General features: G+C 45.3%; 2 protein-coding genes across 4 annotated transcripts; both read right to left on the reverse strand.

Moving 5' to 3' along the window:
• Window positions 1-5,451: 5,451 nt before the first annotated feature.
• On the reverse strand, window positions 5,452-44,623 carry SACM1L (SAC1 like phosphatidylinositide phosphatase; the record flags this gene model as incomplete). 2 transcript variants are annotated; one of them, XM_084248388.1, is made up of 20 exons in its annotated part: window positions 5,452-5,588; window positions 8,069-8,126; window positions 8,827-8,919; window positions 9,023-9,116; window positions 11,478-11,550; window positions 11,670-11,739; window positions 12,785-12,923; window positions 15,329-15,427; window positions 18,352-18,431; window positions 21,991-22,059; window positions 22,567-22,653; window positions 23,422-23,507; window positions 25,505-25,606; window positions 28,060-28,093; window positions 28,933-28,992; window positions 31,913-32,062; window positions 34,535-34,662; window positions 35,124-35,198; window positions 37,241-37,338; window positions 44,592-44,623. In XM_084248388.1, the coding sequence occupies 20 exons, from the start codon at window positions 44,621-44,623 to the stop codon at window positions 5,452-5,454; spliced, it is 1,764 nt and encodes a 587-aa protein (XP_084104514.1). The 2 variants fall into 2 exon arrangements, with proteins under 2 accessions (XP_084104514.1, XP_084104515.1); XM_084248389.1 differs by lacking the exons at window positions 34,535-34,662; window positions 44,592-44,623 and having other exon boundaries at window positions 37,241-37,315.
• Window positions 44,624-50,225: 5,602 nt separating this feature from the next.
• Window positions 50,226-95,695, reverse strand: LIMD1 (LIM domain containing 1; the record flags this gene model as incomplete). Of its 2 annotated transcripts, XM_084247501.1 has the most annotated exons (8): window positions 50,226-50,496; window positions 51,670-51,738; window positions 52,272-52,323; window positions 52,716-52,846; window positions 56,954-57,016; window positions 58,312-58,379; window positions 71,435-71,536; window positions 94,309-95,695. In XM_084247501.1, the coding sequence occupies 8 exons, from the start codon at window positions 95,693-95,695 to the stop codon at window positions 50,359-50,361; spliced, it is 2,010 nt and encodes a 669-aa protein (XP_084103627.1). In that variant the 3' UTR covers window positions 50,226-50,358. The 2 variants fall into 2 exon arrangements, with proteins under 2 accessions (XP_084103627.1, XP_084103628.1); XM_084247502.1 differs by lacking the exon at window positions 71,435-71,536.
• Between the last annotated feature and the right edge of the window lie 26,974 nt (window positions 95,696-122,669).

Here is a 122,669-nt window from a genome sequence, read left to right on the forward strand (position 1 = left end):
CAAATATTTAGAGGGCAGTGATCTTTAGATTGGCTGGAAAGGTGCCTGTGATGACGTACCTGAATGCCACGGGTGTGAAACGAGTTCTTCTTACTTAGTGAGTCTGCAGTTGCTACCTTCTTCACTAATAGAATTGGCCCTAGAGAAAGAGGGGTTTTGGGGGGGGCCCACAAAGGGGGTCATTTTCCTCTAATCTCTCACAGTGGGTCCATGACCAAATCCTCTCTACAAAAATCGCCCCACTACTGATACAGGCCCAAAGCACCTTTGTGTGGTATCTGAGGGGTCAGAGCAGACAGCCCTGCCCGCCTGCAGTGCCCTAGTGCTTTGGGGAAAGTGCCAGAAGCGACTGTGAGGATGAAGGCGAACTAACTTTCCCATAGACTTAGTCACATTTGGACTTGATGGTCGACTCTTTATAGGAAAGACCACAAACATCACTTAGAATCAATTTTAAGTTATTTATCTGTACAGAAGTTTTCTAAAATGTATATAATTCAAACAGAGCATCCTGTAACTGAAGACACCCCATATTTATGATATAGCATTAGTCCACCATGCACATGTCTCCTGTCTTTTTTTTAAACTGCAATAAAGGAGAATAAGGTTACGCCTAAAATGAGAGGGGCCCTTCTTGCGCTGACATTCTGTGTTTCTTCAGATCATGAAATTCAAGAAAGTTCCTTTGGCTCGATTTGCATGGGCATCTTTGCAGACACGAGCACTCACTTGGGACATCAGCTGGAGATAGCTACTTGTTTTTTACTTTTTTATGTTATAAATGTCCTTTAGCAAAAGTAGACGCTAGAAAGGGCTTCTGTTGGCTTGAACGGCCATCTTGTCAATACGTTCGGCTCCACCTGGAGGCCAGTGATGAGAAGGCCTCTGCCTGTAAGATGCTTGAACCAGTATTTGCTATTCACAAGTAGTCCTCTGATTTCCCATCAGAGGGTTCTTTAATGAAAACTCTCAGAGAGTGAAGTGGAGGGTGGGTATGTTCAGTGGCAGATACAGAGCATAGAGCCTGTTCTGGAATCCTGAGGGATCAGCTCTCAGGCCCCTGTAATGGCCGCCGTCTTTAGAGCAGGGGCCACCCCTCTTGGGGGCAGTCAGCAGTAGGGCAACCAGCCCTAAGGACCCAGTATCATCAGGAGCATAAAGACAAATGTCCCGGATCACCACTTCACTGACGCTCCATTTCTGTAGCTGCCCCTTCACTGCCCACTGGCACCACCTGGGTGCCCAAGCTATGCTCAGAACCAGGCAAATCTGAGAACTGTCCATTTAGGAAGGAATGAAAATGTGTCATACATTTAGGAATATTTACATCACAAAAGGGCCCTTAAAGTTTTGAAAGCAGGTTTGAACTTTTCCAATCACATGAAGTAAACACTGTTGGTTTTGCTCATGAGTCACTAGATGAAGTGTCACTGTTGCACGATAATGTTCTCCAGGTAAGCGCTTCAAGTTTCGGTTTTGCTCTCGTTTCTGTGAACTTCATGAAGAGCAGAACATTTCTCAACAGGCTCTTGAGCCAATAACAAGTCCAGTAATAACATTCTAAGAATTTTAGAAGTCAAAAATTCTTTGCTCAACATATTTGTCCACCCTCCCTTCGAGAAGCTGGAGAGGAAAAGGGACATTTCATCAATGTCCACTTAACAGTCCCTGTGATATTTTTTTTTAATTTTTATAGATTTATTTTATTTATTTATGCATACAAGGACTGGGGTGTAGGCCAGAGGTACGGGGGTGAGAAGATTCACCAGAGACAGAGTGGGGAGCAGAACAGGTAGATCCACTGAAATACACTGCTGAGGGGAGCAGGAGGCGAGACAGGAGAGGTCTGCTGTGCCTTGTGGGTAACTCCCTGGCCAGGGATCGAACTCATGCTGAAGTGGCTGGTAATAGCTTCATAGCACCGAGACTTTCATCCTTGAGCCACCAGGGAGGGCCCAGTCCCAGTGACATTATGACTGGATCATGGACTCCATCCAGAAAGCTTCCTATTCATATTAAAACATAATGGTCCTTGATTTAGCACTGAGAAAACAGGCAGGGGAATGCTTTTTAAGCAGTTGTCATAAAATCCTAAACATGTTGCCATCCACTGGCTACATACAGTTTTAAGGTCTCTCTTTTAACACAGTTCTACATGTCACAACTGATGTCAAGTGGAGAGATGCCTACTAGTCTCTGCCCCATCTGCCACTTTTGGGGAGCCGGTTTGCTCTGTGGCACTAGATAACCAGAATATCTCCATCACAGCGTAACAATGCCTCCTCCTGCAGGAGACCCTGATTCCTGTATCACTCTGAATCATACCTTCGGATTTTTCTCTCCTTGTATGTGGTAGTAGACTTCCAGGCTGACCCCCAGAGAATCCCATCTCCCAATAGTCATACCTTCATGCAGTCCCTCTCCTTAGTGACCAGGACCTAGTGTCTTGCTTCTAAAGCCTAGATCATGGCATAAGTGATGGGCTGACCTTTCCAAGATCAGGTTACTGCTTGCTGGTTTATTGCTGCCATGTTGAAGAGGACTGTGGCAGAGGACTGAGGGGGACCACCAGCCTCCAGTCAGACTGAGACCTGTGAGGAACTGGGTCTGGCCAAGAAACCCTAAGTGAGCTTTAAAGTGTATCCTGGAGACTCCCTGGTGGCGCAAGGGGTTGTTTCAGCGCTATGAAGCTATCCGCAGTCACCGCAGCATGAGTTCAATCCCTGCCAGGGAGATACCCACATGGCACAGCAGACCTCTCCTGTCTCACCCGCTGCTCCCCTCAGCAGTGTCTTTCAGTAGATTTTCCTGTTCTACTCCCCACTCTCTCTGGTGAATCCTCTCACCCCCTCGGACCTCCTGCCTACATCCCAGTTCTTCTATGCAAAAATAAAAAAAAAAAAAATCTTAAAAAAAATGGTGTAAGAAGATTCCTTTTTCACTACACCCTCTCCAGCACTTTTTGTTTTTAATATGAGACATTCTCACAGGTGTGAGTTGGTATCTCACTTTCATTTGGTCTGTAAGGGGATGCAATACTTAAAAGATATAACAATTTGTCTTTATTAGGATATTTCCTGATATCAGTTTAAGTAAATTCCAAGTTAATAGTCTACTGTATTAATAGTCTACCAGTTCACTCAACTTTACAGTTCCCCAACCTTTAGGAAAATAAGCACTTTCCTGAGGTACCATCCACCCTCATTCTGGGGGAACCAGAATAGATAAGACTAGGCTATGCTCTAGTTGAGAATATTTCCATGAGTGCCTTAAAAACGTACATATATGTCGTGTGTCTCCCAGATACCATTTCCAAAGGATTTTATCGCATTTCCCATGTGCAAGAGTTCCCCACGTGTCGGTGTTTATGTCAGTATTTCCCTCCTGCTCAGACACCTTCCTGTGGCCTCAGAGAACATTTTCAGCGAGTCCTGTTTTAAAAGACAAAATTTGTTAGTAGGGGCAGGGGACATCTTCCTCCTACCCCACCCAGGAGACATCTTTTGAGAGACATTTATATTTAACTAGGTATTTCCCTGGTTTTGTCTGTAACTAAAAAATAATTATAAGGACAAGTACAACTTCTTAAGTGATCACAACTGGAAAGTAGGATTTTTGATGCTATTTAACTTCATGTTGACTTAAATAGGCTCATTTCCCTATAATGACTATGCACTGCTTTGCATGATTTCTAAAATTCTAAATTAAAAAATAGCCCTTTCAAGATTAAGTACAGAACACCAACAGTAGTTAGAAAAGAATATGACATTTTATTTTCACTTATGGATATATAGTACATGAATTTAGAAATAAAATCATTGCAGTTCTGAAATATTGATACTTTAAGATCTTACACACCAACATTTGTCCACTCACCGCAAAGCAGCCGCATTAGCAGTTCAGATTTGGTCTTTGTTGTAGCTCTTAGTGTCAAATGCCCAGTAGCATATGAGTAATATATTACAATTAACATAAACTAAATCTCAATATCTCATCTTTGGAACAAATTATGTTTATTTACATATTAGTAGGTAGCTCTAATTACTTATCCTATTTTGAGTTTTAATGAGTGATTTCAAGGGACAGGGATTTCCAGCTATTGTTTCCTTTAGAGTGCCTACAAGGAATAACTCTTACTAATGTTTAGAAAAGATAAAGAAAAAATAATGTTAAGATAAAGGCGCTTTTAGAGATATTTAAGGAAAACATAAGGTACTACTATTGGGAAAAACTGTACATATTTTCAAGCATAACACAAACATTGTAGCAGTGTTTAATTGATTTGTTTTAAAGTAGTGGCAATTATACTACCTTTTAAATACTTTTCTAGTATTTAAACCTCATAATTACAATTTGAATATACAGCCCAACTTACAATTAGAACTATGCATAGCTTCTAAAGCATATTTTTCAGATTTGTTTTTGCACATAAATTAAAGTAATTGGTCCTTGATTTGGAGAACTATAACTATCTGGAAGCACTAAATTTTGGACACACTTATCGACAGCTAATAAAAATCTTTACAAAGTGAAAAGCATCAATAGTACCATGCGTGGAAAAGCAGCTGCTGCCCTCAGCACATCAAATCCCGCTCAAGGCCCTCTCAGAGGCCCTATGTATCTATGAATGACCCCCAAAGACACCCAATGTTCAGGAAGAGCAGCTGACCAGCCAAGGATATTTTCCACACTGGAGCGATCCTTAAAAGACCGGAAGCTTTGGACCGTTAGCAATTTAAGAGAGAGGCTTTACATTCTTTGATTTCATTGAGACCTTTAAAAAAAGACTAAGAATAGCTAAGTTTTTTCATCATACTTAAACTGCTGGTCCAACTGCAACAGTTCAAGTTGAATGAACTCATGAAGCGACCCACTGAAGCTTCAAGAGAACACCGTACCCCATCTCTTCATCTCCTCTTTCCTACGTGAACTCAGACTATTTAATCAAACTACTTGATGTATGTAAAAGACTTACATTTTATAAACATAGTAGCATTAGCTTATTATTACAATTTGAAGGAAAGTCCAAAGATGTAAGGAAAATTATGCTTGCTAACAGCGACCACGTCTACAATGACAATATAATGAAACTGAGCTAAAAAAATAATTTTACTGTTTTAAATAATGAGAAGAGCTAAATTTTTAAATATATTACTTATTCTGCAACAATGATTAAAATGACAATGAACAGATTGCTTCCATTCTGTAGCTGAATTCAGGTTACATTTTAATTACAGAAGAGCTTCAAATTATAAATAACCATCCCAATAGTGAAGTGATCATCAAGGCAGTAACATCAGATCAATTTCTAATGCATCACCCCCACACAGAGCACAAGATGTGCTTGTGGATAAAGGCGTTTATCAGGCTGATGTGGAAAGCAGTTCAGTAAAGACTCCAGTTCTGCACAATGGACTCTTCCAAGCCAAGCCGCTTTCCACAGACACACATTCAGTCTATCTTTTCCTTCTGGACCAACCTAGGAGCATCAACAAAATCTTTGCCATTGTAAAGAATAATGAAAAATGTTCCAATGCTTGCAACTCCCCAGAAGAGAACATAGGCCAGTGTTTCTGTCCAAGTATCACCTGGTGATATAAAAAAAAAAAAGAGAGTTGACAAAAGTTACAAAAGCCATTTTGTTGTTAACAGATCCAGCTTTTAGCTGCTTAGCACATCTTGGTAACATTAAAGTTTATTAGGGGTCCTCAAACTCTGGCTAGCATCAGAATCCTCTGCAAAGCTTAACAGAGCATGAACTGCTGGGCCCCACCCCAGAATTTTTGATTCAGCAGACCTGTATGGGTCCCCAGACCCAGCATTTCTAACAAGTTCTTAGAGAATCCTGATACTACTGGTCCAACGGCCACATTTGAGAATCACTTAACAAAATTATTTCATATTTTATCAAACAAATAATAGCTACTACTTTAAGATTATATACTTTTACTTTTGTGTTACAAGAAACTATTACTGTTCAGTTCACAATCCTGTACCTACACATAAAATATACTTTACAAAATAAATATGCTTAAATCCAATAATATATTTTAATAAGATATTTAACACAAATCGCTTGATACGTATTTTTTTCAAAGTCTGGTGTTCATGAAGGATAGCAGTGGGACATCTTGAATACTTGGACATAGTGACATTTCTTTCCTGCAACGGTACTGGCCGCATCTGCAGATGGAGATGGGGAAATGCATGCAGTGGCCAACAGCCAGTGAGCGTGCAGCTCAGAACAGAGAGTCGGACTGAAACTTTTCTAATAAGTGGTCAGGTATGTGCTCATTGATTTCCTGTTCTCTTAAAAACCAAAGTAGGAACTGGGAATCAGAAATTATCACATCTAAACACTACAAAGTTCATTATTTTGCAATTAACTAACGTAAGACATTACCACCTATAACATCTATTCTCTTTTAACTCATAAACACATTTGAATTTGCTAGTTGTTAATTTTCAGAGCTCTGAAAATTAGCTCAGAGCTTCTTGGAAAAAGAAAGGCAGTTCCTCATAGACACAGCCTGGAACACTAATTGTCCAATTTGTACTGGCTGAGCTTTTGGTCCTGATTTCCCTGGTCCTCCAGAGGTTCCACAGGGATATGTGAGTATATAGTCAAGAAGAAAAAAAAAAAAAATCAGAACAGATCTAAATAATAAAACTAATTCAACAGTGGAATGGCTCCCAGAAAACAGTACACGGTGTTGAGTCAGATGCTCTAGTGAGTGAAAGAGGCCAGCATGGGCTTCTGCGCAACCTGAGCAGCACACGCTCACTGGCCCTGTCCTCTGCCTCCTGCCCCAAACCTGACACAGGACCACACATCTAACAGTGGTCCCTGTGCTCAAGAGCCCTCAGCCTGGCTTTACACTGAGCTAAAAATGGTTTTTACATTTTTTAAGGGTTGTAAAATAAAACTGCCACACAATATGCAATAGAGACTGTGTATACAGTGTAAAGTCTAAAATATTTATCTGAAAGGGGCCTCTGCAGGAAAGATACACCTAATTATCCGCTTCTGCAGTGATGTCCACTTGCGCGCCAACCACGCTGACCACCAGCACACAACCCCAGACTGATTCCACCCTCAAGGGGATCGGTGTCATGTGTCTTTTCATGGGACTAGAAATTGGTCACTTTCTCCAACCTTTCCACACACCTGGACTTCAGGCATGCAAGGGCTGGGGTTGGGGGTACTCCTTTCACTTGCAGAGACCATAGGCAAGTGTGTATCCTGGAGACCTCCCTTAACTCTTGTGTTATTAAATCTTTTTAGGGAAAAAAAAAGGAAGTTAAAAAAAATTCATCTAGCTCTTTATAGAAAATGTTGGTTAACCCCTGTTCTAGAGTAATGATAGGATGCTCCTTCCCCTACATCTTCATTGTTTCCAGGCCGCACACTGAAGCTGCACACAACGGACAGGCACGAGTCTCCCCTGCCAAAAGCCAGAATTAGCGGTGGGGAGCCTGGATGAAAGTCCTTTATATAGAGAACATTTATTCAGGGCTTATTGTCTTCCAGACACAGGAGATAAGACAAAGCCTCTGTCCTCAAAAGTTGCAGATAAAATGAGAATGACAAGTCAAGTGAGCAGAACGGGATTAATCCTAAGATGTGACAGGAGGAGATGATACACCCAGGAGTTTGATAAATGCTTTTTTTCTCTTAAGGTTTAAAATTTTTTTCTTACTGCCAACATAATACATAATAATTACAGAAAATAGTCCTAGGCAAAAAAGAAGAAAACATTTATCATCTTGCCTTCCAGAAATAAATTAACTCTTAACATTTTAATGTTTAAATCTTTACATGTGTGTGTGATTATTTTTAAAGACATTTTTAGATCTTTTTAACTGAACATTATCTTAAGAGAAAAAAAAGCATTTATCAAGCTCCTAGATATATCCCCCTCATGTCACATCAAAGGATTAGTCCCATTCTGCTCACTTGACTCATTAGATTTACAGGGGAAACATCAAGTGCTAAGAAGACACCAAAACTCAAGACATTGTAAAACAAAGTTCAACTCTGTAAGATTGCGAAATATAACAGACTTACCAGCCATAAGCAAACAGATAATGCACATTGAAAAGGCAACAACCATGATAATAGGCAACTGGAAAAAAAAAACGGAAAGAGAAACCATCATTTAGAATGCTAATCAACAGTTACAAAATTAGTTGTGTATGCTTAGCTTGAGAAAGAATAAAACTTCTGTAATCTAATGTACAAACTATCTTTTTTCAACAAAACATGGTTATTTAGGGGTTCCGTCTCAGAGTTGCCCAAATCTTCAGAGTGGTTAAGTTACGAGATCTGAGGAAGCATGGCCATGCTCCAAACCACAGAGTACCAAGTGGAAGGAGATCAGCCAGAGGAGAACCTGGGATACTATACTAGGTTGCCTTTGTATCTTCCACTCACTGGAATGAGACCCAGAGACACCTGCAAAGTCAGGTGAAGAGGTGCACTGAAAAGAGAGACGTGTCACCCACACACTTGGCCTTCCATATTGTAAGTTTGCCTTCAGCAATCCCTGAATACAAGGAAAGTTGAGTCGTCATGGAATGAGAAATGCTCCACGTCACTTTGCTTATGTGTTCCCACATAGAAATGATATAGGAAAGGGTGAAGTGTGAAAGAAAACAAACACTTCAAAGTTATTTTACCTCTTCTTGATTATCTCCTTAGAGAAACTTAAGTATTTATATATCATTTAGAACAACACATAATGTTGGAAATCATGGGGAGTTTGGTACCATCTAACCTTCAGAAACAGTACTTTTTATAACTGGAAAAACACAAAGATTTCTTACAGCCAGGAATTTCCAATCCCTTGGAACGCTTAAAGGACTATGGAATTCTAATTCGTCCACTGAATAGTTCCCAAGAAATAAGTCTATGGAATCCTAGAACAGAAAGAAGGAAATTAATAAAGATCCAAATTACATGTGATTATATTACTGAGGAACAACACAGATACAGTCACCTAAGAACCAAATACAAACTTACTTGTCGAAATCCATCAGAAAAGTTGTTCTTGTAATACCGGATTAGTGAATTCAGGCCATCCATTATAAGTCCCAACTGAGTTCTCTTCCCAGTTCTGGTTAAAAGAGATTAAGTCTTGATTTACAGACTTGCATATTAAGTTCTCACATTGTTTTATGGCCTATAAGCATGTTACAAAGATTTTAAAAATCATCCCTGAAATTATAAAAGAAACCCCTCACAAAAGAAGACCCAAGAAATACATATTCTCTTTCTAAAATACTGCCAAAGTAGGCATAAGGAGGAAAGTTGCAAAGGCAAGAAATGAGAAACACATGGCTCAGGTTGAATGGTATGAAACAGCAGAGAGACTAGAAATCTATCTTATTTTGTTCTCAGGGAATCTGTATAGCAAAAAAACTCAGTTGCGAATTCGAATCAACATGGTGGTAGGGAAACGGTGTGAGTAAGCCCATAAAAAAAAGTTAATAAGGAGGAAAAGCGGCAGGTCCCTGCGAAAACCATGACACGGATGATAAACGGGGGACTCTGGCAAACTGCCTGAAGAGGAAAGTTGCCAGAAAAGAGGACTAAAGGAGAGGAAAGCGCAGAACCCTGCTACCTCCCCCACTCACAAAGCCGGCACTCTCCGACCAACAGAAAGAAAAACAACTACAACAACAATGAGAACAAACTACAGATCAAGCAGGACTGTGAGTGGAAAGGAACCATTGCAGGCACCACACCCCGCGAACAGGAACTGTGGAGAACCGTGCGGGAATCACCACAGAGGTGAGCGAATGGCTCCGGGTGCCACTGGAGGAAGATAAGTACTCTGTGGAGAGGCCGGCACATAGCCCAAGGCCGGCTGGTAAGCTTGTGCGGAAAAGCGCGGACACGCTGGAAAAGCATATGCAGATCATGGCAGCCCAGGTCTGCGCACCCAGACCTAGGTTTGTGGGGAGACACGTGGGAACCGTCACTGAGGTGAATGACCCTCAATCAAAAGCCAGGCGCTCGGGCACGGGAGCAGGGTGCAAAAGGCGCCATTTCTGCAGAAACTGAACTGGGCTACCACCCGTGTCCAGGATCTGAGGGCGTGGGAACTGAGATCCGGGCTCGAAATTCGGGGCTTGGGATCCCTATGACGCGCGGCACAGGAGGCAGACACAGACACAGCTCTCCACGCTGTTGAGCCATACACACCACCCCCACTCAGTTCCCCGGAGACCCACGGGAAAAAGCACATTTCTGGAAGGATATTAGGAAAGATCTCTGGTGCCACCTAGTGACCAGAACAAAATCACCAACTTCCTAATAGTTGGAAGTCAGGGTTTCTAAAAGCACCCTCCGGCTCTGAGGGAATGGGCCACGCAGACGGGGGTAAGAAGGGAAACAAGGCATGGAGCAAGACCCCATTCTGGAACTGAGAGGTAGGCACAGGATTCAGGGTGTGGGACTCGCCATCACAGTGGGCACTGCACAGGGTGACAGCCATTGTTTTGGATCTGAGAGCCTGAGATTGAGAACTAGAGTGCAGAATTCAGGGTACGGGATACACACAGCCGTAGGCACAGCACCAGGTGAACACGTGGCAGACACAGCACCCAGCGTGAGCAATAGCCCCTGTGTAGAGGTGCTCCCCTCCATTTCTCAGAGAACTACAGGGGAAAAGCACAGGTGGGCAAGTGCCACGTAGTGACCAGAACAGAATCACCAACTAACTGATTCCCTGCTGGAACTGAGTAAATACCGAGGGAGGGAACTGTAAGAGACAGTGCCCAGCAACACAGCCACAGCATCAACACCCTGGTGGAGTTTTGGGCTACCAGTGCTGGTCCCAGTCTGGTAAACAGTTTTCGACACCCCTGAAGGAGCAATCCAAAGAGATGCCCACCAACATCAGTGGCACAATATCCCAACGTATAGAACAAATTAGAAAGCAAACAGCAGGGAGAAGGAAAAATACAAATAACCAAATAAGCCCTCAGGAGGACACACCACAAAAAGAAAATCAGTCACCAGAGCTCAACAATGACATGGAAGAACTTCTCTGCCTGTCAGATAAGAGAATCAAAAAAATTCAACTGTACTTGTAACAAATTCAAAATTTTCTAACTTCTCACTGTCCTGTGGGTCCTTGAAATTAGCGCCAGTATCACCTGTGTACTCTCTAGAGGTGCAGACCCTCCGGCCCTGCCCCAGACTGTAACACTGGCTCCGAGTTTCAGGTGCACATTAAAGTTCAAGAACTGAGGAGGCCCGGTTCTCAAGCATCTTCACTAAGCATCAGCATCATCCAGGGAGGTGAACCCACCAGAGCCTGGGCCTCATCTAGTAACCCTGACCAGAAATGAGTCCATGCACTGGTGTTTTAATGGCCGTATGGCTGTTGTGAAAAGTTACTCAAGTGACTCTAATCTCCACCAGGACTAGGAACTACTGATCTGGAATTAAGTTTAAAAGTATGGCTTGCCTGGTAAAGTCAGTCTTCAAGGCACCGGTTCCTGCATACTGTTTGGCACAAGCATTCGCATTGTCAGCCCAGGCTATGAAAATAAAGGTAAAAATCAGCTGATAATAATTAAAATGATAACCAGAGTTCTAAATCCAAAATATTAATTTATTCAAATTAACTAACTTTGCCACTTTTAAGGTAAATACCTACCATTTTTGTAAATCTTCTCAAATTCATTCTGCTCTTCAAGTTTCTGTCCTACATGCAAAACTCCTAGTCTCTGGAATGAGAGCCACACCCATGTTTAATGCATAATATATTTCAGCAGACAAGATTTAGAAAGAAAAAGCAGACAGTCCCCAAAAACACATCACATGGCATTTGGTTGCAGGCAGGCAGATGTGTTCCTTGGTGAGGGGCCCCAGCTCACCATCGCTCTCTCCCACTTGAGGCAGGCTACAAATCCTCTCTCAGGGCTGTTTGCCCTGTTACCCCCTCTCTCATTTGAGCTCCTTTTACCACAGGACAGTGGCAGGACCACACTCAGGGAGAAGGTAAAAGGGGAAGGAAAAGTTCCTCTTCGAAGCCCTGCCATCCCCCAAAGTTCCACTGTCTTTACTCCTCTACCTGCTTCACAAACCCCATTCCCAAATTTCTTTACCCCCAGACTATTCCAGGGATCCTTTGAGAATCAGACAAACATTACAGACACACAGCCCTTTGTGTGTAATTTCAGAGGATTCCTGGGCTTCCTGAATATCCCTAGCTACTCTGCTTTGGGGTTCACTGACCAGAGATGAGGAACTCCTGCCTTGGTCTTCATCTCGGACTCTCCTTCAATCCTCTCAGAACCACCATCTTCATTGCTTACCTCAGACAACACAATTCTGAGACAACCTCACTATCTCTACTTCAGAATGGAGTATTCACACCCTCAGACACGTCATAAGAGCCACCCGGAATGACCTTCTACTGGGAAAAGCTCTGCCCTCACTGGATGGGGAAAGGCACAACTGGCGTGCCCACACCAGCTGGCAGTGGTGCTAGAGAGGTTCCTGGCCAAAGAATGACAGTTGGGCAGGGCTGATAATGCTGTATGTAGCACACAAAATTGTGAGATAGATTACAGCACCTTGTTAATTAAGTAGGTTCTTGTCAGTCGGCCTTGGAACAACCATTTCTAATAGAAAAGACTGTTTCCACTGAAAATTATACTCTGAGGTATATTCAACAGGGTGAAGGGACTGTGAATGTTTTTGATACTGGTATTTAAAGGTAAGTTTAAATTTTTTGCTATTAATTAAAAGAAAAAAAGGGATTTGCACCTGAAGCTGAGCCTGAAGTGATCGACGAGCTAACATACTCTGGATCACATTGGTCCTGTCCAGACAATCCATACAATTGCTGCGGAACACGCCTTCCTGATTCGTCACCACCTTGCCGGTAGAGTCCACTAGAAAATAACTAAAACATATTTGTATAAACACTCTCATACCAAAGTCAGTCAAATCTGTTAAGGACATACCTCTTGTAACACAGATCTTAAGTCACTGAGAAATTGAAAGGTCAGAGAGGAGTGGATAGTCCAGGTACACTTGATTTTTATAGCAGTTTGGACAGCTGAGGCATTTAAAAAATGATTGCAGTTTCAGAGGCCATCTCACCAAGAGATGTGAGAAAGTAGAGCTGGGAGTATTGTGAAGGTTGCCATGGCAGCAACCACATCTCCCTAAGACCAGAAGAGGGTTTCCTTTGACATGATTGTCCCACCTAATCCCATGTATCAGGATTTCCTAAAGTGTGGTTCCTAGATCAGGATGCTCTGAGCTGTTTATTTAAAATGAAGATGCTTAGTTTTGATATAAACTGAGTAAGAATCTCTGAAGCAAGAATTGGATAATGTGCATTAAAATTTTTTTTTAATCTTTTTAAAAATATGGGGTAACATGCAAATAGTACAAAATAGAAGGTACAATAGTAGGGTGTTATTTTAAAACCCAGTTTCCTTTTCTCTCCTTAACCACCCAGATATCTGCAGGGGAGCCAACCATGGTTACCAGTTTATCTGTTTCCCCGATTATTGTTATTATTTTTAAAGTGCTCAGATAATTCTATAAACTTGAAATTTTGACAACACACAGTGTGGTGGTTGGTTAAGCACATGCATCCTGTCAGTAAGCAGCTGGATCCTAACCCTAACTCCTGGCAATTTACTAGTTTGTGACCTACATTAACTTAAGTTCTCAGAGCCTAAGTGTTTTTGCCCACAAGAAAAAAGGTGAAACCGCACCTCTAGGATTTGAATGAAATGCATAATGTACATAAACAGAGTGTATGGGACAGAGCATATAATGCATACTAGATAATATTAATTTCATTAATTAAATTTATTAAATTTATTGCAATTATACCACAAAATTCAAAAGAGGGGGTAAACACAATAGACTAGCCAAAAGTTAAATATAAATCATGACCTTAAAAAAACAAGGACCTGAAGGAATGTGTTTAGACTAAAATTCTGCATGAAGTTCATGCCAAATTGGTGAGGCTAGAGTTGGTATATGTACACATGTGCCTGTAGATATTGAAAGTTCTGATAAAATAAATATTAAATATTTTATAAATATTATTTCTTAAACTATACAGTAAGTTTATGAGGTAGGTGGTATTATCTCTAATTTGCAAATGGAGAAACCAGGGTTTGATGATAACTACCCTGCCCCTGGCTCACATGACTAGTAAGAGGCCAAGAGATTTCAACTGAGGTAAGAAAAAGTCCAAAGCCCATTTTCTTTCCACTTTGCCAAAAATTCCTGGATAACAATGTCCAGAAAGGCCATCTAAAAGTCACTGGAACATAGTGAGTGGCAATGGACACAGACTGTCGTCAATGCTCTCTTCTTTCTCATACTTGCAGGTGGCAGCAATGAATGGCTTAACCTAAGGAACCTACATGTCAGGCCCAGTCAATGTTTTCTCTAATCCAATAATGACAGGTCAATGCCTCTACACTAGCTATGCTCACAAAACTTCACAGGGGGAAAAAAAACTTACCTAACTAAAGCTAATTACTTAATATGTATGTATACACATATACACATTCAGGTAGTATATATATACCATATATATTTTTTAAACTGAGCAATAACTACAAGAGAGGTTTAACTTTGTTATTGTGTAACTAAAATTAAAAAGCATATTTGAGTTGCCAGGGTTAGAACTACACAGAGGCAGAACAAAATGAGAATGGTTTAGATTCTTTCTTCTGCCTTAAAAATAGGTTGACATATGCATACAGTACAGTAAACCTGTGGACCAAATAAGTAACATGGTGAACACACAAAGTATCAAATAAAGACATTTAGACCCTCTTATCTATTAATACTATTTTCAAGAATTTATTTTAGCAAATAATCTAATGTGAGTTAAAAAAAATATATATATATATACACACACACACCCCTAGAGTGATTCATTGCAGCACAACCTCTCATAAACTAGAAAAAGAAAAACTCCTGATATTCCATGAGAATGAGAGTGTTTAACTGAAACTATTTATAACAGAAAACAGAAAAGCCATGAAGCACTATCATTACAAAGACTAGGTAGGTTAATGACAAAATATCCATGACGAAATTTAACAAAATCTACTGAAAATAAACAGGTGGTAAACTAACTTCAACTATATAAAATTTGTAATTGTGTAGAAGATTATTTATAAAAATGTGAAATTACCTAGCCTTGGGGCATTTTTAAGAATTTTAAAATATTTTTAAATCATCAAGTCTCATCTTTTCAATTAAAAAAACTAATGACAATAGACAAGTACTGTCAACCCAGTAAACTGTATTTGTAATAATGTGGCTTACCTTAATTCATCTTGCATTTCTGCGACCTGATCCAATAAAATACTTAGTCGATCCCATCTCATATTTTTACATTCCTTATGAAAGTCAAAGGCAATATATCTATCAAAAGAAAAGATACTCAGAAAGTGATTGAAGATTATTAATTTTCCTTCTATTAATAATACTTCACAATCTGATATTCCTCTCTATATGAAAACATACATATTTTTGGGACAGCAGAACCTCCTTCACTCTGGGTTCACCATTAGACACAGATACACACACACACATTCTATCTTCACATGTTCCTCCAGAGGCCCTAGCAGTAAAAAAGTCTAGAAAAATGCTAGAGCAGTTAAACTAGGGTACAGAAAAATGGTCTGTCCAATGGAAGACCTTATATATAGTCTCTACTTCCATATACACTTTTCATATTTTAAATATAAATCAAGTCCTGGATTTGTAGTTTACAACAATAGTTCAAAATGGTCAAGACTGACTCAGCCTAAGGTGGGTAAGATTAAATGCCTGTTGTGTGTGTACCACGGGCTGAGAGAACAGAGATAGGATGGACCCCATTCTGGTTAGTCACTGTCCATTCTAACAAAAAAATGCACATTTTAAAATCCTGCTACCTAATATTTAAGAAGCACAATTCTCAAAGTTAGAACACATCTAACAGTGAAGATGTCCTACCATGAATTGAAAAAAGTTGCCCTTGAGAGGGGAACCACGGATATATGGAGATCCTTATATATGCCTAAACTTCTACTCAGGAATCAAGAGAAGCCATAGAGTAGGATGACTGGTAGGACATTATACTCTTTTCTACTGAGCAAAATTCAGATAAAGCGTCTGCTCTCTTGTTATTCCTTTGCCTCCAACAGGCCGAAGAGGAATTAACAGAGACCACTGCTCCTCAGATCAAGAGAGGGATTCCTGCCACCTCAATGGTTATCTCAAGTGAGAATAGTATCTTTGGAAATCAGTATAAAAGCAGAAGCTAACCAACAGAGAGGCTAGGCTAAGCAGGGCAGGGGGAAGCATTTCCAAAGGCAGCTCCAATTAAAGTGATATTGTTACAGTTACTTTGGGAGTATTCTGACCAGAATCACTGTAGACTTGTGTGAAAGGAGTTCATTAGCACCTAAATGCATCTGGTTTCTGAAGCTTATATTCTTCTAAAATCATCCGTCTTCTAAAAATGAGTTACAAAGTGATATTTTGACAATAAATGTTTTGAATATATTATTTTACTTCTGAGCCAATAAACAGTTATACATCTTTCAAAGTCTTAGGGGGAAAGAACCCTTACAGACACATAATCTTAGACATCTTACTCTAATTTCAACCAAAAGAATAACTTTCTATTGCGAATGTGTCCCACCAGTCCTCCAAGCGCAACCACGTGATTTTTCTTTTTCTGGTCACTCACCAATCCATCAACTTTATTTTATTCATTCAAAGTACCATGCTTAAAAAACTAAAAAGTGAAAGAGCCTAAAAATATTTGCAAGATGACAGTAAGTTTATCAACTAATTTCAGACTTTCCCCAACACACCCTGCCAAAATATGTATTTATTGTTTTTTTAAAAATAAAATATGCTTTTTAACATGGCTCCTCTGGTAGTCTTTAGTGTTTTAGGAAAATAACAATAGCTTTGGTAGTGTCTCTTTAGCAGCAGATGCTCTCCAAGTTCTCTGGCACAGAAGGGCATAACTGATTTATGCCTTAGTTCTCAAAATAAGTTTGTTTCTGCTACAAACTCAAAGAAAACTCTGGAGGCCAGCATCCCTATGGAAACCCTCTAGGGCAGGGTGTTAACCAGAGTTATACACAAGAGCCAGCAAACAAGTTTTTTCAGTTTAGACATGCTAGATTTCAAACCCAGAGCCTGATTTTTCAGGTCTGAGGTATATTCTGAGTAAGTTCCTCTAAGGATTCTGAGTCCTCCTGGTTAAGAATCCCTTCTCTAAGTCCTCCAAAGTGTGTCAGGGCAGGCTACACTGTGAGAAGGCAGAAGTGTGCATAAAGAGAGGGTGTTATAAAATTACTAGAGCTTTTGAGTTTGACGAGAAGACTTAAATTTTTCCTCAAAGGCTCACTATTCAACTTCGTGTGTCTTTAAAATTTTCCACAAGTTAAAAAAAATTCTCCCAAATTACCCAGTACTATTTTTTAAAAAAGATTTATTTATTCATGCATACAAGAACCGGGGTACAGGCCAGATGTGTGGGAGGGTGAGAGGATTCACCAAAGACAAAGCAGGGAGCAGAACAGGCAGACTGACTGAAATATACTGCTGAGGGGAGCAGTGGGCAAGACAGGAGAGGTCTGCTGCGCCATGTGGGTATCTTCCCAGCCGGCCAGGATCAAACCCGCGCTGCAGAGGCTGTGGACAGCTTCACAGCTCTGCACTCAACCACCTGTGCCACCAGGGGAGGCCCCCCAGTATCATTTTTAAGCAGTTTCCCTCCAATGCCTGTGACCACTTCTGACCATGGTACACCCCCACCTTCTGTTCCAATTTCTTGCTGCAGAAAATTCCAAATAGGCTGACTCATTATCTTGCTTCATCCTATATGGCAACTCTTGATGTTTTAGGATCCCCTCTCTTTTGACAAAGCTACAAAGAGTTTGCAACAGTTGCCTCGTAACTTAAGGGAGATCAAAGCTGCTATTCCAGATAAGGTCACCATACAAGAGCAAGCTGCTCTAGTTTACATGATATTTCGAGACCACAGAACCCAAACCAATTATGAGAAACTGAAAGCTGTGACCCAATGACCATAGCAAAACAAAGCCTGATGAGAGAATTTTAATCGGAGACTAAACTTTTACAAAATTAAAATTAAAAGATTAAGAGGTTATTCTGTATATATATTATGCCGGAAAAAGCTTCAAGTCTACAAAATCATGGTTTGATCTACTGTTGAAAAATAAAAAAATCAACCTGACTGTATCTAGTGAGATCTATGTACTCATGCCCAAATGCAAACACACATCTACTCTGAAGACCTGCAGCAGATTTCTATAAGGTACCTGATCATTCCACTTGCCAAGGAAGACACCATTGTTGCAAATGCCTGCTCAAGTGGCTTCTCTGAGCCCTTTTGGTTAACCTGCAAAAAATTAAAACCAACAGTTTTCTTCTAAGCTTATTTAAAAGGAGAGTGACATCACTAAAATGGCAGAGTAGGAAGCACCAAATTCTTGTTTTCTCACAAAAACATTTAAGAAAATTCCAGAAGTTGTTTGAACCAACTTTGTAGGAACTCTGGAAAACATTAAAAGATTTACATCAACTAAGCAAATGCCTAATCAAGAAAAAAAAATTTGTCAAAATTGTAGGACCGTTTCTTGGCATTTTCGTTTGCCCTTTACCCCATCCCGTCTGCAGTGCACTGATGGTCTTAATCTTGAGCACAGAGGCAATGTGGTTCTCAGTCCCCTTCTGCAACCTGGGGGAATGGTCAGACCTTATTTACAAATTATTGTATGTTGTATCTGGACCTGAAGGTCCAGAGAATCATTTGTCTCTGTCCAGCCTAACTCTGAGCACAGGCAGGCACCACTCATAAAAGATTCAAGTAGGTTACAAACCAACTAATGTCTAGGGCAAGAGATTTCTTTAAACTAAAACCATCTAAATAAATACTACAGAAGTTGGGGGGATATTTTTTAGGAAATTAGCACATTCAAAAGCAGCCATGCATACCCAGGCAAGGTGCATGCTCAGGAAAGTCCTAGAAGATCTTCAGCCTTCACCGCAGGCTGATTCCAGGGCTCAGAACAAACCTAGCTAACAAGTGAAGGACTGCTCCAGCACAGAACCTATCTGCACAGACTAGAAGATGGGTTGGCTCTTTTTGTTTGTTTTTGTTTTGTGTTTTCATTTTTAGTATTCAATGAAATCTCCACCAAAACATTAGTTGAACATGATCTAAAACAGAGACTTCAGTGAGAATCCACAACAAGAACAGTCTTGTAAATACCTAGGAGTGGAATTGCTGGATCATATATGGAAGCTCTATGTTTAGTAGGTCAAGAAATTGCCACACAGCTCTCCATAGTGGTTGGACCAGTTTGCACTCCCACCAGCAGTGCAGGAGAGTTCCTTTTTCTCCACATCCTCGCCAACATTTGTTGTTGCTAGTGTTTTTAATACGTGCCATTCTCACTGGTGTAAGATGGTATCTCATTGTAGTTTTGATTTGCATTTCCCTGATTACAAGTGATGTTGAACATTTTTTCATATGCCTGTTGGCCATAAACAGATGACTGGATCAAGAAGATGTAGTACATATACACCATGGGATATTACTCAGCATTCAAAAAAGATAAACACATGCAATTTGCAGCAACATGGATGGAGCTGGAAGGGATCATGCTCAGCGAAATAAGCCAGAAAGAAAAAAAAAATACTGGATGGTCTCACTCATAGCAGGACTCTAGAAAACTTAAATAAGGGACCAGGAAAGAGACACCCTGTGGGGGGTGGGGGGCGGGGAAAGGAGGGCTTGGGGTCAAAATAAGGGGGTTGTAATTGTATGGGGAATATAAAAAAAATAAAATTTAAATTAAAAAAAAAAAGAAACAGTCTTGTAAATGTACTATAAAAAAAATCTCAAGTGGATTACGACAGCTCCAACAATGAAACAGAAACCTAAATGGTATAACCAACCTACTACACACCACTACTACACCTGGGACCACCATAATAAATGGGGCTGGTATGTTCAACTGATTTTTTTTTTAAAGATTTATTTATTTATTTATTTATTTATTTATTTATTTATTTATTTATTTATTTATTTATACAAGCACTGGGTACAGTCAGAAGCGCGGGAGGGTGAGAGAATTCACCAGAGCCAGAGGAGGGAGCAGAGCAGGCAGAAGGCTGGAAGCACACTGCTGAGGGAGCAGCGGGTGGCAGGAGAGGTCTGCGCGCCATGCGGGACCCTCCTCCAGTGGCCGGGGAGCAGCCGGGGATTGAACTGGTGCTGCAGAGGCTGTGGGCAGCTTCGCAACCCAGCCCTCAACCACTGCGCCACCGGGGAGGCCCTGTTCAACCGATTTTTGACAAGAATGTCGAGATCATTCTATGGGAAAGGGACAGTCTTTCCAATAATTGTCAATGGTGAAACCGGATATCCACATATGAAGAATAAAGTTGAATCCATTTCTTACACTATATGCAAAAAGTAACTCAAAATGGATCACAGACCTAAAACTTTAAAACCCCAAGAAGAAAACATAAAAGCAATATTTCATGATGTTTTATTTGGCAATGATTTCTTAAATGTGACATCATGAACACAAGCAACAAAAAGATAAACTAGATTTCATCAAAGTGAAAAATTTTTGTGCCTCAAAGAACAATATCAAGAGTATAAAGACAATCCAAAGGCTAGGAGAAAATATTTGCAAAGCATATATCTGATAAAGGATTAATTCCAGGGGCCTCCCCGGTGGCGCAGCGGTTGAGCGCTGGGTTGCGAAGCTGCCCACGGCCTCTGCAGCACGGTTCGATCCCTGGCTGCTCCCCGGCCACCGGAGGAGGGTCCCACATGGCGTGCAGACCTCTCCTGCCACCCGCTGCTCCCCTCAGCAGTGTGCTTCCGGCCTTCTGCCTGCTCTGCTCCCCGCTCTGGCTCTGGTGAATTCTCTCATCCTCCTACACTTCTGACTGTACTCAGTGCTTGTATAAATAAATAAATTAAAAAAAAAAACTTTAAAAAAAAGAATTCCAGGATATAAAAAGAACTACTATAGATGAACAACAATGACAACGAAAAACTTGATTAAAAACTGGGCAAAATATTTGGTAGCTATTTCTCCAAAGAAAATATACAGATGGCCAATGAACACATGAAAAGATACTTAACAATCATTAGAGAAACAAAAATCAAAACCATGAGACACTACTCCATATCCATAAGGATGGCCAAAAGCAAAAAAACAAAACAAAACAAAACAAATGCAATCCAGAAAATAACAAGTGTTGACAACCATGTAGAGAAATTGGAACCCTGGTGCATTGCTGGTGGGAATGTAAGAGGATGCAGCTGTTCTGGAAAACAATATGGTAGTATCTTAAAAAGTTAAACACAGAGTTATCATATGACCCAGCAATTCCACATTTAGGTATATGCTTGAAAGCAGGACTGAAACAGATACTTGCACCCCAACATTCACAGCAACATGTTCACATTAGCCAAAATATAGAAACAAACCAACATCTATCTATGGAAAAACAAAATGTGGTACATACATACAATGGAATATCATTCAGTGTAAAAAAAGATATGAAATTCTGATACATGCTATAAGATGTATGACCCTTAAAAACATTATGCTAATGAAATAAGTAAGACACAAAAGGAACAAATATTATATGATCCCATTTAGGTACCTAAAATAGGCAAATTCATAGACAAAGTAAAATAGAGTTATAGCAAAGGAGACGGACAAGAGAAAGTTATTGTTTACTGGATACTGAATTTCTGTTTGGTACGATGAAAGGTACTGGAAAAGGCCAGATATATTGGCTGCACAACATTGTGAAATACTAATGCCACAGCATTATACACTTAAAAATGGTTGAAATGGTAGATTCTGTCTTATGTAAAAAATGTTAAAGTTTTTTGTTTAGTTTATTTTGTTCCCCAAGAAACATACCAGATTAACTATGACTTGTTTTCCATAAATAATTACTTGTGAATCAAAATGCCTCTGGAAACCATCCATCTAAAGAGGAAAAAAGATGCACATTACCAGATTACATTATAAGGCTATTATATTATAATATCATATCAGATATTACATAATATTAAACCATATCTCCTTATATGTCCTATCTTTATATTCAAAAGAATGACCTTAGCAAAAGGACCATGTCTTCCAGATAACGATATAGTAAAGAGTAATTATAAGCCATTCCATTGAGAGCTGCAATACTACTATTTTAATTCTGAGTTAATCTCAAATGGAATAAACAGTCTACTAAACATAGTTATAACAATGCAAATTTTACTGAGATCTCTAAAATCTAAATTTGCTCTGCCATTCAATGACTTTGTTCTTCCATATTTCTAACATGCCAAGCAAGACAGCCTATTGGCTTTCAGGTTTACCAGGTTAACACAGGCCTGATTTAGAGGTAAATTCTGATTTAGAGATAATAAAGATACGCAAACTATAATGCCATTAAGCTTCCACTTATAGGCAATGAAAAAAATCATGAAGGATACCCACGTGATTTGCTACTTTGTTGATCTGTGGCCTTGGTTTGTACTTGAGGTTTGGTCTTTGAGACCAGAAAACTGGTATTGACCCTCGAGTCTAAAAGAAAAGAAAGATATGTGCAACACACATTCAGACTTGTTTTTCTCAGTTTAGTGACTATTGTACATACACACACACCCCCCAAAGACTGCAAAGGAAAAAAATACAATCTACCAACTATGAAAGAAGTCTATTGTGGGAATACATTTGGAAAGGACTTTTCTCCTGACTTTATATACATGGCACTTGGGTGGTAGACTGTGTTTTACCTGAATTCTAAATTAAATCAATTTATGAATAAAAAATCAAGTTTTATGTGTTATGTTCTAAAATGATAAAACCAGAAAGCTTTTTGTCCAGTCTCAAATGAATATGCTTATGAATGTGTAAATACATTTAGTTAGCCACTAATGCTCTGCAGCATCAAGTGATCCACAACTCCGTAAGGAGGCAACAAAGAGGGGTGTCATTTCACAGTAAGTGCAAGACAGGAACAGTCAGTCATAAGCCAGCTGCTTGCCCTGTCATCACTGCCCTGAAAAAGACTAGAGAGTTAAGAGCTAGATAGACGATCCATTTCCATAATCCGTGTGTGTCCTACCCTACTTCCCTTTTATGGATTTAATTCAAAGGCGGGAAATGGTAGCAGGTAAGAGCAAGGTTAATGGAATATCCTTGTTTTGAGTGTAATTTTTCCATAGTGCAGACAAAGAAATTACTTTTTAAAGGATGGGGAGGGAGGAAAATTTCAACCATATGACAGAAAATTATGATCCAAGCAGAAAAGGACAACTGGCAGTGTGTCCAGCCAACATACTAACTTGCCTGTACAAATGAAGTCCTGCTCCCATTGTAGTGCACAATTTGTTCTGTTTCCACAAAGTTAGCTGCATGGCCTTCAGAATCAATTCCTGAGAAAAAAAAAATTAACTTTATTTCTTACTAAGAAATACATCAGAAATTCACTAATTCAGTGAATTATTGAAAATTAAGTCAGTTCAAATCAGTGGAAAAGTACCTACAAAAATAAATATCAAACAAGCACAGTACAAAATGAGAAAGCTACTAAAAGCTCACTCATTTATACAGGCTTAGAAGTATTAAGAATCTATTAAGAAATAGATGAAACTGGTTGCTATTTAATAAAACATTTGTAACACACACAATTCCTCTAAAACATACTGTTTCTCAGACTTGAGACATATTTTATAAAAGTGTTTCCCAAATTTGAGACATAAAGAAGAAAAATCCTTAAGGACCATATGTTCATAGATTCCAGGTTTGAAACACTCTGTGGGAATTAAACCATTAAATCAATATTAATTGCAAATATGAACCATTTTGTTAGTATTATTTAGTAATTATAGCACAAGTGGCATAGCAGACGCTTATGCTGATTTTATCAAAATGAAAGCAGAAAAACTACATGATTCTAGAATTTCTATAACTCCACGAATATACCCATGAAGTCTTGTTTGAAAAGCAGTGCTCTGAAGTATTTACAGAGTCTTAGTATCGCTTAGTCCTCTCAAATACTTGAAGCATTCCTTTACAATCTTGTTTACTTGATCTATTTTTACTTAAAAAAAAGTTTGCTAAGCAAGGCAACTTTCAAGCTAGTCCCTGACCCCAATTACCAAGTTATCAAAAAGAAACTGATGGATTTGTAACTGTTCCAAATATTTCTTCATGTCCTTCCTATCTGACATATTTCTCAAATCTGACATTTTAAGATCTCAGGTTATCAGTGTTTTTGCTAATATATTAACAGAAGGGGACATTTCTTGCTGGTTTTGACTCAAACTGAGTTAAATGTCTTTTATAGAAATGTCTTTTCTACACTTTCTAAAACTACTTTTCAAGAGGCATGGATTATGCTTGTTTTTTTCCCATAATCCCCATAAGGAATACTATGTAGTTATTTTTAAAAGACTGAGAGTGAGAATAAGATTTTGTATGTGTATATGAGAGAGAGGACTTCTGAGATTTCCAAGTCATATTAATCTAAAAAATTTTAAAAACCAAGGTGTAGGAAAATATGTACAGTATAGAACCACTGTCTAAAAATAAAGGACATGCCTGGAAGAACTAACAACTGATTAACTGGTAGAAGAGTGATATGCAGCAGATGGGGTCAGACAAAAGAAATTTTTTAATTGCATATCTTTTTATACTTTTTGATACCTAAACTATATGAGTATATTACCTACCCACAAAATTTAAGAAAACTTAGCTATAAGGGAGCTAATTCTGGTCATGGGTTCTTGGCCAGGTCATACTTATGTCTTTCTTCTTCTACTACATCATCTGTCTGAGGAAGATTAGCCGCATAACCATTACAACTTCCTGGGCCAAAATATCTAGGACTTATCAAATGGCCCACAGCACGGCTTCTGATTATTAAAAAAATTACACTTTTCATTATGACAAATAAGTTTTAATACATATTTTATAGTTTAGTTGAGCAAATTAGCATGCTGATAGTATAGAATCAAGAGAATTAGTGCTCAAAATATAAATTTAAACTTTGAAGACATAAAGTCAAATTCTAGCTTTATGAATCCCAAGAAATCAAGAGCAATAAAAGAAAATACTTTCTGATATAAGTTTACATTATACTGAAAATGATACTGAGTTTAGCTCCGCTTTTAGAAATCCAGCAAAAAAATCAGTTTTTAAAGCAGTAAGCAGCAGAGTAGGATGTCCTGTTGACATCTGCAGTGTAACTATAGTAGCCAGAGAAAAGAACAGAAGACATGTCTAATACTATATTAATGCAGGAAATACTTAACAAGGCTATCAAATGATAATGAAAACTAAATGCAGAAGTTTAAATTCATGTCATGGTTAGACAAAATGTTAGTGATATAATCCAGTACTCCAATCAGGCTAACAAAATTAATCTCACCTCTTACATAATAGCGTACACCAGCTCTGAAACAACTCCTCCTCGAGATGAGAATCCAATCAAAGTATTTTCCATTAATAGAACATGAGTGCATAGTAATAACTTAAGTACATTAAGAAAAATATACAGAAATCATATGTATTAGGTCTAGATTAAATTTGAAGTGTCTATTTACCCTAGAATGAATGACTCCATCTTTAAAAGAAAAAAAAGGACAAAGAACAAGCAAATCTTTATTACTCAACTGTGAAATTTTGTTAAGTTAGTAACCCTAGTGATATAGACTAATATTATACTTAAGTGCTTCATCATGGTGTTTCTACTTAAGTAATAATCATATTATTTATTTAATCATATTATTTTGAGTGGTTCATCATGGTGTTTCTACTTAAGTAATAATGATATTATTACTTAGTCATATTATTTTCCCTTATATTTTCAACCACTTTCTAAAAGTAAATAATTATTAATCATATCACCAAAACACTGACTTCAAACAAAAAAACATAATAATTTAAAATAGATCAACCTCAACTAAGAAATGTGAAAAAAGGAAAAAACATATAGACTACAGTTTAAAAAAAAAATTGCATAATTACATAACTACAGTATTAGTCTTAACAGTTGATAAGCGTATGAAGATTTATAGATTAAACTATCAAATAAAAATGATCTAGAAACAGACATTTTAACTCCACTTTTTCCTTCAAACAGGAAAACCTGAATATAAATAGTGTTATCTACAAAAGCTATTCTTAATATCCAGCTATCTCCCTAACTACTGGTTAACAGTATACATCATATAACTCACTACCATTCACTGCCAGAATAAAGGGTTAATGAAGTCTTTGGAGTTGACAAACCTCTTACATTAAAATAAGGTTTTTATTATGTATACAGTATCAGAAAAGAACATATTATATATAAATATTTACAAAAATGCCCATGTATGGGGAATTCTTTCTTAACAGGTAGTTTCTGAATGGGGTGATGGAAACATTTTGAATAGTTTGCATAATATTGTGAATGTAATTAAGTTGTAACTAAATTGTACACTTAATGGTTAAAATGGCAAATTTTGTTAAATATATTCGATAATAAATATTAAACACACACAAATTCCTCCTTTGAAGCACCCAGAGTACTCACTCTTCTTACAGTTCCCTAACTGTCCTCCAAGAGGTAACTGCTCATCACTTCCCTGCTTGTCCTTCTAGTTTCTAAACAATAAATTATTTAGTATGAATAATTTTTTACCTTTTTTGCACAGAAGGAATTATAATGTATATAAGAGCCTAAGATTCATCCTTACACTGCATGAAGCAGATACCTCCTCTTCAATGTTGAGTACAATCTGTAAGGACCAGAGCACAAGACACCTCATTCTTCTGCTGATGGAATTTGTGGGGTTCAGAGTTCACTCTGCCAGTGATGCTTGACTAGTGATGTTTGGCTAAATACAAAACTGTTTCTAAAGTCATGTAGGAAAACTGTTCTATAATCTCAAAACTGTTCTATAAACTCATTATTATTCATTCACAATCTCATTTTTTGGGGAAAAATGGCCCAAATACCTAAAAGTATTAACTAAACACATTTGTTGTTTTTATTTTTTTTAATTTTTACTAAGAAGAACTGAGGTGTAGGCCAGAAGTACAGGGGGCAAGGAGGATTCAGAAGATTCACCAGAGACAGAGTGGGGAGGAGAACAGGCAGATTTACTGAAATATACTGCTGAGGAGAGTAGTGGGCAAAACAGAAGAGGTCAGCTGCACCATGTGGGCCAGCTCCCTGGCCAGGGATTGAACTCATACCTTAGCAGTGACAGTGTGATAACGCTGAGACTTAACCCTTAGACCACCAGAGAGGTCCAACCTTGGAAAGCTTGGAAAGGGAAGGAGGGGGAATCAAAAAGGAAAAATCAATTAAGTAAAAGCTTTTATCTTGAGATTTCTTATTTTTATTTCTCTATAACTGTGGAAAATGGCTCTTCTGTTACTTTTCTGTTTTCCTTTAAGTATAACAAGTATAATAATTTAAGGAAATCATATTAACATAACAGACAAATCACGGACTGTTGTGTTAATATGCATCTTAAGGGCACTCGACAGGCAGATCACCCCAGTTCTTGCAGGGCATAGTTTCGATTATCCTTAGGCATGCATCAGCACACTTTGCTTATACTTTAATAGCCAGCTCACTTTACATCTCCATTTTTATTGTGATGTTTATGATAAAGATAGGTTTTTAAAATGAATTTACAATTAATCATTATGCATTCTGCATTTGTACTGACTTCCACCCAGAACCATCAACCCCAGAACGCTTGAACAGAGAGAATAATGTAGACTGATGAACTCATTCTTTCAAGAAAAAAATCATTTATAATCAGTATCATAAGATTTTATGTTAATAGGTTTGATTTTGTTATCAAAAGCAGTTTCTACTAATTCTAAAATATTCTTCTCATGCTATATTTGAGACTGTTGCAAAATCTGCCTTATATTAGAATAAAGCCTGTTAGAAAACTAAAGAGGAATACAATTTAAGGATACAGCCATGTAACACTGGAAGTGCAAACCTATGGACCTGAAATGAAGAGATATGTTATATTCAGGCATAAGTAAACTTTAAAAATAAATAAAAAGCACTATATAAAAAATATTTACGCTTAGGGAATAAGGTAGTAGTAAGCTTGTGAGTGACTTTTAATTTTAAAGTCCTCTGATGTAACACTGTCTTTTCAATTACAAATTTTAAGTGTGTGTTACAATCATTTGGGTTTGCATATTCACACATTTTGGAACATTAATGAAACTCCATGAAGTTGCTCTTTGCCTACAAAAACTTCACTTCCTCAGGGAAAAAGATATACCCATGCAAACTGTTTGCTACTGGAACAAAAGTAAAATCAAAGCAAATGTGAGGAAATAAAGCAATTTATTTGCCCTATCTATTTGCTAAAGCAAACCTGTAAGGCAAATCTATTTACCTAAATGCATTCCCTAGCTGGGTGTCTTTGTTTATACCTCTTTTGTATAAGCAAAGGACAGGGGAAGGCAACATGTGTGCACATCTCTCCTAAGTGACTGAAAGGAATCATGTTTCCACAGGAAAACAAATGCAGAGCTCTCTACTTTAGGTCCTCAGGTCTCATTATTCCTCCGCCAGGACCCATTCTCTCTCTTATACAAAGCAAGCAAAAATTACTTTTGCTTAAGTTATTTTACTTTACTTAAGTCTTCTGTAGGAAGATCAGAGTAAAACAGACTTCTTTAACCTAGAATTTTATGAAAGGTAGACCTAATCCAAGTTCATAAGTTATAAAACTATTTACTAAAATCTCTGGTGATTAGTCATTTTATAATATGGATTCAATCAACACTTGGACTGTAACAATTTAGCAAGTTTTATTTAGTGTATATTACCTCTGGCTGTGCAGCAAGTTCTCTGAGAAGATGACCATTCCATACAAACCGCTGATCTGCCTGAGAGAGAAGTTCTAAGATTAATATTTTCCACCAACTTGAGTTTCTACAGAAAGAAAACCAGATCAATGTTTCCACCAGGTGGCCACAAACAGCTCTTTGACATAATCCAAGCAGAACTCAGAACTCCCCTTCCCTTCAAATCTGTCCTCTAAGTATTCCTATCTCGTTGCCTCAAGTTAATGGATTGGCCCTGATAGAAACCTGCAAACCCCTCAGAGTACTTCTTTCTCTTAATTTAGTCAACCATCACATTCTAAATCTCCTTTCAAATCCATCCTCTCTTGAATATTTAGTGTTATTCTGTGTGGTAGACATCAGGTCAAAGGCCAAAAGGGTAGAAATAATAAAGAAGCAGATTTTAGCTAAGTATAAAAAATGATTGTATAGCAACATAAGTGTCTATATAATAGTGAAAGAGTAGCTTAATGGAGTAGAAGTTCCTCCAATGCTATGGACATTGAGCATAATCACATGTATAAAGTTTTTAGAGCAGAACTATGATGCATAAAAAATGAGATAAGCATTTCTTGAATAAAATGAAAGTTGGAATATTTGGGAAAAAAAAAATCCATCCTCTCTTCTATGTCTACTTCCACCACCACTGGCCAACACGTGACCCTAACCTAACTACTAAAATAGCTTTCTTGCCTTCAAATCTTGGCTTTGACCTTCCCACCAATTCCTCTACATGCTGTCAGCAGAGTTCTCTAACTTGACATATCTCCTTTCTTCTAGAACTACTTCAACAGCTCTGTTACCTAGAGAAACAAATCTTTGCAGTCTAGTCTAACCAGTTGTGGGAGTTGGCAGCCCCTATTGAACTCTGATCTCACCTCTGGCTTTCAAGCTATAAACTATAGAAGAAACTCCCTCAACAACGCAGTAACCAATTCTTTTTATAAAACAATTCTTTCTATAAAATACACCAATGGATCAGGGGGTTGCAATTGTATGGGGAATATAAAAATAAAAAAAAAATGTACATGCATATAAAAAAAAAATACACCAACAGGACACTTCCTCATCCTTGCCCTCCGAAGCTGAAAGTCACAGGGTGTAGGTTGTGCATTTAGTCATAACTAGTTGAAGGGTACATTTCCCCAGATTTAGGTGTGTGCTCCCAGCTTGCTTGTGCCAGCTGTACTTGTCATTACTATTACCAATACATATTTTAAATAAATATTTTATAAATCAACGAAATATGACTTTAAAACAACCTACTGTTTCTATAAAGTTAAATGATTTGAAATTTCACTTTATGAAATACAAGTTATTAAAATAAAACTGCTGTTGAGTTAGGAATAAGAGTGGCAAGTATAAAAGAATAGGGAAACAATGAGAATCCAGAGAATTCTGCAAAGAGATTGCTCTGCAAGTGTCAAAATCTTTAAAGAGCCTCAAACTGAAAAGCATTATCAATGTAATTTACACAGGAAAGACAATTAGATATCAGAAAAATCAAAACCAAAGAAAAACTTATGGTCCTACATTAAAAAATATATGGTCCTACATAAAAAAAAATGACCAATGTAAAATTTTACATTTTAAGGTAAAATGTTTACAGTATATATGGTTGGTTTTCTCATTTTATGAATCCCTTTATTAATTTTAACTGACACTTAATTAGTTGACAAAAACCTCCCTTCCTATCCCAATAAATAAGATAGCAGCTTCTTCAATTTAGTCTAATATTGCCACTGCTTCCGCCTGGAACCTCCCCCTCTCCTCTTGTCATCTGACCAGTAAGGCCTACATAACAAGTCTCAAATGTTAGCACCCGTAGCAAAGACACCCATCACTCCCCCCACAGAGAGAGAGCGCTCCACCTTCTTCCAGGATACCTCAACACCCACTTTGGTTCATATCCCCATGATAGCAACAGTGTTCCCTTATTTTGTGATTGCTTGAATTTCTGCTTCCTCAGAAGACTGCAGATTCCCACAAGGCAGTCTTTGCATTCTGTGTCCCCAGTGGCTAGTGCAGTTGCTGATACATAGCAGGAATTTGAGAGAGGGATATTTGATAAACAAAAGGAGAATATAGCAACTGCTTTTATAAGCAAGAGTCTTATAGTTAAAAGCCGAATTTCTTGATTGCTTAGCTTACATTTAAACTTATATCTAAGCTTGCATATAATTTTACTATATTACATTATAAAATCTTAAAAGACCCAGACAACTAAAAATACTGACTTAGGCTGAACATGATGAAATTATCATTCTTATAATTCAAAAATGGTCAATTACTAGTAAATTCATAAATGAAATACAAGTTATTAAAAGGTAACTGAAAGCAACCTTTTAAATGCTCCCCAGACACATCTAAGATTTCTTAATCAAGTCAAGCAGTATTCTTAAAAAGCAGCGATTTTAAGCTGATACCATTTGAGGCCTAGTTTAAGGAAACACTAATCTTAAAGATAAAACACCCACCTTAAACAAAAAGGTATTTTTCAAGTTCTTAAATCAACTGTTACTTTTCTAGCTTCAGAAACTATAAATTAGTTCACTGCAGAAAAACATCACCTGTTAGAACAATAATTTTATAAGCATTATTATGTTGCTAATGCTGATAACTGGTGACACTGCAAACACTCAGAGCTAGGAAATTACCTTAAATACATGCACTTTAGACGGCTTTTCTAATACCTTCACAAGCTGTTTGCAATCCCACCTGTGAAACATACAGAGATTCTGTTGGCCCTGAATTTGGGATTGTGGTGGATGTTTGAAACAAAGTGTATTTTCAAAGTCACTCTAATTCAATAGCAGTTTTGTTTTAATAAATTGCCCTTGTTAAGTCAAATTTCAGCCAGGATTGAGAAAATTCAATATATACTTTGATGGGTAAAGCAAAGAACAGCCCTTTGAAAATAAAATAAGGAAAATAAATAAAAATAACTGAAGATTAAGCTTACCCTTTCTAAAAGACTCATTTCTTGGAATTCTGGACTAGTGTTGGACAGTCGCTGTAAAGTATGAGTCAAATCATATGTTGTTGAAAAGTAAAAGCCATCCATACTCAAGACATGATTTATCATCGCCAGGAAAGTTTTGTTATCTTGTAACTGTAAATGAAGGGGAGAAAATAAAATCAGTATCTCATACCCGAAAAGGAATCTGTCAGCATGAAAAAAAAAAAAAAACCTATCAAGTCCAGTTACATACAACAGTCACAAGGACTTGGCCTGGGCTGGGGAAACCCACCATTTTCCCAGAACCTAGGACAGTTCCTGACACACATTAAGATGCTGAGTAAACAATATTAATGAAAGGCAAAACTCCTTCCCTTTGGTAACCTTCAAAACTTATACTCAAAAGGTCAGAAGAGTTATAATAATACATTATCATCCTAGGTTATGACCTACTGTGTGCCAGATACTTTACATAAATTTTCTTTCATCTTCACAACTGCTCAGCTAGGTTGGCATAATTATCCTCATTTGACAAATAAAAAACAATTTTAAATTCATAAAGGGCCCAGTAACACAAAGAATAAATGACAAGCATAATGTCATCCTCATTCTCAAGAAATTTTACTGGCTTGGGCTGAATGGGAAGTAAAGTGGAATTAAAAAAAAAAAAAATCACAAAGATTAAAAAGTCCAGGAAGAGTTAAATTTATCTTTATTTTAATCATTATTTTGCTAGCTTTCCCACTAAATACCAAATTCAACATGTTTTTCCTTTCAAAAAATAATTGGTAATGTTAGTAACCTTCATGTTATAATTCTACATACCATAAAATTTTTAATTTGGACTCAGACACGTTTTAAAAAAAAAAGGTACAAGCAAAGCATATGTAGTGAGCAATGCTAAAATTAGTTACATGGCCTGACAACAAGTACAGCAATCAAGAGAAAATTGTTCAAGTAAATATTACCAGGAAATTAAATAAATAGTTATTTTTACTCTTAAAATATCATGTCTCAGAGAGAATAAATACACTTATAAGTAAAAAAAGAAAATCTAAAGTTTAAACTAAAGTATAAAAAAGCATTCCTACAGTTTTATTTAGCCATTAAGAAAAATAAAGAATATTTATCACTGGTAAGTTACATGTTTAAAAATAGTAAGTTTTCTTTTAGAAACAAACATTTTTGTGATCTTGGAGAATTATATAAAAATATTTTTACAGCAAACACTGTAAATACAATTAATTTATAAAAGCAACACTCAATAGGTATAAATCTCTAAACATAAAATTGATGTTAGAAGAAATTTCAAAAACTAGAACAAGACAATGCCATACATCTAAGTTTTAAAAAACACTTCAAATAAAAATACATATATATTATGTGAATATTAATAAAGGTAGTTCTTACTTTTTGTGGTATGGTGGAACTGTAAAAATGACCAATTTATCTTTATAATCTTAAACCATCATTAATCAATGGCAGAAATAATGATGGTTATAGGATCTTTAAAAATTTTGCCAAAACATTAAAAATTCCACTATAAGTTTTAGGTGTACAGGGAAATGGAAAAAATGGTAAAATATTTATTTAGTGCAGTATAATTTAGTACAGTGCAAAATATGAGAATCACTGAGGAATAAATTGTATTTCTTATAAAAAATTTATCAAGAGTGCTTGAACAGTGCTGTCTTCTTAAATACTTTATGATACAGAATATCTTTTCCACACCTTGGCTAATTGCCACAGTTTTCTAAGCCTAGACCTCCTCCTAACACTTCATCCTTTGCACTTTCAAAGTCGTGAAATATCTCCAAGTGTTTTTTTAATGTGGAGTTTATAGCTCACATCATTTTCACTGGGACATCTTCTACCTTTCCAACACAAACACTTCATCATTAATGTCAATAAATTCACCTTCACCAAGACCTCTGGCAGGGTACCTTAAGGGTGAACATGTCGGGACTCCCATGTTCAGCTATACTCCATCTTTTCAATTCTAATTTCATGTCTACAGCTGTCAGTTTTTGTTTCTTTGCACTTTGATCTTCAGTGGGCTATTTCTTTAGTTAATATACCATAGTAACTGAAATTTACACCACGTTGTTGGGGGACTGGTATTAACTAACCATGGTAACTAAAACATAGTCACATAAAACCTTGCAAGAGGATTGTTTGAAAATACACACACACAAATATATACACAACCTATATTGATATGTGGTAAAAGAAAACTTTTTCTCTGGGGAAAGAGGAAATGAAATGGATGAGTAGATTTTAAAGGTATTTATTATTTTATTTCTTTACAAAAAGAATATGGAATTAAGTCAGTATTGATTATATATGGGCATTTTCTGTTTGTCCTTTTTCTATAAATATTCCATAACTTTAAGAACTGAGTTACTAAAAAAAACAAAACAGATCAAAACCAGGAGCAATAAAACATATGAAGGACTTTTTAAAAATACATTTTATAGCTAGGAATAAATGTAGCACAGCCATACTCTATGGGTTGCCTAAAGAGACTAAAATGAAATCCACCAAACATTCTTTGTATTTCCTCTCTTCCCACCACCCTCATAGTCCTCTTTAGGTTTGCAATTAGCAAATTCTTACAGTTCTTACCTGAATATCAGTTAAATGCAACATTGTCTTCTTATAAGAAAGGACATCAAAATCTGTTGCTTTCCAGATTACATGATTGAAAAATTCACCTACTTTTGTCTTTTTGGTAATGACAATTAGATAATTACCTGCATAAAGTAAAGCCAAACATATATAAATGTAAGTAAGGTACCTCTAAAGCCAAAAGAACCAATCTTTATTGTTTAAATTCTAAAGGCTAGCAGAATGAGACTGTCTTATATAAAGACCCAGTTTTTGGTCCTCTAAAAGGCATGGAATAAAATACTCCTTCCACCAATGCATTAAAATTTTTATCTAAATACTCTTAGAATTTATGAAAACTACACCACTGGAGAGTTCAACTCTACTTGAAATAAAACCAAAAATAAAACTCTTTTAATAGAACCTTGGGCTAATGAATTTAGCTTCTTGGCATTTGGGGTATTTTATACTTTCATAAAATAATGACAAATACCTAAAGTATACATTTATTGCCTAAAGCATGATATGAGGTGTGCCTTTTCATGTAACACTATAAAAGTGTCAATTTAATTACCTTCTTTGCCAATCTTAGTTTATTTCTTCTTACCTGCCACCAGATGAATCGTGCCCAATATACCAAATATTGGTCTTGTGACAGCTGAAGGAGGAATATCTTTCTTGACTTTAAAATAAAATAAGAAAAAGAAAACGCTCACCAATAGAAAGGTAAATTTAGTTTGGTTTTAATAGCTACTGCAACTAAAAACACACAATTTGTTCTTAGAAAGCAATATTCCTTCATTAGTATTAGATCTCCATTTAGACAAAATCTAAAATAAAAATGTCCATGTTATAGTAAGGCTGTCCAGAACACACTGTCAAAATGTAACATGCTTCAACATCCTCATCAAATAAGGTGTGGTTATTTCTAGTGTAAATTTTCAAACTTATTCAACCTCTTGCCAGAAACAAAGTCTCTATTCCTTTAAGAGAATTTGAAAGTGAATGGAAATGGAGATTGACACAAGATATCAATCACAAGATGCAATTAATGGAATGCAAAAAAAGGCTTGCCTATCCAAGGCTAAAGAATGTGGGAAATGGAGGTTTTCCTTCCAAGAGAGGAAGGAGGAAAGAAAAGCATCTTCCTCAGGTCTCAAAAGTAATCATATAGGGCCTCCCTGGTGGCGCAAGGGGTTAAGCACCGCACTATGAAGCAATCCACAGCCTCTGCAACACGAGAGTTCGATCCCCGGCGGGCCAGGGAGAAACCCACATGGCGCAGCAGACCTCTCCTGCCTTGTCCGCTGCTCCCGTCAGCAGCGTATTTTAGTCTGCCTGTTCTGCTCCCTGCTCTGTTTCTGGTGAATCCTCTCACCCACCACACCTCTGGCCTGTACCCCAGCTCTTGAATGCATAAATAAATCTTTTTTAAAAAAAAAGTAATTTATATAAGTACAGAGGCATCATCATTAACTCTGATTTTATTAATACTGTCCTTCCTAATAAAAAATAAAAGAATATTTATAGATCACAGGTCTCATTTCACAATTTTAAACCAGTCTGCTTCACAAAATATATTTTGGAGAACTTCTAGTTCAAGGAATCCACGAAAAAGCAAAGAGGTAGCGTCTCCCAGTTAAAAGAAGCTTACTGGGCTGCATTCATATTACCTCCATGTCTTCTCCGAGTCATGACTCATAGCAAAGTAAAGGCTCTATGAAGGTCTAAGTAAAATAAAGCTATTCCCCTATTTATTTCAAAGTTTCCCAAATTCATGCATGGAGACATGAGTTTTATTTCAGTCACAGTTTAATACCCTGACACCCACTTTGAAACACTGCTGTGAACAGAGTCCTGTTTCTAAAGACAGTCCTGTTATTATAAATAAAGTGATTCTGACTAAGGTATAAAATTCACTTGCTTCTCTTAATAACTTGATTTACTGAGTAATGCCATGCCACAATTAACTAATATGAAAAATGGTAATACCAGTAGTGCAAAGTTCAGAGAAAGATCATTTGCTAAACTTAAATGTACTACTGATAGAGCTATAAATTATATTAATGAGTTCAATTGCAATAAAATTACAATAATTTTAAGAACATGTTATTTTTACATGGAAGGGAAAAAAAAAACCCTCTTTCCCTGGCAATGGTTTACATTCCCAGTGGAAAAAAGAAACTGAAAGAGAAACTGAGCAAGTCTGCCCTTCATCCTCGTTGGCTTCAGGTCAAAATATTTCTTCATGTGTCTACTTCTTGGGATTGTCGTTATATGCAAATTACTCATAACTAGCTTTGCCCACTCAAATGAGTGCAATCCCTACCTACAACAAAAAGTCACTGAACAGTCAAAAGTCATTAAAAATATAGAGCTTTTATAATACACTAGGCTGTATCAATATGATATAAAGAAGTGATTAAAATTTGGGAGAAGAGTACTAATATTGGTTAAAATCAATCAGCAGCTAACAAGCAACAGACATAGAAAATGCAAAATTATCAAACTGAAACAGAGTTCTAATTCCATCTGGTCAAAGGAAAACTACAATGGTTCTTAGCAGGATAACCAAATAAATGGCAATTTAGTCATACCTTTCCTACATTTTATAGGAAGACACTCAGATTCACACACTGACATATTCACACTCTGAGTACTTTAATTATTACAAGCTAGGTATAAAATCTTTCTCAGACATTTCTAAATATGGCTATAAAATACCTGAGAGGGTAACTTCTGTGGACACACGGTCGATGATGAGGACGTCATCTGCTCCATCATCACAAGCTTCCACATAAAATTTTTCAGGTGTGATATGTCTAGGAAGAAATTTAAAACCATAAATAAATAAAATGAACACTTATACAAAACTATCTTAACAATTTTAGAAGAGTTTTAATTTGGCATCTTTCCCAGCTTCTGAGTAAATGAAGCTGATGTCCTTATGAGTTTAGTGCAACTCTTTCACTTGTGTTTTTATTGCTGACAAGGTTTTAATTTTCTGTAAATCACCTATTTGACCTATACAAGAAAGTCATAATAAAATAGCACAGGACGTAATGTAGCACAGTACTTGGGAGCACAGTCTACAGAAGCAGAATACCTGTGCACCTAGTAACCAACCCTGGGGCTAGTTCCTTAATCTCTCTATTCTTCAGTTCTCTTATCCATAAAATAAGAATAATACCAGATTCATAAGATAGCATTAGGAGGATAAAATGAGCAATCTTTCATAAGCACTTAGATTATCTCACACACAGTAAGCAAGATGTAAATATTAGCTGAAAATACCAAGAAACACATTTTTAATAAAACGTTTCCAGGAAATTGTTTTAAAATAAACTACTTTTAACACCAGGGGTGTTTTGTTGAATGCCACATATGTGTTTCTGGAAAAAACTTGTCATTCTACAAAATGAAAGATAAAGGTGGTAAAATTAGGATTAGGATAAACTTTTAAATGTATACAAGTTTATAACAAAAAATAACAGTTGTTTCCTTTGGAGATAACTTGATAGCACAAGCAAGTAATTTAGCATAGCTGGAGCTGTCTCAGGAAACATTAAAAAATGAACAGAAACAACAGAGTGAAAATGCAGATTTGCAGGTAGTAAAACAAGGTAGACTGAGGCTGCTGTTAAGGTGGGCACAGGAGAAAGTACAACCCTCCCTGACTGACCAAGGCTGGGGAGAGAAATAGATTTTCCTTTTATTTGTTTTCAGTAACTAATCTTTACTGTGCTTAAACCACATTTGAAAGAATTTCTGTCTGTGCAGCAGTTACATGAGGACAATTTATTATACTCCATCTATTCCATTCCCCTTGCCTATGACAGATCTTAATGCAAACCCACACAACCATCATTGATATTTCTTAGTTACTATTCATGTACAAGCTATTTGGTGTTATAGAAATAAGTCCTCTAAAAGAAAATAATTGTATTAATCATTTTTTTACTGTAAGTTCTTCAAGGGATAATCAACCCCTTAATTAACCAAATATAACTTATCCTTTTACTAACTTAATATAAGGCTTGTTCCCTCAGTAGGGGGATGGGATATGCCCTGGGAATAAAAATTAAATTTTAACAAATGATGCAAAATGCAACAAATAAGACAAATTTGCTTCAAATATGGCAGTCACCACTGCTAGCTAAATATAATAGCTCATTCTTTTTGATTGTTGAATAGTATTCCATTGTAATATATCACAACTCACTTGTGGATCTATCCATTTACTTGTTGATAGGCATTTGGGTTGCATCCACTTGGAATGTTATGCATAAAGGCTCTATGAACATTCTTATACAGCAGTCACCCATATCTACAGGAGATAAATTCCAAGACCCCCATGGGATGCCCCAAACTGCACACAGTATCCAATCTTATATATACTATTTTTTTCCCTTATACATGCTTATCTGTGAAAAGTCTAATTTATAAGTTAGGCATAGTAAGAGATTCACAACAACAATAATAAAAAAGAACCATTATAACACATTATTAATTGTTATAATGTTATATTAATATAATTGTAATAAAAGGTGAACGTGTAAACATGGTATATGTCTCTCTCTCTCTCAAAATAGCTTTGGTATGTAACATTTTCAGACCATGAACGATTTCGGGTAACTGAACCAGAGTGGCATGTAGCCCTGCTAACAATGCTGACATCTTAATTTTAACCCAGTAAGACTCGTGTAGAACCAACAGAAACTGTGAGACAATACATTTGTGTTATGTCTCTAAGTTTATGGTGATTTGGAACAGCAGCAACAGAAAACTAGCACTGAGATTAAATCCCCCCCCCCCCCCTTGAATGAAATAACCTTCACATTAATGCTTGGTCAAAACACTCCCACAAGCAGGCACGTGCATAAAGATAAAACACTTAACCTTCCTGGCACTGAGGAATGAGATGTTTTCCTCAACTGAATTTTCTGATGCCTGGTATTCCTACATGATAAACTCCTTACAAACCATTTTTAATGGAAAGTCTTTAATTTTATTAGGCCAAGATAGTTCCTTATTTCTTAACCTTAGCATAAATAACAATGTTCTCGTGACTGGTTAGCATCTATTTTGGCTATCAACAAGTAAAAATTCAGATAGTAAAAAAGATTCTTCTGATCCTACTACAGCCATCCTAGATCACCAATCCTCCTTTAGGTCCAGCAGTCTCTGCTCACTGGGTTACTCCTTGGGCACTCTCCTACGGCCCGGTTTCATCTCTGACTACCCCGGAACCTAACACAATCCCAACCCCAGCTTATATTTCTAGGAAGTCAGTTCACTTTAATTTCATCCTCTTCTACAAAATCTCTAGGTTCCATCTGCTTCCTACTCTCTGTACATCCTAAAACCCATTCTCTCCAACAACCACACTCCTTCATGGGACCAGGCCTAACAGTCCCCTAATCTGGAGCTCCCAAGAGCACAATCTTCCAGAACCTCAGGCCCTACAAAGAATGCTCTTCTACCAACATGCTCTATACTCACTCAGCATCACCAAGCCCTAAAATACCCCTTTAGGGTACATAAGAACTACCAGGACATCTGGTTAAACTTTTGGATTCCTAGACCCCACCTCCAGAAATTTCACTTAGTAAATATAATGTGGGGCTCTGGAAAAAGCTTTTAAAACAAGCACCGCCTTCCTAGGTAAACTCCCTGACAGTCCCCTTACTTTCCCACCCTAAAGTCCCTCTTGTTCTAACTAAGCTACTTAAGATGGTGTCTAAAGCCATATAGCAAGTGACTCAGTTTTGCTGGTTCTCTCCCATGGATACAGGAGGTATACATGTTATTAAACTTCTTTTGGACTTAAAAAATAAAACAAGCACATCAAGTGACCTAATGCAGACTACTACTAACCTGGACTTTCTAAACTGAACCCCCCATCCAAAGTCCTAGATACAAGTCTATTGCATCTGGGCCTACATTTATGACACTAAATTTTAGCTTCTTTCCATCCTTCCTTGAAGAGAGCTATGTGAATAATGTGAATGCTCACTGTACTAGACAGACTACATATGTCTTTATCACAGTGCAGCTTAGTTTATATCTGTTCTCAGGGTTACATCAAATCTGTCAGACGGATCTCACAGCTATGACCATCTTTTAACAACAAAGATAACTTACTAACAGACAAAACGGTGAATCAAGCAGCAGCCTGATTCACTACCTAAAGCAATTCCCATCTTACACCTTTTTCAGCTGATTTTTTTAAAGACAAAGAACATACTCTGATATCTCCAGTAATGCATTTCTGTTGCAATCATTTCGTAATTTAAAATCTATCACTATCTGACATTATCCATGCTTACACAAATGATTAAAAAAGAAAAAAAGAAGTCACAAAGTAGGATATTTAAAACTATGGATGTTTTTAAAAGTATGGATGTTTAAATTCTGAATCATGATCCTATTTTGCATAGTAAAAATCCACAGGTTCATGTCAACTTTTCAATTATAGGTGACTCATTTTTACACCAGACATATGTGAGATAAAGGCTAGAGCAATCTGATAAAAGAAAAACAGGTAATCTAATGCAGTGTAATGGAAAGATCATTGACCTCTGAGCCTGGCCTGTGGTGTTTCAAGGCCAGTCCCGCCATGGCTTGGCTATATGACCTGAATATGGGACCAAAGTCAGTTATTTCCTTATCTTCAACAATGACAGAGGATATATATCAACCTATGACCTCACAGAAGGAATGAAAAGATAATAATGTACATGAAAAGACTTAAGCTGCTGCTACTTCAAAAGATTCCAAATTACCCCAGACTGTGTTCTTTATGAAGTACTGGTAGGTGTTCTGCACTTCTTTTTCTTTTTTTTTTTTAAGATATATTTATTTATACAAGAACCGGGGTACAGGCCAGATACACAGGAAGGTGAGAAGATTCACCAGAGACAGAGCGGGGGAACAGACAGACTGACGAAATACACTGCTGAGGAGAGCAGCGGGGCGAGACAGGAGAGGTCTGCTGCACCATGTGAGATTCTCACAGGCCAGCCGGCCAGCTGGGATCAAACCCGCTCTGCAGAGGCTGTGGACAGTTTCACAGTGCGGCACTCAACCACCTCTGCCACCAGGGAGGCCCCTGCACTTCTTTTTCTTTATGCAGGTGATTCACTGGAATCTGCTCTGAAAAGGCTTTGTGCTAGATACTGAGGAGGACTGGAGAAGAAATAAATGTTAAGATGTTTCTAATATATTCCACATGTTTGCAACCTAGTTGGAGAAACAAAGTACATACAATGATTTTATCATTTCTAGGTGGCAAAGTAAGTGGCTCAAAAAATACTGAGGATGTGATCAGCATATAAAGAGGGGGAACAGGAAGACTGCATTCTGGATGGAAGGATCAAAGTAAGCCCAAGTTTTGATGCCAGAAGATGGTGGCCAAGTCTGGTAGAAGGCAGGGCAGGGGAATCCTTGGGCAGTTATGTGAAATAAAGTTCGGTGTCAGATTGTGAAGAAGCTAGGAAACAGATGAGTAAGAAGTGGGGATTTCAACCTTTAGGTCAATCAGAGGGAACCGAGACTGTGCAGGGGAGCAGAAAATTAAATCAGGGCATTAGGAAGGTGAACTTCAGAGTAGGGCAAAGATGGGCTGGAGAAAATATATGACATAATATAGAACAAATTATTTAAAATCCCAAGCACTTCAATATTTAAATACCCAGCAGTCATACTTTTGCAATAAGCTATCTCTTATGGATATATTTTTTTTAAGATTTATTTATTTATTTATTTATTTATTTATTTATACAAGCACTGGGTACAGTCAGAAACGTGGGAGGGTGAGAGATTTCACCAGAGCCAGAGCGGGGAACAGAACAAGGAAGTACACTGCTGGGGGGAGCAGCAGGTGGCAGGAGAGGTCTGTGCACCATGTGGGACCCTCGCCCAGTGGCCGGGGATAGAACCAGTGCTGCAGGGGCTGCGGGCAGCTTCGCAACCCAGCGCTCAACCACTGCGCCACCGGGGAGGCCCTCTTATGGATATTTTTAAAAGCACATCTTTATGTGTAGGATATCTCTTATATCCTACTAATTCTGATATAGGTCAGAAACTCTTCCACATGCAAATGCAGGTAAAAAAAGAATACTCATTAGGTGGGAGGCCATATTTAAAAACTTTGAACAGCATTTAAAAACCTTGAGCCAAAGAGCAGGAAGGACCAAAAAGAAGCAAAAGGAGCAAAGCCTATAACTCACAAACTCCTTAGTACAGAAAAAGCTGCAAGAAAAGTTGTATCTTCACATTTACACAGGCACTCAAAAACTTTTCCAGAGAAAAAATTAAGGACTCAAAAATTAGACAATGAGTTTTACACAACCCCTGATTTACTCTCTCATCCAAACAGTTTCCACAACTCACAAAAATCAATACAAAAGTATCAGCCTCATCACTTAAGGGCAACTTTTCTTCTCTTTTAGGGATTGAGAGCCCAACCCCCTCCCCCAATGGTAAATTTAGGGCTTCTTTGGCAGCTCATAAACAATCATAACTCTCAAGTTCTCCATCCCATTCAATCTTTGCCACAGGAAAATTCAATTGCATTTTGTAACCTAACGCTAAGCTGCATTAAGCCAAGGTTCCATATTGTTTAAACACATTTGAGACCTGGTGTAGGATCGTATTAAACCCTTTAGTGGCTATCAGATAGACAGCAATAGCCTAATGAGCCAGCAAAGCACACGTGACACTGGCCTGGCCAGTACTCTAGTCAAAGACACTTTCCTGAACTCATTCACCAACAAGGTGATCACCTTGCAAAGAGCAACTGTGAGAGAATAAGGAAACTTGGCAAGGAAAATGTGGAGGGAAATGAATAGTTGAGTTTTCAAAGAAAATTACAGTGAACAGAAGTTGCAAAGGGAGTGAGCTAAGAAAACATTATCAGTTTTTCCCCAAAGTATTTGATGTAGATGACTTCATTCCCAATCTTGCAACCCAAATTTAAACTGAACCTTCCAGAAAGTTAAGTGGGCTTGACATTCTGGGGAACACAGAAAGTGCACAAGGCCACATTCTGCTGTCCTTCGATGCCTGCAAAAGGAAATGTGATAGCTAGGACTAAAGGCCAAGATATTTTAACTTATTTACGGTGCTAGCTTCTGCAGCACATAGACTAAAATGAACTTATTTAGGAATGGGTAAGCTCCTCAAAAAAATCACACAACTGCTTCTGCTGTCAAAGACACAGTCAGACTACAGCCACTGGCCTTTCAGTCTAGAGAGAAAGTGTCCAACAAATAAACTGAGTAGAACCGAGTTACTCAGAGCCGAGAAAAGTGTAGGGCACGACGGTAATGCTAAGGAAATGCATGCTTTTATTTACCCAGAACAAGCCAAAAACTCTACAAATAACTAATTTACAATTCTAACAACCAGAGTCTATTTCTCAAAGCCTCAAAAACTTGGCTTTATCTTAAAGTCAAGCTGCAATGCCAAATCTCTCCAGCTTTATACTGCAGCTGTATAAAAGTTAAAGGCAAGTAAGTCTTTCAAGATTTTAACAGTATTGAATGCCTGTTTCTTACATTTTTTTGGCCTGCATCTTAAAGACTTCGATGCCCAGAGAGAGAGAGAGAGAGAGAGAGAGAGAGCGCTCTGTCAATTGGGGTTTGGAGTCTAAAGTGGTGCTATACAGGCTCATTAAATAAGGGAAGTGGGAGGGGGAAGACATTTCCATCTTTCCCTAATAAGCTATAAGGATACACTGAGCTGTCATCTCTCCAAAAAAAAAGAAAGAAAGAAAAGTGGGGAACGCGTGTCCTGGGGGCTGCAACCAAATGCCCACCCTGCTCGCGGAGCCGGCCGCAGCGTCGCTGTCCCGCCCGGGCGCGGAGACACACCGGGAGGCCGTCGCTCCCCGGCCTGTGGCGATCCGGGCGTGGCCTTGGGGCGGCCGCGACCCACAAGAACCCGGACGGGCCACGCGCGAGGCTCCCGCACCCGCCCGGCGCCGCGGGCTCCGGAGCCGTCCCCAGGCCGGCGGCCGCACCTGCCGCCCTCACGCCCTTTCGGCCAACGACCTCCAGCCCGGGGGACTCACAGCTTCAGCTGCCCGTAGGTCGTCGCCGCCATCGTGCACCACCTCCTCGGGCCTCCTCGCTCCCCGCCCCGCCCCGCGCCGCGCCGCGCCGCCACCTCCGCTACGGCGCTACCGGTCACCCAGGCTCGGCGGCCGCAGCGCCGGGCCCTGCCCCGCCTCTTTCCCCGCCCCGCCCTGTTCGATGGCGAACGGGAGGCGGCCGTGGACAAACTTAGTGCGCGCGCTGGAGCACGCGATGGGAGGGGCCTGAGGCGATGGCTTGGAGGGCGCCGCGGAGCGCCGTGACGTAGCCGCTGAGGATTGGCGGAGCGCGTTGGCTGGGGAAGAGACCGAGCGCGGGGACCTGTGGGCCGACGCCGCCGGGGCGGAAATGCAAGGCTTCTGTGCGCGACTGTGAAGTTGCGTAAGACATGACCTGTGTGGCAGCGCGGTCTCTAGCAGTACGGGGCCAGTGGCGCAATGGATAACGCGTCTGACTACGGATCAGAAGATTCTAGGTTCGACTCCTGGCTGGCTCGAGGCGTACTTTTTTTTTCCCCCCCTTTTTTTTGCCACGTTCGGGCTTGGCGTTAGTGTGTTGGAAAGCACTATGGCTAGAGCGTGACGGTTAAACTCCTAGAGTTTTAACGCTACTTTGCCCAAAATGTCATCTTTTAAGTTGTACTTGGATCCTGACATTTGGTGAGGTGGTTGTCAAGAGCAAAGCGTCCCACGGAGGCGGCACATGAGGAGTCTATGGAAATGGAGTGCATGTAGGAAAACCCCTGGAAAGGTGGCAGTGTGACGTGGGGGTTGTGTCCGCTTCAGAGTGCCCGTGTCCGGAGGTGACCTACCGCGTGACAGGAAAGCGCGTTTAGGGGCAAGGGTCGCGGCCTCTGGAGCCGCGACCCCGGTCCAGCCCGCGGTGGGCGCAGCGCTGACCCCGGCCAAGGGCGCGCTGCAGTGCGGCTGCGCGCCTGGCCGGGGCCCACAGCCCTAACTCGGAGGTCCGGGCGCCAGAAGAACTCGGGCCCCAGATCCCAACAGGAAACCTTAAAACAGGGCGTTTTCACAGTCAAGACGACCCCAGGAAGTCTAGTCTACTGCGCCGCGTTGTATTGGCGCCTGAGGAGGCCTGACACGTCTGCGGCGGAACCGGGACTAGAACCCGGGACACCCGCGCGGTGTCTACCAGTCCTTCTGATCGTTCATCTCGCCACTATAAACTGTTCATCCGAGGAAATTATGGAAAATCTATAAAGTACAGGAAATTTCTAGGATAAAAGTAATGCGAATTACCGTTCCGAAATCTTTAACATTTTTTTTTCCCTTATGCCTTTCCTTCCACACTTTTAACTGTGGATATACTTAACAAGCGCTTTCCCAAATTTGGGTATCAGAACTCATGTTTTCATTTGTCCCCTTCGTTTTTGTCTGCGATTTAAGGTCATTCCGTATTATGTGAGGATAACCCAGTAGAGAACTAGATGTTTTAAGTATTGTCCCTTGGTTGGGTTGTCACTTCAACTTAAATAAATAAACAAACTTGGGTTGTCACTTTAACTTAAAAAAAATAAAACCGTGTTGAATTGTTTCTGATGTTATCAGGTGGGCTTTTAAAGACCCATTTCATGGACATTTTCTAAAGACTTGGTACATATTTTCAAATTGCCCTCCAAAAACCTTAAGCCAATATACACATCCATCAACAGCATGTTTCCTTGCATGACACTATTTCTTTGCAATTGTCATTTTCATCTGCCAGAATCCATGAAACCATGTCATGCTAGCGTATTAGTCTGCAAGTAGGGTAAAATCCCAGCCCCTTCAGTTCTGATACCTATGTGTTCCTTTAGGAATCCATCTCTCTAAAAGACCAAATCCAGTTAGCAAAGGGACCACCTGCTTACTCACACACAAAGACGCAGGAAACATCATTATGTTGGACACTTTAATCAGCTACAGATTGAAGCAGTTTTATTGTCATAATATTCTGAATACTTTTATAGGAAGTTAAAATTTTGAATTGATAATCACATAGTTTGAAAAAGTTGATGATAAAATTTTGAATGATTTTATAGTAAAAGAAGAGATGGGGAAAATAATTTCTCTGAACAGTGAAATTTTCACACACTATATGGAAATTTCCCACTCCTGTCCAGTTCTGGCTCAGAACAATAGATATTTACTCCCTTGTTCCTACGTTTTTAAAGGGTTACTTTCAATAGTAACTGAGAAATTAGGACTTATTCCTGTCACAAGAGAGACTACAAAGAATTTGGCTAACAAGTGCATCAAGCAAGAGCGGCTCGGGGTCCAATCTGCACATTCTTCATAGGGGTACCAGCAGCCATCGTGGCGATCGTGTTCTCAAGCGTGGAAAATGGCATACAAACACAGCTGCAAAGGACTTTGAGTTCCAAATACAGCTGACCTTTGAACAACTGGGGTCAACTGAACCCTCAAAGTCAAAAATTCATATATAATCTTGACTCACCCAAACTTAACTAAAGTTGCCCCTTGGTATCTGCGGGAGGTTGGCTTCACGATACACACCCCCTCCCGGAGAATGTTCGAGTCCCTAAGAGTGGGACCTCCCTCTCCATGGCTCTGCATCCTTGGGGTCATCAACAATGATGTTGGTCAGCTGAATCTGAGGATGCAGAACCTGGGACAGAGCGAATCCACACGTGAGTGGGCCTGCACAGTTCAAACCCCTGTTGTTCAACGGTCAACGGTACTATTGTCTCAAATCCTAACACTGTTTTTTCATTGTTTAAGTTGACTCAAGGCCATGGAAACAAGGCAGCACCTGCAGATGACGAGAACTCTCAATTATCCCATCGGCCACCAGGACAAGATGGCAGAACCTCACTGACTCCACTGAAGGCTTTCACTCTAGCATTAACCATGGAGGAATGCATCACTCTCTAACAGATGGGGAATAAAAAGGAGAGAGAGATAGAGGGAGGGAGGGTGAGAGGGAGGAGTTGGGGTAGAGAGAGTCCTGAGGTAGCAAGCCAAACAGGGTTTTTGGCTTTTCTCAGACCACCTAGGCAGCTTTTTAATGTTTCTAACTGGGGAGGGTGAGGAAGGGAAGGAGACACAAGAAAAAACTAAAGGGCAAATGAGGCCAGGGAAGAGGCTGGGTCTGGAATCAGGCTATTCCTAATTCTCTTCATGTTCTATAGAGTCCAAGAGTTGTCTAAAAGAACTAGGGAAAGGCTATTTGCTCTAAATTTTAAAACAAACTGACTCACCCTGGTCTGCCAGGTGCTTGTATTTTCTTTCTAGGTACCTATAAATACAATCCCATAACAGTTCTATTTGACTAATAACTTATAGAAAGTTTAAAATACCAGGTAGTGGAGAGTTTTTCATGGCTTTTGTGCAAACGCCTGAGGAGGAGATAAAAACTGCATGATTCCTACCTGGTGTCCCCTCCTGTTATGCTGATAACAAGAGAAGCTGCTGCTTGGGTTTCTTGGGTGTCTGGAAAATTAATAATGATCTTCAATAATATAAAAAGCCAGATTTGCAGAGACAGCTGAATCATTTTAAATTAAAAAATTCATTTTCAAAACTTTAAATGAAATGTTTTTCATTTAAAAAATGAATCACGGATTTTAAAACCAATTAGTTACTGAATTTTCAAACAAATCCCTGCTACTTCTGACGATGGTTCCAAGGCAATTTTCTTCACTCTGTCTGACCTGAGTAAAGGTGTGTGAGCAAAGTTGGAAACATTCCTAGGATGGCAAAGACAGGTCAAGATATATTGGCTGGCTTCACTTGCCCACCAGCCTTGCCAAAAATGGGCTAGTGACTTGCTAAGAGAGGGGGCAAGCCCAGGGCTCACGTCTCTAGTCTCCTGCACTCACGGATTTTAGGGTCTTCAGCCCTTTAAAGGAACCAACAAAACTCTGCAGCCCAAGCTGAAGAATCATCTGGCCAAAGGATTCCAACAGAATATATTTAATAAAAATGGAAAAGACAATTAGCAATGCCAATTCTGTACTGCTACAGGCAATGGCTACCAAATGAGGCAAAACGTGGCCTAGAAGTGGAGCTGGGACCAGTGTCAAGTTTGTGAGTCTCCTGTGCCTTGGGTTCCACTGACCAAGCATGGGAGCGCCCGGCAGCCAGTTCCTTTGCTGAGGGTAGGAGGTGAGGACACGGAGAACATGCCAGGTGCCATTTTATGCCTAGCTGGCAGCAGTGAAATGCCCCCCACTCACTGCAGCAAGGCTCTGGGACCCTCCCCACAGGCTGAGAAGGGCAAATGGTGGCCAACTTTTGTTTTTTAATACCTTCTTCTCATTCAAATACCAACGGATATTGATCTCAGGAGTACGACACACAGGGTAGATTCTGCCTCAGTGCAAAGGCAGCCTCGCCACTCTGTGGCCCTCCCTCAGCCCAGGCCACCTGGGGAGAAGCTGATGAAATGCATAAGGCAATGGCACCCAATTTCAACTGGATCTATTCCCCACTGACCTTTAGTAAGAGATTACAGTGCCCTGAACTGCTGGAGTCTGGCCTGTGTAAAGCCAGAGATTCCTAAAACACCAAGAAGGTATCTGAGTCCAGTGTGATGGCCAAATTCCTGCTGAATCTGTGATTTGGTGAAGCTCTTGTCTGTGAGGTATTTTTTGCGTGTGGAAGACTGAAAGTGGAGGGAAACAATTTTTTTCAAAAAGAAAAAAACAGATAAAAGCTGTGTACCTTGTATCGGTCTCTTCAAACAAAATGCTTGTGCCAAGAATTGGGCAAGAGAGAAACCTGTGACATGAGTATAATAACTTACCCTGAGGTACTCCCTCCCAAGCTGGCTTAGAGATCTCTCTCACACACACAAACTCTCCTCATTTACAAGGGGCTAGCTCTCAGCATGTAGGCAGGACTTCCCCAAAGCCCATTAAAGTAAGCTAAAACAGGCACACAAGATGTCCCCACAGAAGATCCTGAGACTTGCCTTAGCAAGAGGACTCCAAAGTCACAGACTCCAGAGAGCTCCCGGAAGGGGAGCAGGGGGAAGATGCAAACAGGTGGGCAAAAAAACCCGGTGCCTGCACCAAGTTCTTGTCCCAAAGCACACATTGCTAAAATAGGGGCAATCTCTGTTAGCCCTCAGGCTGCCTCTAAGGGAGTGAAGATTCACAAGCAGACACAGAATGCTGTCAGTGTACAAGGAGGAAGCCCTGTCTCACTTATTTCAAACCCTGCCTTTGGTTTTGAGTAAATTTTTCCTAAGACACAGAGAACATGCTAGAACTTCCTTCCTGCAGTAATGCAATTAAGAATTGCAGCCCATTCTACATAAGGATTGAAGCTCTGGAGTGGAAGGAAGTCTTAAATCATGGTGTTGGAGGGTGGGGAGCTTGGGTACAGGTATTTTCCTAAAGGGGAGGAAGGGGGTAGACTCTATGAGCAGCTGATACCGCTTCAGAGGACATTGTGAAATCCTCAGCGCAAGCCTCCCCTCCTCTGAACGTGAGCTGTTCCCAGAACAGAGAGCAGGGTTCACTCGGTGCTCTGATGCAATCTCCGGCCATGTGCCGCGCACTTGCTGGAGATCTTCCTGAGTGATCCGATGGAGTGGCAGCGGAGAAAGGCACTTGGAAAATACACATACCAGAGGGCGGGGTTCACCTCTGTGGTCACAGGGAAGGGGCCCCTTGCCAGCCTCCCCCACACCCAAACTCCCCTCTGGAGACCACTGGAGTGAACGGGTAGATTTCCGCTGTGCAACTCTGGTTTCCCGGGCGGTGCGTCTAGAAGGCTCTGGTCAGAAGTGGCGCTGGTGGAGGGCAGCGGGGGCGGGGCCCTGCTCCAGCCTCTGGACGTGGCAGGAATGACAGAACAGGTGGTCCTCCAGGGGGTAGCAGCGGTGCCCGTCCTCATCATTGAGCTCCAGGCCGCAGTCCTGGGGGAGGCAAAGGTGCCGGGGTAGAAATGCAAGCAGACAAGACCAACAGGCAGGCCCCAGCCCCAGGAGCCAGCAGAGGGTGTGCTGTGGCTCTGCAGGGGCAGATACACGCAGCCACTGCCCTGCCCACTGCCACCTGTCCTTCTCCAGAAGCTGAAGCAGGACGGTCAGGGCTGAGAGGGAAGGGCAGTGTGAACACGCAGCAGGTCGCCAGGACTTAGCTCAAAATGAAGATGGAAAATATCCCCTGAAAAAGATTTTATATTGACTGTATGCTGAAATGGTAACATTTTGGATATATTGAGTGAAATAAAATATCACAAAACTAATCCCACCTTTTCTTTTTACCTTTTTTAAGTGGCTGTTAGAAAATAAAATCACACACATGACTTGACTCTGTCCCCTGTTGCTACAGGCTGGCGCTGCCCCACAATGTGTGGAAAATGTCACCGAGCAAAGCGTCTTCACCTTTCCTTCAGGCCCCTGGGGTACCATCAACAGTCACTCCCACCTGTTTCTGGGGTGCGGGCAGTGGGATCAAACTGTTCTCAACCACACCCCCTCCCACCCCCACAAGAGCTTCACAAAATAAAGCTGCCATAATTATGTGAATCCACATAATTCCAGCTGTGTCTCACAGGCACCCCTGACAAGAGTGGGCTTGTTGGATGGTCTTGGGGCAATGGTGGCACCTTTGACCTGGGGTGTGACATGGGCCAGAGAAGGGGCCCCCAGCCACCTGCACACCAACCAGTGACACGCCTATTTCCAAAGAAGGTTTATCATGACTTCTAGGATTCAGCTGAGAAAGGGCTTCCTGGCAGAGGAACACCTACAAGCTGTAGTTGGAGGGAGTCTATTCCCCAAATCACACACCTGACTGACAGCCTGACCCCCAACAGGATCTGAACCCCATGCAGCCCTCGACCTCCCAGTGCACAGCGTCAGGAGCGCAGCTGTGATAACTTGACACTTGGCAGTTATGAATGTGGAGGAAACAGTAAAAACCTTAAAACCCCAAACATCTACATCCTTGCCACCTCCCTCCCAAATGAGGGTTCACAACTTTTCCTCCATTTGCTCTGGAGGGCAGCCCCATGCCCCAGTCAAGCAGGAGCACCACTCTCTAGGGCTTCTGTGCCAGCCTCAGGACTGGCAGGGAGGGCCTACCTCGCAGTGGTAACACTCCACGTGGTAGTCTCTGTCCATGGACACGACGCGGATGGTCTCGTCTGAGCCCTGCAGGGAAAGAAAGTAAGCACCAGGGGTCAGTTAGGGGCCCACAGGCGCCACATGCCGGGGGCAGGGGCGGGAGGGGCGGTAACAAGCAGGTGGCCTGAGGACAGGAACAGAGAAAAAGGAGCAGGAAGCACATGTAGAAACAGGACCCATTTAGCCGACAAGAGAGGAAATGGGAGGAACAGCAATCCTACCTTCTGAGTCAACTCTGAACGAAACACCTATGTAGACATTTATTTCTTAAGAAATGAATAAAAGAGAAGCTTTCTGCTTGCCTTCTAATCTAGGAATTAACACCAATTGGGAGAGTTTGACCTGATTATAGAACCAACAGGGTACAAGAAGGGCAGCAGGCTGGAACAGACAGAGGATGAGAAAGGAGCTTCATGGTGACAACACTACTTAGCTCAGAGTTGAGATGTCAGGAAGATTTCTTTAAAGGTGTAAGGACAGGACACGAATCTTGTGTAAGTGACTCCTGAGCAATGTGCATGTCTTACAACACCCAGGAGCAGGTCTGAAAGGCATCTTACCTCGGGTGGAAGGATGGGAAGCCCACAGGCTGCACACTTGGGGGCCAGCACCCTGGGGGAAGAGCAGAGAAGCAGCAACATGAGTACTGCACAGTTTCTGGGAGGCCAGGCCAGGACAAGACTCATGCCTGTACCAGCCCAGAGCCTTCCTCTCTGGCCTGCGCCACCTCCTGCCCCTCACTCTGGCCCACTCTCTGGGAGAGAAGGTGACCAGCTGAATCAACGTGAAGTCAGGTAAAGTTGGAGCCACAGGGCTTGGCCAATTGCTCCTGAGGAATCAGATTACAGGGTTTTTATTCTGTTTTTTTCTGTAAACATGATTCTCTAGTCAGACCCTGTCTGCACTGGCAATGAAGTGGCCTCCCATAACCATTAAGACATGGGCTAACAGTCCCAGCAGCCCAGCCTACTCGCAAAGTCCCCCATCTGCCCCATCCTCCTTACTTGTGGTAATCCCGGACACAGTAGATTTTATTCTCTGAATCCACAGTGAAGGGCACCCCATCCAAACACTCATTGCAGATGACACAGCGGAAACAGCCAGGGTGGTAGGACTTCCCCAGGGCCTGCAGGATCTGCACAAAGGAAGAGGCCGGCGCTCAGCGAGGACTCCGGGGCACGTGGGGCAATGGAAGGGGGCAATCAGACCGCAGGAACACTCCCCACCCAGAGCTCTCTCCCTGCAGTGGACCAAGGTTGACATGATGGGAGGGAAAGGCAAACCTAGCCAGCTGCATACACAGGCTCCTTCTCCTGTATTTCCTAAACTTCCGGGAGGGAATTTAAAGGGCTACTGAGCAAAACACTTTCACAGTTCTTTGCAGGAAACGATGTAAAGCAAGGCGAGGAAAGGATCCACGCCAGATTTGGGAAGAAGTCATGGAAATATGAAAGGAAATTTCACGTGGAAATGACAGAGTATGGGGGGACCCTCTGAGTTCTGGCTCCTGGATGCCCTTTCCAAGCAGGTTTGACTGTGTAGAGGGATAATCCAGAAGCTGTGACTCAGCTCCAGATGATCTCAAATATCAGGGTAAGAGAAAACTTCTTGTTGTTTCTTAAACACAATGAAGAGAAAACCCACAGCCCTTCTTCCTCTCAGTGTCATTTGATCTGTATGTGATCCCTGGGCCAGGCAGAGCTGAGACAAGGAGGGCAGGAGAGAGGAGAGATGAAAAGAACATCCTGGCTGATGCCAGTGAGTAACCAATCTAACATCAACTGCTGCCTCCAAACCTCTCATAGGTGAGATAAACATTCCCTCGGTAAGTCAGTGGACCTCAAAGTGTGGTCCCTGCACCTGCAATATCAACATTACCTGGGAACACATTAAAAATCATTCTCAGGCCCCACCCAGTTCTCCTGAATAAGAAACCCTGGGGTGAGGCCAAGCAGATGATGTTTTAAGTTAAAGTGTGAAAACCTCTGGTTTGGTTTAAAATGAGTCTTGGGTTTGCTGCTGCTTTTTTTGGATAGTGTGAGGTTGAAAGCATCTTCGCTGACTCGATGAGATTCCTTTCTGTCATTACCTCTACCATGAAACTTAACACAACATGAACTAGGACGCCTGCGCTAGCATGCTTGCGTGAGCCAGCATGCCCATTTGCAAGGAATGCACAGAACCATCATCAGCATCCTTGAGGGGACTGCACAAAACCCCCTAAACATGCAGAAGGGGACCTGAAGCTGAGGAAAGTCTGGTCACCAGGAAAGCCTAGTGTTTGTGAGACCCTTGGCGACAGGCTGTTCCAGCTCCTTCCTGACGCCACCTCCAGAGGCCAAGACCACGCAGCACAAACTGCAGCCAAGGAGGGGCCAGGAAGACTGTGTGGTGGCCTGGCTCTCCCCCAACAGCTCAGCTTTCAAGCCCCCCCATTTCCTCTGGGGCCTCACTAACCTCCGAGGCCCTTCTCAATCTGCGCTAGCTGCTCAAACAGGAAGAACAACTGGCTGGGCTTCCAAAAGTCCACTTTGCAATCTGGACCTTGGAATGCATTTTACCCCAAGACTAATGCTGTCTTGGCAAAAAGAGACCCTTAAATTAATTTACCCACATAGTGCCAAGAGTATGGTAGGGTAAAGATGCCACCTTCTAACTAGCTGTAATAATTTCCTTTAATGTGGGGAAATGCCCACTTCCAACCTGCAATCCCAGAGCAGTCCTCTCTATTAATAAAGGAGGGCACAGACAATTAATACACAGAGTTGCACAACTGGGGTTCTGCTGAAGAGCCAAGAATGGCGTCTGAAAGACTCTCTGACTTATTATGATTCCTGGTGGCAGTTAAAGGTTCTGTTTAGGAAAATTTAAATAGATATTAGCTGGAAGTTTTCAAGTCCTAGAGAAGATCTGCAAGAACCCAGTTCAACTTCACCTTATCCTGTGCAGTAAAAAGAGGTGGTCTCCAAAACTCAACTCCTTCCCTGCCTGGATGGTGCTTCAAAAGGTGGAGAATAACACAGCACCCCCTCAATGTGCCCTTAAGACAGTCTTGGACTTTTCTGATCAATAGAATGAAGAGGAAATGATGTTTTGAGATTTCTGACACAAGGACCTAAGAAGACAGGCAACCTCCTTTCTACTTTCTTGCTGAAAAAAAATCAAGCTAGACCACTGAATAGCATTTGTGGCCACAGGGCAAGAGGCCTGGAGGGTGAGGGGTCACCCTGGATGTTCTAGTACAACTGTGCCACCAGTGAACACAGCTGAGTAAGTGACCCAGCCAATGCCACACAAGCAGAACACTCGCCCTGACCTAATTCCAGACTCACGGAATCAGGACAAACCATCAATCACTGCATCTTAGGGAGGTTTGTCATGCAGTGGCAGATATATGTAATGCCTTGAGGCCCAAAGAAGGCGTAGCACACACAGAAATAAGAAGAGGGTTCATGGTCATACATTTGGGCACTCTGACAGTAGGCTGCAGTGGGCTTGTCAGAACTCTAACAGCAAATGCATACTCGGCTAGAGAACTGGAACTGTTAGTCTGGCAGGCGTCGGGGTGAGGGTGAGTGGCTCCCGCCTGCCTCCCCTGGGGAAACGGGTGGGTGGCCCTGTTCCCAAGGTGGCCTGATCACTAATGAGGACACAGCTCTCACAGGGCCAAGCTCTGCTATGGAATCATGAACAAGGCAGGTTCTGGTCCTCTTGTTTAGTCCACGTTAGTCTAAAACCAGCAGAAATGTGTGTGTGTGTCCATCAAAGACAATCATAGAGTGTTCACAGCAGCTTTATTCATAATCACAAACTGGAAACCACCCAGGTCCTCACCAGCAGCACAAACAGCTGTAACATTCAATGGAGTTCTACTTAACAATGAAAATAAATAAACTTCTGACACAGACAACAACATAGATGAATCACAAAAACACAGATCCAGATGATTCTACACTATATGATTCCATCCATATAGTTCCAGCATCTGTGAAACAAATCTGGGACAATAGAAAGGGGGGGCAGGGGGGCAGGGTGAGGACAGGAAGGAACTTTCTGGGGTGTGGGATGTGGGGAATTGTTCTACATCTTGATCTTGGGGTGGTGGTTTCATTGGTACATCCATGTGTAAAAATTCATTCAATTGTACATTTAAGACGTGTGCCTTCTAGTCTGTGAATTGTTTCTCAGTAAACAGGTAAAAGAAAAATAACAGCAATTTTCTACTGATAATGGAATAGATCAGTTTAGAGAGGATTTAATAACTCTTTCTAACTAAAAGAATGTGATATCATTTTCCCTGACCAGAATAATTCTAAAGGGTCCATCTCCAATAGCGAACAATATGATCCCTAAGCCAGAGTAAGAGCTCTGTATTTAACCCCCGACCCTCGCCCTGTGAGGCGGCCAGGCAGCAAGGATAGAAACACTGTCCCCCACTGAAAAGATGAAGACACGAGGCCCAGACAAGCTCAGAGCCAGGGGCTACTGGAAGAATGGCACATATAAAACCTGCTCTTTATTCTACTATCTCAAGACTAACTACAGCCCCCAAAACTCATTTTAGGGGGCATCTCCTGGTGGTGCAGCGGTTGCGCGCTGGGCTGCAAAGGTGCCCGCAGCCTCTGCAGTGCCGGTTCAATTCCCGGCCACCGGCGAGGGTTTCACGTGGAGTAGCAGACCTCTCCTGCTCCTCCCCTCAGCAGTGTACTTCATCGTCGGTCTGCCTGTTCTGTTCCCTGCTCTGTCTCTGGTGAATTCTCTCACCCTCCCGCGCTTCTGACTATACCCAGTGCTTATATAAACAAATAAATAAATGTTTAAAAAAAAAAAACTCATTTTAGGAAGGAACTGAGCTGGACAGAACCTGGCGAGAAAACAATCGTCTTGATCTTTTTTGCACCCGCCCCCAAGGTAACTGAGATTTCCGAAATAAAAACAGACTCATTTAGCATCTCACCTGGGACACCACAAGGATTACAGAAAATTAGATGGAGGCCAGTGAGATCCAAAGAGCCCACAGGAGAAGGTGTCACCAGACAGAGCAGTTAAGGATGCTCCAGCACTGCAAGGCAAGAACGTGGGTTCTGCCGCAGCAAGCAAACTGAACGCCACAGGATCTTCTTTCCATAAAACCAGTCATAATTACAAATCAGAGTAGTAAACACTGTTCTTAAATAGGAAGTATGGTCTCTGAATGGCTCCCCTTGCCACCAGGTATTCCTGTTCAGCTGACCCTACTCACCATGTCCATGATCAGGTGTCCACAGAGAAAACACCTGTCAGCAGACTGCTGGAAGCCAGAGTACTGCAAAGGAGAGGAAAGGAACGTTACACGCAGGCAGCGGAGAGGAATCAGCTACTCCCCAGCCAGCCCATCAGGAGAATTACAAGACATTTCTCAGAGAGATGTGTCACTCTCTACAGGAGTCTGTCATTTCCCCAAGGACAACAAAGCTGTGTGATAAACCATGGGACAGCTGTCCTCTGCCACAAAAGTCACTGCAAATACCAGTGCCTTCGCCCAGGTATCAGCTGTGCCTGGGCAGCCACGGCATGCCAGGCTCTGTGTAAGAGGCCATGCACAGAGAGGCTTTCATCTTAAATTCAGTGGTTGTCAAAGAGGAGTTCCTTGGCATTACCTGGGAACTTAGAAGAAATGCCAACTCTTGGGGTCCCCCCCCCCAACCTAGTGAATTGGAAACTCAAGGCTTGGCCCAAAAATCAGTGTTTTTAGGAGCCCTTCAGGGTATTCTGATGCAAGAACAAGATTGATTCCCTTGCTCTAATCCTTAAAATAAATCTGCAATGGAAATATTGCACCATTTCTCACATGGAAGTAAAGGGAAGTGCAGTGAGGTTAAGTGATCTTCTGGAGGTCATACAGCTTATTAGGCATAAGGACAAAATTCAAATTCTAACCTGGTTCTAGTTAAAAAGCCAATGCCTTTTATAGCTGGCTTCAATAAACTTGATGAATACAATCTACCTTACCTTAACAACATACACACACACATCTCGCTAGAATCTTAGGAGAAATGAGGTACTCACTTCAAAAAAGATAGTAGGTATTATACACTGGGAGATGCTAGAAACCTAAACTTTGCAAACAGAGCTTAACAAGAGAAACTATAATGAAAGGACGGTAGAAGAAAAGGAAACTTCCTGCAGTTCTTTAACACATGGCACAGGTTCTGTTGCCCAGAACCTTCTCCCCATTCTAGGGACAGCAGTCCCTTATTTTCACTTGCGAACAAGCTCCATACCTCCCCACCTTGTGGTCCCCATGGTGCCCTTGGGGGTTTGTCCCAGATTCGCCCGGAGGTTTAAAGATGGAGGAGTAGACAGAAAGAGGGAAGGCAACAAGAGGGCAGGCCCAGAGACCTTTAAGTCCCTTCAAAGCACAAAGCTGTGTGGTTGGTCATTTGCCTCACAAACAAGAGCATCCCATGCATCTACAGAAGGCAAGACCTCTTCTCTGGCCATGCAGCTTCCCAGAATGCTAGGACCACAGAAAGAAACCACCTTCTCTGCTTGGCACAGGCCTCACCATGGGACTCTGGTCAGGCCTGGGGGGAGAGGAGGCTTGGGTGACAAACTCACCAGGAAATCTTCCTCACAAAACACTTTGCCGTTGACAAAATAAAAGGCTTTTCCTCTCAGCTTCCGACCTAGGGAAAAAATACAAAGACAGGGTGAGAAGAAAATGCTGATAGCTAGCGAGAAAAGAGAAAAGAAAGGTAAAATCTTTTCAGTAAAGCAAACATGTGAAAAATGCCTACATGGATAAAAGTCTGGTACGGTTACTAGCTGCTCTGGGCCTCGGGGAAGGGCAGGCTGGGGTGAGAGAACAGGGCCGCCCAGTGGGTGCTGCGTGGAGGGAAGACCCCAGGGCTGACTGGGGAACCACCCGATACCACTTTGAGCACCTCCTCTCTGCTGAGAAAGAAGGCTGTGGGACATCTGTTGACAGGATGGAGAGTGGGTCTGGCCTAGGCAACAGACTCCTGAAACTGCCCCAGGCCTCCTGATGTGCATGCAGGGACCCTACAGACACCCTACCAGGAAGGTCCTACAAACTGATCAACTGGCAATTTCTCTCTCTCTTTTTTAACTGAACTATATAAAACATACATTATTGGAGGATAATGATTTTTCTTGTTTTCTCTTTATCTAAATGGGGTAGGCAGAAGTAGGAAAAAATTCAAAACACCCAACTCCTTAGCTGTAAGTTAGTTTCTATGAAGCCAGGATACTGAAAAAGATAAGACACTTTACCAATTTCTTCGGTCCCTTATGAAAAAACACACTGAGCCATGTGTTCAGGGCACACAGGACCACCTCAACAGGAAACCCTGGTCTGTTACCCAGCGAGTTTCCAGATTTGAGAATGTTCCCAGTGCCGGGCACAAAACATACCCAACACACTCAGGGAGCCTTAGAACCTGAATGAATGCTACACACTGGTGGAATCAAGCCCCATGGGGTCAGTCCATAAGCTGAAGGCCAAATTACCAATGTCGCAAACACTAGAAGAGCTAAGAGAAATCCCCCAGACAAGATACGAGAGCCCCCAGAGCAGGCAGAGATCAAAGTGACAGGAAAAAGGCTGTTAATGAAGAGTTTCCAGCGCACAGAGAGGATTTCGAGGTATGGATGCAAAGGAAAAGCCACCAAAAAAGTAAATAAATTTAACTACAAAAGCCAAAACCTACAGATGGATTAAAGACCTAAACAAAGAAAGAAAAATGATAAGCCATTAAACAAAAGCTGTTATGAGAAAATATAGGCAACTGCCTCTGACCTTGGCATGAAAAAGGATTTCTTAGGTGAGACATAAAAAGCACATCTTGTAAAGAATGTTAAATATGACATCAAATAAGTAAACTTCTATGCAACATAAAGCAACATACCCAGTGCTATGAATAGTAACTACATGTAAATTATTACTGGAAAATGAATGATACAGATGAGTCTACTTCAGTGTTGAGGTTTTGAAACCAAGTATTCAGGAAAAAACATTTTATATCCAGTCATAAGTATGTATGCAACTATTTTCCAGGAAAGGGGATGCAGTGGCCTAAGACACTGATTTTCAAAGGAAAGAAGCAGTTACAATACATGTTTAAGGATAATAAAGACAGTTAATCAATTACTGAAAAAAAAAAAAAAATGAAATCAACCAAACATCTAACTCTTATTAAATAATTTATGGCTTATACACAGCTATGCAACCATAAAAGATGTGTGTATTCAAGAAAAAGATTTAATGACAAAGAAAAATATTTAAAATACTTTAAAAGGGAGCTGTGAAAATATGTGTATACATGCATGTGAGCATAGATACTGATACACATGTCGGTGTACACACCAACATGATGGCAAAATTATATGTATGCGCAGATGCCTACCAAATGTTGATAGTCATTATCTTTGAGTATAGGAAAGACTGGTTTTTAGTTTTGCTTTCTACAATGACTAGATATTATTATCATAGCCTAAAATAAACTGTAACGGAGTGAGGAAGTATAAAAAGGCCCATAGGCATATGCTAAGAGACTAGGAGTCTTCAGCTCTCCAAACCTCCTCTCCTGTTCTTTCCAAATCAGTCACCCTTTCTTCTAGAAGGTTCCCATTCTAGAACCTTCACAAGTACTTCCTGACTCTGCTAAACTAGGATAACAAAAATTTCAGAACTCCTTTGACAGCCATGGCAGTTATTTTCATTTACTTACTTATAACTTTCCCCTCTATAAAAAGATTGCAAAGGAGCCAAAGTTTTAGAAAGGAAAACAAGAGCTCACTGGAGTATCCTCTCTGCCTTGTATCACCATTAAGCATCTGGACAAGAGCTGACCTGCTTTTGCCACAAAAGGACACAAACAGCCCCCCACAAAGAGCAGCCCAGCCATGAGGGAAAGCAATTCCCACTGTCTGGCCACAAGTAGACCCCTTCTGGGGAGCCCCTTTGCTTTGCTGTTCCCCTCTGGGATTTTGCACAGGGAAGAAGCTGGTTTTGCTGAGGACAGAGGTGAGGCTGCAGCTCCCCATCAGGCCACTAGCGGGAGCGAGGTGGCCACCTGGAAGCCACACAGATTTCCCAGAGAGGAGGCTTCTGTGCCCAAGGCCACCAGAACACAAGGCTCCTGTTCAGAATGGGGTTCTGAAGAATCCAAACTGGGAACTGATTTATTTTATGAGAGGACAGGTCACCTGTGTTGCAAAAATCAGATCATGAAAATGCAAAAGCCTCGCACCCTTTAGGGTTCTGAGAAACACATATCAATTACAAGCTTTTTCACTTAGATCTCATGAAAGATGTTTTAAAGAATCACGTCTGCTTGAACTGCTATGCCGTGTGTTTCTGTAGCTGCTGGTGAGAGTGTAAAATGATAAACTCTCCCTGGAGAGGAAACTTTATAATGTTTATTTCTGACTCAGTGGGGTTGTCTGGGACTTAGCTTAGGAAAGAATCTGAAATGCGAATAAATATTTAGATCTCAATTGCTAGCCTTAGAGAAATGATTACATGAAACAGAGTACATCTAAATGAGGATTACTAAAGAATGAAATAGTATAACATTTAAAATCTATTTTATACATAAAATACAATTATTTTGTCAACAATCCAAGTTGAAAATTCTGTAGCAAAATAAATGCCAAATTACCAATATTGAAAAATGTTTATATTATAGGACATTCAAAATAAATTAGCAAGTGTAAAAGTAAGCTAGGAAACTGTATTTATAATACAATTAAGTTTCAGTAACTTACACATATACACACTCCAATGATATGAAAAGAACTGGAAGACTATATAATAAAACTAATAGTAGTCAGCACTGCAAACAATATTACAGAACTTTTACTTTCTATTTACTTCTATCTTATAAATTTCTTTGATTTTAAAAAAACTGAGCTAGTATTATGTAGCATTGGTAAGTTGTATTAAAGGGAAATTTCACTTGCTGATTTATATATTTCAATATTTAAATATTTTCTTCTAGCACTGGGTACACAGGTAAAGGGTGTGAGAGAGCAAGTTCACCTTTTGCTTCATAAATTTCTGTAATAAATTCTTCCAGAATTTATAATCAGAAAAATACTTTATAATTTTTTTCAACTATGCAATGTGAAAAGCAAGATCAAAAAAACTATGTATCTCAACTATGTAAAGAAATGCAGAGAAAGGAAATTTGCACAAGTGGACGCACATGGTATATGTGTGATCGTGGGGGGATCAATAGTTGTTTGCTTCTTTATACTTTCGTATGTTCCTCCAAACTTTTAATATGAGCGGACAGTACTTCCGTCATCTTTTTAAAAATTGCCCAGCTGACCAGACACAACCTGTGCTGCCTGCCCCAGAGGCAGAAGTCCCAAGTGCAGAGACCAGGACAGGGGCTCAGAGGCTGTACCTGTTTTCCCTTTATCCTGTTCACCCCCTCCACTGAGAAAAAAAAAAGGATTCTCCCACAGAGCTGTGAGGGTGGGGCCTTTGTTTGCTCTGACTCCAACTCCAGTTTTTACTTCAGTTTTTAAAAAAAAAAATCACCTAAATTTAGAAACTGGATCCCACATCCAAATATAATTGTTTGTATTTGGTCAGAGTAAGAGGAAAAAAAAATACCCTAACAGCTGTTGGCTGCCTTCTGTGTTTCAAGTGCTATATTTGAACTTTCATATATTAAACAAGTTTCCAGAATGTTTGAAAACATCGCCATCCATGCTGTTGCACCATCAGCCCCTTTCCCATGCTCTTCCTGTGCTGCCACATCCTTTCACAGAGAAACCCACAAAGCATGCGAGCATGGAGGGGCTTCACCTGGGATTTAGGCAGAAATAATCCCCATGGCGTGCAGCGTCCAGAGCAGGGCAGGGATGCCGGAGCTCACTGTCCCAGGGAATTAGGGCCAGTGATGTTCCAGGACTGCTCCCGACTCTCTGGGTTTCCTGTCCTCTTGCTAAAATCACCATACTCATGGGCTACGCACTTCTAACTCCATAAATTTCCAGGCTCTGAGAGGTTCGCCCGGGTAGTAAGTGGGTAGGTGGAGCCCAGGTCAGTGAGACTCTGAAGCATATGTGGGGTCCAAGTGCCATGGGTCCCCCACATGAAAGCCGTGGTGCTCACCTGCCCGAGGATAGTGCAGCTCACCCCACCCAACAGAAGAGACCTGGAAATCCACTTTCCTCCGTCTCATATGTGCAAGGATTCCTTTTTAAACAGAGACAGGAATGCGTGGTGGGCACAGTGCCAACTTCACCCCAAAGAGACCTGGGTTCACATCACAGCTTTGGTCATGAAACTGAGTTTTTCTCCTCCCAGGGAAAAGAAAACGGAATTTTCTTTTTCAGAAGAACTTTCCGAGTACTGGGCACTTCCCTACGCTGTATGCTGGCTTCCCTGTCCTGCTAATTCTGTGAAAAATCCCTCCTGATGGTGCCCCCGTGGACAGAACCTGATAGGGCTGAACACCCATCTCCCCCGCAGGCATGTTCTGGGGAAGGAAAAGTCAAGCAGGATACAGCAAGTGACCTTGTCTCGAGAAGCAGGAAGCAGAGGGAAGGCCCTCTCCAGATGAACCACTCCAGATCTGGCCAACAAAACACACCCACTAACCTGGAAACTCCTGGAATCACTAGGTCCTGGAAGTTCCCAGCACGGACTGGACCCAAACAGTGACATTTGAAAGCTAGAGCATCCTGTCACCACTAGGTGACGCCAAACCACAGACTCAGGACAGGTCGGCACCGCACAGCTGGCTGAGAACTCCAGGGGGCCTGGAGGACAGCCTGGGAGGGAACCCTGCAATCACATGACCCGCACCCCAGGCAGTTGAGCTCCACTGAGTCTTCACTGTGCAGATGGGGAGACCAAAGCTAGAGAGAACAAGCAGACCTGCCTATGTGACTAAAACAAAAATAGAGGAGCTGTGATTTGAACCCAGGTCTCTCTGGGGCAAAGACAACACTGCCCACCACACTCTATTATCTGTTTCAAAAGGAATCTCAAAGAAAGGGGAAGAAGGTAGATTTCTTGGACTGTTTGCCTGTGCCCGAGTGGGGCTGAGATTCACGGCTGTCACCTACTTTCCACGGTGGCACGTACTCGAAGGTGTGACTAAGGAGCCAGCTGTGCTGCGCCAGAGCTCATGTAGACAAGGGTAAAATGGAGTGGTCCAGGGGTAGACACCCCCAAATTAGGCCAGTGTCCTCAAACTTTAGCATGCATCAGAACCACCTGGTGGATCTGTTAAAACACAGATTTCTGGCCCCAGCCCCAGAGATCTTGACTTGGTACATCTTTGAGGGGTCTGAGAATTCAGTCTTCTTCTTTTTTTTTTTTTTAAAGATTTATTTATTTGTTTGTTTGTTTTTGTTTTTGTTTGTTTGTTTGTTTATACAAGCACTGGGTACAGTCAGAAGCATGGGAGGGTGAGAGAATTCACCAGTCAGAGCGGGTAGCAGAGCAGGCAGAAGGACCGAAGTACACTGCTGAGGGAGCAGCGGGCGACAGGAGAGGTCTGCGCGCCATGTGGGACCCTCCTCCGGTGGCCGGGGAGCAGCCGGGGATCGAACTGGCGCTGCAGAGGCTGCGGGCAGCTTGGCAACCCAGCGCTCAACCGCAGCGCCACAGGGGAGGCCCGAATTCAGTCTTCTAATAAACTCCTCAGTGAGGCTGCTGTGCTAATCTAGGGGCAACACTCTGAGAATCACTAGGTTAGGTGAGGCTTCAGATTTGCCTCTGAACCAGCATCTCCAGTTGATGCAATTCATCTTGGTCAAACAAAAGCACTAAAGCCCTGGCCACCACCGAGCAATGGGCATCAAACACAAGCCCTGCAGGCCGGCATGTCAGCATCACCTCATCATCACTTTAGTTTCAGAATCATCCTGCTGCTGGCCGGGGAATTCCCACACCAGGAAACAGCTAGTGATATGCACACCAAAAATATATCAGTTTTTCCAGAGGTTAAGAATACAGCAGTCCAAGTTTCTCTTTATTTTCTGATTATAATAGTTTATAAAATATTGACTAAAAAATATACAGACTCATCACAACCCACTCCAAAAAGTTACTTCCAGAGATGCAGTAAATGAATATTTTATATTTGCCTTCAGGGGGCACCTTCAGGGAACAGAGAAAAAGGCAGATGAAGCCAGTGCAGCTCACAAACAGCAGCTGAGGCAGCCAGAGGGAGATCAACCGCATCATCTGACAAAGCTGAACTCTCCATCCTCCCCATTCCCCCTTTCCTCCGGAAATAGAAACAACTTCGTATTCTGGAAAAGTAATTGGCCCTTAGCTGTAAGGCTTCACCACAAATTTCATTTTCCAAAATACTTGTCTCCAAAGCAAAAATGCAGTTTACCCAACAATGAGAACAGTTCCTGAGGACAGGAAGTGAAAAATTAGCAATCACTCAGAGTGTATTTTCATTGTGCTGTCCCAGTTGGCAACTTCTTCTGTGCTCTCCACAGGGTGAGTCACACGTGGCCATTCATAGGCAAGCTGAATTAAAATAAAATAATGTAAACATTTAGTTCAAGTACTTGAACAAGTATATTTCAGTTCCCTTACAGCCACTGGTGACTGAGGCAGCTGTGGAAATTTGTATCATCACACAGAGTTCTGCCCGATCTGCTTATTCAAACAGCTTTTTCCATGATAGGTTAACTCTTAAAAGGTATTGCTAATACCCAGTGGCCTAGTCTAGTTGACATATGAAATTACCCATCACAGAGTTAGAGTTAAGGATGAAAATTTAAGAGAACATGTGAAGGACAGGATGTTTGCCAGAGAAAGAGACGCTCTTACCAAGACAAGGGCGCCAAGGAGAACCAGGCAGCCCCTACAACACTAGAACAAAATTCCACCTCCACCAAAGATCTTCCTCTCTAAATGCAGGGTTCTGTCTCTGAGAAGAGGTGTTGGTCCAACACCTTCATGCTAATTAGGGTGTCATGCCCCTGGCTTGGCAGACTCAATTCTTCAGTCTAAGAGTTGAGGGGACAGGTAACACTGGAAACCACCAGGAGTCACGCATGGTGTGGGATGACCGAAGGCCAAGAATGTAGATTCCCACCCAAGCCCTGGCTGTGAATCCATGCAAGGACTTGGAATGCTGATGATGTGGGGACAATTAACAGTGTGGGTCATGCTGCTGCTGTCCTCTGCAATGTAGAGGGTTCCCAAACCCAGACTCCATTCATGTCACAGGCATAAAGAAAAATCCAATATGCTCCCACGGTCAGGGAATCCATGGCCTCTGACTGGATTGACAGAACCTGACCTGGGAAATCAAGTCTGAGTCCAGTTCCAGTGTATCCAGCAGATGGGCTTCTACAGATTGACAAGAGACCCTTTGATGAGGCGTCAAGTCAAGGTCACCTCTCCACTCTCTCCCGACCCCCTCAGCCCTCTGTCCAGCTCCAGTCTATTGGGGCTGGTTCCCGACTTCCCCCTCGCCCACTCTTCCTTTCTCACGTTCTTGAGCTTCAGCCTTTTCCTTAGGACCAGCTGACTCATTCCACTCATGCAGAAATGCTGAATATGATGAGAAATATTGGGATGACTCAACCACTCAGAAACTTAGGGATCAGAGGTCTTAAGAAAAAAAACCTCCTCCAGGTCCTGAATCCATTTCTCTCCTGTGTGGGCACCCTGCCACTTCCCTGTTCCAAGTCCCGGGCCACTGGTCTGCATCCTTAACTCAGGAGGATCTGAGTCACCAACCTTTGTCATCACGCAGCCCCAGAGCAGCGAATGACCTGAGAAGTCCCAGCATGACCCGTGTCCAGAGCCAGCTTCCTTCCTTTAGCACACACTCTCGCTAACAAAGGTGTTTCATGCAGTGGCTGAGCGCAAGGGGCGAGGGGTAAGGGCCCACACCGCCCTGGGTTCAAGTGTCAACCAAGCTACTGCAATAAAACCAACCACAAGCAAACTGGATTCTCCACACCCTCGTGGGTGGCTACAGGATCTAGTGGGTCAGCATGACTTCAGGTCTAGGGTGGGGGTGGACTGACAGTAAGCGAGAAAGCTCACCTGTCAAAGACCTAGGAAGACCACAATACCCGTGTTAAGGAAGCAGGCCTGTGGTGAATTAAAAGGAGACCTCCCATGTTCAGGCTTGACTATTTTTGAATCTGTGTTTCAAAGGCTGGGTTGGTGAGGCAGTTCACAAAGTCAATGAAAAATAGTGTCCAAGGAGGTATTCAGGCTTTGTAAGAAAAGCAGAAGAGTTGACAAGAATCCTCCTGTTCTTCACTTTACTGCTGGTGAATCCCCAATCACTGATTTATTCATTAAGAACCTCTGTTCTACCGCTCAGGGCTCAGTTCCAGTTGATTTCTTTCCACGAAGTGATGAATGGTACATTTTTCGTGTTCTACACGCAGGCTCCTCACTAGCCTGACAGACTGTGCCTTGCTTGGGTCTATCTGTGTGAGATTTCCCTCTAAACTCCATTCCCAGTCTCTATCTGGCATGAAAGTCTGGCTGCTGGAAGTGGGGTGGGCGGGGCACATGGTCTTAGTACTGTTATTTTTTCCGAAGGTGCAGCTGACAGACCCCCCCTCAGGAGGACAAGCACTGGGTGACCACACTGGCCCTCGGCATCCAGCGCTGTCCCCGGGAGGGGAAGGTCCTGCCTGCCCCTCAGTGGCCTTCCTTGAGCTCAGGCCTATACTGGGTACCCTCCCCATCAGCCCTGAAGGTGACTGCCTCCCAGTCCTCACCCCCCAAGATTGGCAGCCTCACATCCTATGGGATTCTGGGGAGGAGAGCAAGTGGGATCTTACCCAGTCCATGCTTTTCCAACTCACATGGCTGAAACAGAAGCCATGAAACCAGGAAACAGGTTTCATCCTGACTCCAGGATGGAGTGGCTCAGTCTTTACAAAATAAACAAAATCTTACTTTGGGGACTAGACACTGCCTGGAGCGAGCCTGGCCTTCTTTCTCCCTCAGTCTATTTCGGAAGGTGTCAAAAATGCCACTTGACCCTCCCTGTCCAGCACACTTTTGCTTCCTTCTCATTCCGCCTCTCTTAAGCCACACACGGGCGCCAGCTTCCCCTCAGCCAGGCACTCGAGGCTCGGCTTCCAGACGCTCAGTGTCTGCAGGCACCAGCCAGGACCCCGCCTTCCCTCCCCACAGACCCTCCCTCCCACTCCAGGGTGTGCCAACAGCCTCCTGAGCGCATCCAGGCCACTTTGGGTGGGCAGGGCCTGTGGGGGAAGAAAAGAATTCACAGCACACCTCTCCATGGCAACCAAACACACACGCTGCCCAAGGAGCAGGTCAAGAAAGAAGGGGACTTTACCAGACCACATACACGCCCACACATCGCACCCTGAATGCTTACTTCTGGGAACCAACACCAAGGAAACAATTCAGCAGAGGGACAGAAAGATGCAATCACAAAGACATTCTCCAGGGTGTGAGTAAGACCCAAAACACTCCAAAGGAGCTACAGGATACCCAAGTGTAGTGCAGCTCAGTTGAGGGCTGTTAAACTGTTAAAATGATTATTATGAAGACCGCACTTGCCACGTGTAAATCAGAAAGGATACAACACTGCATGTGTTATGCTCAAAGTAAAAAAAAAAAAAAAAAAAGTACAGACATTTGAACAAAATCTAGAAGGGAAAACACACTAGTGAAAATGGCTGTGCAAGCAGTCAGGACATCAGTAAGTTGCCTGAACAAAGGGAAACTATATCTACTGTCCAACAGAGGCTGCTGGGATACACGATGGGTGCAGGGGTCTCCAAGCACTTCTGCCACTGGGGAGGAAGCTGTCTGTGGACACAAGAGGAAGCCCCTCGGCCAATAGGAATGCCACTGCACTTGCTCTGCAGAGTCCTTGCCCTCATCTCTTCAGCAACTCTGTTCTAGGGCCTGGTTTGTTGGTACTAAAATAACAGAATATGGTTCATAGTCTGCATGAAAGCCAATAGCAGGGAATGCCAAATCCAGGAGAAAATGTTCCTTCCACTAAGAAGAGCAGGGAAAGCTTCCTGGAAAAGGAGGCATGAACCCGATCCTAAAAGCTGGACAGACATTAAATGGATAGATTTTTGTGACTATAAAGCTGGGAGATCCTGATAGCCCAAAGGACACCAGATCTTACCTAAACCTTCAGTGCTTTCCTGAAGCCCCTCAATAAAAATAGTTTAATATCCCACCATAAAAAAAGAATTTAAATTCTTTAAGAATTTAGAGGATAGGGCCTCCCCTGGTGGTGCAGCGGTTGAGCGCTGGTCTGCGAAGCTGCCCACAGCCCCTGCAGCGCCGGTTCGATCCCTGGCTGCCGGCAAGGGTCCCACATGGCGCGACAGACCTCTCCTGTCACGCCCGCTGCTCCCCTCCGCAGTGTATTTCGTCAGTCTGCCTGTTCTGTTCCCCGCTCTGGCTCTGGTGAATTCTCTCACCCTCCTGCACTTCTGTCTGTACCCAGTGCTTGTATAAATAAATAAATCTTTAAAAAAAAAAAAAGGAAGTTAAAAAAAAAAGAATTTAGAAGATAGTTGGCCTCCGTGGTAGTGCAAGGGGTTAAGTCTCAGCACTATGAAGCAATCTGCAGCCTCTGCAGCACGAGTTCAATCCCTGGCCATCTAGGAAGCAACCCACATGGCACAGCAGACCTCTCCTGTCTCGCCCGCTGCTCCCCTCAGCAGTGTAATTCAGTCAATCTGCCTGTTCTACTCCCCACTCCGTCTCTGGTGAATCCTCTCATCCCCACACCCCTGGTCTATACCCTAGTTCTTGTATGCATAAATAAAATAAATCTGGGGGGAAAAAAAAAGAATTTAGAGGAGAGGGTATTCTGGGGAATAGTGGGATCAGAAACAGAGAAACAGAAAAGGGAAATTCAGTTTGACAGTGACAAAGAAGCCAGAGGCAACAAGACAGAGACCTGACCATGGTGGCCTTCAATGTTTGACCACAGGGCTCAACCGAATCGCTCTGTCTTCCTTAGGTGTCTGCTTGTCTGACCGGAAGCAGGATGAACTCAGGAGACAAGAACTGACAGGGTCATGCAGCCTCAGACAGAACCAACTGACACATCAATAGGTCTTTTCCCCAAACAATCTTCTTAAGTTCAAACACTTGAGTAATTACTTGAGACAAAAGAAAACTGCTTCTACTGAGTATTTTTTCCTGTAAAGTAGAGCAAATACTGAGAAACAGTTGCCAGTGGCAAAAGTCAAAGGTAATTCTTTTTTTTTTTAAAGATTTATTTATTTATGCATATAAGAACTGGGATACAGGCCAGAGTTGGGGTGGGGGAGTAAGAGGATTCACCAGAAAGAGTGGGGAGTAGAACAGGCAGATCTACTCAAGTACACTGCTGAGGGGAGCAGCGGGCGAGTCGGGAGAGGTCTGCTGTGCCATGTGGGCAGCTCCCTGGCCGGGGATCAAACTCATGCTGCAGTGGCTGCGGACAGCTTCATAGTAGTGTGTCAACCCCCTGCAACACCGGGGAGGCCCACAAAGGTAATTCTTAAAAGAAGATATGATCACAACCCTTACACAGAGTTTATTTAACTCATCAATAAAAGAGGGAACCAATGAGATGTTACAACTGGGAGACTGCCGAGCCCCATATATGGGGAGGCAAAGCCACGTGCAGTGATCTCCCAGAGCAGCGAAGTGCATGGCTACCAGAGCTCGCACAGCCGTGAGCTGTGAGCTCATGTGTTGCCTTCAGAATTCTACATCTTACAGAGGGTCACATTCTCAAAGACAAGGAGAATCCATAACCAGACAACTCTGTTTCCATTGAGGATGCTGAGACTCTGAGTCAATTTCAAAGCTTCTACAGTTTTCCCTACAAAGGAAAATTCTGATCAACGTACAGACAATAAACTCTCAGACATGTTGTTTCCTAGGAACTCGCAGTGAGGACTGAGGCTTGAGGTGCAGAACCTGGCACACACGTGGGCCATCAGGCTGGGAAGGTTAGTGGAGGTCATGCCCAGTTGCTTCAACGCAGTCTGGGGCTCAGGAGGATCTCAGTCTAGGCTATCCTCCTCCAGAGGCTTCCATGAGGAGCCTGGCACTAACTCAGGGTGCTTGCCCCTGGCCTCTCCCTGGAGTCACCCGAAATAGAACACAGTCCCCATGTAGAAACTCCACCACAGAGCTTCTGATCCTGCTGGCCAGTGGAACTGGGGCAATCTCCTGGGGTGATTCAAAGGGGCAGCCAGGACTGAGAACCAGCAGGCCAGATGATAAGACCCTTTCACCCCTGACACTCCATGGCTAAGTTGCCATGTTTTCTTTTAACTGGCAGCTGCCAGTCTCATGGGACCCTGTCCCCAAGTGCTCCTCAAAATGAATCTTTGGTAGAGACCATAACATAAGCACATTCACTACTTGGCCAACTTAGCAAACATCCTGCAACAAGTTAAATCTCCCAGGGTGGTCGCCATCAATTCACTTAGCAGGCTGCTGAGCTGAGCACAGGCAGCGCGAGCACAGATGCCCACAGGTGGCGGTGCTGAGAGGCACCAACAGGTATGGGGGATATACACAGGCATTCACTCCCCACTCTCACATAGCAGCCTCCAAATCAAAGATTCTGCAAAGAGTGATAAAGGGACCCTGCTTCGCAGCAGGGTAAGTGATTAACCACCTTTGGGTTGGATGCTCTCCCCTCTTCTTCTCCTGGTCCCCATGTTCCTTACACCACCTCCCCAAACACACACTTACTGCAGGCCGCACAGGTGAAGCATGCATCGTGGTAGAGGTTCCCCATGGCCTGGCAGGCCTGGCCAGCCCCAAAAACGCCTTTGCTGCATTTCACACAGGCTCCTGTAAGGCAAGAACACACCAGTGAGTCAAGATGGAAACAGAGTGAGATGCCCATCCCCCCATAAATGGCCCATGCCGGTTGGGTTGCTCCTTAGAAATGCCTCTCTCTCGATCTTCCCCTATCAGGTTGGAAGGGCCACCAGGCTGAACTCAGGCCCCCTGGCCCCCCATCCCTACTGCGGGCTGATGTGCAGAATGCCTTTGCTTTGTCAGCCTCCTCTTTCTTATCCAAAGATTTCACTGGCCCAAAGTTCCCACTGCTAGGGAAAAATGGCACCATGATTACAACATGCCAAGCACGCAGGTCAGGCAACTTCAACTAAATTATTTCCTTTAATTCTCAGTGGTTACCACCAACTAGGGTTTACTATGCTCACTTCCTACAATAAGTATCGAGCCCCAAGCTCTACCTGGTCAGAGTGTAAAGTCACTGCTTTTCTCATCACCTGGCTCCTTTGCTCCTAACAGGCCCACTGCGTCCCAGCTCTCAGCCTTTGCTGACACCTGTGACCACTCCTGTCCCTTCCAGTCCTCAGGCCTCCCTCAGGACCCTCTCAATGATGTCTTCTTCCATCACCAGGTCTCTGGCTCTGAAGGCAACAGGACGAACCAGAGAGGCTCCAACCTCAGGCCCCCTACCGGCCCCTACCCATGCGGTCTGCAGTGACCTGTTAGTCTTCCCAGCATCAGTTCTTATTTTAGGAAAAAGAGGTTAGTTCTACCTGTTCAGCCTGTTCCCAGGAGCCACGGTCAAGGCTGCCTTGTAAACCAAAGACACTGACGAGCTCATCTGTCTCAGCTACAAAGGGTCTCTTGGAAGGCCCGGTCTGAATCCAGAATGTCACGATTTAGGAGCTAAGTGACTAAGTCAGGTTATTTAAGCCCTGAGTCCCACTTTTATCTATAAAGTAGGGATAACAGTAGCACCACCTTGAGGTATAGATTCCATATGCAGAATCCAACACTCCAGCAAGTTCCCCAATGCCTGGTCCCTTGCACCTTCTCTCTTACTGGCTATGAAATTGCTTCTATGAGCGTAGGATGAGCCTCCGACACAGCTGGTGCTGCTGGACCTCACCAGCAGCAAAGTTCATAGTATCCCCCTCGTCGTGAAATTGAAAACCTTGAGGAATTCAGAGGCCTCAGCATTTCTCTTCCTCTGATTATTTCATATATAACCCAGGCTGCTCTTAAATCAAGAAACATACTGGTTTTAGCAAACTGCATCCCTCCAGGGACACCAGGTACTGACTAGCTGCTGCTGGCAGCCAGGCCAGGGGGGGCCCGGGGGAGCACCCGTGGGTGTGGAAGTGATGGTGTTGACACCTTCACCATCATTGGACATAGCACCTGCTTCTGGCTCCGGGTTGTAAGGATCATATCTTAACTGTGGCCTCTGCAGGGATCCAACAAAGAGCTGTTGAGTTGAATCACTTCCTATACAGCTCCCTACAGGGGCCTTTCCATGTCCTTTCCTCCCCAACACTCATGCCCTTGCGCCTCCTGTTCACACCTCTGCCCCTCCAGAAGCACGTTCCTTTCACAGAGATCTAGAGTCTTATTCCTCTGTGAACACCCCCACAACTGACAAAGTGCACTGAGAATGTCCTCAGCAACACACATAAAAACAGAGGAAAGAATTACAAGCACAACCACTGAGCACTGGCTGTGGCACAGTGCACATGTGATGCCGGGGGAGAACGCTCTCTTGAGAAACACCAACTGACAGGCAATAGCAGGTATTCATTACACCATCAGATGGTTCTAGGTCCACTCCCAGACCCCTGTCCCCAACCCCCTGGTTGATCTGACTCTAATACTTTTCAAAAAGTATCAAAGGCTGGTTTGTCAGCAACTAAAACACTCAAAGCCACCCCCAAAGGCAACCTCTCTTGCTCCCTGTTCATCATGATGGCCTCTTGGCTCAGCCCACTGTAGAAATGCTAGCTGAAGAGCAGAGGAGCATGGGCTCAACAGCGTGGTCAGCCGTCCCCACCCATCCTCCAAGAGGACGCAGGAAGAGGCCAGCTCGAGATAGCGCACCAAAGATGAAAGACAGAATAGATCTCAAGAATCAGGGGGGAGCTGCTGACTCAGAATGAAGAACTTCTCTCGTCTGGGTTTGGGGAATAAAATGAGACCCCCTCTCTCACTCCAACGGCAAGATGGACAGTCCCCTTTTAGGGGGCACTGACCAGTGCCCCAGCCGCCTGGGCTTCCCCTATGCTACCTCACTCCCTTCTGTGGTTTCCTCCTTATCTGGGGGCTGTGACCTGTGGACTTCAGCCTCCCCCTCGCTCATTCCTGCAGCTCCAGCCCCTTCAGGGCACTGACATCCTTTCTCACCACTCTACCATCCAGCACAGACACAAAGCAAGGAAGGAAGCCACTGGGGCACTCAGCTGTCAGGCATGGAGCACGGAGGGCCCCATGAGAAGCCGAGTAGGTAGGAAAATATTTCATCCTGCGGCTTGTGGCAAAAGGATAGAAAACTACTTCATAGGCAGGAAAGAGATGTGTTCTTCCTTTGGTAGGAAAAAAACACAAAGTAAATTCCCTATTCTAGGAAATAATGTAACTACCAGACCCTGGGTGGGGAGCGTTCCTCCCTTGTAGGAGCTGCTGCCATCCCCTCTCTCAAACCCAACTTCCCGAAGTCCCTGTACCCTGTGGGTGGTCACTCCGCTGGCACATCTGAGAGAGTATCTAAGCCCGGGTTCTCACCCAAAGGTCCTGTTTTTCCCACCTGGTTGGCAGCTGTGGCTGTTCCTGTCACATATGTGGGATCCCCCAGAAAGAGAGGGGCTCCTTCCTTGTTCCCCAATGCACTTCCTGCTCAGGGGTTCAGACTCAAGACCAGTCCTGCCCCAAAGCTCCTGCTGACCACCATTCTGCTCCAACCCCCACACACAGGCTATCTCCAGAGTGTGGACTGGTTTCTTCCACTTGCATAATTGCTTTGAGGTTCCTCTACGTACCGACAGTCCCTTCTCTTTCATTACTGAGCTGTTCTGCCGTGTGGGGACCACAATTTGTTTATCCACTCACCACTGACAGACATCACCTAATTTGGGGCAGTGGCAAATAAAGTGACTTGGGTACAGTGTTTGTCTAGACAGCTATTTCCTTTTCTCTGCAGTAAAGACAGGGGGGTGAACTGGCTGGGTCTAAACAACAGGTGTCTGTTTAACTTTTTAGGAAACTGCCAAACTGTTTCCTAAAGGGGTCCTTTCACCTTCCCATCAGCAATTCGGAGTTCCAGTTTCTCCACACTCAGAATGACAGTCTTAACTCTTACCCATTCCAACCAGCATGTAGTGGGACCTCCCTGCGGTGCTGATTGGCTTTACCCTTGTGACTAACGTGGGGCCCGGGCAACTTTTCATGTGCTGCTTGATATCCTATAGCTTCTTTGGCGAGGTGCTTATTCAAGTCTTTAAACCATTTTTTCCCCTTTTTGTTGAGTTATGAGAATTTCTTACACAATCAGGAAACAAGTCCTTTATCAGATACCTGCTGGGAAGACTTAGCTGGAGTCCTATAAACTCCATCCTGAGTCTCCCAGGACTATCAGCTGCAGTTCAACTCCAGGAGTTCTCTGGGCTCAGCCTCATGCTCCCTCCTTGTGCCAAGGCCCGGACCCCTCCCGGGGAGTAAGCCACAGCAATCTGGGCCCTGCTCCAGTGGCTTCTGGTTCCCTTGAGAATTGCTGCCCTTTGTAGCCTGAGAGCCACTGTCTTGAAAACTACTGGTGCATGTATCTTGTCTGGTTTTTTGCTTTAAGGTTTTGTTTTGTTTTGCTTTTGGTTGTTTCAGGCAGGATGTTAATCCAGCCCTTGCTACCCTCTCTTTAGAATAGGCATTATTAAGCCTTATCTATGCCCAGCATTGTTTTACACAATTATGTGTTTCTTCAGTTCACAATAATCCTACAAAGTAGATATTATCAATTTACAGATGAAGAAACTGAAGCTTAATGATTAAGCAGATTGCCTAAAGGGGGCTGACTCTAGTCATGTCCTTCCCACTGCATTTATTAGAGGGGCAAAGGAACCGAGTGGCAAGAGAAGCCCCAACGACTCAAAACTCAATGTTTCCGCATTGTGAGCACCGGCGAGTCCATAACAACCAGCTCACTGGTAGCAGCAGAACCACTGTTTGGCTGCAGCTTAGAGACAGAGGCTGAGTGCACCCCACCTCCCTGAATGTGGCCTGGGGGTTCTAGCATGGAGGGATTCAGGCAGAAAATGTGTGTGCACTAAAGAGTATCTGGGAAGCTTAGGAAGCTGGGTGGGGCTTGAAAGATCATTGGTAGTCAATAGACTGGGGGATTCTTTATTTTTAACAGGATGTTTATTAATTTGGTTTTTTTTCTTTTTGATACTCTCATTAACAGAATTTATTTTTTAGAAGTTTTAGGTGCACAGAAAAATTGAGTGGACAGTACAGAGGTTTCCCATATATCCTGCTGCCTTCCCTACAAAATCCTACACCAGAAGGGGTTACACTGGTATGACTGATGAACCCACACCAACTCATCACAGTCACCCCAAGTCCACAGTTTCTATGAGGATTCACTCTTGGTGATAGACATCTTACAGGTTTGGACAAATGTAGAAGGTCACATATACAGCACACAGAATAGTTTCACTGCCCTAATCCTCTGGATTTCACCCATTCACCCCTCCTAACTCCTGGCAACCACTGACTTTTTTGTTGTCTCCATGGTTTTGCCTTTCCTGACCTATCAAGTGTGGGAATCTTGCCCTTAGTAATATGCTTTTAAGATTGTCCATATCATTCTACGACTTGATAGCTCATTTCTTTTTTTTTTTTCTTTTTTTTTTTTTTTAAGATTTATTTATTTATTTATACAAGCACTGGGTACAGTCAGAAGCATGGGAGGGTGAGAGAATTCACCAGAGCCAGAGCGGGGAGCAGAGCAGGCAGAAGGGCCGAAGTACACTGCTGAGGGGAGCAGCGGGCGGCAGGAGAGGTCTGCGCGCCATGTGGGACCCCCCTCCGGTGGCCGGGGAGCAGCCGGGGATCGAACCAGCGCTGCAGAGGCTGCGGGCAGCTTCGCAACCCAGTGCTCAACCGCTGCGCCACCGGGGAGGCCCAGATAGCTCATTTCTTTTTAGTGCTGAGTAATAATCCACTGTCTGGATGCAACACCTGTGAGCTTTCCATTCACCTGCTGAAGGATGTCTCCGTTTATTCCAGGGCTTGGCAATTATGAATCACGCTGTGAGATAAAACATCGAAGAGCAGAATTTTGTGTGAACAGAAGCTTTCAACTCACGTGAGTAAACACCAAGGAGTGTGACTGCTGGATCGTATGGTGAGAATATGTCTAGCTGCTTAAGAAATTGCCAAACTGTCTCCCACAGTGGCTATGGGATTCTTTTGAAAATCGTAATAGTCCCACAGGAAAGAGCAAGGACTAGACACAGCCTCCCATTTGAAAAGATGTGCAACCACGAGTCACCGAGGATTATTCACGCACTTTGCCCCCTCTCTCCTCAGGTGAGGCTAGCAGCCCACGTCTCCCCTCATCTAGCTGCCAAGGGCAGGGTCTGGCTGTACATTTTAATGTCCCCAGAAACAGAAGGACAGCAGAGGGCCCCACGCACAGCAGATGCCAAATAAGCACTGAATGCCTTCAAAAGCTGGAGTCAGGGCACGGGAGGTTTCCAGGTCAGGAAGGCAGAGCCGGGAAGGCTGGAGGGGTGTGCATGGCGCGGGAGGATGAGTGTGACCACGCTGAGCCTGCTGGTCTGCAAGGAGGTGGGACAGGATAAGGGAAACTCCAGAGGGGACCCGCGGGACACGGGAGGTGATGCTCTGAAGCAGGCATGAGGGTGGTGGTGGAGAGGAAGGGTGGGTGGAGAGAGAAAATGCACACCTAGGGCGGTAGGCAGGGTGGAAAGGAGCTATAGCTTCCCGGCGGCTCAGAGCTCCCTCCGCTGATTGTCACTGACCCATGTGGCCCAGATGTCTGGGGCCTGCCCACGCAGAGGCGCCTGGAAGACAAGGCCCCCTACCTTAAGGGCCCCTTCACACTTCGTTTGTCCCTGCCAGGTTGACTAGCTCTAGATCGGGGGCTAGCGTTAGGCAGGCCAAGGCCTTGGGCAGTTGTCCGGAGCCTTTCATAACGTTTCCATGTGACAGAGAAGAAAAACGCTGTTCCACTCTGACTAAGTGTAATGCAATGTCCTTTGAGAGGCCAACGCAATGTAACAGGCCTCCTGAAAAGCGTCTCAATTCTAAAGGTTTCCTACTAAGGGAATATGACATTTTATTAGAGCTGCCACCAGTGTCCCACAGCAGTTGTTACTCAGCTCCACAGTCACAGCATCGGAGAACTATCAATCAGGCTGGCCCAGCTGCATCAGGTTTACAAATCACTTAAGGGAGAAACTTTTCTCAAAAACAAACATCAGTGCAACCTCACACACGTAACCGACAACAGGGAAGGCACTACGGCGTCGGGTACGGGGTGGGATCCAGCCCACTCTGCCTCCTGGAACTGCCAGGGGCCCCTGCAGCAGTCCCAGGAGGATTGAGTCCCAACAACAGTGAAACTGATCTAACGCCACTGAGCCTGACCTGGGCAGGTTCCGCAAGACATAAATTATCCCAAATTGGTATTAAATTATCTCCCACCATAACTAAGCCAAGAAACAAATTTGGTTTAGGGCCATGGCTCCTTCCCCACTCCTACGCAAAGGCAGGATTTATAAACAGGAAGGCCAGCAGAGCAGCCCTTGCTCCTGCGGCAGCCAGACCGAGGACCCTGGAGCCACCTTCAGCGGAGGCCACGCCCACCCAGGTGGTGAACACACCAGCATCTTTGGCTGTTCTGAAAACATCTGAACTCCAAAGGCTCCATCAGGCTAGTCACTGGGCCCTGCGTGAGGAAGGGAGGTAGGTCTCTTGGAGCTGTCCCCACCTGGCTGGATACCCTCGTTAGTTTTCTAACCAGATGATGCACATTGCCCAGGATCACATGACCACAAAGCACCTACTGTGCTGAAGGGGGCTGAGGCAAGGGTCAAGGATCCAATCAAAAGGGGACAGCTCATCCTGAACATGTCTGAACGAATCATTATGGACGCAAGTTGAGCAAGGCGTTTCCTTGGCTGAAGGTTGCAGCCTGTGGACCTGGGCAGCTCTGGAGTCAATGGGTTCTAGAGAGGGGCCAAGTGTCTGGGAGAGAGCAGGACCAAGAACCCCAGCAAGACCTCCTCCCAACTCACACGCAGCCAGCCACTGCTCTGCTCTGGGGATGTGCTGCCAGGGCCCACTATTACCTGCGGAGACTCGCTGCAGCCTGGGGCTGAATCCAAACACCCAGGCGATTTAAGATGCCTCCAAAGCTGAAGCCCGTGATGCAGACAGTGCAACGGACCACGTCCTACCTGGCCCCCTGTATCTCCTCTGCCTCCATCCTCTCCCCCACACACCCTGTAATCCCTGAGGCAAGACACTTATCAAGCCACAAAGGAAGTATTTAAGGCCATTCTGGGCTCTGGGGGGATTGCGCTATCTCCTTGATCACTCTGAAGCTGCTCAACAGTGGAAGAGGAAGTTTTGCTGCAATTTCCCAATCACTGTAAGCTGGAGCCCCACGAGCCAAGCCACTTAAGGTTCTCTTCTGGGTTCTCTTCTCACTCCCCTTGTCTGGCCTGAATCAGCCCCTGCCACTCACTCCCCAGAAGAAAAAGAAGTTCAGGGTATCCCCAAGCCAAGTTCTGCACCCCACCCTGACTCCTCAGTCTCCAGGGTAGCCCTTCTCTGTCCTTTTCCTCCCCTGAAGAGGGTCTGCCCTGGTCTCTCCACACAGAAAGCAAGAAAAATAAGCACAGGAAACGATAGTCCCCTCGCCAGGCATCCAGTGCAAGGCAGAGTGCCTCTCAGTACTGACCCACTGACAAAGACAAGGACACTGAGAGTAACAGGACCATTGGGGGGTGCAAAGAAAAGGCTTCCTCTGCACTGCTGGTGTAGCGTGTGTAGCCTAAGTGTGGACAAGCTTTCTGAGGGCCTATGTGGCACAATGTATCTAAAAAAACCTTTACCCCATTAGACACTGATATTTAACAGAATTCTTCCTAAGGAAAAAGAAAAAATACTGCAAAAATGGATATACAGAATAGCAGACTGGCGGTTGCCAAGAATTGGGGGTACACAGCCAAGATTGGGGGGGCATGCCAGCACAGCACAATAGGGGGACAGAGGAAGCAAAAGGTGAGGAGTACAGGGCTTCCTGGGCTATGGGTTCTAATTCTGGGAGTGAGGAAGGGGGGGGAGGGTGGAAATGACATTCTTTCTGGGAGCAGGAGAGACAGGACCTGGTCTTGCCCTAACATGACCAACCTGGCTGCTAACTAGGACAGATCTGTGGGAAGACAGTGGATGGGACTGAAGCCTTTCTCACGATCAAAACTGACCAGCTGAAACTTCTCTGGTTTCCTCTTGAGAGAAACTCCCTCCACTGTGGGTGTTGGGACAGGAAGGAACAGGGGCTTGTCAGGAAGACCTGGAGAAGAGATTCCTGTTGCCTGTATACCAGGGGGAGAAGGGTCTCAATTCTGATTCTATAATTACTTGTGTAAGATTAGACTCTGGCTGGCCCTGCAAAGAAATCAGGCCAGCAAGTGGGATGACACAAAGTTTCTCAGAAAGTTCCAGAAAGCAAATGGAACTGAGGCACTTCCAAAAATTAACTCGAAGGGAAACATGCTTCATTGGCTGGCCTCTGAACTCTAGTTTTGTGACATTGTTAGAGGCCCTTTCTCTCCCTTTCTCTGGCCTGAATCCATGTAATTCTCACGAAAGCCTCCAATTCTCAAAAGTTCATTTTCATTCATTCAGATGCTTAAAAAAAAAAAACTGCTTAACAACTTAAAAGTGGTTATCTCCCTACACAATGATGGGTGGCTTTTATTTACTATTTTTGTCTATATAGCCTTACTTTCCTACAGTTAGCTCTACTGAACATGCTGTAAAATGCCAAAACCACACATGACTGCCACATTAGAGAAACTTGGTGAAAAAGAACCAGACCTTTATGAGAGCACAGTAACTATCAAAAAGGGGATGAAAACTACTTGTGCAGATAATATTTCAACAGAAGAAACTGGAAGGGTATCAGCCAAGCAAGACCACCTCGGAGAGCAGGTAGCTTAAAATGCAACAAGCAGAAGAGCGCCCAAGAAAATTGCTGACACAGCTCAAGACAAGACCCTAAGGAGTCTCCAACACGGCTGGTGGGAGTGTCAAGGGCATAGCCACTTTTGAAGACATTTTGACCATTGTTGGAAGGGTCAAACATACTCCTACGACCCTGCAGAGATTCCACTCCTAGGTCCTTGCCAAGAGAAATGAGAGCAGGCCAGAGATATGATCATCACAGACGTACCCGGTAAGAGTCAGAAACTGAAAGGACCCAAACGCTCCTCAATGAGGAGATGGGCAAACAAGCTGTGGTGCAGGCACATAATGGAATAGTGCTCAGCAGGGAAAAAGGACCAAAAAATGATAATGCAACAACGAAGACAAATTTCACAGGCATGATCTGAGTGAAATAAGCCAGACAAAAGACTACTCCTGCTGACTCTTGCGATTTGCAGTAGTCTCTAAAATGACTGCAGATACTGAGGTCACAAACACCGAACCATGGCTCCCAAATGGAAATACAGGATTAGGGTCCCTAGAGTGACCACTGGCCACCATATTTTTATCAACCAATCAACATATCACCTTGTTTTCTTTGTGCTGAGGTGTAAAGATGCCTCATTTAGTATATGTTGTTGTATATCCTGCAACAGGTATATTGCTGTTGTATACATTTATTGTTGCACATATTAGGTTGTCGGAAAAAATCATGACGCATCTGTCGTGACTATTTCCGACAACCCAATACTAAGCATGTGCTGCTGGTTGAGGCGGCAGGGACCCTTTTCTTCCTGACCCGGCCTCTTCACTTCCTTTGCTCTCCAGTGATAAGCTTGGGCAGAGCTGCTTCTCCCCACACACACACACACACACACACACACACCCACTGTCAGGAGTGGACAGTCCAGAGAGGTGGCTGCAGACACAGGAGCAACTTCCAGCTCCCGTCCACTCAAATTTTTAGAACTAACCCCCTCAGCGAGCCAACAAAGAGGCCCTGTTTCAGTACTGCCGCTTGAGAGGAAAAGCTCAGCTATGTCAGAACAGGTCCCAGACAATCGGGCCTTTGGAAGCTGCCTGGAAAGCCATCCTGGCTTGGCCACCCTCCCCCGCACAGGCAACAGCTCCAGAGCCCAGGCAGAGCAAGAGCGGGACAAGGGCCACCTCTCTGGACAGGAAACACTGTCCTCATTCCTCTCAGGAGAGCCAGGGGATGGGTGTTCTCGTGTGATGCTCTGCCTGTACTCCCTAAACTAAGAGTGTGTTTTTAAGGTCCTGGAAAGTTGGCTCAGCTACAATCACCCCTGCTCCCTCATGCCCGGTACCTCTACCTTGGTAAGAACACACACGCGGAGGCTGAGTGAGTGGTCCTGCCACGCCTGTACCAGGCAAAGGCCTCAGGAAGCCTTATTGGGGGCGGCAAGTAGACAAATCACAATCTCTTTGTTTAAGCATTTGTCGGTTTGAACAAATCAACTGAGCTTGACTTTCACATGGGACAAGGTAAAGATGCTCCAAACTTTCGGGAAAGCAACCACAGTGCACCTACAGGAAAGTAATCCCCACGAGCCATAGCCTGTTCTGAGTGCCCTTGGGGCACAGTGCGGTTCATCAGGAAGCACCAGCAGTAACTTGACAATTTCAAGTAGCCAGGCTTAAAAAGTAAAAACAGACGAAACTAATTTTAATAATATATATATTACTTAGTCCAATATATCCAAAGAATTCGCATGTTAACATATAATAAATATTTAAGCATGAATGAACATTTTACATTGTTTTTCATTTAAAGTTTTCAAAATCCAGAGTGTATTCCAGACAGTGCATACCTCAATCTGGACCAACGTGCTTCCTGAAGTGCTTAGTAGCTGCCTGTGGCTAGCGGCTCCTGTACTGGACAGCATTTTAACTTACTCCTCACGACAACTATGCTCCATTTCATTGATGAGGAAACTGAGATACAAGAATGTTGAATAATCTACCCAGAGCAGATCCAGAGCCCACAGATTTATGTGGCATTTCATTCCCACAAGCAGCTCCTCAAATTCCGATCTCAGATCAGATAAGAACACGCGTGCCTTCTAGCACATCAGCCTGCTCCCATGCAAATGTCCCCATGACTTTGGTGAGCTGGTCCCTGGAGCTCTGCAAAGTTTCCACCCAGACAAACCATGGCATCCGAGCGCCTCCAGCCCTCAGCTACTCAAGGCCCACACAAGAGCTCATCTGAGTAACTAGTTGGCTGAGGGATGGAGACAGCTGGCCCAGCACTCCTGCCTCCCCGGCACTCCCTGGCATTCTTGGCACGTGAGTGCGTGCTGACGCTGGAGCTTGTGCCCACCACGGCAGCAACATCCCACTCAAAGCACTGGCAGTAGGAGGAAGCCAGGGACTCCCCTTCCTGCGCTGGCCTGGGTGTCCACTCATTCAGCAAGTCATTACTGGGCATCTACACTGTGCCAGTCACTGCCCTGGCCGCTGAGGATACAACAGTGGACAGGAAATACACCCCACTCTCACGGAGCTCACATTCCAGAAGGGGGAGCTATGCGATGAGTCTTTGGGCACAAAGGAAGCCCCATGAATTCTGAGTCACTCTCTTGTACAGCAGGAGCTCTATACTTAAGGGATAAGTTTAGATGTGGTGATGAAGAGTCTAGGGAAGAAATGGGGGGAGGGAAGGTGAGAGTGAGTGACACACTTGAAGTTCATGCCCACCACCCCAGGACTCCAGGGTGCCACCCTGCCAAGCAAGACTGAAAGCCATCCATTCACCCAGAGACTCACCCAGGTTACATGACTGAGATGTCCGTCCCAAAGTGTGGTCAGGTCCTAAGGTGGCCTTAAGGAATAGGACTTCTCCAAGTTTACACACTTTGGAGGCTCAGATGTCCAACATTCAGCTTCTTCCCCAGGTCACAAGTCACATCACCCATATCCTTACCCAGTAAGCTCATCCTCCAACTCTGATGGGGCTGTCAGACACGGGTATCACAGCTGCCACCAGGTACCGAGAAACTACATGTGTAGCACTCCCTGTTCCTCAGTCCTCTGGTGAGCCAACATCAGCATTATCACCAAAACATTTCAAGCTTTTATTTTGATTACATAATATTATAAACACATAATGCAATTCACACATTCAACAAATACTTCATGAGCAGCTTCACCAGGCCAGGTCCTGCTTTGTATCTTGAATTTTATCACTAATTAGGCATTTGATTTTATTTTCCTTATTTCTTAAGTGCTACTTCATCCAATAACTTAAATTTTTTCCCTAAAAGAATGTAGTTTTGACTCCACGGGTGAGGTCCACGAATACCCAGCAGCAGTGGAGACAGCACTCCAGGCTACCTCTACAGAGGACGATGGTATCTCAGAGGAAGCGGGCGGGCCAACTCAAAGAAGTACCCGCTGCCACCTTCCACCCTGCCCGGGGTGTGTCCACTTACACACGTGTCTCACACCCACTACACCCCAGGCTTTTCCAGTGGGTTTCTGACTCCACTGGAAGCAAATAAGACAAAAGCTTGCAAGCACAGCCGAGGCACACACCGCACACACTGTATCTGAAGCAGGTGCTGTTCCAAACACTGGCATCCTCACAGCCAGGAATAGCCTCCCAGCCACCAGCCCTGATCCAAAACTGGTTCTAGAGGCCCGCAGCACAGGGAAGGAAACAGAATTCCAACGAGCACAGGACATCCAGTCCCAATGGGGGAGGAAGCTGAGGGCACAAAAGTGAAGCAAGGTGCCTGAGCTGGCACAGGCGGCAAGCGGCACAGCAGGCCTGCAACTTGTTCTCCTGCTGCCAGCACGCTTAAGGTGAAGACAACTCTTCGGCAAACACCCTGGAGCCTAGCCACGGCCGTCAGCTGGGCTGCCCGAATTCCATCTCTTGCTAAATTCACTACCCCACTGCATCATCAGAAAGCAATGTGAACACAGTGGAGGAGAGGGGGACAAAGCAGGGGACAGTTCGGCAGATGGCAAAGCCCCACCCTGACGCCAGTCCCCTGGGCAAGTGCTGACCATCACGTGAGCCAGCACGGCCACAGCTTGGCTCCACCCTGCTGAAAGGAAACCATAAACAGCCCATGGGGAGGTTCATGAGAACAAGGAAGCTGCAGCTGTGGTCAGAGGAGTTTTGGGCAGCAAAATGCAAATCTGCAACCCGCTTGCTATGCTGAATTGACCATCACATGCTCCCCCCTGAGCCTGCAGTGATGTGTGCTCACCCAATTCAGGGCCTGCATTCTAAGAAGGTGCTTGTCCACACTAACTAGGTCCTCAGATTGCCTGGGTCACTGAACCTCCTAAGATCAGCTGCAGCCCCATGCTAAACTCAAGTCCCCTGCACTGGAATGACAGTACCATGGCAGGCTTCCAGAACTTTCTTTATGTTACAACATATGTGGGGGAGGAAGCTAGGTCTCTGTTAGGTTCCCAACCGACTTCCAGTAATTGGGAATAACCAGTCCTCAATCTCCTGGGACACCCAGAGCTGAGTCACAGAACAAGAAACTTGGAAGGAACTTGGCAAGTCTAAACTCAGGGCTCTCAAAACTCAAAAATAACCTGGCTATGGATTTTGAAGTATTCCCTTTGAAACACTTAAGCAGTAAGTCTCCAGCCTTCCAACGTGACTCTGAGGTTCTGTGGCCAGCTGGTTTCCCTACAAGGGGACAAATGAAAAACAAAACCTGGAGGAGATATAAATATTTGCTGGCAAGGACTCCCCTGCCGTTGATGTGCTTTGGAAGTGCTGTAGGCCTGTTTTGTTTTAGGGTAAGGTTTCTGTTCAATCTGCCAGATGGACTCTGAACATCATTTCATCCGATGTTGGGTCTTAAAGCAGTTCCTCTCGTAGTCTGAGATTGATACTGATCCTTACACCAGGATATCCTGGCTGCCCCAAGAAAAGCAGGGGCCGGCACCCCCCCCAGTCCTGTCACACAAGCACCCCCTGGGCATGGCCCACTCAGCCAAACCCACCTTCAGAGGAACACGAGAAATCGGAGGCTGGAGGGCCATCAGCAGTCCAAGCCACTGGGCGGCACGTGTCTGTTCTCTGAGCCTTCCTGGCTCCACTGTGCCCTGCAGGGAGTGGCTGGCACAGGCTCCTGGCCCCACGAGGAGCTGCTGCTGCCCTGGCGTGAGTGCAATCCAGCTGCTCCCGCCAGCTTGGGCATCCCTCCACACCCTGCCTTCCTCGTTGCCCCACCAGAGCAAGGGAAGACCCCAACTCTGATGTACTCATGGCCACAGGCCCCTCCTGAGGTTCCCTTGGTCAGAAAGCCAAGGTGCTCCCAGGTGGGAGGTGGCACAGGGTGGTGATCACCATCGTTAACTCAGGTATCAGGCAGGCGACTTAACGTCTGTATGCCTCAGTTGCCCATAAAACGGGGATTAAAAAAATAGGGTTGTTGGCAGAATTTAACAAGTTAATATGTGTGATATCTCACAAGTAAACATGTGAGATACTTAGAAAAGCGCTGGTACAGTGCAACTGCTCAACAATTTTAGCAAAACTATTGCAGAGCCATCACCCCAGCTGAAAATCCCTCCTCCTCCCCCCTCACACCCTGACTAAAGCCCCTCCATTTCTTCAACAGGCAAAGGGGCCTTGACCATGCCAGGAGCCAAGACCACTCTCCTTTGTCTGTGACCAGTTCTGACACCAGGGCCTGCTGAGGACAACACAGGAGCCTGCGGAGGAGGTCTGGAATGTGCCAGCAAGACACGGTCAGCACTGCCAGCTGTCCCTCTACTGAGGCCCCCAGTTTAATGAGAATGTGGGCTTCAGCAGGCCTCTGGGGCTGGTGACCACCGTAACACCAGTAGCTGGCCAGGCTTGGCTGTTCCCTAAAGTATATCATTAGTCCTTCTTAATCTCACTTGCATCAGACACAGTCTTCTGAGCAAAACAGTCTCTAGCTCAGCAAATACTTCCACATCTGGCCAAAGAACCAAGAACCACAGGGCATGACACACCTGGCCCCACAATGGACTCACGCACTACTGTCCACTACAAACCACACAAAATCTGAAACTGATGACCCAAGGGAAGCAGGCATGTCAGTGATTCAGGTTCTTATCCTAATTGTATGTATTTTCCAGATATTTAAGTATCAACAACTATTATTTGCGATGTAAATGTAACCATATGCAAACATAACCATAACTGAAATAAAAAGTGGTGTTTAGGGCCTCCCCAGTGGCACAGCAGGTTGAGCACAGTGCTGTAAAGCTGTCCGCAGCCTCTGCAGCGCGGGTTCCATTCCTGGCCAGCCAGGGAGATCCCCACATGGAGCCGCAGACCTCTCCTGTCTTGCCCGCTGCTCCCCTCAGCAATGTCTTTGGTCCATCTGCCTGTTCTGCTCCCCCGCTTTGTCTCTGGTGAATTCTCTCACCCTCCCATGCCTATGGCCTGTACCCCCGTGTTTATATAAATAAATAAATCTTTAAAAAAAAAAAATGGTGTTTAAATTCTGTAGAGGTCTGGAAGGAGGGTGGGATGCTAGGTCATTCTGCCTCTATCTTTCCAGGCTCTTCTCACTGCTGACAAAGCTGTTGCCCAGTTCTGTGTTTCTTGGTCAATTAAGATCCAGGCATTTGATTGTCCCCAAAGCCACTGCAACAGAATTTGGGGCCACGAAGAGTGCTCAGAGACCATTGGGCTCAGCAGAGCGAGAGCAGGGCGCCCACTGTCACAGCTGGGTGGCTGGGAGGATCAGACCCAGAGCACTGGGTCCCCCGGCTCCCCAATTCCTGTCTTTCTTCCGCAGTTCCATCTCCTCTGTGAGTCGTAAATCAACATATATAAAAAAAATAGAACCAAAAAAAAAACAAACATCTGGCAAGAACGGTCATGTCAAAGGTCTGTTTCACACTCTGGATTATTAATGGAAAGAGCAAAGAATTAGATGGAAAAAAACAAGACATTCTTTCCTGGCCACAGAGGAATAGAGCAGAAACTTACTATCCCAAGAAGGGGAGGACCTCCGAGAGATGGGATGAGCCCAGGCACTCTCCCTGGGAACCACGTCAGAACTGCCCAGGACACCCACCTGCCCCAAGGTCACAGGTGAAGACTGTACCATGCGACCAGGACATCCGCTGGGGACCAGCAAGGGCAAGTCCCCGCGGTGGGAAGGACCAGCAAGGGGCTGGTGGGATAGGAGCCGGTGAGCATGGCAGGGCTAGGGGGATGGTAAGAGCTGAGTCTGATCTGCTAGTCTCCCTTCCACAGCAGGGACCCCAAAGCTAAGAGCATGGCGGAATCCTGACCGGTACACCTCGCTGACACAGAGAGCACAAGAGATAAACCTCCGTGGAGGAAGTTCCGGAGCTTGCTGTGTCTCCCGTGAAGCCTCTGAAGAGCTCGTTGCTCAGGGAGCTGGGCACAGGGTGAAAGTATGTGATGAAAAGTCCATCCCTTCAGAGAACACAGGCAACCACTGGACAGCCCAGCAGGCGGCGGGGGAGCTGGCCCACACTGGCAGCACCTGCTCCTCGCCACCCCAGCCTGAGATGCTTCCTGATCACCCACACGTGTTCCACTTATCCCCAAAGCTGCCACGGAATGCTTTCCAAACATACCATTCCGAAAGGTTTTGGAAGCTTCAAATCACACAATTGCTCCAAAACTCACATTTGCTATCAGAAGCCAGGACGCTGGGTATCTATGGAGGGTGGTGGTGACTGTCAGGGGGCACGAGAGTGGGGGTGCCTGTCAGGTGCTGGAGACTGTGGTATGTTCACTCTGTGAGTTCATACAATATGGATAATTATACATCAACAAAGTAAAAACTACACGCCTCCGTGATTAGGAGGGGATGGCCAACTGGTCGGTTAAAGACGCACATACGCCGCCCAACTTCGAAAGGGTTGGGTGTCCCGACCTCGGGGCACACCCCTACAGGGACAGGCAGAACTGAAGTCTTGGGTGTCATTTACAATGGTGACCTGGAGGCCTAGAAAAGTACCTCCATGGCAACGGGAGCCTGGATTCCAGATCCAAATGAACACAGGGTATCTCCAAAAAAGGCTCTGGAGGCAAGTTCCCAGCTCACTGAACTCAGGCGTGCCCACTCGCAGACAGACAAGGGTGATGAATGATCTGCTACCTTCTTCCACTGTAGCACAAGGTTTCAGTTTACTGAATACCTGATATTTGGTGGGTAACCGGGGCTTGTGGGGTGCATACCGGCCCGTTCTGGAATTCTGGAAGGGCTGCTCTATTCCAGGATTGCTCCGTGTTATTTCCTTTTATATGAAAACACTCTGAGACTGCTCTCAATTTGCCATATAGGCTGGAAATAAGCCCCATATTTCAAGCATCTGTTGCTAGCAACATTGGATCAATGTTTGGTCATGAGGACAGTGTGGAACACAGTGTTTAAGAGCCTTCAGGTAGGAAGGAGCAGATAGGACATTTTGTGGCCTCTGTTTGCACTGCTAATTTAGCCTCCAATGCTAATAAAATGAAATCCAGTGCTGCACAGGCTCCAGGTCCCTGGCAGGGACAGGACTATTCCCAGGAGGCATCATGCCTGGGCTATTCCCAGCAGGCTCCTAGGCTAAGTAGGGCATCAGTCACTACAATTTCCTGGGTTCATTACTGTAGCAGGAACATCCACTAAAGACAGGAAAATTAAAGACGTCAGCCTCTTCTCTCCACGCGGTGGGGGGTGTGAACCCACCCATCCACTTGCTCAGTAAAGGAGACCCTGGAATCAACGAATCTTCCAGAGACACCCACAGCAGGGAGGGAAGGCACAGGGCCTTCTGGTCCCGAGAAAAGGTCTGAAAAGGACAAGGAATCCACTGAGGCCTCTGAGGCAGCTGGATGGGGAATGAATTTGGAGGGGCAAACAGAAAGCATCTAACTCAGACCTGAGAGCCACCTAGTCCCACTGAGCATGCGGTCAGAGCCCCAGTTGGGGTGGCAGCACCACCACTTACACCTGTGTGGTCTCAAGCAAGTCACAGCTTCTCCACTGTGAACAGAGAATGATGGGCTGTGGGGGTTAGAAGGCAACACCCACAAAGTGCTTCCCCGTGCCTGGCACGTCACCGGCACTCAGCAGACAGCTGCTCTTTAACTTCATGATGCCCAACATCACAGCGAGTGAGTCCTACCTGCCAGGCAGTGAGGGCTGTGGTAGACTCTGCCATGCACACCCAGATCTCCCTTCACTGAGGGAGCTGACCCAGAAGCTGTGGGAGCAGCTGGAGGCAGCCCTTGCCTGCCAGCCCCTTCCAGCACTGCCATAGCTGCAACCTCCTCATCCCAGGTCACCCCCTTCCCCGGGTACGCACATCTGAGGACTGACCCCTGGGGGAATGCAAAGGCCAGGCCACCTCGTCCCAATTCAGGACAACCCTGAAGGGTTTTTCCAGCTCTTGAGCTCGCTGTCAGTCAGCTCAAAACTGTCAGGCCTGCACCACAATTTAAGTTCCCCTCTCCCACTCCTGCTTCCTCCCCTCCTTCTGCAAGGGGAGGGCCCCAACAGCACCCCTTGAGAAGCCCCCTGCACACTAAACTCTGTTTCTGAGTCAGCATCCTAGGAAGCCCAGCCTGGGACAGGTGGTTTACTTGAGTCCTTTTCCTCAGAAAGGCAGGAGTAGTCCAGTGCGAGGAAGACAAACGGACACACAGTGGAGGGAAAGGCCAGAGAGAGCAAACAAAAAGCTCCCCCAGCCCCTCACTTCCTCCAGGGCTGAAACAGCAGTGTTAAAGCAACAGCCACGCCTCTCCCAAGTGAGGCCTCGGGAGGTAAGAAACCAACATTCTCCAAGCAGCATCAAGACTTTGTCCTTAGTTCTTTCCTCACAAGGAGGACACACAGAGGCCACCACAGAACACCTGAAGAAGTGAGGAGGGGGACCCATCACTTCCCCTGGACCACACTGTACCAAACCCACGAGGCATCTGTGGAAAGCGCCAGAAAAGTCCTCAGTGATGAACCATCAACTACTGGAAACCCAGGTGTCTCAAACCTAAGACTTCTCCAAGGTGGTGGCCAAGAGCCATGAGCCCTTGCACAATGTCAAATATCCACAGGGACCCCTTTTGTTTGACCCAGGAAGGTAGCTAGGTGACCAACCCAAACCTCTTCTTGACTTTGCTGGAATTACACTGACTCTGGGGTCACACCACTCTCACTGCCTCTGGTGAGAGCCCTGCATCATGAGATATTTATTCTATTTGGAAGTAAAATGTCATCACTACTCAATAAATGTACCATGTTGAACAGCTAACACCAGTCCTAGGGGAAGGGTAGGCATCAGCTGTGGCAAGCCCCTCAAATGGTCTAGCCACCTCACTCTAGGGATGAGGAGGTGAGGCCTGGAAGAGCACAGGATTTGTTCAAGGGCCCACACAAGGTTAGGCTAAGAACTGACTGAGCCAGAAGCTCAGACAAGACTGTTCCGCCACCTCATGGCGGTCACAGGAGAACACACAGAAACTCGGCTGCCACAGCAGGTATGGGGCAGCCCCTCCCAGGCCATGGCAGTGCGGTCACTGGCACAAGCTCTGCAGAGAGTAACAGGGCAATACTGAAGGACACCAAGCCCCTGACCTCGCATTCCCACTCCTGGGAGTTTATCCTACACCCGCACCGGCACCTTGTGGGTGGGCCCTTCCGAAGGTTCACAGCGAGGGCTGCAGACATGAGCAGGGGCACATCCACACAGTGGGACTAAGCCCACCCAACACGGGCTGTCAAGAGACTGCCCAGGCATGGCGCCCAGCAGGCAAAGGAAGAGCAGGTGGACAGCAAGCCGGCACTGTGACGGCAGACACACACAGTGCCACCTCCCACAGGCCACGCCACTGGAACCTGGGAAGGGACTCACTTTGTACTGCATGTGTTTGTGTGTCTTTGGAATTGCCTAAGTGAGTGCAAGGCTTGTCAGAATATAAATTAAATGATTCCACCAATACAAAATGTTCAGAATATGTGGGGCCTCCCCGGTGGCGCAGCGGGTTGAGCGCAGCACTGTGAAGCAGCCGGTTCAATTCCCGGCCGGCCAGGGAGATACCCACATGGCGAGGCAGACCTCTCCTGTCTCGCCCGCTGCTCCCCTCAGCAGTGCTTTCGGTCCGTCTGCCTGTTCTGCTTCCCACCCTCTATCTGGCGAATCCTCTCACTCTCCTGCGCCTTTGGCCTGTACCCCAGCTCTTGTATAAATAAAATAAATCTTAAAAAAAAAAATGTTCAGAATATGTAAATCCATAGGCAGAACACAGATGGGTAGCTTCCAGGGGCTTGGGAGAAAGAAGTGGGGAGCAAATGCTTTATGGGTACATAAAGCTTTGGGGTGATGAACATGCTTGGAAACTAGACAGAGTTGGTGTTCGTACGACATCATGAATGTACTCCCTGCAGTCAACTGCTTATTTCATGAGTTCTTTTTGTTATGTGAATCTCACCTCAATGTAAAAAGACATAAAAATTAATGAACGATATTTAATAAGATGTTTTCACATCTGTTAGGATGCAGCTGGGCGAGACCGGGTAGCGTGGCAGTTGTACAGGGGGGTGCAAACCCCTGCTACACCCAGTACCGCCTGTGAGAATTCGGATAAAGTCACCTACTGCTTCTGAGCTTCAGTTTCCTCATCAGTGAAATGGACAAATGACAGAACCTGCTTCCTAGGGTTGATGCCACGAGGAATTAGGGTGAGCATAGCGCCCAGCACCACCCCAGTCCCCAGGCCTCTGCTCCTGCATTTCCCTAAGCAGATGCAGGGTCCATTCCCTCCCCTCCTTCAAGTCTGCCACATTCTCCAGGGGATCTTTCCTGAGCACTTGACTTAAAATTGAAATTCCCTTGGAGCCCACCTGCCCCTTGGTTCCAGGCCACCCCTGCCTCTATTTCTCTCCCTAGAACTTACTGGTTTATTTTCTTCATCTCCTGGCCTTTCTACCACACTGTCTGCTCAGCTTCTGTCTGTCCCGTTAACTATGTACCCCCAGGCCTTGAACAGCTCATGGCCCAAGGTGGTTGCTCAACAAATACATGTTGAATGAAAGAACGGTGCTAGCTAACACCGCCCCTCTGATCCACTGTCTAAACTTGCCTCCCTGAGAAAATAAAACTGCTGCTTTATTGTTGAATGAGCTTGAAATTAAACAAAAGTTCACATTTTAAAAACCACAGTAATATTTCCATTTGCGTATCATTCTCAAAGGGGGAGAGGGTTTGCAAAGGAGACAGTTCACAGTAAGATAGAGCTGCGTGCTCTAAAACTCAAACCAACAAAGTCACCCCGGCCCCCGTCCAGTGGTGTGAGAGCTGCTTCCTAAGAGGTTCTCAGGAGGAACAAGAACACAGGCTGCTAGGGGCGCTTCCAACCATCCCTGCCAAGCACCTGGGACAACATCGTATGTTCACAGAGAGTAAGGACAGACTGAGAGCAGCAAGTCCATCACCCTCTCTTTCCAGAGTCTTCCTGTCCTGCCCCTGCCCTCCTCCACTGAGCAGAGCTGCAACCCCAAAGATTCGGCTTCCACCGGTTCTCATGACTCAGATGGGGAAAGCATGGCCCCAATTATTCAGAGTTCAACACTGAACAAGACCAAAAACAACCCTCAGAATCTTCTAAAAATAGGCTGTCTTTCTAGTTAGCACCCTAGGAGACCACTAACTACATCATTACTCAACAGAACTGAGCTGCTCTCTTGCTGTCTCCAAACTCAGTGGAGAAAAAAAAAAAGCTGAAGCCAGCAGTCTCCAAGACTTTGTGGTTTAAAAAAAGAAAATAAAACAAAAGCCTTGCCAATTTGAGAAAAATCAGTAAGGAGCATCTTCCACCCTTTCGAGAGTCCTGGCTGTTGGTGCTCCCTGGCTGCTGGCTGAAGCTGGGGGTGGGGGTGGGGAGGGGGGTAGGAATTAGGAGACACCTAGTCCACAGGTTTCAAATCTCCCCAAATGTCAGGATCACCTGGCTAGCTGGTGAAAATGCTGCTGCCAGGTTCTGCTCCAGAATTTCTGACATAGTCCAGGTTCACATTTCTAACCAGCTCCCAAGCAAAGAACTGCTGCTGGTCCAGAGACTGTACTTTGGGAAGCACTGATCTAGAACTTGTGTTTCACCTGTCTCAACTACACACAGTACCGGCAGGCAGGCAGACACACACACACACTGCTGTGGAAATATACTCTATCCAATCACTGGCCCTCAAAGAGTCAGCCTATTACTAATGACGGGACACCCACGGGGCCCAGGACCTGAGAAAGCTGGCTAGTTTCTTCTGCCAGAGGTCCTAAATCACACCAGAAGCTCTTGAGATCCAAAATCACAGGATCTTCCTTTTTTGAGCACAGTCATGAGCAATCCCAATCCACTTCACCCTTTACATATGAGTAATCCCAGCTGCAAGGTCTGCTTCTGAGCAAGGATGCTTTCAAGTTTCCCAATCAAGAAGAAGCAGCTAAAAGAGGAAGCCAAAAAACCAAACAAAACCAAACCCAGGCAGCACTCAAGGAGAGCTACAGCCTCCCTAATGGGGAACACATCTCTCCGTCTCGGGAACCCCAAAATCTACGGAGGGCATCTCCACCGACCTCTCACTTACCAAAGTAATCGGCCTTCGGGTGAGCATCCATCTCACGCTCCAGACGCTGGGTGAGGGCTTCTAATTTTAATTCAGCGGCTGAAAGTCCGAGGTCAGAGCCTGGGATGAGGGTCTGGCAGGGCAGCCTCACTCTGGGAGGGCTGGGGCTCTCTGGGAGCACAGCCCCCAAGCTGCCATCAGGGGACCAGCCAGAAGGACCTTGTTTACAAGATAACTCAGGCGGGGTGGACATCACTGGATGGACAAGGCCGGTGGGGCTGAGCTTGGGACCAATGCCAGGGTCTGTGCAGCCAGGCTTGGGACCCAGGCCAGGGGCGGCGACCGCCTGCAAATTGTCTGTGCTGGCTGGTGAGGATGCTGGGGTAGAACTAGAAAGGTACGATTTGGGCCCATCCTGGAACCAAGGTGGAGGCTCCACGGTGGGTTTGGGCATCATGCCTGAAACCTCACTCCCCACCTCTGAGTTTGTTCTTGGAAGAACTCCTTGACTGGAGCAGCTCAGGGCCACGGGTGCTGAGAAAGAAGGGGTTCGAGGCTGAGCCAGCCCCAAGAAGGCCCCATTCTCTGGGCCTGGAGAAGGAAGGCCTGGGCTCACCCGCTGGGAGGAGGCTGTGGTCCAAAGTCCTGCTGGCTTCTCACTGCCGCGGTCACCAACACCATCTTGGCCTCTCTCAAATGACCTGCTGGAGCTCAGGGAGAGCTGTGGCTGGTATAGTTGATGGTCCCTGGAGGGTTTGGGCAGTTGTGGGTCACCCCCTGGGGCATGAGGCCACCCACCCCCTACACCTGGTTTGATACTGGTGGACATCCGCGGTTGTTCGTCCCACTTTGGGCTTGCCACGGAGAGGTTATCATAATAGTCTCCATGGGTAAGGCAGGAAGGATCCTCACAGGGGCGATGGGAGGCAGGCATCTCAGAATTCGCTGGGCTTTCCTTCAAACCACAGTCCTGGCTGCCATTCCTCATGTTACGGGCATATGGCCTGGCCCTCTGCTCCTGGGGTAGGTACAAGGGCTGCCCAGAGGCAACAGAGGTGGATGTCCCAGGAACCACTGTCGAAGCCGCAAGCGGGGGCTTGGCTGCACCATCCATGGTCTGCTTGCTGCAGACACCAGCTTCCCGGTGAGGCTGTGCTCCTGGGCGGCCCCCACCGTTGACAGGGCCCCGGACCCCTCTAGGCAGAGACTCCTCCTGCAGGAGCTGTTGCTGCTGCTGGAGGTGTATCTTGGCCATTTTGGTGGCAAACACCCTGCGTGTTTCCTCAAACTCCGGGTTGTTGCCTGCACCCTTGTCCACTCGGAAGAGTCCATCCTTGGAGGCCTCGTACATGTTCAAGTCCTCGATGAATTTACTGGCCTCCAGGCCCAGGTCATCATACTTATCCATGATGCAGACCAGTGTCTGGGCCTAGCCCAGGTGCCAGGTATGAATGTGTAGGCAGGTGGGTGGGGCAAGGAAGCTGCTGACAAGGGTGGGGGTCAAGTCCAGCCGGGGGCAGGGGCAGGTAAAGCCTTCCACCTGGCCACCCTAAGAGTCATGACCCCAGGTCTTAAGAGTCCAGATGAAGTTGAGGCCTCAAGGCCAACTGGACCAAGTGTGCGTCCAAGTCCCGCTCCCCGCCGGTGTGTCCACGTGGAGGGCTGCTGGTGGCGCTCCAGGGTCCCCGCCTGCTCTGCAGAGTTCTGTTACTCAATTCGTAAAAGAAAAATGAAATAGGGGGTGGAAATCACATCCTCCTTAAGCAACCAAACTCGGAAACCCACAACAAGGCAGCCGCCGCCCGGCGGCGAGGCCGCCCGCCCGTCCCGCGGGGGCACCGGCGTGGCGCGGCCCGCGGCGCAGGCAGCCCGGGCGCTGGGTCCTCCGCGCGGCTCCGGGCCCCGAGCTGCGATCCGGCGACGCGGAGAGGGCGCGCGGGCCGGCGGCCGCGGCAGGAAGTTCACGGCAGCCGGCGCGGGCCGTCCATTGTCCGATGGCGGCGGCGGCCGGGCGCGCGCGGGTCGGAGGGCGGCGGGACGCGGAAGTGAGGGCGCCCAACGCCGGCCCCGCCGCGCGGAGTCGACCGGGCACGTTCCGCGCCTGCGAGGGGGCGGGGGCTCCGGGAGGGGGCGGGGCCCGGCGGGGGCGGGGGCTCCGGGAGGGGCGGGGCCCGGCGGGGGCGGGGACTCCGGCGCGGGGGCGCGGCCGGCGCCGGGCGGGGTGACACGGCGGGCCGGCCCCCGGCCGGGCGGGGGGACCCGGCCGGTCCCGCAGGCGGCTCCCGCGCCACAGCACGGGAAAGACGCGGGGGTTCCCCTCGCCACCGTCAGGACGCGAATCCCAAACCGGCCCCGGACCTCCGTCGGGCCCCGCCCCGGGCAGCGCGGGGCTGGGGGTCTGCGCGCGAGCTCGCTGCGGGGCGGCCTGGCAGCCGGTGGGCCCCAGACGGGCGGCGTGGAGTTTGCGGGAGTCTGGACGCCACGCACCCCTCGCCCCACCCGGCCTCATTTTCCCGCTGCCGCTCGAGGCAGCCTCTGCCCAGACTAGCCAGCTGCCCGGCTCGCCTAAGGTGCAGGATTGAGCACCGGGGTGTCACCCGCAGGCTGGGCCTGCGCTCTCTTTGACAGGTAGGGAGACTAAGACACGGAGGGGGACGGATCTGCGAAGCGTGCTCAGGAGACCAAGTCCTCAGAAAGGGGGACAGGACAAAGTCCTGTTGTTCCCCAGAGCGCACGCATTTGAGGTCCTTAGTGAAACAATAAAATCTCTTGCTTTGGTGGCTCGTTATTCCTATGGGGATTAGTGACCCAGGGGTGAGGACATCTCTCAGTAGAAGGCTGCAGCCCTCTTGGCCTGACCCCCTCCTAGTATTGGGGATGGAGCTGACAAAGTGCTAGAACACATGGCCATCCCTGTGCAAAGTCTAGCAAACCCAGAGCCAATTCGTAGGGGTTCAGTTCTAACAGCTGGGACCCTGGTGCAGGAGCCACAGACACCAGCCAGGTCCTCTTGTGCAAATTATTCTTTCCACCCTAGCTTGGCAGCCACCTAGACCCATCATCCTTGATCTTGCCTCCCCCTTCACACACCCCCATCACTTTCGATTGGGCTAGCCAACACAGTGGCATGCGTCTCTCTAGCCAGGTTTCAGCTGCACAAATGTGGGTGTGGGGAGCAGGTTTTTGCCAAGTAAGTACAGTGTAACTAAAGTGGGCAAGGGAGTTGCCATTTCTTCTGCCTAGAACCTATTCCCCTAACATCCAAGAACTCCCGCTATCCTCAGGTTTCTACTCAACAGTCATTACCCCAGGAAGTCCTCCTGGATACCCCTCTCTCGCTCCCCACCTCTAACTGACACCACAGCGAATGCCCTGTCTTCTCACTAGAATTTAAACTTCTTCACCCATTTTGTTCATTGCTATAGCCTGAAAAAGTGCCTGGCACATGACAGGGCTTCCCCAAATGCTTGATAAATGAATGAATGAGTCACATCAGGAAAGGAAATATAGGGCCTCCCCTGGTGGCCCAGGCGGTTGAGCGCAGCACTGTGAAGCTGTCCACAGCCTCTGCAGCATGAGTTCAATCCCCAGCCGGCCAGAGAGCAACCCACACGGCACAGCAGACCTCTCCTGTCTTGCCCGATGCACCCCTCAGCAGTGTATTTCAGTCAATCTGTCTGTTCTGTTCCTCACTCTGTCTTTGGTGAATCCTCTCACCCTCCCGCGCATCTGGCCTGTACCCTGGTTCTTGTATGCATGAATAAATAAATCTTAAAAAAAAATTTTTTTAAAAGAAAAGAAAAGGAATTATAGGTGTTACCAGCTATAGGTCAAAAAAATTAATTGAAGTTAATGGTGACCCAGATTTGGGGAAACAAGGAAAGGAGGCTGTATTATTATTCCTGTAACTTTGTAAGTCACTACACATCTTTGATCGACATCATATATATCTTAGTCAAGAGTATAGCTAAATAAAAACGTGAATGCATGTGTTTGAATGTAAAGGATATTTGACTTAACATGTTTGCATACATATGTATATGTTTTTTATATAAGTGTAAAAGAATCATTTACTGAAGGAATTTGAAAAGCCTTCATCCAATAGCCTCTAGGCAGTAAACAGTGTCAGCCAGCTATGGATTCCCAGGGGGCCCATGAGGCAAAGGGCCCCTGTCTTTGGACAGAACCCTGCTTATTTTGCAGTTAACTGAAAGGGCCTTTCTATCGTATTTGCTTGGCTACAGGGAATGTCCCCCACACAATGCAGTGTGTGTCCCAAAGCTGAAGAGCCACTTCAGGGGGAGCTCTGAAAAGAGTCTTTATATTTCAGCCAAGCAGATGGATGAAGAATTAACCTAGGGTCCTCTGGGCTCTTTCCATCCCACTGATGCCTAGAGCAAGCCAGGAAACGCTTGCCCCTCCAAATCGGTTTCCTGAACCTTGGCTGCTCTGGTCCCAAGTTTCACTGTGGAATTGCCCCGTGAATGGAGAGAAGCAGCTTCGATGAAGGCCTTTTCGTGGTGTTTACAATGAGCCTTTGTGTCGTGATTCTCTGCCCTGGAAAGCAGCCCAGGCCAGACCCAGATCCTAGACCATGACCTAGCGCGGTGCACGCTGACATTGCCAGGACACTGGGATGGCTCTTCACAGTCTCAGCCCCACACCCTGGCCCTTCTGCCACACAGGAAGACCCAGCTGGAGGCATGTGCCTACCACAGGGCCCCACGTGGCTCCCCACACACCCACAGGGGAGGGAGGTGGCCCGCTGGCCCTGATCCAACCCGGCCATCTGCATGGAGAGCAGCAAAAAATGTTTAACGGGACAAAATGAACTGCAGTGCTGGCTTCTGAGTCAGCTCCAATCTCTGCTTACTCTTCCAAAAAATGCACTTGTATATGGTTTAAACTCAAAAGGTGCAAACAAGCACACAGTGAGATTAAGGCGGCCCCCCCACCCTGAGTCCCAGCCATAGGAGCCCCTCCAGAGACAACTGCTGTCACAGTGCAAAGCACAAGGCACGCATGTGTTTTTAAACACAGCAAGTAGACGAGCACTGCCCTTGCTTTTTGCACTCAAAAGTGCTCTTGGACATAAGTTCACATGCACATGGCCCATTCTTTTTGAGGGTAATAGTTCTCTCTCTCTTTTAAGATTTATTTATTTATACAAGAACCGGGGTACAGCCAGAGGCACGGGAGGGTGAGATAATTCACCAGATACAGAGTGGGGAGCAGAACAGTCAGACAGACTGAAAACACTGCTGCGGGGAGCAGTGGGCGAGACAGGAGAGGTCTGCTGCGCCATGTGGACTAGTGCCCCGGCCGGGGATCAAACTTGTGCTGCAGAGACTGCGGATAGCCTCACAGTGCTGTGCTGTGCTTAACCTTTTGTGCCACCATGAAGGCCTCCTCTAGGAACTTTGATCACCCCAACTTGGAGCCCCAGCACAGACTGGTAGAGCCCTTTGCTAGGCAGAAGTGACAACCCTGGTGTCCACCGTGCTCAGTCATTGACTGGGGGCTTCCAGGAGAGAGTGACCTCAGCTTCCCTGCTGCAGCTGGGGGCTCTCAGCTCACTATGCTCCCCATGCCACCTCCAACTTTCCTCTTGAAAGATCTGAATTGTGTGTCTCCATGAGAGCCGTCCGTATGGATGTACAGATACATGTGTGTATGTAAATTAGATTTGTTTTACAAAATTTGATCATCTTGTACATACTGCTTGGTGGTCTTCTTTCTACTTCATCTGTGTCACTGAGTACAATGGCACATTTCATTAAGTAATTCTTTCAAAACAAGGACATGTGCTTGAGCATCAGGGCACCCATAAGTTTCCTGAAACGATGTGCTAAATTTTGCAAAAAAAGTACATAATGTATATTTTCCAAGAGAGAGGGCTGGTGGTTTTTCTCATATCCTCTGAGGAGTCCAAAAATGTTAAGAGCCATTAGCCTAAAACATGGCTTATGGTAGAGGTATGCCATGGCTGCTGAAACCAGTCGCCTACCTGTGGGCGACTTTCAGTTTTGGCTACAGTGGGTAATGATGTTCATAAGCCTTACCATAATAATATTGTTCCCTTAAATAACCTTCCACAAAAGCAATGCTCTCAAAAGATTTGTGTCTCATCTTGAAGGCTTTTGATTCTAAGACCAGTTACACCCGATGCCATGACTTTCCCCAATCAACGAATGGGGGGCTGGATTTATTTTACTGGGGTAATAAAGTAGTAGAGAACTCCAGAATGCCAGAGGACTTGGGGACATTAGTGCTACATGTGTAAAGCAACTTCAAAAAGTATCTGTGACACTGTCATTAATCCACATGGTTGGGGGGGTGAGCTGTGAAAGAGGCACCTCACAGTTTCAGGGCAACCTGAGGAGAAATTGTTAGAGAATTGTTAGAGAAACTGTGAAGTAAGGATCTGGGCGTGGGCCAGTTCCTCATCTGCTACCTGGGAGGAGATGTAACCGGCGGCTGGATTGTGAGCCCTGGGAGAGGAAGCAAGACCGCCCTGTTTATTTTTGTCTGCCTGATTTCACATCTGCTGACATCTTCGCACCCACTCCCCTCCCTGTCTTTAAACCTCAACCTTTTAGGAGATAAAAATGGAGCCCTGAGGCCACAGCTATGTGTCATCTTTGGTCAATTTGGCACAATCTCTGGGGGAACCCAAAATGAAAAATACTGGGGAATACAAAATGCTCACAATCTTTTAAGCATGTTGAAAACAAAAAACAAAACATAAAACCACCCAAAACATGGAAACAATTTGAGCCAAAGATAGACCACACTACATAATAGGGTCCACGGTGTACCCAAAACATCAGAGGGCTGGTTGGAGCACTAATTTTTTTGTCAAAATAAACGGAGCTTTTGTGTCAAAAGTGATTTCACGGTTTGATTTCTTCTGAGAACATCCAGTCCTCACTCATGTTAAAGTTCCCCACTGAAACTCACACAACTGTGGGGCAGGTGAGCAGGGAGGCCCGGGGGCGGGGGGTGGGGGGATAGCAGCCTCGCTCCTGAAGCTCCCCCCCAACTTGGGAACAGGCCTGAGGTAACAGGAGGGCTGGGAGAGGATTAGGCTATGGCCCTTTTGACCCACTGGCCCTCTGATCTCTGCTGTAAGGAGTACAGTTGCCTGATATCCCGGATGCCACACTGTGAACCCTGGTGTGCTGAGTCCACCTCCATGGCCTTCTCCCAGCCCGGAGCTGATGACGGCTGCGACACTAAGGCAGGCTTGTTCTTGGGAGATCTCCCCCTCCTCCCACAGGCCACTGTGACCCCAGGACTCCTTTGGACAGCAATCTAAGGCCTCCCCCACTTCCTACCCTCACTTCCCGCATTGTGGTCTGAGGGTTCGCCTGACTTCCTCCTTCCCCCTCCTCCTGCTCAGGTATTTTTCCCGTGAATATCCCTGGCATGTCTATTCCCATCACAGTATTTGCTTCCCAGAAGACCCAAATGATCATACCTACAGTTTCCAGAAATTGATAGGAGTTCAGCAGACAGCCTTGGTGTTCATTGCCTGGAGGGCAAGGCCAGTCTTGTGCCAGTGCTTGTGTACAGTTGGGGTCATCACTTTGTCCCCTTCTGAAGAGACATTGCATCCCCTTGCCTTTGTGGTGCCTGCTGGGAGTGCTGACACTGAGCCTCAGCCTGTTTAATCGCGGTCCACCTGAGTAACTCTGTGCCTCGTGGGTGCCTCATTGAGCTGGTGATTGCCATGTTCAAGTGCAAGTCAACATGTGACTTCACATCAGAAAACATAAAGGTCACTGGGGTGTGCTTGGAAGTTCCTCTTTTTGTTTATTGGGGGATGTGACATCTATAGACCAGGCGTTCTGGGTGCCACAACAGTAGATCACTGGGAAAGGGAAAGAAGTGGAATAGTTGGGTCATTTTACCATTTACTAAGAAACTGGTACTTCACTTTTCTCCATGGGTTAAAAAGTCCTCTTGCCACTCACTAGTTTAGCAGATCTTGTCTCAAAGGAGAGCACGGGTCTGGAGCGAGTGGAACACGGTGAAAGCAAGCTAGAGATTTCAGACAGAAAAGAGAACTAGGTGGAGAGTGTCCCCCAAATGCCTGTCCTTCCTGGAAACAAGGATGTGCCCTTATTTGGAAAGGGAGTTGCTGATGTAATTAGTTGAGGTCATCCTGGAGCAGGGTGTGCCCAAAGCCACGACAGCTGTCCTTATGGGAAGAGACACAGAAACACAGCAGCTCATGAAACAGTCATGCAGCCAAAGGCAAGGAATGTCACAGTCTGCCCACCACCCCCAAAGCCAGAGAGAGGCAAGGAAGGATTTCCCCCTAGAGCTTTCAGAGTGTGTGGCCCAGTTGACGTTGAACTTGGACCTCTGGCCTCCAGAACTGTGAGAGAATCAATTTCTATTGTTTTAAGCACTTGGTCCATGGGACTTGGTTATGGCAGCCCCAGGAAACGCACACAGGACTCCAGCACAGTGGCAAAAATGGCACTTGGCCGCTTTTCAGCCTCCTTCAGCCAGCCCTTTCGTGAGTGTTCAGACTCCCCAGTGAGGGAGATCTGGAAAAGCATTATAATGACATTTCACTCATTCATTCAACACATATTTAGCTAGCACATGGGCTCTTTGCCAGACCCTTTGCTGATGCCGGCGATGCCTGGGAAAGAAAACACATTTACTCGCTGCCACTGGGCTGCCCTGGAACTAAGGGAGACCGAGGCACATCAAAGGATTGCACAAATGGATAGAGAATCAGGCTGTAAAAAGTGTCAGAAAAGAAAGCAACTTATGTCTGAAGGCTGAAGGGGCAAGGCTTGTGAGGAGTGGGGGAGGCAGGGAGGACTCTATGAGGGGACATTTAAACCTGCAGTTGCTGGAGGCCAGCGGGGGAGAACCGAGGCACAGGGCTGGGGCAATGCCGGAGGGTGGGGCTTGGGACAGAGAAGAGCTCCCGGCTGGGAGAGGGACAGCCTCTTAGGGCCCCTTGGGGGTTCTGGGTTTATTCTAAATTCAGCGAGAAATACTCCTGGCTAAATCTTCACCCCAGGTGGTCATCCTTAGAAATGAATTTTCCAATGGGGAGCAAGAAAGGAGTTTGAATGAACAGCCATGTTGTCATCTCCAGGGGCCTGGTGGGTCGCCTTGGCTGATCACACGCCCACCCAGCCCTCCTTCGGTTGTGTTGGTGCAGACCTCACGCTGAGTCTATATCAAAAACAGGACACATCTGCATTCCAAACTGAGAGGGAAATGAAGGGAAGCAGAGCTCGGGGAGCAGCCCTCTGTCCTTGAAGCGTCCTCACCTGTAAAGTCCATGAGCTAAAGAGGGCCGTGTGGCTCAGTAAGAGCCCAATAAACCTTACTTTGGGGCAGTTTTTATAACTCAACAGTCTATGGGGCTCATCACTTTCAGGGCTGCCTGGATCTCAGAGAGCTCTCCACTCTTGTGTCGGTGTCTCTGCCTTGTCCAGACAGCAGGAACCTAGGAGGGGTGTGTGGAGAGTGCAAGCAGGGAGAAGCCAGCCCCCTGCGGAGGGTCACCGAGTGAGTCAACCTGACTCAGCAGGCCCTTCCTGCTCTCCTCTTCCATGAAAGGGCATAAGAAGCCAGAATCCTCTGCCCGTTCCACAGGCCCCTGCCCTCAAGCACTGTTTCCTCGTCACTCTTTCAGTTTCTCAAAGATGCTAACCATTTTCCTGTTGCCTGGCACCTGCCCGTGCTGTCTCCTCTGCAGGGGTCGCCTCACCTTCTAGGTTATAGCTGCCTGCCGCCCGCTGGACCTCTGATCAGAGATTTCCATCAGACCCCAATTACCCTCTGCTTCTCCCAAATAGAAGTCAAAGTCAATGTCTTATATTTCATGCGGGCACCATCTCGCCCCAGCTGCTCTGTCTCCCGTGCCAGGAAGACACATAGGACCATCTTCTCCCTGCAGAACGGGTGGCCTACGCACCCTCATTTTCATCATGTGTGGCTTGTGGCTCTGGCACTGTGTACAGATGGGAATAGTATTGGAGATGAGTTTACAAAGTGAAACTGGGCAGGCAGGTGGCAAAGTACCACCGGTGAGGAAGGCAGTCTCTGGGTCACCTGCCACTCACACCACTCTTATCCAGTCCTTCTCTGATGGGAAGACAGTGTCTACATTTCTTTGAGCAAGCCTTAGTTTCACCTGGATATGCATAAAATGCTCCACATATGGTTCTCCTCCATCTTCAGAACCTGCCACACAAGGTCAATATTGTTTCCATACCTATAATCATTTTGCTGTCTCCTTATCAGAACAAGGTGTATTGGTCAAGAACCTTTCTGCTCAGGGCTCAACTGCAGTGAAAAACCCTGTTCTAAATGCTAGGTTGACCCCTTACCCCTCGGTTATTACACTCCTCCAGAAATTTGTTTGTTCTTTCAACAGTTTTTATATATTAGCCCTGACCCAAATAGCAACCATTATATATTGATGGGAAACAGAAGGAAGACACACAGTCCCTGTTCTTAAGGAGCATAGTGGTGAGTGGGGCGCGAGGAGACAGAAGACATAAAAAACCCAGGTCATTCTGCAGACATGTGGCAAAAGCAAGGAGGAAATGTAGGTAGTACAGGTGGTGAAAGAAACTTAACTTGGCCCAGAGGTTCTGGAAGGCTTCCTGGAGAGAAGCTCTGTTGTTGTGTCCCTGGTCCTCATTTATCTATTTATTTTATTTTTTTTTTATAGAGGCATGCTTTATTTATTTGTTTGCTGGTTTGTTTGTTTGTTTTGTTTATACAAGCACTGGGTACAGTCAGAAGAGCGGGAGGGTGAGAGAATTCACCAGAGCCAGAGCGGGGAGCAGAGCAGGCAGAAGGACCGAAGTACACTGCTGAGGGGAGCAGCGGGCGGCAGGAGAATCTGAGCGCCATGTGCGACCCTCCTCCGGTGGCCGGGGAGCAGCCGGGGATCGAACCGGCGCCGCAGAGGCCGCAGGCAGCTTCGCAACCCAGCGCTCAACCGCTGCGCCACCGGGGAGGCCCCCTGGTCCTCATTTAAGGGGATGAATAATTCTGAGATACCAGCACGTTGTCCAAGATCTCAACTCAATCCTGAAGCTTTCTCAGGAAACAAAGGACAAGAGGCCAAATATGACAAAAGATGCTCCCATTGCTCTAATAGCTCAGGAAGTTCCAAATCTGGGAGCTGTGAGATAGGAGCTGTGGGTGAAGGCCCAGTGTGGATGAGAAATTTATCTTGGTCATCTGAATAACCAAATACATAAATTTCATATAAATCACATTGCAGAAGTCTCGTAGATGGACAGTGGTGGATCTGGTGAAAAACAATGTCCTTCAGAAATCCAGTAGATTTCTTCACAGAAAACTTCTTAATTGTCAGATGTCCTTGACTACCTGTTCAGAGACTATTTTATGGGAGGGGGAGGCCTTGTACTGACTCAGACTTGAAATCACACAAACTGAAACTACCGAAGTTATAACTGAGCTCCCACAAAGCTCAACTCTCTTGCTTCCTGACAGAAGAGAGGGCAAGTCCTTTCTGGAGGGAATAGTTTACCTCTCATTCTCTACTATGCTTTTTTCTTATGTCTGGCATACACTTAAAGAAAAGACAAGATCTGAAGAAACAGAAACGTGATCTTCCATCAGCAAAAAAACAATCAATAGAAGAAGACCCACAAATAACCCAGATGTAGGGATGCACGCAAAGAATTTAAAATAACTATTTAAACATGTTAAAGTGTTTACAGAAAAAGATAGGAAAACATAGAAATATCTAATAGAGAAATGAAAACTCAAAATGAAAAATTTTGAATTAAAACATACAGTATCTGAGGTGAAGAATTCCCTGCCATTTCACAATAACAAAAAACTCCCCTAGACTAAAAATTAGTAGTAAGTGTAATTAGCTGTAACCACCCTTTGTTTTCTCTATCCCTCTCCCCTCCTTGTGATTAACCATTAACTGGCTCCACCTTCAGTCCTGGAAACTTGGAAAACTGATTGTGGGCCATCTCTAATAAAATTCTCTGTGCCCCCGTGAAGGTGATAGTGGCATCAAAAACAAACATCTGCTGATTGCTGAGAAAACACCCTGCTTGGAAAGTCAAGCACCTTGAACTCAGGTCACCTAGACTGCCCGGCACCTCCTCGTACTTGGAAATGTGATGCCCTCCATATCCCTCATAGTCCTTCCCTGCGTGTTCTCCCAGGACTGCCACCATTCAGGGAGCCGGTGGGACCTACTGACCCCTGGTGACCATCTCAAACTCCCTTGCAAAGACATTCCTCATGGATCAGAGTTTGGCTTTCAGGCAAACTGCACAAAGAAGAATCAGTGAACAAAAAAGCATGCCAGTAAATATATAATTACCATCTGACCCAGCAACTGCACTCTTGGGCATCTACCCCAGAGACATTGTAAGAGACAGTGAGTCTCACCACTCAGGGCCCAGTGACTTCTCGAATGAAGACAGTTGGGGGCTCCGGAAGCAAGCTGAGCCTGGCAGCTCCACCCCCTGATATCTTGAAAGGGGAACAGCTGAAACCTAGTGGCAGAGAAGAACCCCTCGGTAGTCTTCAAGAGGCAGGGCTAGGAGGCACCTGGGCACTTCTGCTCCTGCTCTGGTCAGGCCCCACGTGTGTTCCTTCAGCTGGCTCCTGCCTGCTGCTCTTTTCCTGGCTATGGTGCTTGGTGGTTGGGACAATCCTCTCTTGAGAGGCTATGGCCGCCACCATCCTGACCTTATAGATTTGAACTTTGGTCCCCTCCTCCTCTCCCAAACTTCTGGCCCTTGTGTAATCTCTTGCTTGTTTTTTCCTGCTAGAAATTTGCTTTGGATTCATTCTCCTGGGGACTCTGCTCTTGGGTGTTGGCTGCTTTTCTTTTGGGACCTGCCTATGGCTAAATGTCTGCCCACGAGGGTATGGTTGATTTCAGTTGATCAAGAGTCCATATTTTGAAATCTCTCTCCTACTCTTCTTCTCCCTCTCTCTATTCCCTTTGAATGTTTAAAAATCTCTGGGCACACAGAGTTTCACTACATTGTTTTTATGTGTGTGGGTGGGCATGAACTCTCACAAAGGGCAACAGGGGTTTCAACAGTGTGGGGACCCTGGGCCCCCTTCAGTCTTTCCTGGAATCAAAATGAAAACATGTTCACACAAAAACCTACACACGAATAAATGTTCATAGCAGCTTTATCGGTTATAGCCACACACTGGATACCCTTCCATGGGTGGTTGGCTAAATAAACAATAGTATCTGCATACTAAGTCAGAAAAAGCTGTGATAAACTATTGATACATAGGATAACTTGGATGGATTTCCAGGGAATTATACTGAGTAAGAAAAGCTAATTCCAAAGGTCACATACCATGTTATTCCTTTTATGTAATAGTCTTGAAATGATAAAATTATGGAGAGGGAAAACAGATTCATGGTTGCCAGGGGTTAGGGACAGGATGAGGATGGGGTAGGGAAGTGGTGGTGGTTATAAAGGCAACACAAGGATCTCTATAGTGATAGAACTGTTCTGTATCTTGACTGTGGTGGTGAATAAATGAACCTACATCTGTCATCAAATTACATGGGCTGAGTGCCTGGACACATTTGTGCCAGGTTAGTACAAGTAAAACTAAGAAAATCCGAAGAATATCAGTAGATTATATTAATGTCATTATCCTGGTTATGAGATTATGGTATAGTTCTATGAGATGTGATCACTGGGGGAAACTGGAAAAGGGTACAGGATCTGTCTGTATTATTTCTTACAACTGGCCATGAACTTATGAAAGATATATAGGTAGAGGGAGCAGGGGAGAGAGAGAGAATAGAACTGAGGTTCGGAGGACTGTGAGATAATATCAAATGGTCTGACTTAAGTTCTAACATAAGTTCTCTCTTCTCAGAAAGAGAGAATAGGAAAAAAATGGGAAAGAAAAACTTAAAATTTAATGGCTGAGAATTTTCCAAAATTGATGAAAGATGTCAACTGTAGATCCAGGAATCTCATGATATCCAAAGAAAATCACATCTAGGTATGTCTCACTCAAACAACTGACATATAGAGCTAAAGATAAAATATTAAAAGTAGCTAAAGAAAATATCTTCCATGGAACAACAAAAAGAATGATGAATTGTTTCATCAGAAACAATGAAAACCAGAAATCAATAGAATACCATCTAAAATGTTGAAAGAAAAACGTCTTCAACCAAGTCTATATCCAGTGAAAAATAGGGAAATTTTTTTCCCCAAACAAATAGGAACAAAGAAAACAAGAGAATTACCTGCCAACAGAACTAGTACATGATACACTAAATGAAATTCTTCAAGCTATAGGGAAGTCACCTCAGATTAAAGGCCAGGTCTGAAGAAGAATCAAGAACAACAGAAGTGGTGTTTGGGTCAATATAAAAGATTTTTTCCTTTTAAAAATTTCTTTAAGGAAAGATTGTTGACTGTTAAAAGCAAAAAAATAATAAGCAGTTTATGTGAGATTTACCACACATGTTGAAAAAATATCTAACAATGGCTCAAAGGACAGGAGGGGATACCATTGTAAGAACAGTTTAATGTGTACACTATTTGTGAAATGGTACAGTATTAATTCAAGGAAGTTATTATCACTTAAGGCTACATGTTGCACTGTCTAAAACAACCATCAAAGATAATACAGAGACATTTAATAAATATATTATCTGTTCAACACTCGACAACTGAGCAGCTGGGCATTACCACCCAATTTCACAGATAAAGAAACTGAGACTTGGAGAGGCTGGAGCTACGCCCAAGGTCACCAGATAGGAAACAGATGCACCAGAACTCAATCAAAAATTCAGACCAAGCCCATTGTCCTTTCCATCATTCTAACAGCTAACAAACTCTCTGCACTGGGCCAAATAATAAATATTTTAGGCTTTCTGGGTCATAGAGTCTCTGTCACACCAATGAACTCTGCGCGAAAACAGTCACAGGTAATACACAAACATTCGAGCATGGTAATATTCCAATCAAGCTTTATTTACAATGTCAGGTAGTGGGCCAGACTTGGCCATGGGCTATCGTTTGCCAATCTCTGCCTTATTCTACCATGGGGAGTTTTTGGCTTTGGCCCAGAGGTCCATTCTGACCCACTGCCAGGGGCCAGACTACCAACACAGCCCACAGATTCTATTTGGTCTAAATACACAGCTATCCCACCCTCTCCTCTTCCTGCCTGGGCTCTGGCCCCAGCATTCTGGTAAATAGAAAGCTCAGTTCCTTTTCATTCCTGCCTCAGGGAAAATATCCAAGTAAAGGCAAGGGACTGCTGGGCCTCAGATTACTGTACAACACTGTGCTCCTCAGCTTGCTGTCTGTCCCTCCTGAAAATAAACCCACAGAGCTTCCTCCAGCAGCTCCTACTCCTTTGGCAGGAACTGCCTTCCTAGTGGGGCTTCCAGCTCTTGGGGGTCAGCCCAGCTCTTGACAATCAGGACTTTTAAACACACAAACTATATTTGCAACAATGATTCTTTGACAGCCCAAGGGGCCAGAAGTGAAGCCTTATCGGAAAGACTGAACAGGAAACCATCTGATCGTTATGCTTTTGTTCCCAGTAAAGAAATGGCCAGATTGTCATTGAGTCTCATCGGTTTTCAGCTTACAAAATATACCCAGACTATTTTCAGCAGTTTTCTCTCCCCCAATGCCCATCTTACCCACCAGCTGGCATCACTGGGCCAATTATATAATTAAGGAAATCAAAATCTTTGCTGTGTTAACAACTTACTCAAGGTTATAGCATCCTCTTAGGCCCAGAATCAGAATTCAAAGTGTCCTGCCCCACCAAGCTTCCCCCAAAAGTCTGCAACCATTTCATGTCGCTTGGAATCACTTAAAGACTTTGGACATATGGGCCTCCCCGGTGGCGCAGCAGTTGAGCGCTGGGTTGCAAAGCTGCCCGCGGCCTCTGCGGCGCCAGTTCGATCCCCGGCTGCTCCCCGGCCACTGGAGGAGGGTCCCACATGGCGCGCAGACCTCTCCTGCCGCCCACTGCTCCCCTCAGCAGTGTACTTCGGTCCTTCTGCCTGCTCTGCTCCCCGCTCTGGCTCTGGTGAATTCTCTCACCCTCCCGCGCTTCTGACTGTACCCAGTGCATGTATAAACAAAAACAAACAAACAAATAAAATAAATAAAGAAATAAAACATGCCTCTATTAAAAAAAAAAAAAAAGACTTTGGACATATCCAAAAAGGAAAACATAAGTAAGGTGGTGGAGGTACTGCTACAATCTTGTCCACACTCAGAAGCCTACTCTTCCGAATCACTTCCTTGTGAAGAGTTGTGACGTCCATGTCTTCTACCCTTTGGGCCACCGCAAGCACTGGCCCCAGCGATTGAGTGGTCAGCTACAGAGCCTTGCACCTCCCCATGCCTCATAACTCTTGCAAAGAGATGCACTTTGCAAAGAGTGCAAGCTGCACTCCCATACCCAAAGGTAAATGGTTTCTCCTGAGGCGGGCAGGTTCCCTGAGGGAGGGGCTAGGAGGCAATTGAACATCCTGGACTAGAGGACCGACCCCAAGGGTATCTGCAGCCCAAGGGTCCCATGGTCTTTGCGAGGACCTGCAAGGAGGTGTAGACCAGGGGCCTCCCCCATCACCAGTTTTCTGCCTCCCACCCAGGGAAGCAAAGGGCACTTCCCCACAGAAACCTTGCCACTCCGGCTGGCCCACTTCAGCAGTCACACCCCAAGTCAGGCCCTGGAGGGGACTGTTCACCCTGTCCTGAGACCCTGAGAGTCTCTTCTCCTCCACAGGACACGGGTTCAGGTGTGGGGCTCAGGGGTGCACAGTGACGCTTCTACCCAGGTCCCCTCAGCCTATGGGCTTTGCCGCTAAATGAATCTGCCTCCTGGCTCTCCCTTCAAGGCCACCCTAGCAACGTGCTGTCTGTAAACAAAATAAAGCTGCTAAGTCCCTGAGCTTGCTTTTGATATTCTGGAGGGGCAGGGGAAATGAAAAGACAAGATAAATATACAAAACATTGTATTGGCCAGGGGGGTAGGAAATGCTGGGGGTACTTTTTGTAAGATCAACAGGAAGGACCTTAGGAGAGCAGAGCCCACAAGGAAGTGAGAGAGCAAAGCATTCAGAGGGGTGTTCTCAGTAGGGGAACAGTGGCTATGAAGTCGTGAAGCAGGATGTGGCCCTGATGTCAGAGGAACAGCAAAGAGGTCGGTGAGCAGAGTGAGCTGAGCAGTTGGAGAGCTGGGCTGGGGTCACAGGGCAGGTGGAGATGTCTCACACCTCTCCAGGTACACCTGCCAGCCCTGCACAGAGCAAAGTGCAGCCAAGGAGGGTTTTCGGTAGCTGGTGGAGCTGTGGCAGCAGATGCAGGTGAGCTCGGCCCTGTAGGTGACGTGTGTTCTTTGAACGCACCTGCTATCTGCCCTTGAGCACTGCTCAGGTCTGGGAGGAAGGGTGCAGGTACAGGTGCACAGACTCATTTCCTGGCTCTTGCACTGCCCCCTCGGGCCTCAGGGAGAGATCAGTACCTAGATAAAGAGATGAGATCTGGGAAAAGAAGACCCCTCAACCCCTGCCTCTGCTTCTCCCTGGACCTCAGGACCACTCTCTGGTAGGCCCAGGTTTATCACCACCCCAGGCAGCTCCCATCCTTGCCACAACCCCAGGACTGTGCCTCAGCTCATCCTTGGGAACACCTGCCTCACGTGTGGCTACTGGGGAGTCACAAGAGGCCAGAGGAAAAGAGAGGGCTGCAGGAAGTCCATGGAAATCAAGGCCAAGTGTGTGACCCCGTCCTCGACTCTCAGGTGATCCCTCTGTCCCACATGGCCCTGTCTCAGGACTGGCCTTTTCCTGGGCAGGCTGGGAGGCCAGGAGAGAGAGGGAAAAGGAGTGACTGTGTGCTCTGCATTTACAGTACACTGTGAACCCTCCACTTGGCCCAGCCTGGTCACCACCCCCCATCCGGAATGGGTGTGATCACGCGGAGGCAGGGCCTAAGGCCCTGCTGGGTAGGTCACAGCTAGCTTTTTTTTTTTTTTGGTTTTAGTTTTGGTATTACAGACCTTATGACAGAGTGAACATTCGAGGAATCAGATTCAGAAAACACAGCTAGACTGTTAGTTCTCATAAACCAACAGCACCTAGAAGATAGAACCTAACAGAGTCCACTTCCAGACACTAGCTGGCAACCTCAGGCAGGTTACCCCATGCTCTAAGCCTCAGTTTGTTTATTGTGTAGTGGGTTCCCTGCTTGCTAGCCTCCTACCAGCACCGCCAGGAAGGATGAAGTGGGATAAAGCATATAATCATATTGCCAGAGGAACAGTAAGGAGCAAACGCCAAGTCAGAATGACATCCTGAATCAACTCCACTCCTTGACATCTTTACAGACTCTACCCCCATCTCCACAATGGGGAGACCCCAGGTGCTGAGGACTATACCTCCCAGCATTCCATGAACCCAACTTCCTGACAGGGGGCTGCTGGGAACAGCGGCCACCAAGCAGTAAAACTGAACACGTGTGCTCTTGCTCTCTCTTCTGGCTTCCACTTGTGTCCTGTGTCTCATTCAGATGGTGTTGCTGGTAGGACATGTCTGCCAGTTAATCTCTCTCTCTCTCTCTCTCTCTCTCTCTCTCTCTCTCCCCTCCCTCCCTCTTTGCATTCCCCTTGTAAATAAACCTTTTTTCCCTTCTTCTCTGTGTGTGTTTGGATAATCATTTCTGTGCTTTTATTAAGAGTACACAGGACTCCTACCACAGGTGGGTGCTGTCAGAGGACGGGACACTTCAGATGATGGTGCCCCATCTCAGCACGGGTGAGGATTGGGGGCTTCCTATATAACCATCTAGCTGGGCCCCAGCTCAGGCACTTCCCTGATAGCTGTAATTTCGATTAATCTTCAGGACTAACCTCCACCCATCCCATCTCCTGCAGTGATGTGACAGTGAAGCTTGTCCTCTGTCAGGCAAGAATGATGAGGTACCCCCCGAAAGCAGGGGGGTGTGATATATGGGTGTGTGACATATGTCTGTGTGGTGTGTGTATATGTAGGTGTGCATGTGGGTGTGTGTGAGTGGTAGGGGGTGGGTTTGTTGGGTGTATGTTGTGTGGTGTGAGTGTTTGTGTGCAGGTCAGGACAGGGTGGGAGTGAGGTGTAAATCTCCAGGTCCAAAACACAGGGAAGTATTCAGGAATGTGTCACATTTCCACCCTGAAAGAGCAGCCCATGACCCTTTAGAAGCAGGAATCTAAAGAATTTCCCAGATTTCCTGCAGGGCATCTGGGAAGCCTGTATTTTTTACCTTTCATCCCACACCCTCCAAACCAACAAATCCTTCAAACCTTCTCTGTAGACCAACAGGAGAAGGAGAGTGGGGCGGATTGGGGGCCGATAAACACACCCTTGGAGTAAAAGTTAGTCATTTATAAAAATGACACAAAGGAGGTCTGTGACTCCACACATGGCCCTGCAGTGAGGCCTGGAGTCTAGTACAGAGGTCAGGGAGGGTGCTGGCTGCCCAGGTAGGTCTGTGACCGCAGAGAGCCACGATTAGCAGTTTTCACAGACGTAGAAAGTAAATGGTGTCACTTGGAGATGTTTGTAAACCCAGGTATTAGCAGACGATTGTGATCTGAAAAGTAACTAAGACGCCCAGCGACGGGCAAGAGATTGGTTTCGAAGGTTGTTCAGGTGGCAGAGGCAGCTGGCTGCTCACAGAAGATCGGGGTTTCCTTCTCTCATGTTGTTTGTTGGAAGTGGGTGCCCAGTCCAGATGACATTTCCCAGTGCACCTCTGCCCCCCACCCTGTGACTGAATTCTGCACAGGAGAAAGTGGGCAGATACAATGTCTGCGACTTCCATACCCGGCCCATAAAAATCTCCAGATGAAATTCTATCTCTCTCCCCTTCTCTACGTGCTAGATATCCATGTCCTGGGCAACCTTGAAAACCAAGGGTTGAAGATGGTGGAGGGTCCATCAACCTCGGTCTCTCCATTACGTTGGAACAGAATGGAACCCTGCTCCTTGCTCCAGAGGATTCGATTATGGGAACGAGAAATAGTATTTGCTGAGTGTGATCACTGAAGTTTAGGGGTTTGCCTATTATAACTGCATTATGTCAGCCTGTAATATTTTTTATTGCTAATGATGATTGCTAGGCAGGCATTAGTAGACCATGAAGGCATTAGAACACCATTGAAGTACTGCCTGTAATAACTGACAGCTTATTATCAGCTTATACCTGAGCAGCTGACAACCTAGAGGTCTACTACATTCACAGCCCCTGAGGTATTTGCTGATGACTAAGATGTTAATAGTTGGCTTGGTTCAGGCTGCCATGCCGAGTATCAAAGGCTTATAAACAACAGAAATTTATTTCTCACAGTTCTGGAGGATGAAGTTTGAGATCAGGGTGCCAGGGAGGCTGAGCTCCTGAAGTCTGCTGAGCTCTTCTGGGTTGCAGCCTGCTGACCTCTGCTGTGTCCTCACATGGCCGAGAACAAAGAGAGGGTACAGCTCTCTTGTGACTCTAATGCCATCCATGGGGGCTCCGCCCTCATGACCTCATCTAATCTTAATAACCTCCCAAAGCACCACCTCCTAATATCAGTACATGAAGGGGTAGGGTTTCAAGAAATGAATTTGGGGGAGGGGAGGAGATGACAAAAATACCAGGCCCATAGTAGCAGTTAATTAAAATACTAATAGAAAACTAAGATATTTCCTGCAGAGTCCGAAGTTAGCTGATAGCTGGAAGTCATTGATACTGCAATGGAGCTTGGCCAGGGACACTAGGCCCAGGTTCCCTCTTCTCAGCTGTTTCTCCCAGTCCCTGTGTGCCTTGCTGCCCTTGTGCCGGCACTCTACAACGAGTGCCCCTCTGGCCCACCCCGGCCCTGTGTCTAGTGTAGGGACATACCTTTTCCCTGATAAATGACACACCAAACCCAGTAAGTGACATGACTCTTTGGGTGACCCTGCCTTGCTGTGGACCCCACAGGGCTGATCATACACTCTCCATAACCTCCACCCCTCACAGGGGCTGAGGAAGGGGAACCCCTTTCCTGGCTCATAGGGCAGCTTATGAGGATGTGGCTGGTGAGGCTGCTGAGCTCTCCTTTGGGTGGGGCCAGGGACATGTACCCCTAGGTAACCGCATAGCAGGTTCTTCTATTGTATGTGGAAAGGGTCTTTTGGGGAAGACACTGCTGTGAGGTGACTGCGGACCTGGGCTGGGTCTCTCTGCCATAGCAGCACAGCACGGAGGTCTAGGTTCACTGCTAGGGCCCAAAGGAGGCTCTGTCTCTCCACCAGAGGTGATGGCTCCTTGGGAGTGGCCAGTTCCAAGCTCAGAGATATTGTGGTGTCTGAACTGGGTGCCTCAGAACACCAGGAGTGCCCACCCAGGCGGGCACCCATAGCAAGCTGCCTTCCCAACACAGACCAAGAAGTGTGAACTTGGCAGGTCTAGGGTACTTTGGCTACTATTGGAGAGAAATATAGATATCAGGCTGTCTTGGAAAATCCAGGAGGTACGAAGCTGGTACCCTTGGGAAGCAATGGGGCAGGGTGGGGCCACAGCTCTGCTATCTTGTGTGTGGTTTGAACCCAGTTCCTCAGGTGGCAAAGCACTCAGAACAGGGCCCGGCACATAACTAGTCCTCAATAAATTCTAGAAACAATTGTTGCTGGCGATGGGAATCACAGACCAGGGCCGCTACACACTGTGTCTGGGACACGCATGCCCTTCCAGACGCCAGACAAGAATGGAAATTCAAACTCAGGGCTTGAGGCTCAAGAGGTGAGTCATGGGTGCCAGGTTCCAGGTCCTGGACTCCAGGAGGCCCGGCCACCGCCTCTCCCTCAGGGCCTCATTATCCCCGCGCCCCTCCCTCATGTGGGCAGATGGGACAGAGGCCTGGAGTGAGGTCAATCCTTCTGGACAATCCTTGGCCCCATTCTAGGTTCTGAAGCCTCTGCCCACAGGTCTGGCCTTCCCTGGGCTGCTCTAGGCAGCCCTGCCAGTACTGTCCCCATCCACCCACTCACCCACCCTGGGAGAGGTTCCCCACTTTCTCATTGTTGGTCACCCCAGATTCCAATCTCCAAACTCATCAGTTTGGATGAGAGCCTTTAGCCGCCCACTCTCAGCATGGAGAGAAAGCTGGCCCATGAACAGCTATTCTCTGCTTACTCTTCTCCCAGGGAGAAAGGGGAGAATACTCTTCTTTTGTCTGCCCCTGTGCCTTTCCTTGGCCTAGAGTGCAGCAGGGCTCACATTTAAGGAAACTGCCTCCTAAGCTCACTTTGCCTGGAAGACTACCAGCTTTTCCTACAAAGTAGGGGGTCCGGCACTGAGTGGAATCAGCAAAGATGGGGGTCGAGACCCTTCACTACTGCCATGGTTTCCAGCGAGTCACAGCCTCTTTGGGCCTGAAGGGATTGCTGGCATCTTCAAGTTTGGTCTCACTGCTGCTTGGACTCCAGGGGCGCCGCCCCCGCTGCAGCCCAGGGGCACAAAGGCAGGCAGAGGGAGTGTGGCTCCTTCAGATCCATCCCGCCACTTCTCTTGGGTGCCCGGCTTCTGTTCAGAGCCTTTCCTCACTCAGACTGCTTCTCAAGTTTGGACGATCATCTTTTCTCATTGTGGTGGTTGCTGGGGGCTCCGCCCACATCCTCCTGGCAGGGTGGCCTGCCTGTCCCCAGCTGCTGTGCATATTGGAGGCGGATGGCCCAGCAGTGCTGTTCTCTGGAAACTTCCCTTACACCATTGGGAGTTCCTTCATCCCCAGTGGCAAGGCTTTCTTACCTATACTCCCTACAAACTGGCCCACAGCCAAAGACAGATTTAGGGTACAAAAGCCCAACCCTCTCCTAAAGGAAGGACAGTCTGTGGGGTCGCAGCATGCCACAGTTCCAGTTTAGAATTCCCTGGACAGAAAAACCAAGAACAAGCTGTGTTTCCTCTTCAGACACCCCACTTCTTCCTCCCAGCAAGGCGGGTTGGTGCTGTGAGCAGATAAGCAGGCGTGGGACTGAATCCAGGCTTGAACAGTTATTAGTGATGTGACCCAGGTGATTCAGCTACACTTTTCTAGGCTTCAATTTTCTTATTTACAGAATGAGGGTCACAATTCCCACTTGGTAGCATCAATGTGAGGATCCGAGAGCAGTAGCAAAGCCACGTGCATGGTACCTGGTATACCTGGTGAACTTGGCTGCTCTTTTCTCTTCTAGGAGGAGAAAGGCCAAGGGGCAGCTGGCGGGGAGCCAGGCCAGCTGGTTCAGGAACTATGCCTTCTTTGGCCTGTGATCAATAATGGCCACCTCTGGCCCAGTGGCCTCATAACCCTTCCTCTGAGTCTCAGCTCAGGAACCAAATTAGCTGTGAATGAAAACCAAAGCCAATTTCTGACACTCAACTTTTGGTTTTGAGGCCATCATGTCTGACTGAGCACTGGCCTGCCAAGAGGCCTCTAGGCCATGAGTGGCCTGCAAGGGTCTCCAAACTTTTCTATTTGGCCCCACACCTTCTCCAGCTCACACCATGGGGCCATCTGCTCTCAGCAGCCTGTCATCAATCAGTAGGCCCAAGCCAGGCAGCAGAGGCACTGAGAATGATGGCTGCTCTATTCAGTCAAGATGCCCCAACAAACTCCAAGTCCCCTTCCAATAACCGCTGGTGAGAGTGTCACTGACATCCCTTGGGGAAATCTTCTACTCTGGGCACCACAGGCAGCCAGGCCAAGCTAGACTTGATCCGAGGGCCCCGGCTGGGTTCATGACTAGTTTCCAGCTCTCAGCCTTTGTCCCTTGTTCCAACCTTTTCCATGTCACAATCCCATGTGTCCTCAGGCACCAGTGGGTGGCCACAGCGGATTCTGAAGAAGTTTGGGAGTTCCTAGGAGGCTTGTCAGGGCTTTCAAAGCTTCGAGTCATCACTTGAGGAAAAGAGGTTCCCCAGCACCAAAGAAAAATCACTGTCGCATAATGAGGCTCCCAGAAGCTGCCAGAAGCATGCAATCAGGACATGGGCAGCACACCACACTAAGATTTCAGGGCATGAGGTGAAAACACGATACAAGAGGGCAGTTTCTGCCAGTGGGACAAAAGTTTACAGGTTAAATTACTTCCTTCACAGGCTGGGATGATCAGGATTGACATTTGCTCCTGGGACGTATCTTTTTCTAAACTTTCATTAATCACATTCTAAACCATCAGCTCATTCTGACTCAGGCAAGATTAATCATAATAAGTAGCTCCTGGGGCCTCCCTGGTGGCGCAAGGGGTTAAGACGCAACCTATGAAGCTACCTGCAGCCACTACAGCACAACTTCAATTCCTGGCCAGGGAGGTGACCCACATGGCGCAGCAGACCTCTCCTGACTCGCCTGCTGCTCCCCTCAGTAGTGTATTTTGGTCAATCTGCCTGTTCTACTCCCCACTCTGTCTCTGGTGAATCCTCTCACCCCCTGGCACTTTTGGCCTGTACCCAAGTTCTTGCATGCATCAATAAATAAATATTCAAAAAAAATAAGCAGCTCCTACCTACGGAGTTTATCATGTGCATGAGCTTTACATACACTTTCACTTTCTCATACCCCAGGGCACGAGTACTTTTACTTCTGGTTTATAGTTGAAGAAACAAAGCTCAGAGAGGTTCTCTGGCATGTCGAGGTCACTGAGGTTTAAAGTGACAGTCACAGCCTGGGGCTGGCTGACTCCAGAACCCATGCTCTTGGCTGCCATCTTGCCATGCTCACCAAGAACAGGAAAGTTCCACAAGAATAGTGCCTTCTGTTCTTCTGTTCCTAGGCTGCAAGATGCTAAAGCAGAGAAACAAGAGGGTGCTCCCACACCTCCTCACACTGAACAAAGGCAAATCGTAGCTTCACGGAGGCTACTCTTTGATTCCTTGGATTCCTCTTCACACAACAAGAGAACCATGTTTTCCTAACTGGGGCACATCCTGTAGGCAGCTGGATACTCTGGGAGAAAAGATGTTCTAAGGGAACAAGTCCTGGATGCTTGGAGTTTCACAAAATTGTACATTTGATGTACACTGAAATACAACATGGCCAATAAAAATTAGAAATTGCAAAAAAGCCATAAGGAAAAAACGTGTAGCTTCCTCAATCAATGATCTGTGGGCAATTGTAAGGGTTGGAATAAAAAACATTATGGTTGGGTCAAGTCGTATGAGTATATGACCTTAGTCCTGAGAAAATTTCCATTTTATCTCTTTCTTGAAAACAAACTTTCGCTGGCTGCCTCATCTTCGTGGGCAGCCCATCATTCTTCACCGGCTCCAGGAAGGTGTGTATGTAGGTTAGGATGAGACCTATGTGGTTTCCACATTACTGATAGTTTCGGGATTTTAGAGATCAGTTTCATTTCCTTGGCATCTGATTGGCTCCTGCTGTGGCCGCATTTGCCAGGGGGTTTCCCGGGCACCATTTGCTCTGTGTGCAAACTCACGTCTATCACTTCCTCACAGACATGACCTTGACACCGTTCACGAGCCCGGGGATCCCACTCGTTTGGCAACAACTGTCATCCCCAGCCCCAACACCACGTCCTGGGCCTCTCAGCCACCACCTGCGCCAGCACAGGTTCTGCTGTGACTTCCTGGTTTTACAGCCCAAGGGCTTCAGAGGAGGGGAGCCCCAGCGACTGGAATTGCTGGTTCCTCCATCAACATTTCCTTTCCTGGGCCTCCCCTGGTGGCGCAGTGGTTGAGTGCTGGGCTGCGAAGTTGCCTGCAGCCTCTGCAGCACCAGTTCGATCCCCGGCCACCAGCGAGGGTCCCACATGGCGCGACAGACCTCTCCTGTCGCGCCCACTGCTCCCCTCAGCAGTGTATTTCGTCAGTCTGCCTGTTCTGTTCCCTGCTCTGGCTCTGGTGAATTCTCTCACCCTCCCGCGCTTCTGACTGTACCCAGTACTAGTATAAATAAACAAACAAACAAACAAACAAACAAACAAATAAATAAATCTTTAAAAAAAAATTTCCTTTCCTGACCATAGTGCTGCAAACAAAGGGGTTGAGCTGAGGGGACTGGTAGACAAGAGGGATGGTGTCGGGTGTGGAGGCCGGCAGCTCCTCCATGGAGCTTTTGTGCCATGGAAACTGAGCAAATATTGAATCAGATCCTGGGTTTCTTCATATTTATGAGAGAATAATTCCTTCACTCCAGGGTTTTTGTGGGAATTAAACGATATGACGTAAGTTAGTGAACTTGTTAAGTCCGGCTTTTGGCCTTAATGGAGGCAGTTAGTAAAGTGCTGAGATCACCCCCCAACCCACCTCCCAACTGCCGGGGATCAGGTCTTCCTTTCAATTGTTCCATTAACCAACTCTCTCGGCATTACCAGTTTTCCAAAGTTTTATCAGCTGGAAAACAGTTCTCCTAAGCCATGTGCCCAGTCCAGTAGCCTTGAGACTTTGCTGGCCTGTAGCTCTGGCCAGTTATGTGCAAACAAAGTTCCCTACCCGTCACCTTATTGACTGGGTCAAGGCCACTTAGCTTACCTTAGAAATAAACAAGACAATCAAGCAAAACACTCCTCCCTCCCTGTACCCAATGTCCTCATCATTTGCTTATATTTAATCCACATTTGTTGGTAAACGCAGTGGGATTGTGTACACGCAAGTCCACTCTAGGGAGACTTTAAATACCTGCTCAAGAGTTCTGGCCCCCACCTTGCCTTCCAGCTGCTTCCTTTCCAATTCACTTCATCACATTTTGGTCTTGGACCAAACTCATCCCAACAAAGATAGGGATAGGAAGGATTAATAAAACACTACGGTTCAAACGCTTTGTGACATATGGTTCACAAACTTTGTTGCCCGTTAGAATCATCTGTGTTGTTTTTACAACCTCTGATGCCCAACTGCACCTCAGGCCAATTATACCAATTTCTTGGCAACAGAACATCAAATGTACAATTTTGTGAAAATCTGGGGAGCAGACGTGGTATTAAATTTGAGCCAAGTTTCAGAACCAGTGACTTAACCACTATTGCTAATGTGCCTGAATCAGTGTTGGGTACCACATTTGCCAGTTCCACAGGCATCTCTTTATAACATTCCATGTGGAGCCAGGCACACAGCCAGTGCTTCTGACAAAGATGGAATACCTCAATCTGTTCCTGATTAGCTCCTAGAATTGGAATATGGTAGCTATTCTCAGATCATACAAATGCCCCAAAGTCATACATGATAAACATTTTATTCCATTAAAAAAAAGTCATCTGTTAAGTGATGAACTGCAGGGGACCACATCTGAGGCTACATCAAAAATCGCACCAGAGAACAAATAAGATTTTCAGCATCACAAAGAGGCTGGATTCCTGCTTCACTAAATGTTAATCAGTGAATTAGGCCAGTTCTGGTAAGAGCACCTGCTTGCTGACTTCATGTAAAACCAGGATTGCCCCCCAAAACACGGGTCCGTTCCTGGCCACTTCCTGGGCAATCAGTCCACAGAAGCATCAGGCAACTCCTCTGCGGTGAACTGGCTCTTCCTCATGATGGTCTCTGGGCTCTGCTTCTAAGCAACATCACCATCTGGGGTCCACATGAACAGACTCCTTGTTGGGCTGCTGAGATTGGTTCCATTTGAGATTGGACCAACCTGGTTCCTTCTCTACCAGCAAGTGTCACACCCCGAGGAAGCAGCCAGAAAGCAGAGCTTGGTTCCCAAGCCTGTGTGCCCACCACAGAGCAGGCCTGGAGGGCACATCCAGCTGGGAGCAGCAGCCGGCGCAGAAGTGACCACATAGGTGGGGCAGAGGGCACTGGCAGGACTAGCACAGCTTGCCTTTCAGTTCTGAGCAACTTCGGGAGTCCCCAGTGTCTATTCCTTCTGGAGTTCATGGTGATACAGAGGCTTAGTCACTTCCCCTTGTTGAACAGTGATTTCCACACTGCAGGAGTCACATGTGGCTCCTCAGTTGAGACTCATGTTCCTGTGGTGTGCCCAGGGCAATGCAATCAGGGGATTCAGAAGCTCCCAAGCTGCTTGAGAGACCGTGTGTCAGTCTCATGGGCTTGTCTTTTCTCCTCTCCACTCCACCCAGCAGATGGCTTCACATGGGGCCAAAGGGATTTCTCCACCCTCCCCTTTGTTCTTGTTTCTCCATGCCAGCCCCCACTCTCACCCTGTATGAGGCCACATGCCGAGCACACCGGTGACGTGAGGCTGCCATGGCAATGAAGATGGATGTTTAAGACTTGTCTTTCCCTTTCCCTGGGCCAGCAGACTTCCCCTTTATCCTGGGGCTGGGAGGAGGCCTCGGCGGTGGCCGCAGCCTCCCTGCAGTCACTCCTGCACCAGGAAGTTGATGAGTGCGGTTCTGGGGGAGAGGAAGG

This window comes from Talpa europaea (genome assembly GCF_964194135.1).
Source record: "Talpa europaea genome assembly, chromosome: 11".
In the NCBI taxonomy this organism is placed as follows: domain Eukaryota; kingdom Metazoa; phylum Chordata; class Mammalia; order Eulipotyphla; family Talpidae; genus Talpa; species Talpa europaea.